Genomic DNA, 144,179 nt, shown 5'->3' on the forward strand with positions numbered 1-144,179 from the left:
GTCATTAAGAGACTAAACAAAGTAAAAGATGCTAACAGATGCAAACGCTCTTTGAAACGTGGAAAAGCACTACATATAAGCCAACATCACTCTTATTCTCAGTCTTATTCCAAAACTTGGATATAATAGATTGCTGAGTGAGCATATCAGGTGGCCAGACTTTGCTCTTCCTAGCAGGTTTTCATAGCCTCTGCTCCAGTACAAAAAAAATTTTCATCACACCCAGCCTTCACTTTCTTACTTAACATCTTTATATGTCGCACTTGCTTTTCTGAGTGTGAGGATATAGGACAGCCTCGCTGAAACAGAACAGAGTATTTTCCTAAGAGACATGCCTTGTAGGTGCAGTTCCATCAACGTTTCTTAAACTCTAGGCTAAACAGAAGCTGGACGTACACAGATGAATAAACAGGGCCTTTGCTTTCAGGAGCTTAAGGGTCCAGCAACCAATAGTGATAACACGGAGTTGCCGCCCACTTGCAGGCTGCAGGAGCTGCAGACCAGCAGGAGGGGGCCGAGGCAGTCCCAGATGGGCTCTGGAGGCCAATGCCAGGTGGAAGTTCCAGGGCCCTTTCAGTGTTTGGAACTTGGAGGGTAGCCCTTCTATCATTCCTCTTGGAGTCCAGAAAAAAGATCCTTTCTATTACTCCAGTAGACATCCCTCAAGTCAAGACTTCGAACTCGCAAAGCTTTAGCAGCTATTCCTCTTAAGGAGCCACTGCGCCCTCCAGTGGACGACCAGCGGCGGAACCCCAAAGGGGCGTTACGAAGTGCCGGACACCTTAAAGTCGTCCTTAAGAAACTCAGTCACTGGCTCCGCCTCCTCACGGAGTCCCGCCCCCAGCGCGACCTCTTTCTGCGGCACCGATTGGTTGGCTCTTGTGCGTGAAGACGTTGCGTCGCGGGGCGGGGCGGAGGAGCGTTGTCTGTAGGTCTTCAGTCGTCTGTCCTCGGCCGCCGCCCCCACTGCTGCGCCGTATCCGCCCCTCTTTTCCCTTTAGAGGGTACAGGCGACAGTCGGGCCCTGGGGTGGCAGCGTAGCCACCGAACGTCTCTGCCGAGCTGCCTTTTCTAGCTGGCGGCTCTTCTCGGCTGGGTCCAGGTCGGGGGGAAAATGGCGCCGGCGCCCCAGGGCGTCCGGGAGGAGCCGCCGCTGGATTGTCGGTCCGGACCTCATTCCCGGCTCGTCTTCCTCGCCCTGGCTGTCTTCTTGCTGCCGGCTGCTCGGGCAGGTCTCTGCCCCGCACCCTGCTCCTGCCGCATCCCTCTGCTGGACTGCAGTCGCAGAAAGCTACCAGCGCCGAGCTGGAGGGCGCTGTCGAGCCCGCTGCCCCCCGACGCTGCCGGCCTGTGAGTAGAGTTGCCCGGCGGGGATCCAAAGGAAAGGGAGCTCCGTCTCCAGGGGGACCGGAGGGGAACACACTTGGACGGAGGTTGAGGTCGGGAGCTTCAGTTCTGAAGAGAAATGCCATTACAGTGTCGTGAACTTTTGTTGAGGTGGAATGGGAGCCTAAAAAACCTGGAGTTAAGGTTCTGGCAATCAGTATGAATACCAGGGCTCAGATTCTTGGGGTCAGGGAGGTTGTGATTCCTGGACTGGGGAGGGTTGGGAACGGGGTGTTGTTAAGGGCTCACTGGACCTGTGCCTTGATTCTGGGTTGTTGGGGATCCTCGCCCACTTTGGAGTGCATCATCCAGTGTGTAACTCACCTCGAATGCTCCGCAGGTGCGGGGTTTGATTAACTACGATCGCCAAGGACATAAGAACGGTCCTTTTGTCTCTAGTTCACGTTTGGCACATTTGGTGCCGTGGTTTTGATACTTAACAGGATTAAAACGTCATGGGTTAGGAGATCCGATACTTGGAGCAAATGCCTTTATAAGCAGCATTATTTAAATCAAATTCAGGACTCACTGTAAAGAAGGGAAGGAGTATTCTTTCCCAAATCATGTGTTGTTGCTTTAATCGTTTTCAGTGCATTTCTTTGTGGCAAAGAACCTAAAAATCAGTTCTCTGTGTTTATGTGTGCGAAGCAAGTACAGTGATTGGACGAATTCTTCTGGAGGCTCCCGGCTGAGGGCTCATCTTGACAGGCCTGTGTTAGACAGTGGGCACCTGGAGAGCCCGTTAGTCTGAGTCAGCCTGGTGGCATTAGGAGCAACAGTAGGTCTTAAACGCTGCAATTATGGGGTTTCTTAACCACTAACATACAGTTATTTCTCTGCTGCTAACTGAGCACCGACTGTATTAATTGATAGACTTCTAATAGAGTCTTCTCTAAAAAGAGGGTCACCAAAAGGATAGTTTGAAGTGCAGTTAAACTGCGAGGGGCTGTTTGGATATTCGTTGGGAGTAGAATACAAATAGAAGATCCCTCTGCTGCAGTTTAACGTAATTAGACATTTACAGATAGGTTAGGATAGATGGGAAGGAAAGCCACTTCAAGAATCCTTTGAGAAAACTAAGGTAACTTAAATAACCAAAGGTCGCAGCAGCATAGATCTGCCACAAAGTAAGATGTTTCCTGTTCTTATGATAGTGGCATCTGTAGCTAATTCTGGTTCTGTTGACCCAGATTAAGTTTAAAAATCGATATCAGTGAGCAGCATAGTCTGAATTGAACCTAGCACTGTGTCTTTGTAATGCAAGTGCCTCTTTCTAAGAAATTCTTCGAACAGCTACCTGATTAGGATGGGATCAGTCTGGTGCAGGTTTAAAATCAACACATTATTTCGCTGTAATTGAAAAAAATGCGGCTCACTCCTAAGATCCTCCATTGGTAGGTAGACAGTGATTAGGAATAGTTTTATGTAAGATACAATTATTTTGTGTCTGGGTTTGATTTCGGTGTAATCTAGACAAATTTCCTAAAGCCAAATGACATCCCCAAATTCTAAATGTCCTATAATGAAATTGACATTTTCAGTTGAAGTAAAATGCCTTGGAGAGCAGTTCTGTTGGAGAAGTGTAATTGGATGGAAGTCTTACATTAGCAGAAGAACTCTTCAGAATATTAAAAGATGGCATTGTGCTGTTGTAAACTGAGAAATGTAGCATTGTTCAGTAATTGCTTTCAGCAGGAAAACCACCAGGTACACATGGGTTTTTTTTTTTTAATGCACTTTTCAATATTTAAAGTAGACATAATGCTGTAAATATATAAGTGATTTGGACATAAATGCTGAAACCTGTGTCCATCATCAGAAAGATTATATAGATGAAATCCATTCTTGGTTTTTGAAATATACATGTATCTGTCCTTGGTTTCGAGGACAGAGCTTCTGAAATAATTTCCTAAATGACAAGAGCTCTAGAGCATCTTCTGTTCTAACACTTAGGTCTTTGACTAATTTCTGACACAGAGCTCCTAAATCCCTTGGTATTTCCTGGGTATTAGGAGTGTCTTTTGACCAAGTGAGGTGCCTCTTGGTGGGTTCCTGGGTAGATGGGTCCAAACACCAGAAAGACCAAGCCATGATTAGACGCTTGGAACTTTCAGCACTATCCCTTTTCTCCTGGAAGGGGAGACGGGCTAGAGAGTGAGTTAATAAATGATCGTGCCTTAAAATCCCGAAAGTGTGGACTTTGAAGAGCTCTAGGATGGTGAACACATCTACATGCTGAGAGAGTGGCACACCCCAACTTTACAGGGACAGAAGCTCCTGCTCCAGGCCCTTCCACATCTCACCTTATGTATCTCCTCGTCTGGCTGTTCATCTGTGTTCTTTACCATATCCTTTATTACGTACTAGACCAGTAAACGTAAGTAAGTGATTCCCTGAGTTCTGTGAGCTGTTCTAGCAAGTGATTGCATCCAGTGAGGGGGTCTTGGGAACCTCCAATTTGTAACCATGGAGTTGTAGGTAACATGGAGACCCACTTTTTGTGATGGGTGTCTGAAGTGGGGGGCAGTCTTAGGAGACGGAGTTCTTAGGTCATGAGGTCTGCTGTAACTCCAGTTAGTGTCAGAATTGAATTGAATGGCAGCTGGTGTCGCAAATTGGTTGATGTGGGAGATAAAACCTCACATGTCCAGTGTCAGAAGTATTCTGTGTGGAGTAAAAGAAACAGGTGACAAAACTCTTTGCTTGAGTAGGCTCTAGTCAGGCTTCTGAACCTTCCTAGGCCATATGTAGATGTCCTGGTAAAATGCAGTTTTAACAAGAACCTTGCTAAGTCAGTTTAGCAAGATGCACTACCCTCAGTGTCTGATTGGGTTCCTCCTTCTCCACCATTGGAAAGGTGATGTTTGATCGCCCTGGCCTGTCTTCAGCAAGAATGCTGTCGGAGCCCCCCCCCCGCCATGCTTCCTCTTAATTTTCCATTAATTGACTCCACCCTTCTCTTTAGCTATAAAATCTCTCTTGCCCATGTGGTATTCAGGGTTGAGCCCAATCTTCTTCCCCTACTACAAAATTTCATAGCCTCACCATCCCCCAAAGTCTTCCTTACCATGCTTCAACAAGTATCATTGAATACTTTTTTCCTTTTAACAGTTATGGTGCCACAACTTGGATAGGATCAGATTCATCATTGGACCCCCGGAGCTCTCACCCAGGACCCTAAGTGTGTACCTTTGAAGGCTTTATCTTCACTCCTGACTGATTGATCGGGGATCCATTGGTGAGTCCGACTCCTGAATCATTGCTCCGGACAAATGTCCGTGGAAGCTGGTAAGGAGAGATTTTGATTCTTAACAGTCAGAGTATCCCCTAGAAAATGGGATAGAGTCCCAGATAAACACAGGCTGGAGGCTGGGTTAGAGTCCCATGTTTGTCTGTAAGAGGCTCAGTTAGAGTGCCAGGCAAGCAGCTGTGTGGAAGCAGCTGGGTCAGGGTCTTAGGCTTCTTTGTTTGAAAGCTACCTATCAGTCTGTAAATCTCTTCTTCCTGGCTCTTTTTTCCCTGAATGAAGATTATTTTCTGACTCTCTGGACTGGAAATCTCTTCGTCTTCGTCTTTGTCGTCGTCGTCGTCGTCTTCTTCCCTCCCCCTCCTCTCCCCCGCTCCCCTCGCTGCTGCTGCTGCCCCTTTTCTTTAACTCCTTGCACTGGAAGTCTGTCTTCCTGGCTCTCTCTAACACCTCTTAGTTTTCTGTGTTGGATCCTGCTTTTCCTGTGGGAACTTCTCAGTTGACTCAAATACTCTTCTTGAACCTGTGCTGTTTTCTGCCAACTCTGTCTACTTCCATTCCTGTTGGCATACTTTTGCCGACAATGATACAGAACTTTGTTGGTCTCCTTGGGAAAATTGAGATCTCCTCAGACTAGCTTTTTGAAGAGCTCTCCCTTCCCATTGCTGCTCTTCTTCCTTTTACCACCTTGAGTCTTCCCTCCAGTTTCTTTCTTTTTTATTTTTTTAAAATTTTTTAATGTTTTATTTATTTCTGAGAGAGAGACAGCATGAGCAGGGGAGGGTCATAGAGAGAGGGAGACACAGGGTATGAAACAGGCTCCAGGCTCTGAGCTAGCTGTCAGCACAGAGCCCGACGCGGGGCTCGAACCCACGAACCGTGAGATCATGACCTGAGCTGAAGTCGGACGCTTAACCGACTGAGCCACCCAGGCGCCCCAAATGTTTACTTATTTTTGAGAGAGTATGTACATGTATGTACATGTATAGGGGTGGGGCAGAGAGAGAGACAGAAAATCCAAAGCAGGCTCGGAGCTGTCTGTTCAGAGCCTGATGTGCGGGGCTTAAACTCACAGATGTGAGGTCATGACCTGGACTTAACCCACTGAGCCACCCAGGTGCCCCCAAGGGAAGGTATTAAAGGTGGTCTTTACATAACAGTTGGTAAACAAGTAACATTTATTTATTTGTGTAAGAACAGAAAGTGGTGGTCACCTGGGTGGCTCAGTTGGTTGAGCATCTGACTTTGGCTCAGGTCATGATCTCACGGTTTGTGGGTTCGAGCCCTGTGTCAGGCTCTGTGCTGACAGCTCAGAGCATGGGCCTGCTTGGGATTCTGTGTCTTCCTCTCTCTTTCTTTCCCTCTCTCTCTGTCTTACTCTCTCTCTCTCAAAAGTAAGTAAACATTAGAAAAAAAAATTTTTTTAAAGTAGTGGAGAAAAGGCAAGAACTAATTATTTTATATAAACCAATGAATTTATATTACTATTTTTACTAACTCATGGCTAAAATTTTAGATTGAAAACAGCAGCTCTTTATTTGTGTCTGTATGTGTGTGAACATGTATGTATGTATGCTGTAGACGTGTTAAATTTTTTACACTTCTGGATGGTATTACAAAATTACTTTATAAAATCCTGTAAAGGAGCTCTATTCAAGCTGCCTTAGAAATAAATGAGCACTTACATGATTTAAGTATTCTTGAAACTTTCAGAAATAGAGAACTAGCCTGGTGTTCATGTGATTTGGGATAATTTTTTTGTAAATAAAGCTGTTTTGAAAATTGTTGCTAAAAGAAAAACAGGTATGTTTTCAGAGTTGTCAGCATTAAGTATAATACAGACAAATAAATTTCCTTCTACCTGAGCTAACTAGTCACGCTTAATGTAATCTCTACTGGGTATTTAAGATTATAAAATTATAAATCCAAACTAAGAATAAAACATACAATAAAAATGAATTGCTTGATGTATGTTAAGCACTGCAGTAAAAAAAAAAAGTGGGGGGACAGCATGTATTTAATCTTCCTTAGTTTTTTATTTTTGTGATACTTGCATAGCATGTATGTTATAAAATAGTTAATAGGGAAATAGCTTGAGATGATGCTTGTTTAGTTTGGTGTTAATATCTGCCTAAAATAAGTGTTGGTCATTTCTTTTTATTTTTTTTTAAATATTTATTTCTAAGAGAGAGAGAGACAGACAGACAGAGCATGAGCAGGGGTAGGGGTAGGGCAGAGAAAAAGGGAGACTCAGAATCCAAAGCAGGCTCCAGGCTCTGAGCTGTCAGCACAGAGCCCAACGTGGGGCCCGAACCCACAAACTGCATGATCATGACCTGAGCTGAAGTTGGGCGCTTAACTGACTGAGCCACCCAGGCGGTCCTGTAGGTCATTTCTAAGTAAGATTAACAGGCAAGAATGCTCTGTAATGGTATCGGTTGAATAATTTTAAGACCGTGCATTGGACTCAGAGTTTCCAGAACTAGTGAAGAAGCTAACAGATTCGTACAACTGCTAACTCAAGATCAAGCAGAATAAGAGTTTATGTGGGACTGAATGAACTGATGAAGATGGCTATTTTAACTCTTTGTTTGAAACAATACTAGTTCTTCGATGTTTTTCAGATTTCAAGAACCCTTTTGTTCCTCTTAACCTGTCTACAGCTTAGGACAATCTGATTATACCTTTGTGAACAAAGATGGAACAATTACTTTTTTTCCTGATTACTCTAGAATTTGGAAACTCTTAGTGAATATTCTTGCTTTCACAATACTGTAGTTATTTGTGTAATAAGTTGAATAAGAATCTGTTCTTGTAACAGGATATAATGGGAAACATTGGTTTTATTACCAAGGCTTTGACTGGAATATTATATTTGAGAGTCACATGGATAGAATCTGGTTTAAGGGACTAAGGTTGTCTTCATGGAGCCAGTGCTCTTGGGAAGACTGGCCTGGTACCTGGTTTACAGGGTGCCCAGCCTTACAGGTGAGTAAGAACGGTCACTTCTGGTAGCCCCAGGAATGTCGGGATATCTTGGGGGCCTCAAGGAAAGAGGAATTTACTCAAATCTATAGGTATGGGAAGATAAAGACTGGTGGCTACTTCCTGCTTTGGCTTCCTATCCTTGAGAGGCTTTTAAACATTTAATCTGAGATTTCCTTATGAAAAGTTCCAGCAAAGCAAACTCAAAAAGAGACTGTGTGGTCAGTCACTATTCTTGGTGCACCTATGTAAATAATCAGGACAATCTAATGAGATCGGAATTCTTATGTAAGAAAGAAGTAAAAGGTTGACTGTAGAAATTTTATTTTTGGTTCAGTGCAAAACCCCTTGTGTCTTGCACATTTTGAAAGTCCTTACCAAGTACTCAACTCTGGTTTCCTCCAGTATCTGGCTATAATTTTCCAAACTCATGTTTCCAGTTTTTATCCCACCCTCCTGACTTGGCATCACTGAGAACTAAAACTGCCCATTTCCTGAAATCCTGTAAGCTGAAGCTGGGTCCTTGAAATAAACTTTAAACAAAAAACTACCACCGTGTATCATACATGGGCAACCCCTGTGCCTCCTGCCGTGTGGACCATTCAGAGGTTCACCCAAACACCAAGTCCCTCACCAGAGACCTGCAGAATGCAAACTAGGAAAATTGCCACCCTCACTGCCCCATTTAAAGTTCCTTTAAGCTCAGGTCTGAAAATCTCAACTGGCTAACTTCTGACTCAGAAGCTAGGTCTCTAATCTGACTATTTGTTTTTGTTGTTTCCCTTGTGTTTTCACCGAAAACTCCCCTCGTTAAATGCCTGACTACTAGCATCATCAAGCAGATAACGTTCTAATACTAGGTCCCAAAGGAAGCTTCACCTGTTCCTTAATGAACAAAAGGCTACTGAACAAACAAAAAATAGACTTCTTGTTCAGAGGAAGGAAAGAATGCTTCTTTCCTTGAATAAGAGAAGGTATAAAGATTCTTTGCTTGGCTGAATTTTAGACTCCTGAACCACCTTCTAGGCTCATTTGTTCTGTCCTTGTTAAATGCAGTTTTAGCAAGAACTCTGTTAAATCATTTGAGCAAGAAGCCCTCACCCTCAATATCTGATTACCCTTGATACCTGATTGGGTTCCTTACCTTCCGACATCCTCCAGGTGATGTCTGATCACCCTGGCATGTCTTTAGCAAGAACCAGTTAGGTCTTTTTAGCCAGAACCCACCTCATCCCTGTTTTTTCCTCTTACTGATTTTCCATCCACTGATTTTGGCTGACTACCCTGCTCCTTGGCTATAAGTTCCCACTTGCCCATTCAGTATTTGGAGTTGAGTCCAGTCTCCTGTCCCTGTAAAATGTCATTGCAGTGGTCCCTGTACCTGAAGAGATAGCCTGCACCACCTTGAATAAAGTCTTCCTCACAAGTTTTAACAAGTGTCATTGAATATTTTTGCCTTTTAACACAGGGAGTTCTTCTTAGACATTTGGTGTCACAGAGGTGAGATTTACTAGAAGGCCTTGGCTTACGGAAATGTGGTTTGGGAAGAGAAAGGGCACAAGGATGGGGAATGTGGAACCGTTGAATCCCAGGTAGCTATGTGTCCACCTGTATGGAACAGAGCCTGTGCGTTCTCAATTACTCAAAGTAAAAGTTACAGATGGAATTTAGAGATGGATCCATTTCCCAGCTCTTTGGTTCACTGGATGTGTAAGGAAATGGAAGCTAATAAGGAAAAGGTGAAACATTTAGTCCTTTGGTTATTGTTATTTGTAATGGCTAAAATGAAGTGAGCATTCTGGGTGAGACCTCCATGCTAAACTGAGGTCAGATTTCAGTGAGTCTGAGTTTTGGTTACTAGCCTCAAAACTGTCCCCCCAGGGGAAGAATTATGCAAAGACAACAGAAAGTACCCCCAAGAAGACTGTTGGTGTAGGGGGAGAGCAAAACCAGGAAATCATTGAAACCAGGGAATATTGCGTGAAGGAGTTGTTTTCATTTTGTGGATCAGTAACAGCTTCCTGAAGAACCTTTATTAAAATGGACTGTGAAAGTAATGAACTTAGGAGTAGTTTCTGGATGACAACTACTACTACTATTACTACTAGAACTGTAGTTGCTGCAGTGTGGAAGCCAGTGTCTGGGTTGGTACGGGGCCCACAACTCACTATGGAACACTTACAGATAGCTATTTGTGATTGAGACACCAAGAGGTTATTCCCGAGGGAACAGCCAGCTTGGTGGACTGGATAAAAGCCACTCTGATGTCTTGTTTATTCTGAGAATGGGGACTGCCTACCTTGCCTTATAAATGCCAAGTGGAACATTGCCTATGAAGCAGATGGTGTGTTTCATATATGAGCTATGGGGGATTATCTTTATGGTAATTGGGATAATTCACCTGCTGAATATGCCTGTCACTCAGTTGATAGTGAATGTTGTGAATAAGGGGAACTCTCTTTTTTTTTTTTTTTTTTTTGAGGGAGAGCAAGAGCATGAGTGGATGATAGAGGCAGAGGGAGAGAGAGAATCTTAAGCAGGCTTCATGCTCATTGTGGAGCCCAGTGTGGGGCTCTATCCCACAACCCTGGCATCATGACCTGAGCTGAAGTCAAGAGTCAGAAGCTCAACTGATAGCCACCCAGGCGCCCTGGGGAGCTCTTTTACATGAACACCCCATATCACCTTAATTGTTGCAAAACCTAGGGACACTTGAGGAAGTCTTGTATTTTGCTGTTTCAGCTTCCTTTCCCAGGTTTTATAGATGTTAATTAAAGCATTAGGTTAATTAACAAAAGAAAAAGGAAAGGCAAAGGAGAGAGTCAAGGGACTGTTCTTAGTAAGGTGAAAAATTTTATTTTTAAGTAGACCCCATGGTCTGCATGGAGCTCAGCACAGGGCTTAAGCTCATGACCCTGAGGTCAAAACCTGAGCTGAGATCAAGAGTTGGATGCTTAACTGGCTGAGCTACCCAGGCGCCCCAAGGTGGAAATTTTAAAATAGTTTTTAAGAAAAGTGAATAAAGAAAATATCATTTGGAGCAAAACAAAGGAAAAAGAAAGGGAAAAATCATGGGATTCAATCCAGCAGATTGGAAAAAGCAGATTGGTTATTAAGAAATGGGGTGCCTTCCCTCCTACACTGTTGGTGGGAATGTAAACTGGTACAGCCCCTCTGGAAAACAGTGTGGAGGTTCCTCAGGAAACTAACAATAGAACTCCCCTATGACCCAGCAATAGCATTGCTAGGAATTTACCCAAGAGATACAGAAATGCTGAGGCATAGGAGCACATGTACCCCAATGTTCATAGCAGCACTCTCCACAATAGCTAAAACATGGAAAGAGCCTAAGTGTCCATCAACAGATGAATGGATCAAGAAGATGTGGTTTATCTATACCATGGAATACTACATGGCAATGAGAAACAATGAAATCTGGCCATGTGTAGCAACATGGATGGACCTTGAGGGTGTTATGCTGAGCGAAATAAGTCAGGCAGAGAAGGACAAATATCATATGTTTGCACGTATAGGAGGATTAGGAGGAACTTGACGGAGGAACAAGGGGGAGAAGAAGGGCGGAAATGGTGGGGGAAAGGGAGAGAGGCAAACCATGAGAGACTCTTGAATGCTGACAAAAACTGAGGACTGATGGATGTGGGGGGGAGGGAGGGTTGGGCATGGAGGAGGACACTTGTGGGGATGAGTACTGAGTGTTATGTGGAAACTAATTTGACAATAAACTATTTGTAAAAAAAAAAGAAAGAAAGAAATGGGGTGCCTTGCTGGCTCAGTAGAAAGTGTGCAATTTTTTTTTTTTTTAGAACATGTTATTTATTTTTGAGAGACAGTGCATGAACAGGGGAGGGGCAGAGAGAGGGAGACACAGAATCTGAAGCAGGCTCCAGGCTCTGAGTTGTCAGCACAGAACCAGATGCGGGACTTGAACTCATGACCTGGGAAATCATGACCTGAGCCGAAGTTGGACACTTAACTGACTGAGCCACCCAGACGCCCCAAGAGTGTGCAATTCTTGATCTTGGGGTTGTGAGTTCAAGCCCCATGTTGTGTGTAGAGATTAAAGAAATAAAACTTTAAAAAAGTGGGATTAATAGAACAAACAATTGATAGAGTTAAAACAAAGATTTTAGTACAACACTACCTTAAGTCCTAAAGGGACATCTGTCTGCTCTCTGCAACATTAAAGGGCCCCAGACAACTCTGTTCTGTTTTCCTCAGTTTGGAGAAATTTAAAAATCTAGATGCAGAGATTATAGTGAGTAATGTGACCAGCAATTGCTTGGGAGCATTGGTTAGGTAGATTAAATGAGATAAAAATCTGTAGGGGTGAGGGTCCCTTGACTTAACCCCTGGGTAAGACCCAAAGCCTTTTGCACAAGAGTGGGTAAAATGGTCAGGAAGTGGAGAAGAAAAGTACCCAGGATTCCTTGATATGGGAGCCTCTTGCACTGTGGTACCAAATACCAAAACCCATTGATAAAAAACCCTGATGCTGGTGAGAGAACAAAAACATACAAGGCTGGATAGGAATATGGAAGTTGGGAAGTTTAAACAAGGCTTTTATGTAAAGAAGTTTTATCTCTTTACCTGAACATTTTAGGGGAATGAGTTCTGTCTCGCTTGGGGAACACTTTTTCCTAGTATTTTAAAACCAAACCCGTTGATAAGGTCCTAACAGAGACTACAGTTAGGAGTGTTAGGTAAAAGTTTGGAGAGTTTGGTGTGTTTGAACAGGCTTTTTACCTGATTGTATTAGGGAGATGGGCATTGTATATATCTGGGAGATGTTTCTTCTACCTATTACTGTAAACATAAGTCATATAAATCTACCCTTCAGTATTAATTTGGATACGCTAAATGGGGACCAGTAAGATTGCCCAAGCCCACACAGTGTAGAACAGAAGTTGAAGTGGTGTGGGCAGATTCTCTGTGTGATAGTGTATTGTAGTGTACCTTAGACTGGGGCTTACAGCAAAAGCCTGTGAGTGCCTCCCAGCAGTGACTTCCTGGACTTTGGACTAGAGAATTCCCACTTTAAGGGCAATTATTGGCTTACTGTTGGACAGTGATTAAAACAGTCACTGTGACGAAGTCATAAAAATAATCTTGAAAGCTGAAATACTCATGATGTCTTGCATAATGTCGGATAAACACTTCAGTAGGTAGGACAGTGTCCAGAAGAGTTCTATAATAAAATGGAAATGTGGGGCTCCTGAGTGGCTCAGTTGGTTAAGCATCCAACCTTGGCTCAGGTTATGATCTCACAGTTCTTGGGTTCGAGCCCTGCATTGGGCTCTGTGCTGACAGCTCAGAGCCTGGAGTCTGTTTCAGATTCTGTATCTGCCTCTCTCTCTGACCCTCCCCTGTTCATTCTGTCTCTCTCTCTCTCAGAAATAAATAAACATTTTTAAAAATTTTGAAAAAATGGAAATGCAAGGAGGAGATACTCAAGAGCAGGGAGCCTCTTTCCCCCAGGACCGATTCTGGAACTGTGAGGAGCTGCTGGATTCTGTTGTCACTTGGGCAAGTGCCTGTAAGCTTGTCACTGACCACCAGGCTTGTGGGTGGCATTTCCAAGGTGAGCAGACACCATCCGGTTTGGAAGGTCCCCACTCTGATTGGAAAAGATAAAGACAAATTAGCTTGGTGGGCTGAACTGCATGCTGTTTTCTTAGCAGTAATGGAAAAATTGAACGTGGCAAAAGCCCTTATGTTTGGGTTTTTACCAACAGGCAGTGGCCAAAGGCTTGGCCATATGGCTAGGCAGAAGAACAATAGAAACCTGGCCTCTTAAGGGACTGCACATATGGGGCACAACCTTCTGGAAATTGCTCTTGGAATTTGAAATGTGCATTAAACTAGGACATGTCGATGCTCATCAGAAGATCCCTTTTTCAGGTTTGTAAGGCGACTGGAATCCACAAGCAAATACACCTGTGTGCTAGCTTGAGGTGACTGCCTGGGCCTGTGACATACGTGGGTATGGGAGCATGCAGGAACGCAAAGATGAGTGAATCTAGACCTAATCCCCTTGTACCTTCTGAGGTACAAAATGCTGGTCAGAACTTTATATCTGCAAGTACACGGTAGAGACTGTAGATGGCCAGGTGGCAGATTCCCTGTGGGTAGGCCATGAATATAGCTGGCAAATGAGACTGATGCTGTGACCCTGACAGGTTACACATGGGTCCCGACAGGAGTAGACCCAGACTCTGGACCTGGTTTGGCTTCTCTGACAGTAGATGCAAATGCTCCGAGTACTATGAAAGAACGGGAACAGAAGATAATTGTAACAACTTGGATGGCTAACCATGATTTCTTCATACTGAGGAATATACAGCCCATAATGTCCAATAAATGGGCAGAGAGAGATCCTTTTCAGGGTACTACTTTAATAGAGAATTGAACGCCCAACTAAAACATTGGTTGTCTAAAATGAGAGCTAAAGATCTGAAGGTATGGCTTACGTATGTTCATGGGAGTGTGCTTTCACTCAACATGAGGTCGGGCTGAAGGAGTGGCACCCCTGGATTGAGCCTCTTTTTCTGGTAGATCTGGGGGCGAGAGGGTGGTGAAGGATGCTGGGATGACTATGCAGTTCTTACTGAGGGAGGAGTGTCCTTCTGTAATGACTGTACTTTATCTTTCTTCCTCACATCACTCACCTTTTTTCTTTTGCACATGGTACACTAGTCATAGGACCAGGGCTGCAAATACAAAGTTCTGAAAACAGGGCTGATTCCTAAGCAAGGCACTGTATTTTTAAACTTGGGTTAGATTTCCTACGGGCCTGATAGGGTAGGTTGTGCCTTCGCCTCATCTGCCAGAATTGAGGTTAACAGTGAATGCCACTGTATTGCTTGGTGGTAAAAATAGCCCACTGGTTCTACATCTGTGTAACCTTTCCATAACTGAATGGGTGGACTGAGGGGGAGGTACCTGCTAGAATATTATTGCCCTTTGCAATTTAGATCAGCACAGTAACCGAACCTGATGTCCCTTCCAACGGTGGGAGAGTTTGAGTATAAATGGAGAGAAGGGGAAGTAGTATCTGAGGGTAAAGGAATGATTCAGTGGATTGTATAATGAGGGAAATTCGATGTTAACACTTCAGAAGGGGCTCAGAGTAAGAGGTGATACCCTCTCTTAGCTCCGTTCTACCAGATGCCTGAAAGGGCGAAACTATTTGCCTGCACCACTGCTGCTTTTGTTACCTGACAATATTGGAAGCTTGCAAACCAGGGTGGCCTTGTCTGGAAAGCATTTTCGTATGGTAAGATGTTGGAATAGTGCAATTGTTAATGACTAAGTGGGATTCTAATGTGTCAGTATCTTTTGAGTTGTGTATCTTTTTGCTGTAAGGTGGTCTATGGCCAGAGACCAAGGTGGGCTGTGAAATAATAGAAAAAATATATATTGGTCTCTGACTCTGGTTGGTAGCACAGAGTTCCTGAAAACCTTTCCTAAGTGATGAGAGCACTGGCAGCATCTTGTGTTCTAATACTTGGTTTTTGACCCTGATTCCTGACACAGAGCTCCTTAATCCCTTGGAATTTCCTGGGTGATATGAGTATCTTTTGATCAAGAGGCAACTCTCGGTGGGCTCTCGGATAACTTCAGTATGCGGACCAGTCATCAGAAAGACCGAGCCGTGGGGCACCTGGGTGGCTCAGTCGGTTAAGCATCCGACTTCAGCTCAGGTCATGATCTCACGGTTCATGGGTTCAAGCCCCGCATCGGGCTCTGTGCTGAGGAATAGCTCAGAGCCTGGAGCCTGTTTCAGATTCCGTGTCTCCCTCTCTTTCTGACCCTCCCCTGCTCACGCTGTCTCTATCTCAAAAACAAAACATTTAAAAAAAAAAAAAAAAGAAAAAGAAAGACCGAGCCGTGATTAGAAGCTTTCAGCCCCACTCCCATTCTCCTAGAAGGGAAGAGGGGCTAGAGATTGAGTTAATAATTGATGATCCCTATGTCATTAATTCTCCATAAAAATTCTAAAAATATGGCCTTTGGATAGCTTCTAGGGTGGTGAACACATATATCTGTGTGTCCGGAGGGTGCCAGACCTCAGCTCCCCAGGGACAGAAACTCCTGCTCCAGACCCTTCCAGATCTCACCCTGTGGGTCTCTTTATCTGGCTGTTCATCTGTGTTCTTTACTACATCCTTTATTGTATAATAAATCAGTAAATCTGCTTCCTTGAGTTCTGTAAGCTGTTCTAGCAGATGGTTGAATCCAAAGAGGGGATCATGGGAACCTCGGATTTGTAGTCAACCTGGACAGAGTTGTGGGGATCTACTACTTGTACTTACATTTTGTGTCGTGATATTTTCACACTTCTTACAGAGAAGTAAGATTGGCTGTGGGGCTGAAGTGGGGGGGCAATCTTGTAGGACCGAACTTTTGTAGGGTCTTCTCTAACTCCCATTAATGTCAGAACTAAATGTTGGGACATTCAGTTGGTATTAGAGAGTGGTTGGTGTGGGGAAAAGAAAATCAGACACCTGATGTCAGGAGTATTGTCTGTGACAAAGATAGACAGGAACAGAGTTTTTATGAGACAGAAACATACTGTCTTTATGCTTCTCTATCTCAGAAACTAAAAAAAAAAAAACCTTTTCAAATTTTATGTGGTTAGTATAAAATTTGACTGGACTGTCCATGGGTGCTCAGCTCTATCATACTGTTCTGATTTTACACACACACACACACACACACACACACACACACACACATGAATTGGAGGACCAGATGTATTAGTCAATTTCTTGTTTTGCCAAGTGACACCATTAGAACCCCTCTCCTGAGGGCGCCTGGGTGGCTCATTCAGCTGAGCATCTGACTCTTGATTTTGACTCAGGTCATAGTCTTACAGTCGTGAGATCAAGCTCTGCATTGGGCTCTGTACTAGGCATGAAACCTGCTTAAAATTCTTCCTCCCTCTCCCTCTCTTGCGCTTCCCCTGCTCCTGAGTGCACTGTCTCAAAAAACAATAAAACAAAACAAAACCTCTTCTCCAATTATTTATTGTCATGGTCATTTCATGACAGCACCAAAAAAATAGGAAGTACATAATTTTAGAATAAGGACAATTCCGTACATTAAATAAATATATTTAGCTTTATGTAAAACTTGTAACCTTGTCCTTACAATTTCCATTTCACTGTGGATTGGAAGAAACTTTTATCATGTATTAGGGAATCATTGCCGTATTAGATTAATGAGCTTTCATATGTATTTAGTTAATTCTAGTTTCTTTCTTTTCTCTTCTCATTATAGCAACTGTAAGATTTTTGTGCAGGGCACCTGGGTGGCTCAGTCAGTTGAGCATCCAACTTGGGCTCAGGTCATGATCTCATGGTTCATGAGTCAAGCCCTTCATCGGGCTCACTGTTGTCAGTGCAGAGCCAGCTCCAAATCATCTCTCCTCTCTCTCTTTCTGTCCCCTGCTTGGACTCATGCTCTCGCTCTCTCAAAAATAAACATTAAAAAAATTTGTTTGCATTTGTTCTTTGAGAATAGTTATGAACTGATGAGTTCTTTAGCATACAAAGAGGACATTAACTTATGTGGAATAACTCTAGGAAGTCCAAATTTACATGAGCTTTACCGTCTTTTGCTGTTGCTAAGTGACAGTGGCAAAATGTTTTCAGTTAGCTAACAGGTGGAGCCATCCTTTATCCCTTCACAGGTCCTGAGCTTACTATCAGTAACTGTGTGATGTCAAGGAAAACCTGCATAGCTTTGTCTGTACTTCATACTTCCTTTCTAAAAGGCCAGGTAATCTGTAATGTTCTTCCTTTCTGCACTTATAGTGACACTGGTAAGGATTAAGATACTCTTTGGAAAACATTCTTAGGTTTTAGAAAGTGATATGTCAGGGAATTTGATTTGAGGGCCTCCTAAGCTCATTTCAGTTGTATGCGTGTTTTCTGAAAATGAACTCTCAGCCTTCCATTGTATGTTGTGAAGAAAGCTTTGAGAGGCTGAAAAATTGCTTTGACATAACTTGATGCTCTTTAGTTGTATAATCTAGCTGGAATGTGAAAAGAACTTTACTTACTTTAAACCACAAGGTGGTAAACTGATAATGAGTTCTTTTGAAAACAGTACAGGGGGCGCCTGGGTGGCTCAGTCAGTTAAGTGTCCGACCTTGGCTCAGGTCATGATCTCGCGGTTAGTGGGTTCGACCCCCACGTCGGGGTCTGTGCTGACGGCTAGCTCAGAGCCTGGAGCCTGTTTCAGATTCTATGTCTTCCTCTTTCTCTGACCCTCCCCCGCTCATGCTGTTTCTCTCTCTCTCTCTCAGAAATAAATAAAACATTAAAAAAAAAAGTACAGATGTGATTTCCTTTCACCTAAGGTCCCTCATTTACCTCATTTATTACAGTCAACTGTTATTTTCCACTTCCTCCATCCATTTTGTTGTGTCCGTGATACTTGTACTATACTTCTTACATAGAAGTGCGATTGCCTGTGGAACTGAGCCTGTCGTGGTTTAATTTTTACTTTTTAATGTTTATTTGTTTTTGAGAGAGAGAGAGAGAGTGTGAATGGAGGAGGGGCAGCGAGGGAGAGACAGAATCCAAAGCAGGCTCTAAGCTCTGAGCCCTCAGCACAGAGCCCGACCCGGGACTCGAACTCATGAACGGTGAGATCATGACCTGAGCCGAAGTCGGACTCCTGACTGACTGAGGCACCCAGGCACCTCGCCTGCAGTGGTTTAAGAAGCCTGGTTTACTCTGATCAAACCCAGATAGGACTTTCTTCTCTTGGCCTCTAGACTTCCATAGGGCAGAGATCAGAGGAAACTCTTCTTGCTGTGGGTAATATCATCCTGTTCCAAGTCAACACTTTGGAGTAAAGAAGAACTGGAAAGATTCCCTACCCCATCATTCCCTTTACCTGTCACATTCTCACTGTCAACCAGTGTCTCCCAGGAGACCATCACCACCAGTTTCGTTATGCCATTGATTCTTGTTTACACCAGTCTCCACAAGAATCTCCGGACCTTCAGGTTATCTCTCCTTTCCCACAGACAGCCCTGACTCCCTTGGCTGTCTTTTTGTCTTTAGCAGGCATCATCTTCTGACGTGTTACATACTTTACTTTGTCTTTTTTTCAGTAGATTGTAAATATCATGAGGGTGTGGAATTTTGTTCATTGCTGTAGACAATGATCAGCTGTAGTAGGTACTCAAAAATATTCGTTGAATGTAGTAAGTGATTGAATTAAAGTGTGTAGTTGTGCCTTCTGAGGAGGGAGATCAGGACCAATTCCAAGCAATCTTTACTCATTTGCTTAGCTAGTCTTTCATATATCTTATTAGATGATTTCTTTTCAAGACACCTCATTTTTTATACTAAACATTGTGAATGAATCAGGGTATTAGCTAATTAATTTGTATTTTTTTAACCAAAAAAGAGAAAAATTCTAAATATAGGTACATTAAGTTACTACTAACTCTAACTCCCATCCTATCCTGGGGTGTTTTGTTTTAGTGTAGTAAAATTCAGAAAAACTTTTCCATGCAGAAGTAATTTTTGTCTTTATAGGACTTTGCGGCATCTGTTAGATATTTACTAAAGATTAATGAATAGTCAGTAGCACACAGAGTGTCATGGTTTACAGCTGTGGTTTGAGGACTTTTTAGCAGCCTGCACAACCTTGTTCCAAGCCGTACAGCAGCCACCTGTCTTCTAGAGTTGGGATATTTCAAAAGGCATTTTGTCTTTCACATGCTCTATCTTTCTAGGCGCTAGGAGAAACACCAGTTTTGTTCTTCAAAAGAAACAGACCTGCTGGTAAATTCCTAAAGTACATTTGGGGGGATGGGAATACACTATTGTAGTGTTTCCATAATCCAATATATATTGTCCTTGGCTTGCATACTACTGTTATAGTGAACTGTTTCACTTTCAGAAGTCATTTCAAAGCACATACAATATGCCTTCATTGCACTAAAGATTGAACATATTTCATCGTTACCCTGGTCTGTCTGGGAAAGTGGTAAACAGAAGATGTGATCCCATGAAATTTTTTGTAATCTTCAAGGCATTTTTATTAGTTCAGAAGATACCTGAGTAAGAAAGCCTGCAATGAGAGAACCTTAAGAAATCTGAACTAAGATATATCTGATACAGATCATTTAGGGCTGGTTGTTTACATAGGTTAACAATTACCTTGATATTTTGCATTGAGCCCAGCATAACTTAACAATTTAGACTTGTTTTGGCACGATGAAAGTGCCTGTTTTATCACACTTTACCTAGCATTGATTATTATTAAAAATTTTGTTTTTGATAACTTGGTAGGAGGAAGGTGGTATTGCTTTAATTGCTTTTCTTTGTGCAGTGTGTTTGTTTCTCTTAGTTAACTTTGCCTCCAGTGCTTGCCTTGCCCTGAGTGGCACTTAATTTTAGATGTCAGAACCACTTGGAAAGAAAAGTGATAGTGTGCTTAGTAAATCCCTAAGGATTTTTACCTTCAATCTTTGCCCTTTCAGATAAGATCTTGCTGAGTATGGAAACAATAGTTGGGGATTTACTTCTTTACTGCAAAGAGGTAAAGAAACCTAGGGTCATTAGCTTTGCTATGGGCTCTCATACCCAAACCCAAATCCCAGTCCTCCCCAGTGAGATGATGTGGCCAGGGATTATCCAAGAATCCACTAATATGTCTTGCTGCATTTCACTACAAAATGGTTTTGAAAATCCTGTTTTTGGTGGGGGTGGGGTACCTGGATGGCTTACTCAGTTGAACATCTGGCTCTTGGTTTTGGCTCAGGTCATGATCTCACGATTCATGAGTTTGAGCCCAACTTTGAGCTCTGCGCTGATGGTGCAGAGCCTGCTTGGGATGCTCTCTCTTTCTCCTCTCTGCCCCTCCCCTGCTTGCACTTGTACATGCACTCTCTCTCAAAATAAGTGAATAAATTAAAAATCTAATTTTGGGATACCTGGCTGACTCAGTTGGTGGAGCTTATGACTCTTGATCTTAGGGTTGTAAGTTTGAGCCCCATGTTGAGTGTAGAGATTACCTAAAAATAAAATCTTGAAAAAAAATCTTACTTTAAATATACATGGGGCACCTGGGTCGCTCATTCACTTGAGTGTCTGACTCTTGATTTTGGCTCAGGTCATGATCTCAGGGTCATGGGATTGAGCCCCGCCTGAGGCTCAGTGCTGAGCCTGGAGCCTGCTTAAGATTCTCTCTCCCTCTGCCCCATCCCCTGGCCCTTCTCCCCTGCTCACGCATGCTCTCTCTTACTCTCTCAAAATAAAAAAATTTTTAAAAGCATACGTAAATTATAAAAGGGCATATGTGTTCATTTTTTAAAAAGCAAAACAAATGTACAATCCCTGTCAAAATAACACCAGCATTCTTCATGGAGCTAGAACAAACAATTCTAAAATTTGTATGGAACCAGAAAAGACCCTGAATAGCCAAAGCAATCCTGAAAAAGAAAACCAAACCTGGAGGCATCACAATCCTGCACTTCAAGCTGTATTACAAAGCTGTACTCATCAAGACAGTATGGTACTGGCACAAACACAGACACATAGACCAATGGAACAGAATAGAGAACCCAGAAATGTACCCACAAATGTGTATGGCCAACTAATCTTTGATACAGCAGGAAAGAATATCCAGTGGAAAAAAACCCTTCAGCAAATTGTGTTGGGAAAACTGGATAGTGACACACAGAAGAATGAACCTGGATCACTTTGTTACACCATACACAAAAAGTAAACTCAAAATCGATGAAAGACCTAAATGTAAGACAGGGAGCCATCAAAATCCTAGAGGAGAAAGCAGGCAACAACCTCTTTGACCTTGGCTGCAGCAATTTCTTATTTGACATGCCTCTGGAGCCAACAGAAACAAAAGCAAAAATGAGCTATTGGGACTTCGTCTAGATAAAATCTTCTGCACTACAAAGGAAACAGTCAGCTAATAGGTAACCAATGGAATGGGAGAAGATATTTGCAAATGACGTATTAGATAAAGGGTTAGTATCCAAAATCTATAAAGAACTTATGAAACTAAACACTCGAAAAACAATCCAGTGAGGAAATGGGCAAGACATGAATAGACACTTCTCCAAAAAAGACCTCCAGATGGTCAACAGAAACATGCACACACTCATTATCAGGGAAATTCAAATCGAAACCACAATGAGACGCCACCTCACACCTGTCAGAATCGCTAACATGAACAACTCAGGCAACAACAGATGTGGGTGAGGATGCGGAGAAAGAGGACCTCTTGCATTCCTGGTGGGAATGCACACTGGTGCAGCCACTCTGGAAAACAGTTGGAGGTTCCTCAAAATATTAAAAATAGAACTACCCTACGACCCAGCAATTGCATTACTAGGTATTTATCCAGAGGATACAAGTGTGCTGTTTCGAAGGGGCACATGCACCCCGGTGTTTATAAGCAGCGCTATTAACAAGAGCCAAAGTATGGAAAGAGTCCAAATGTCCATTGACAGATGACTGGATAAAGAAGATGTGATACACACACACACACACAAGAATATTACTTGGCAATCAAAAAAGAATGAAATCTTGCCATTTGCAAGAACATGGATGGAACTAGATGGTATTAGCTAAGCAAAGTAAGTCAGAGAAAGATATCATATGACTTCACTCATGTGGAATTTAAGCAGCAAAATAGATGAACATAGGGGAAAGGAAGGAAAAATAAGATAAAAACAGAGAAGGAGACAAACCATAAGAGACTCTTAAATACAGAGAAGAAACAGGGTTGCTGGCAGAGTGTTGGGCAGGTGGACGGGCTAGATGGGCAGTGGGTATTAAGGAAGACATGAGCACTGGGTATTATATGTAAGTGATGAATCACTAAATCCTATTCCTGAAATTGTTATTACACTATATGTTAACTAACTTGGATTTAAAGAAAAAGCAAAAGTGTTAAATAGAAATAAAAGCATCCATCCTTTCCTTTACCCCTTTTATCCTACCCTTCTATGTTACAAATAGGAATTTATTTTATAGGAATTTCATCTTGATAGTAAATGTAATTTAGTGGCACCTGGATGTCAGTGAGACCATAAACTCCAAGAGGGATCATATAAACTCCAAAAATGTCTCTTTCGTTCATGTTTGCTTAGTGTGTTGCCTGGCAAATGGCAGGTGTCAAATCTTTGTTGACAGTTTTAGTAGAGGGCAAGAAAAGGAAAAGAATGGAAAGAATCTCAGAGCATCCTCTGGCCACAGACTCTGGGGTATTAGATTTCTGGACGAGCGCAGTGGTTCTCAGGGCTGGCTGCACTTTAAGCCGTCACATGGAGAGCTTTTACAAAATGCCGATGCTTGAGCCCCACACCCCAGCGGTTCTGATTTGATTGGCCTGGGGTGACACTCCAACCTCAGCAGTTAGAGTCTTCTCTGATGATGCGGCAGCAGTGGTGGAGAAATACTGAACCACAGACAGTGTTGCTTATTGAGTGTTAATTGAGGAGATCTTTGCTTAATTCTTTAAAAGTCCTTTGTGCTTTGGAGGACACTTATATTTTTATAGGGAATGTTGTCCCACTTACGTTTTAATATATTAAAAATATTTTGTATTTCTTAATATGCAACATATATAGTCTGCACACGGATATTCTAAGAATCCTGATGCCAGAAAATACATTTTCCTCATCTTTGGTCCATGACATTTTGTATGGTATATTTTATGTTTTAAAAGGTCCTTAAATTCTAATGGAAAACTGGCATTTAGCAGAGAAAACATCCTATTAAGAGTGTAACAAAAATATATATAAAAAAAAAACACCTGAATTCTTAACGTAGTATTCTTATGCAGTATTTTCTTTTCCATGCCAGAGTAAGTGACTCAACTGGTTTATTCTGTAATATTCCAGTCATCAAAAATGTTAATATGTTCAGCTCATGCAAATAAAAAAATCAGTTTAAGTAACTACATCCCATCTAAATTATTGATTTCACGTTTAGGACAAAAACCAGAGGAACAGAATAGTTAATACAAGCTTTACTTTGCTATAAGCCTTTTTTTTTTTTTAAAGTGCGTGTGTTTTTTACCTTTCTCCTTTCCTTGTCCTTCCCTAGTTTTTCCCCAAAAAGAACTTATGTCATTTGTAACAAACTTAACTGCAAGAATAACTAGCAGAATAACTGATGGTGATTAGCAGTTTTGTTTATAAAAAAATTTTTTTAATGTTTTATTTATTTCTGAGAGAGAGAGACACAGCATGAACAGGGGAGGGTCAGAGAGGGAGGGAGATATGGAATCTGAAACAGGCTCCGCTCAGAGCTAGCTATCAGCACAGAGCCCGACGTGGGGCTCAAACCCACAAACTGTGAGATCATGACCTGAGCCGAAGTTGGACACAACCGACTGAGCCACCCAGGCACCCTGATGATTAGCAGTTTTGAAGTTAAATCATAAATAGTGCAACATTAGTGAAGTATGGCGTAAGTAAATTTATAATAATACTTCTTTGGGTTTCTCTTACACATTTTTATTTTTTACATATCTGTTTTCAAAATCACTATTATGTCTTGCTTTTATAATCGAAATCTTGGCAGGTTGCTGCAGGAAAAGTATAACCAACTCTGAGCATGAATATGCTTATTTGAGGAGATGTTAGACTTTGTGCCAGGTTAAACTACATGGATATTAAGGAATGATGGATTACATCAATAATGAAAACCCCAGCCAATGCTTGCCTTTGGTTAGGCCTTCCTTTTCTATCAGTGATGTAGGTGATAAGATGACTTGTTTTAATATCCATTCACTCCTAAATATCTTTGTAACGCCAATAAAATATAAATAATCTGATACAAGATGTGAACCCAGTTGATGCCCAGAAAATGCTTACCAATGGTAATGGAAAATGCATGACTTCCTGTATATTTTCATGTCTGAGAACAGCATTTGTTCCGCAGTTGCTGAATTTTTACTTAATTAGTGTGCCATGGTTTTGTGCTGCTTGCTTACACTTTACCTGTTCACTGGGTTCTACAGTACTGTTTCATAAACCAGTCCAAAATCTGAGTCTAGTATGTTTGCGTTTTCTACTCTCTTTCTGAGGTATATGACTGATTAGGAATACAAAAGAGTATCTAGTTGTTTTTTTTCCTCCTTTTGTCCAGTTTATAATTAGCCTAATTTGGCCAACTTATTCTGAAAATATTCTGTAGGAAGAATTCTAATTTCTTAGAAGAGTAACAGAATTAAAATCTTCCCTAGTCACATTCTTGGTTGAAGATAGATTTAAAAAAATTATTTTATTTTTTAAATTTGGTCTTTAAAAAGTTTTTTTTTAAACGTTTTATTTATTTTTGAGAGAGAGAGAGAGAAAGAGAGAGAGGTAGTTCAGGGGAGGGGCGGAGAGAGAGGGAGATACAGAATCCAAAGGCAGGCTCCAGGCTCTGAGCTGTCAGCACAGAGCCCCATGTGGGGCTTGAACCCACGAACCATGTGATCATGATCTGAGCCAAAGTCGGATGCTTAACTGACTGAGCCACCCAGGCGCCCCTATTTTATTTTATTTTTGAGAGAGAGACCAAGTGTGAGTGGGGGAGGGGCAAAGAGAAAGGGAGATACAGAATCCAAAGCAGGCTCCAGGCTCCCAGCTGTCGGCACAGAGCCCGTCGCGGGGCTTGAACTCCCAGAACTGTGAGATCATGACTTGAGCCAAAGTCAGGTGCTTAACCAACTGAGCCACCCAGGTGCCCTGGTTGAAGATAGATTTTATATGTGAGTTTATTTTTAGACAATATTTTCCCATGGTAAACTATTAAAGCATATAAAGTGAAAAAATAATAGTTCTGGGGCGCCTGGGTGGCTTAGTCGGTTAAGCGTCCGACTTTCGCTTAGGTCATGATCTCGCGGTTCGTGGGTTCGGGCCCCGCGTCGGGCTCTGTGCTGACTGCCAGCTCAGAGCCTGGAGCCTGTTTCAGTCTGTGACTCCCTCTCTCTCTGACCCTCCCCTGCTCATGCTGTCTCTCTCTCTCCTAGAAATAAATAAAAACATTAAAAAAAAAAAAGAAAAAAAAAAGAAAAAATAATAGTTCCTTTGTCTCACCTAAAGAAAACTCACTGATAACTGTTTCTTGGGTATACTTCTCAAAGTTTTACACACATATATCTTTTTATTTTAAACGTGTGCACATGTACACACACACACGAAGGAATCCATACAGTGTACCATGCATAAATAAATGTCTTACTGCTGCAGAGATATCTATTGTATGGAACTTTCATAAGTTATTTAAGAGATCCCACTTTGATGAATTCCAGTAAATTCCTGGTATATATCTCTTCATAATTATGTGACTATATATAGAATAGATCCAAAGATCACTGGGTTATTCTAAAACATCAACTCTTGTGATATAGGTATGTACTTCACTAACTTGACCAAACTTTTGGTGGACTGCCTTGTTGTTGGAATCTTTCTCATAAAATTGGGGTTCAGGGCCTCCTGAGTGGCTCAGTCGGATAAGTGTCCGACTTTGACTCAGGTCATGATATCATGGTTCCTTAGTTTGAGCCTCTCATCAGGCTCTGTGCTGACAGCTCAGAGCCTGGAGCCTGTTTTGGAATCTGTGTCTCCCTCTCTCTCTCTCTCTGCCCCTCCCCAGCTCGTGCTCTGTTTCTCTCTCAAAAATAAACATTAAAAAAAGTTTAAAATTGGAGTTTATAAACAATGTTTAGTTTACTGCTTTTAAGTTAAGATAGGGGATTAATTAATGGCTTGGGAAGTGGATTATATCTGCATATAAAATAGATAAATACTCAGAAAAAGTGATTATGCTGGACCATCTAGTAGTAGCTTACTATATATATACTCATTTGTATTCTAAGCATTAGATAGTATGTATTTTTAATCTTCTGAGCAGTCGGGTAAGTTCGATACAGTTAAATGTAGAAGAGACTGAAGATAGGTTCAGTGCCTCATCTAGGGCCCCAGAACTGGGTACATGAAAATTCTATTCTTAAATGTAACTGTAGAATTCATATTTCCTGCTTTTTTGTTGTATTCCTTCCAATAAGTGACATTTTCAGTCATTAGGAACCTAGCAAAAGATAGTGAAGGAAACAAAACATGCCTCTGATTCTTGAAGCGAATGCTGCCATCTTCTTACCACCTCCAATTTTTTGGATTCATATAAATTGTATTACAAATAAGTATATTACAAGTAAGTGGTGTCAACGAAGGATAGAATATTTAATTTCGAATTGCAGTGTGCTTCATGCTATAATAAAATCTCATTTATCCTAAAGATCATTTACCCACCATCTCTAGCCATCTCTGGTTCAACTAAAAAACATAATGCTTCCAGGAAGCATTTCTTCATAAAGGAAGCTGCTCAAACTCTTACTCAGATCTCATTTACTCCCATTTCAGATCGTCCTTACAAGCACTGGGTTCCTACCTATGACCATTGATTAGAAGCAATGAATTCAAAACATCGCAGGTAGCGCTGTTACAGACAGGAAAGCTGACAGGTCCAAGAAGGAATAGCTTCTGGTGATGCTGGTAGTGGGAGAAGAAAATCAGACGTAAAGCAAACAATTTTAAGTGGTGTTTCAGAGTCATTGCCTTTAGTATACTTCTTGTTTAAATCACAGTATGATAATCCATTGTAATGTTAATCCTGAGTAGTTTTTTAAAAACTAAATTATGCTACATATACTTTAAGTAACAAGACAGTGATTTCATTCACAAAAGGGCAAATTTTGCTGGATAAATCCGTGCAGCATTGTCATCCCCAAACTATTGGATATGATCTATTCTTTTAACTTTGGCGAGGTGCCCTTTTCTCTAAAGCACTGTTGTTGAAGTTCACAGCGTAGCCTGTTAGTGCTGCAGATTCTCAAAAACGAAAACAAGCTGGGTAAGTAATCAGAGTGTCCGTATGTGACCGGGGAGAAGAGAGCCTGTGCGTCTCTGTTGCTGCAGGACTTTTTTTTGCAGTTAGCTGGCAGACTGTGATTTCCTCCTCAGAGTGTTGCGATTGCTCTGTACATTCTATAGATTATTTACACCCTGATGCTACTAAACAACTACAGTAATGGCACCTCTGGCTCTCCATGATATCGAGAACTTTAATAATTCATCACTTATTACAGCTGCATCCCTGTAAAATAGTGTGAGTGGGAACTGAGCTTACAACATTGAGAAAAGGCCTTCTGTGACTTTTACTTTCCAAACACCATATCCATAAATATTCAGGTATTAGTGGTGGTTAAAAATAAAGAAAGAGAATTGGCTGTTACATAGCTAGACTCTTTAGGTTATGTTTATCAAGCATTAGATTGCTTCAGGTTTTTAAATACATTTTAGGAATATTCAAGGTGAAAATTTTTGAAAGGTAGTTCTTCATTTCAGGACTATCACTTAAGAAAAAAAAGCCCGCACTAGCATTAGCTTATGCAAACTAAATGGAATTAATGATTTGCCGCTGGCAATGATGGTGAGAGACTTTAAAATATTATTCAAATTCTTAATCTAGGAGTTTTATATCTGACAAAGTCTTCCAATTTTAGTCATCTTCAGCCCTTTTGGAGTACTTTATTAATTTTTTAATTTTTAAAAAATATTTATTTTTGAAACAGAGGGAGACAGAGCGTGAGTGGGGGAGGGGCGGAGAGAGAGGGAGACAGAATCCAAAGCAGGCTCCAGGCTCTGAGCTGTTAGCACAGAGCCTGACACGGGGCTCGAACCCACGAACTGTGAGATCATGACCTGAGCTGAAGTCGGCCACTTAACCTACTGAGCCATCCAGGCACCCCTGAAGTACTTTAAGAAAAGAAATAGGAAAGGCATGGTTATAGAAAGCAAGGGCAGGTCTATGCACTCCCATATGCACATGTCATGATTAAATACTGGAGGGAAATTTAGGTATAAAAGAATTTACCCATTTCCAGGGAAGAGGAGGAATGCTTGAGTTGATGTTGAATCTGTCTTTAGTTTTCAGTGACTCCACCTGAGTACTATAAATATTGCTTTCAAAAAAAGACAAAAAAAGTTACCAAAGTTGACAGTTTGTAACCCTAGCTATTAGCACAGTGCCTGGCACACGGTACCTGATGATCAGATCCGTCCATATAATTCTAGTCAGACAGCTGGTGTTTTGGTAACTTCATACTGTAGTAGTCCCCCTCCCCCTTCTTCACAGGAGATACCTTCCAAGACCCCTGGTGGATGCCTGAAACCTTGGGTAGCACTGAACCATATATATTACTATGTTTCTTCTTATCAACACACCTGTGATAAAATTTAATTTATAAATTAGGCACAGTATAGCATTAACAGCAATAATAACAAAACAATTATAACAGTACACTGTGACAAAAGTTATATGAATGTGGTCTCTCTCTCAAACCACTGTGCTGTACTCACCCTGCTTGTGGTGATGTGAGATGATAAAATGCCTACATGATGAAATGAAGTGAGGTGAACGATGTAGGCATTTGCGACAGTGTTAGGATCGTCTGCTTCCAGATCCTGTCGACTGTGAGCGCCTGAAATCACCACCCCATGGGTAAGAGGGCTGGGGCACTCCTGTAGTTTTCAGTGTTAGCACGACTTCGGGGGAGTATTTTAGTTCACTGTTTGTGTTTTTAAACTTCCACCCAATGTGGATTTGTCTCGGAAGGGGTCCAGAGAGCCTCATTATGGGTTCTGACCTCTGAGGCATATATTCTATTTATTTTTTTGTCCATAATCGAAACTGTATTGAAAAACTGACACCAAAATAGGATGTCACTAGTGTATATCTCACATAACTAAGCATAATTACATTATTTTGGTAGATTAACTGGAATTACTGAACTGATTAGGCTTTTGGCGATATAACACACATTCAGGACGTTTTGTGGATCATTAGTGTTGCTTTCTTCTAAATGAACACTCTATGTGAGTCTGGCCTTTCCTCCTCTTGGCTGGCACAACACGGTTGAACAGGCTACACAGAGAACCACCGTCTGAGTGTGGGTCAGACATCCATAAAATAGGAATTTGGGCTTTGAACCAGCTGTTTCTTCCTTCTTTTTCTTTTCCTCCTTTGAGGGCCCATATTGTAAATCTCTAGCCAAAGAAGGGCATGTTGACCCTTTCACGGGCCCAATCTGTAAGGCGACCCCCCAGTGAACACCCCGCAATTGCACATGCGGCGTCTGAGATGTATTTTCTTAAGACAGCATTATCCTCTAGGGAGGCTCCAGAATATTTCAGGTATCTTTTGGAGTCCATCGAAATGCCATTAGAAGTTGGTGCGCCTGGGTGGTTCAGTCGGTTGAGTGATCGACTTCGTCTCAGGTCATGATCTCATGGTTTGTAGGTTGGAGCCCCACATCAGGCTCTGTGCTGACATCTCAGAGCCTGGAGTCTGCTTCGGATTCTGTGTCTTCCTCTCTCTCTGTCCCTCCCCCACTCGTGTACTCTCTCTCTCTCTCTCAAAAATGTTAAAAAAATTTTAAAAAGCCTTTAGAGGTTCTTCAAAGAGATAGAGAAAGTTAATCTTTTCCCCATTAGAGACACTGGACAGTTTTCACTGATAGAAAGTAGTTTATACCATGTGTAAGTAGGGCTAACTTGGTTGCTTTAAATTTTTTAAATAATGGTTTCCTTTAAAAGTGCTTATCTGGTGGTCATTGACATCCATGAGCCAGCTGCAGGGATGAGCACAGTCAAGAGTTACATTGCCAGGGAGATTAGGGGTTGGGAAGGCATTGGAAGCACTGGTATGATTAAAACGAAAGCTCTTACTCTCTGAAAGGGAAGAAATTCAATTTCAGCCAGCATGAGATCTGGAACTAAATTGTACTGTGCCTGCCTGCTACCCAGAAGATACTGGCTCTCTACTTGCCAGACCAACCATGTTGGGGCAGAGAGTGGACTAGCTTAAATTAGAAGAGCTGAATTTCTTCTTTAGTTGAAATGCCACAGTAGATATCTTTTGTATAAAACTCAGTGTTTGTTGTTCAGTAGCAAGTGTGAATTGGATGAAAGTGTCTGAATATAAGATTTTTATGTGGAGCGAATTCCCATTTTTATCTCACGTTTCCCAGCACACACCTCTCCTCATGAGTAACCTTGAACTGATATCTGGTGCCAGATACCTTGGAATAAAGGGTTTAGAACTGTTGTGGCAAAGTGATGGTTTCTTCTAGGCTTAGTTACGTTACCTGTAAATCAGGCTCCTGAATGACAGTGGCTAAATTTTACAGATGGACAGACGCGGATCTGGCCGCAAACAAATTGTTCTGTTGTGATAGAGACATCGTGCAAACCTGCGTGCAGCTGTGAGATAAAGTGAGACAAAGTGATCTGTAATGTTTCTCTAGTGTGTCCCCATCGCTAGCCATATTGAAATGTATAATACATCTCTTGGGCAGACAGCTTGAGTGGGCTGGATTCCACTTCAGCCCTGTCAAGATGCCAGGAAGCCTCAAGGTGAATTTTTAAAGCCTATTTAAATATTTGGACTCCTGACTAATTTCAGTGAAATCTCTGCTATATCTAACAAACCACGTGCTAGAAGTGAGATGGAATTTCAAGTTTATGGTTTCCTCACTGATGAGTTGTATGACCTTGGATTGACAAATTATTTATCTGCCTGTTTCTGTCTAAGGCAAATGAAGACTGTAAAAGCATTTGCCTCATAAGGTGGTTGTGTGGAGTTTTAGGCAGTTCATATGTATAAAACATAAGAAAGTGCCACCACTTAATAAATGTTTGCCACCACCACCACTAAACAATCATCATCATCAACATAATTTAGAGATGAATTTTTCTTCCTGAAGCTAGATTGCTTTTTTTTTTTAAAAGGAAGACTGTATCTCTATCAAGGATATGACCAACTTCACGTCTCATATAGAAGCTCACTATCTTGACTTGTAAAATCGATCTTCTTTTATCTACACCTATAGTATAATGTAGTATGTTATAGTTACATATTCATATTATGTTACTTTAAGAAAGTCTATTTTTTCTCTCAAAAATATATTTAGTCCATTATAATAAAGTAGAAGATAATCACTAAAAGGGATGAAGAGACCCTATAATACTGCTGTGGAATGATCTCTAAGCTACATTGTTAAGTGAAAAAAGTAAGGGCAAACTAGTGTGTAAATTATTCCACCAGTTTTGTAAAAATTTGCTACATGCATAGCTTATCTGACGGGCTGCACAAGAAATGGCATATTTTCATTTGTTGCTGTTGGGGAGGAAAATTGTATGGGTGGTGACAGGGTGGGAGACTTATTGTATTTCCTTTTATACTTTTTAATTATTGAACCATGGTGAATGTACTTCCTAGTTAGTTATTAAAAAAACTTATAAAAATGACAGTTGGGCATCCGACGTTGGCTCAGGTCATGATCTCATGATTTGTGTGTTCAAGCCCCACGTCAGGCTCTGTGCTGACAGCTCAGAACCTGGAGCCTGCTATAAAATTTTAAAAAACCTCATAAAAGTGAAGAAAAAGTAAAATAACTATTTTGAAATCTAGATATTTACGTATCCCTTAGAAACATTTTTTCTTTTTTGTGTACTACCCAAATTCACATTTAATAGGGCTTTTAGATATTTTTTTTTTCTTGAAGTCTGTTTTCCGACACTGAACTAAGAATGATCTTTTGTCCTCCATTAGGGATTTGAGTCATAATCGGTTGTCCAACTGGAGTATCAGCTTGGAGTCTCAGACATTACAGGAAGTGTAAGTTATTTTCACTTGTTAAACTTTATATTGAACTGTTAGATTTGATGGTGAATTATGTGTTTGAGGGTGTCCAATCCAGAAATGCTGTCAAAAAATTGAGGGAAAAAATTTAAGTTAAAAGACATTGTTTAAAAACTGAAACTATGGTCTTTGGCTTTGCCACTATTCCAGACTCTGGGCATTTTGCTGGAGGTTTGGTGATTGATAGCAAACTGTGTAGAAATATTATTCTATCTACTTTCTTGGGACCAAAAGTAAGATTTTTGTTCCTCTTCAAAGTAAATATGTTTTGCTTGTTTTTTGCCAATTTGAGCCAGTGAAACTCTATTGTGTAAACTTTTTTATGTCTTGACTTGTCTAAGATGGAGACCTATCTAAAGTAGAGTTATGTGAAATACAGTATTTGTTGTGTTGTCTGTAATATGGTTAACATAGTTTAATTTTCCACTTCACTGAATTTTTCCCTTAATACTGAGATGTATCATTATGTATTTTTTTGGAGGGAATTTTCTAAAATGATATTAATATCAGTTTTTGCGTTGTGATGTTTCCAGAGGCACAGCTGTCGAGGCCTGTTTGCCTCTACACTAAGACATGAGAACCTTAAGATTTATTTTCCATTTGAATTTCTTTCGGACACAGATAACTTGTTCATGTTCTCATTGTTCTTGCATTCTCTCCTTCCCCCCACCACACGTTGACTGGTTCTGATCGGCTGTGCCCTGAATACACAACTGACAAGCTTATGAGCTGAAAGAGTAGGCCCTGAAGAAAGTCCTGGGGCACCTGGGTGGCTCAGTCGGTTAAGCGTCTGACTTTGGCTCAGGTCATGATCTCACCGCTGGTGGGTTCGAGCCANTCAGTGCAAAATGCATGGGCTTTATTTCAGCTTGTTTGTTGGAGGCCTTTTATTTCTGGTTTCTTTTCTGTATTCTACATTATTGAGGTTTCAGTGACTGAAAAACCAAGTTGATGTAACACAACTATATTAGATTTGCACTAAAACATTGGAGACCATATGTTTAAAGAGCTCCTTGGATCAGATTGTGCCATGTCATGTCGTGTGTAGAATTCATCATAGGCTCCATCTCTCAGTGGGCAGATTCATCTATGGTCCCAAGCAACCCTCTCTAATTTTGAGTAATTTAAACGTGTGTGTATTTTAAAAATTTACTTAATTGTAGTTTTTTATTTTATAAGTAGGTGTATAAAGAGATATGGATGGGTTAATGATTTCTTCTTTAAGAAGGACTGAAATTAGCTGTCAGAAATGTAATTATTCAAGAACGTTGTTGGGATTAAAAATACTTCATGTACAAAATATTGATATCAATCATCGATCTACACCATGAAAAAGCATTTCTTGTTAAAATCTTTAATTTTGCAGCATAATGTATTTAGTCTATCTCATTCTGAGTCATAGGCCTTTTTAAATTTGGCACCTATCCTAAAGAATAATTTTTAGCCAGAAACCAGAGCTCAAGAGTCAACATTTTTAATGTTAACTCTGTTCTTCCCCCTTGCCTAGGAAAATGAATTATAATGAGCTGACAGAAATCCCGTATTTTGGAGAACCAACCTCTAATATTACTCAACTCTCATTGTAAGTAAATACGATTTCAGATATTTTAAATTATGAATAATACAGTTTTAAAATGTTTGTTTCAGGTACACTTTTTGTCAATCCTGATTATTTAACATCCTGTGGTCTTGGCTGGGTCTCTGGTAGTTGCTTCATTATAGCCTTTTTTTTTTTTAAATAGAGTCCATAATGTAATCTCAGAAATAAATGCAGAGGCGTTTCAGTTTTACCCTGCTCTCGAGAATTTAGATCTCAGTTCAAATATAATATCAGAAATCAAGACGTCTTCATTTCCTCGAATGCAACTTAAATATCTGTAAGTAGATTTATTTTCAAATGCATGTTTATGTAGTGATACTTAACCTTTGTATTTATTGCGATTTTGATATTCTTATGTGAAACAAACCTAGGGTCAGTTTTGGGGGCTGTTATTTCTCTCCTCTTATCAGAAAATATTAAGTATGCAGGTTAATTTTTGAGATTTAATTCTGGATTGTGTTTTACTAACAGTTTTATGAAAGGTAAATAGGAGTGGTTTGTTAAACAGTGGCTTATCCTATACAGTGATAATTAAGATGTGTGATAGTCTTTCACACTTTACAAAGTATATTCATACATACTGTTTGAACCTAAATGAAGTTGATATTCTCCTTATCTTGTACTTGCAGAAACAAAGCAGTTAAATCATCTGTAAAGTTGTGTCTTGTTGCTAAGTGGTAGGGCTGGGGCTCAGTCATAGACTATGGGTAGCTGTTGGGTGGTAGAATGTTCTGTTGCACTCAATTTTTTTGTTCTCTTGTTTATTTTAGGAATTTGAGTAATAATAGGATAACTGTCTTGGAGGCTGGTTGCTTCGATAATTTATCTAGTTCTTTACTAGTGGTAAAGTTAAACAGGAACAGAATCAGCATGATTCCACCCAAGATCTTCAAGCTACCTCACCTCCAGCTCTTGTGAGTCACTAAGTGGCTGGGTTTTAAGAACGTTGTCCTTTCATTTAAATTATTTTAATTATTATTAGAGCAAATCAGCAGACCAAAGTTCTAACTGTAAAACTATTTTTATTAAAGGGAACTTAAAAGAAACAGGATTAAAGTGATAGAAGGTCTGACATTCCAAGGGCTTGACTCCTTAAGGTCTTTGAAGATGCAGCGAAACGGTATTAGCAAACTTAAGGATGGAGCTTTTTTTGGCTTGGAGAACATGGAGGAATTGTAAGTACTATGAACTGGAATAGGATCTCATTAAGAAAGGGGTCTGATTGGGACTTTTCAGTGCCAAAGGTCTAAGATCTTTGCTTTAGTTACACCCCAGTACATTAGTTCTTTCTCCCTTCTCTGATGTGAATAAGTATACACAAATCTCTTTAAGCTTTTGGTCATTCTTATAAACATTTTGTCTAAGAAGTTTTTATTTTCTTAATGTTTGGGCCGATGAAAATTACCAGAATTTACCTCGAACAGGTATATCAAACCCCCTAGTGTGTTAATTTTATAGATCTGATATTTTAGACAGTCTTACTATGTTCTAGCAATAAACCTTAAGCAAAATATAAATATTTATTGAATAGAATTTGTTGGCTCACTTGGCTTTAGCAAAGTTAGAGGCCTCACTGAGCAAGACTTAATGAAGAGTTCTGGAATTTTCTCATTGCAGTGCCTTGTTCTGAAACATATTTTCTCCTTCTTTAATTTTGCAGAGAACTGGAGCATAATAACCTCACAGAAGTGAACAAGGGGTGGTTGTACGGCCTGCGAATGTTACAGCAGCTCTACGTGAGCCAGAATGCTGTTGAAAGAATCAGTCCGGATGCGTGGGAGTTCTGCCAAAGACTGTCGGAACTGTGAGTGTCAGAGGGCCTCTTGTGGGAGGCTGTGGGGCTAGAGTAGGTTGGAATAAGTCAGTCCCATGGCCAACAATGAGATGAAGCAATCTGCTCTATTAGAAGTTTGTTGAAAGCTCTAAATTTATCATGTAAGTAGAATGAGAAGAGGAACATTGAATTAAAATACAATGAATTCCTTCCCCTCCACATTTCCTATTTTTAGTGATTTGTCCTACAACCAGTTGACCCGCCTGGATGAATCTGCCTTTGTGGGTCTGAGCTTACTGGAGAGACTGAATTTAGCGGACAACAGAGTCACTCACATTGCTGATGGTGTATTTAGGTTTCTTTCCAATCTTCAGACGCTGTAAGTAAAACAGTAAAGCAGATTAAAACAACTAATCATAAGCGGCACATTTATGTTAATGTTAATATTTTGCAGTTCTTCTGTCTTAGACTTAGGGGGAGGCAGTCTTACTTGTCTCTGTCCTCACACATAAATCTTATTTATATCTGGTCAGTTCAGTTTGTACTTTAATTTCGAATTTAACCAACTGAACAACAGAGCATCTCTTACTGTGCCAGTTACTATGGAATAAAATGCAGTTGTTGGTCAAAAATGCACATTTTCTTGCTCCTCTGATCTTGAACTACCTTCAGAACTGCTACTCATTCAGAAGGATGCAGGCTGTGTAGTGGGAGTAGCTATGGAAGGAGCCCTGTTCATTGTTGCTAATTTGCTGCGTGCCTTTGGACAAAAATATATCAGTGATCTGATGCGTGCTAGGTGCTTTCAGAATAATAGGATATTAATTGCTCTTTTCCCTGTTCGGAGGCTGAGGTTCAGAGAGGTTAAAATGATTTGCTTAAAGTTACACAACTTGTATTCCCAGGTGGTCTTTCATCCAAGTACTAACCAGGCCTGGCCCTGCTTAGTTTCAGAAAGCAGACAGAATCGGGTGCATTCAGGGTGAAGTCACACAGCTTGTAGGTGAGCCAGGTCTGCTTGACACTGGCTTTTTACCATACTGCCTGATGCACAAAATCACTTAACCTTCCCTGGGTGTCATTTTCTTTTTGTCTTCATCCAGTGGAGGATGGGCATAGGAGTAAATGATTGCTATAGGCAATTTCAGCGCTGAAATCCTGGGTTTCTGTAAGTTGGATGTTTTACCGTGTCGTGAACTATAATTGAACAAAGAAGTATTTTAACAAAATATAGTGATTTCAAACATAGAGCAGAATAAGAGGAAAAAGGCTAATTACAGTAGAATTTGTAGATTCTCAAGTTCCTGAATAGGGAACCTTTTGGTTATCAGATTCAGGGTTGATAAATGATCTTAGAAAAGAGGCAAGCTCCCAACTTTGGGACCTAGCCATCAGTGAGAAAGCAAGCATGATACTTTTACACAAGCAAGTGTGTATACCTGCACGAGTTTGATTTTTTTCTTTTTAATTAATGAGGTCATTTTCCTTCAGATTTGGCCCTGGAAAGTTAAAGTGATTTTTTTTTTCTTTTTTCCACATTATTAGAGGTGAACCTAGAGCAGCTTAAACCCAGGAATTTAGATGCAGCTGCAGCCTTTTTGCATTGCAAAGAATGGCACTCAGGTTCTTTCCGTACCTCAGATTATTACTTTTAATATTAAAATTTAGGAGAGTAATTGCAGAAGTAAATTATGTCTAATGCCACAGAGACAGTTAAGACAGAATTAGAATAAGATCTGAGGAGTTTTGATTTTGAATCAATACTCCTGCCAGAGTTCTTCCTCACTTGGCCAGTGAGTTCTGTTTATGCCGTGCTCTGGAGGAAAGTCTTGGAGAGTTGAGCTATTGGTTGTTTCAGTGTTTATTGCTTAGTAAAATAAAATAAACCTGTTAGCTTTCACTTCCAAGTAAAGATACAGCTAAATAGGAAGCGTGATCTATCTCCTGTTACTGGCACAACTTTAAATGTCTTACAGAGGAAAGAGCTTTGTGTTTTATTATGAGATGACTTTAAGAAGCAACAGTGATTAAATATCTACAACTAGTACTTCTTCCAGCTGGGCACTGTGTAGTACAAGTGCATTTCCTCTGAGAACACAGTAGTGGATTTTAAAAGATCCATACTTTTCCTTTTAAAAATAACAGAGTGATCACTCCAGCACACGGGTGTATCAGTGTTGCTTCCCAAGGGCCGTGTTTAATTGCTGTTGAGCTGTGAAGCTCTGTACTGACATAATTCTTTGTTAGCCATTTTAGTCTTAAGAGCCCACGGGAAGGCTTGGGTCACCCAGAAATCCCATTAGTCTAAAATCACATTTGTAAGCCATATCCCCTGCAGCTTGACATCCTCCTGCTTTTTTGCAGGACACTGACTATAATTTTTAATATACTAACACAATTAGGTGCTATTAGTGAGGAAGATTAATACTCTTAACAGGTTGCTTAATTTATTTATCAAGGCCAGCTTAATTCTTTGCTTACGAGAATCAGTTCTTGCTTGCTTATTGCAGATATTCTTTAAAAACCAGAGTCGAGTCTTCGTCAAAAATAACTGTTAAAATAAGGAAGAAAATCAGCATCGGCACGCCGGGATGATGCCTGTGCTATAATGGTCATGTTAACGAACATAACCTGTCTTCCCTAACATTTTTGTAGAAACTTAAGAAACAATGAAATTTCATGGGCCATCGAAGATGCCAGTGAAGCCTTTGCTGGACTCACAAGTCTCACTAAATTGTATGTATTTATAATATTTATGTATGTCTACAAAGGTGTTTTTTTAAGAACCAGTTGTATATGTAATTGGATTATGTCTTTTTGCTATGGCTAGAAAGTCAGCCTTTTGATTTATCCACTAAAGGAGGAAGGTTTGTTGTTTATGAAGTTTTCTGTTTATCGGTGGTTTTAGATTTTATTTATTTAGTGGTGGGACACTTTTTTTTTTAAGTTTATTTAGAGAGAGCGTGCACATGCACGTGTGAGCTGGGAAAGGGCACAGAGAGCAGGAGAGAAAGGATCCCAGGCAGTCTCCCACACTATCAGCACAGAGCCCAGTGCAGGGCTTAAACCTACGAACTGTGAGATCATGACCTGAGTCAGAATCAAGAGTTGGACACTCAACTGACTGAGCCACCCAGGCGTCGCTTGGTGGGACATTTTCTACTGAAAGAGCTTTCTTCTGGGCGTTCAAAGAGAAGTTATTCGTGGAACTAGAATTGCTGTTCCAGAGTTGAACCAGTATTATTCTTTTGTTTTTTTTAAATATTTATTTATTTTTGAAAGAGAGAGAGAGGGAGGGAGGGAGGAGCACAGAGAGGGGGAGACAGAGGATCTGAAGCAGGCTCTGTGCTGACAGCAGTGAGCCTGATGCAGGGCTTAAACTCATGAACCATGAGGTCATGACCTGAGCAGAAGTTGGATGCTTAACCAACTGAGCCACCCAGGCTGCTCCCGTATTCTTAATCGCAAGAGATTTATGGGTAATTTATCTAGCAAGAAAGGCATTCTCTCAAGTAAAATTTTAGATCTTCTCCTGAGAATTTCTCTGAGGCCTTACACTTTTCTTAATTTCTTTGACCTAATCTTTTGCTAAGAAGGGAGAAACTGGGACTATAGTCCAATTTCTCATATGAAAACTAGCCGTCCATCAGTGGTCCCAGATGGCTGTTTACAGGCACCTCGTTGAACTCCAACCTATTAATAGAAGCCTTCATTCTCTGTTTTGCATTGCTTGGTAATAAAGATTCACAACTTTCTTAAAAATGTATGTTGAATTTATTTTCACTTTTTATAGGTAAATGTATGCATTAATGAATTAAATTTTGCTTAGTGGAGGCTTTATTAGATGGTTCTGTTTGTATTTCAGAATCTTACAAGGAAATCAAATTAAGTCAATTACAAAGAAAGCATTCATTGGTCTTGAATCCCTCGAGCATCTGTAAGTATTTTGCATCCATTTTGCTCAGTATATAAATAATCTTTGCTATTAGCAGAGGTTCTCATGACCATCTAAAGTGTTTTTATAACTTAATTATAGAAATGATGACCGGTAATGTTTCATTTCTCTTCATTTCAGAGATTTGAACAACAATGCTATAATGTCTATCCAAGAAGATGCTTTTTCTCAGACTCGCTTGAAAGAACTGTACGTAACTTCAGTCTTTCTGTCACCAATCATTATATTGTTACCCATGCTTGTTCCTAAAGGTGGTGAATATGACCCATGTGTTTCCAAAAGCACATGACTCACGTGGGGAAAAAAAGAGAAAGTGTCAATATTCAGTTACTGTAGTGGCTGGATATAATTTTTAAATAACCTAAGATTGAAAAGCCCAAAGTTGTGGCACCAAGGCCTTCTGTGTTACCTGTGCTGCTAATGCTCACAGCTACAGAGGCCTGAGCTCTGCTTTGTGCTTGATGTAGATCTTCCTGTTCCTTATACTCTTCCCCTTCCCCGACCCCTCGTTTATTTTTGGATTATTGGAAAAATGTGTTCCCAGTGCCCTTAGGGTGGATCACAGTTCAGATACTAGGTAATTTGTGGCATATAATCTAGCACTTTCAGTATAATGGTCAGAGGGGTATCTCTGATACGGTTGTTCAAGCTACTAAAATGGTCAAGCACTGTTAAATAGTTGTAGTGGAAAAACACGTATTATTTTATACCCTTTTTCATTCATGGTTTTTTAAAAAATGATGGTTTAGAGATTTCCAGGGGGAGGGGCGGTTAGTTGGGCATTGGTATTCATTTTAGCCTTGGATGATTTGAATATCCAGCCAGCATTAAGAATCAGTAGACTAAAGCTATGTATCTGGCCTTGCTTGAGAGCTACTTGGAAGAAGGACTGTGGTCCCAAACTGATACATGATGAAATAAGGATAGAAGTTCATAAAAATTTAGAAACTTTAAGACCAAATTGACGTTACTCTGATACTTTTGTTGAATTTTATGGAAGTATAAATCTACAAGGGGTTGGAAATTTTAAAAACTGGTTCTTCATCACAGATAGTTTGAGATGCACTGGAAGTGTGTGAGTTTAAACTACCTAGACTTTCAGATTTCTGCCCCATTCTTTACAGCTATGTGACATTGGGAAAGTTTAGCCTAAAACTCCATTTCCCTTTTGAGAATGGGCATTGTACCTCCCTTAGAGTTATGTGAGAATAAAATGAGATAATTTGTTCGTTCAAGAAATATTTATTGTCATCTGCTATGTAAGGTACTGTTCTAGATGGTAAAAACACAGTAGTGAACAAGACAAAGTCTCTGAATAAGTCAGTAGATACAGAATACCTCTCACCAAGTAATAAGAGTTCTGAAGGGAAATAAAGGCGGGTCAAAGGTATGGAGAGTGACAGGGATTGCTGATNAATAGGCTCCAGGCTCTGAGCTGGAAGTCAGCACAGAGCCCGACGCGGGGCTCGAACCCACGAACCGCGAGATCATGACCTAAGCGAAAGTGAGACGCTTAACCAACTAAGCCACCCAGGCGCCCCTTAAAATGTTTATTTTTGAGAGAGTGCAAGCAGGGGACAGAATCCAAAGTGGTCTCTGTGCTGACCGTGGCAAGCCCGATGTGGGGCTCAAACTCCTGAACCACGAAATCATGACCTGAGCTGAGGTCAAACGTTCAGCCGAGTGAGGTACCCAGGTATCCCTGGGATTTTTATTTAGATAAAGTAGTAATGGAAGGCTTTTTTGAAGATACAGAATTTGAGTTAGTGAGTGGCATAGCATTGAATACTGGTTGAACAGCATTTTGCATAGAGAACAGCAAGTGAAAAAGTCCTGTGGTAGGAACTTGTTTCTTATGCCTGAAGAACAGCAAAGACACCAGTGTGGCTGGAAGAGAGCAAGAGGAAGAGTGCTTAGGAGATGAGGTCAGAGAGTTAAGCAGGAAACAGATCAATTAGGAGGGTCAATGAGTCATGAGGAGTTTGGATTTTTTTTCCCTCTAAATATATTAGGAAACTTTGGAGGGTTTTGAGATGATGTTCAGTACAGAGCCTGACACACAGTAAAAGTTGAATAATAATAATGAAAATAAAAATGTTATGGAAATCATCATTAGTTATTTTCTGTGAGACTTTCAAGTGGCTTTTTTTTGAGGGGGCAGTGTCTGTTGAGATATTTTGAGATATTTCTCCTAGGCTTCATTTTTAAGGGTACAACATAGTACATATATTAGTGTTACCAACTTTTTGTCCTTGAGAATCTGAGGGCCACCAATGAAGTTTTAACTCTTGTCATGAGAACTCAGTGTAAAATGTAATTTAGAGAGTAGGTGAGAGCAAATAGTGTAGTTTTTACTCTTCAGTCATTTGGTAATTTGAGAATTGGTCTGAACAAACTGCGAGTGGAGGAGACTAGCTTTGGTTGCTTTCTGTTGATTTAAATCTAAGTCATATTTATAATACTGTTACACCAACATTTATTAAAATACTATCTTTATGCTTTCTGGTATCCTTCACAGTGCTTTGCATAAATATTAGGTGGAAATGGGAGAGTTGTGTGTAAATTAAAAATATTTTGCATTAAACTTTTAAAATCGTGGTAGAAACATTAGAAAGAAGGAGAGCCAAGTCCCCAGATAGACGCCCACTACTTAGACACAACCACTGTTAATATTTCGGTGTGTATCTGTTGACAGCACTTTCTGAGAGAAAGCAGGGTACTCCATTAGGTACTTGGGGGCAGGTTGGTTAGTGTGTGAGGGTGGAAAGATGCAAAAGAAACAGAAGTAAAGGGAAGGAATGTGAATTCAGTGGTATCTGTGTCCAAGCGCTCTGCTAAATGCTGTATTTAAATTTTTTTTTGAGGTAGGCATTCTCAAACCCATTTTCCAGAAATAGAAACTGAGATTTTGGAGACATTAAGTATTTTGCCTAAGGTAAGTAGCAGAATTAGGATTGAGTCCAGGTCACACGGGTCCAGCTTATACCTAAGAAAGCATAAATCAGACCATCTGACTTCTCTATTCTTAACCTTCCATTGGCTTCCCATCACATACAGGGAGTAAACACCTGAGGTTCTTTTCTTAGTTGGTAAAGCACCTGCATGGCCTGGTCCCCCCTGCCCAGCTCTCTGACTGTGTTCCTGTGACTGTCCCCTCCCTCACTGTGCTCTACACACTAGGCATGCTGCCCCAAAGCCCCTTTGCACACCGCTTCCTGTATCTGTGACACTCTTAATCTTAGGTCTTCGTGTGATTTGCTCTCTTGTTCCTTTCCAGTCTTTGGTCAAATGCCCTCTCATCAAAGAATCTTTCCCTGATGACTTTATCTAAACTGGTAGCTGGCGTCTCTGTATCTTTGCCTTACTTTGTTTCTGTTGCTAGCACTTACTTTCTGACATTGTACTTTGCCTTAATTTGTTTATTGCTTGGCACTAATAAATAACACAAGTTCCGTGGGGCCTGTATCCCCATAGCCCAGAGCAGTACCTCACGTGCAGTAGACTCAAGTATTTCTGTCAGTGCATGAATGTAACCTAAGAATCCTATTGCATGTGAAAGGTAACATTTGGCCTGATTAAGTAAAATTATCCTTAGTCAAATAAGGCTTTTGAGATACCATTGAAGACTGTTTGAAACTTCTTTGGAATCAAATCTTAGATACTTTAAACTAGATGAGGACCTTGGTGATGCACATAAAGCAAGTTAGAGTGTCCTCAGAATCATTTGCTCTCACTGCTTCCAAGTGATGGACATTCATGGGTCTTTAAGAGAAAAGCTATCTGGCTTTTCATATGTGTTTTATAGGCCTAATATAGACAGCAGATAAAATTTCACTGCCTCTTTCTTAGTTTGAGTTGCAGTACACATTGTCACAGGGTGAAGTGTTTTCAGTCTTGATGAAATAATTTGAAAAGAATTCTGTCCTCTCTACTACAGACACACTCTGTGCTCCAATACATACAGTAAACTTTTCTGGGAAAAAGTTTAAACTTCAAAAATTGAAAGGAAGATACATTTGACAGCCATGTACCCTTTTTACCACCTGTTAACTTTTTGTGATCTATTTCTCTCCCTACCGCCTCCCTTCTCTCTCTCCCTCCCCGTCTCTTTCTAACCTTCTCTCTTCTCTTTACATACACTATTATTTTGCTTAGCCATTTGGTAGTAAGTTGCAGATATTATAATTTACCCCTAAATATCTCAGCATGTATTTCCCAAGAACAAGGGTGCCACAGCACAGTCCATACTCCGATTTCCCCAGTGTCAAGAAGTGTTCTTGCAGAGATTTTTTTCCAGTCAAGAATCATGTATCATATTTGGTTGTAATGACTTTTAGACTCCTTTCATCTAACATAGCCCCTTTTCCCCTGTTTTGCCCTTTTTCTTAATGTCTTTCATGACACCCACATATTTGAGGCATTGAGGCTGACGGTCTGAATTTTTCTTGTGGTTCAATTCAGGTTAAATGTTTCGTGGCGAGGAAAATGCACAGGTATGCAGTAAGCTCTAAGTGGTCAAGAAACTGAGAATGAAAAGTAATGGGTACTTTTTCCCTCTTTGTTTCTGTAGGATTCTGAACACGAGCAGCCTACTCTGTGACTGCCATTTGAAGTGGTTGCTTCAGTGGCTGGTTGACAATAACTTGCAGCATTCTGTGAACGTAAGCTGTGCACACCCTGAGTGGCTAGCAGGGCAGAGCATCCTGCATGTGGATCTGAAAGATTTTGTCTGTGGTTTGTATTTGGTTTTAAAATTTTGTATACTACACACTCACTGTCTTTTATTTATTTATTTTTTACCATTTTATTTTATTGTTATATTTTCATCATGATAAGTGTGTTCTTTAATCCCCATTTCCCAGTTCCCCTATCCCCCCAACTCCCTTCCCCTCTGGTAGCCATCAGTTTGTTCTCTGTAGCTGAGTCTCTTTCTTGGTTTCTCTCTCTCTCTCTTTTTTTTTTTTTTTAATTTTCCTCACTTGTGTTTCTTAAATTCCACATATGAGTAAATCATATGGTAATAGTCTTTCTCTGACTTACTTCACTTAGCATTATACTCTCTAGCTCCATCCATGTCATTACAGATGGCAAGATTTCATTTTCATGGTTGAATAATATTCCATTGTATATATATATCACATCTTTTTTATTCTTTCATCTATAAATGGACACTTGTGCTACTTTCCTAATTTGGCTATTGTAAATAATGCTGCAGTAAACATAGGGGTGCATGTATCCCTTTCATTAGTGTTTTCTTATACTTTGGGTAGATACCTAGTAGTGTGGTTCCTGGGTCGGAGGGCAGTTCTGTTTTTAATATTTTGAGGAGTCTCCACACTGTCTTCCATAGTGGCTGCACCAGTTTGCACTCCCACCAGCAGTGCCACAGTGTAATTCCCACACCCTCGCCAATATTTGTTGTTTCTTGTGTTTTTTATTTTAGCCGTTCTGACATGTGTAGGGGTGATATCTCATTATGGTTTTGGTTTGCATTTACCTGATGATGAGTGCTGTTTCATGTGTGTGTTGGCCATCTGTGTGTCTTCTTTGGAGAAATGTCTGTTGATGTCTTCTGCCCATTTTTTAATTGGATTATTTGTTTTGGGAGTATTCCCTTATATCAGTTATTTATTGATTTTGGATATTAACCCTTTGTCAGCTATCTCATTTGTAAATATCTTCTCCCATTCAGTAGGTGGCCTTTTAGTTTTGTCGATTGTTTCCTTTGCTCTGCAAAGATTTTTTATTTTGATGTAGTCCCAGTAGTTTATTTTTGCTTTTGTTTCCCTTGCCTCAGGAGACATATCTAGAAAAATGCTGCTGTGGCCAGTGTCAAAGAGGTTACTGCCTGTGCTCTCTACAAGGGTTTTTATAGTTTCAGGTCTCACATTTTAGCTCTTTAATCCATTTTGAGTTTTGTTTGTATATGGTGTAAGAAAGTGTTCACTTTTATTCTTTTGTATGTAACTGTCTAGTTTTTCCAACACCATTGGTTGAAGAGACTGTCTTTTTCCCATTGTATTTTCACTTCTCCTTTGTCAAAGATTAATTGACCATATAGTTGTGGGTTTATTTCAAGGTTTTCTGTTCTATTCCATTGATCTGTATGTCTGTTCTTATGTACCGTGTTGTTACTACCACTTTGTAATGTATCTTGAAATCTGAAGTTGTGATACCTCCAGTTTTATTTCTCTTTGTTAAAATTGCTTTGGCTACTTGAGGTCTTTTGCAGCCCCAAATTTCAAGATTGTTTGTTCTATTTCTGTGAAAAATACTGTTGATATTTTGGTTGCATTAAGTGTGGAGATTGCTTTGGGTAGTATAGACATTTTATTTTATTTATTATTTTCTAAAAATTTTTAAAAATATTTTATTTATTCCTGAGAAAGAGAGACAGTGTAAGCAGAGGAGTGTCAGAGAGAAAGGGAGACACAGAATCTGAAACAGGCTCCAGGCTCTGAGCTAGCTGTCAGCACAGAGCCTGACGCGGGGCTCGAACCCACGAACTGTGAGATCATGACCTGAGCTGAAGTTGGACGCTTAACCAACTGAGCCACCCCGGCGCCCCTGGGTAGTATAGACATTTTAACAATATTTTTTTTTTTTCCAACCCATAAGCATGGAATATCTTTCCATTTCTTTGAATTTCTTTCACCAGTGTTTTACACTTTTGAAAGTATGGGTCTTTCACCTATTTGGTTAAGTTTATTCCTAGATGTTTTATTATTTTTGGTATAATTATAAATGAGTTTTTAAAAAAAAATTTTTTTTAATGTTTTATTTCTGAGAGAGAGGGAGAGAGAGACAGCTTGAGCAGGGGAGGGTCAGAGAGAGCGGGAGATACAGAATCTGAAGCAGGCTCCAGGCTCTGAGCTGTCAGAGCTCAGCACAGGGCGTCAGCACAGGGTCCGACACAGGGCTCAAACCCACCGAACCGTGAGGTCATGACCTGAGCCAAAGTTGGACGCTTAACCGACTGAGCCACCCAGGTGCCCCTGAGCTTGTTTTCTTAATTTCACTTTCTGCTGCTTCATTATTAGTGTATAGGAATGGAACAGATACATTGATTTTGTATCCTGCAATCTTACTGAATTCATTTATCAGTTCTAGTAGTTTTTGGTCAAGTCTTTAGGGTTTTCTATGTGTAATATCACGTCATCTGCAAATAGTGAAACTTTTACTTCTTCCTTACCAATTTGGATGCCTTTTCTTTCTCTATGTTGTCTGATTACTGTGGCTAGGACTTCCAGTAGTATGTTGAATAAAAGTGGTGAGAATTGACGTCCATGTCTTGTTTCTGACCTTAGGGGAAAAGCTCTCAGTTTTTCACCATTGAGTATGATGCCGAGTGGGAGTTTTTCATAGTAGGCCTTTATGATGTTGAGATATATTCCCTCTAAACCTGCTTTACAGAGGGTTTTTATCATGAATAGATGTTGTGCTTTGTCAAATGGTTTTTCTGCACCTATTGAAATGATCATATGATTGCTTTCCTTTCTCTTATTGATGTGATGCATCACATTGATTGTTTTGTGAATATTAAATCAGGCTTGCATCCCAGGAATAAATCCCTTTTGATTGTGGTGTATGATTTTTTAAAATATATTCTTGGATTTGGTTTGCTAATATTTTGTTGAGGATTTTTACATCTGTATTCATGAGAGATAGTAGTTCTCTTTTTTTATGGTTTCTTTACTTGGTATCAGGGTGATACAGGCCTCGTAGAATGAATTTGGAAGTTTTCCTTCCTCTTGTGTTTTTTGGGATAGTTTGAGAAGAATATGTATTAATTCCCTCTTTAAATGTTCGGTAGAATTCATCTGTGAGGCCATCTGGTCCTGTAGTTTTGTTTTTGGGGAGTTTTTTGATTATTGATTCAGTTTCATTGCTAGTAATTAGTCTGTCCAAATTTTGTATTTCTTCCTGCTTTAGTTTTGATAGATTATGTTTCTAGAAATTTATCTGTTTCTTCTCAGTTGTCCAGTTTGTTGGCATACAGGTTTTCATAATATTCTTTTACAATTATTTGTAATTTCCTTGGTGTTGGTTGTTATTTCTTCTGTTTCATTACTAATTTTATTTGGGTTCTCTTTTTCTTACTGAGTCTTGCCTAGGGGTTTATCAATTTTATTGATCTTTTCAAAGAACCAGCTCCTGGTTTCATTGATCTGTTCTACTGTTTTTTTGTTTCTTTTTTTTTTTTAATGTTTTTTATTTTTTTCTGAGAGAGAGCGAGCGAGCGAGCGCGCAGGGGAGGGTCAGAGAGGGAGACACAGAATCTGAAACAGGCTCCAGGCTCTGAGCTAGCTGTCAGCACAGAGCCTGACGCAGGGCTCAGACCCACGAACTGTGAGATCATGACCTGAGCTGAAGTCGGACGCTTAACTGACTGAGCCACCCAGGCGCCCCTGTTATTTTATTTCCTATGTCATTTATTTCTGCTCTAATCTGCATTATTTCCTTCTTTTTGCTACATTTTGGTTTTCTTCTTTTCCTAGCTCATTTAGATGTAAGGTTAGGTTGTTTATTTGAGATTTTTCTTGCTTCTTGAGGTAGGCTTGTATTGCTCTAAACTTCCCTCTTAGAACCACTTGTGCTACATCCCAAAGATTTTGGACTCTTGTTTTCATTTTCATTTGTTTTCATGTAATTTTTGATTTCTTCATTCATTCATTCGTTCATTTGTTCATTCATTCATTCATTCATTCGTCTATCTCTATAAAGACTTTATTTTTAAGTAATCTCTATACCCAAGGTGGGGCTAGAACTTAACGACCCTGAAACCAAGAGTTGCATGCTCTGTGGCTGAGCTAGCCACGTGGCCTGACACATTCATTATTTTTGTTTTGTTTGTCTTTGTTCTGACTTTAGAGAGAGAAAGCACAAGTGGGGAGAGGGGGGAGAGGGAAAAGGAGAGAGAGAGAAAGTTTCCTTAGCAGGCTCCATGCCCAGTGCAGAGCCTGACACGGGGCTCAATCCCATGACCCTGGGATCATGACCTGGGCTGAAATCTAGAGTTGGATGCTCAACCAACTGAGCCACCCAAGTGCCCCCCATTCCTTGTTTTAATGGTATGTTACTTAACCCTCATGTATTGTACTCTTTGTAGATTTTTTCTTGTGGTTGATTTCTAGTTTCATAGCGTGGTCAGAAAAGATGCATGGTACACACTATTTAACAACAGAAGTAAAAAAAAAAAACAAAAAAACCTTAAACCAGAATGCTTTTTCAGTAGCATATCTATTTCCATTCCTCTGTGTTCTCTAAAATTTTTATATTGTTGCTAATCATAGGTTAAGTTTTGTGTTCTTTGACTTAATATATCCTAAGTAGTTTTTTTCCTCTGTTCTTCAGCGATCAGTTTTAATGTCAATATAATAGCATCTTTATGAATGTAGACCTTTCACTTTTAGGGGGTTGTTAACCTTGAAATAAATATCCAGTAGTAAGATTCCTGAATCAAAAAGTATGTAGATTTTTAAAGGTGCTACCAGGTATTTTACAGAAAGATCGCATTTGTTAATGTTGTCACTAACAATGTATGAATATATCAGGTTTGTGTTTCTATTTTTGATGCAGTTTAAGACTAAAGTGTTGGGGGAAAAAAAAGACTAAAGTGTTGGAATTTTGTGGAGGGGAAAGGTGGACAGTCATGAAAAATTTGTCGTAATTCTAACACTCGTAATTTCCAGTATGTATCTCTATTATTCTTTTCTCAAGCTTGGACATTTTTCCTTTACATTTAGATTTCCTTTAAAGTGGAATAACTGATTCTTAGCCTTGGCAGCAGAACTTTTAGATCAATGTATTTGTCTTGCATGTCATTAGTATCTGATCGTTTAGATACCCACGTATTGCCAGATCTGTGTTTACAATCTACTTAAAGAGACTAGGGACACTTGGAAGTTCAGGCCCACAAAATGCTCTTTTTTTTTTTTTTTCATATTAATAACATACTGTTATTTATGAATCTGTAGTATATTAGCCAGTCCTAAGCCAGTCTTCAGTTGGACATTTAACGTTTGATATTTCTCACTATTTTAGGTGAGAGTTACGCACATACAAAGTACATTCAAATAATATGTTAGTCCCCATAAAATATAATAAATTCATAATCCCTGTGTTCTGTATTGGCACAGAAAAGAATGAATATTGTTATATACATATTTTTATATGTAACCTCTGTTTATACACAAGAGCTAATAGGATTAGAACTTGTCTTGAAATTTGAATATGGGTTTTTCCTTTTCCCGGGAACTGGTAATACTTAGGAAGGACGTTGTAAGCATACGTGACTGTAGGGTAGTAGAAAGTGGCGCTAAACCCTCAAGTCTGAAAACCTGGTTTCTGTTTCAGGACATGTCTCTGAACAGTCGTTTGGCCTTTCTGGGCCATGTTTCCTTGTCCTTAAACTAAAGAATTGGATGCCAGCTCTGGAGTCTCTGTCTTAATCTGCCATTCTGTAAACAGAACACACAATTGTACATTATTTGTTTCAAAATCCATGGAAGCAAAAATAAATGACCCCTGCCCCCTTTTTTTCTCTTAGATGATTTTCTCAAGCCACAGATAAAAATGCATCCTGAGATGACAGTTGCTCTCAGAGGCACGAATGTGACTCTGAAGTGCACCGCAGTGAGCAGCAGCGATTCGCCCATGTCCACTGTGTGGCGCAAAGACAATGAGATCCTGTATGACATCGACATTGAGAATTTTGTGCGTTATCGGCAGCAAGCCGGAGAAGCTCTGGAACATACGAGTGTCTTACATCTTTTCAATGTGAATTTCACAGATGAGGGAAGATACCAGTGCATTGTTACTAATCACTTTGGTTCCAATTACTCTCTGAAAGCCAGACTGACTGTGAATGGTAAGGAATTTTGCTTCCTGATCATTTTATAGTTAGATGGATTTCTGATGTTCAGTTTTTGGACCACTTAGCCAAGAAAATGAGGCTAAACCTCACACTTAAGGGGACATTTTACTGTTTCCTCTTTAGGGTTGTGGTAATATATAGACCAGATTACCATTTTGCTTGCTTGCTGTCCCTAATTGCTCTTTGGTTGAGGATAAGAGGGGAATACCATGGCCCCTGGGAATAGGCTACATTTATTGTTATTAACACTTTTGAAAAAATTCTTTTGAAATTTTGTGTTCTTTCTAGAACCATAATTTGGTTCTTAAAACTATGAAATTTATTCCTGACACTGTTCACATGGCTTTCTAATAATTGGGAGCATTTAGGGCATTTCTAGGTACAGTATCATTGTCTAAATGTAGTCACACAGAATCCTTTTTTAAATTAATGCACTTTTTCACTTTGTTGTCAAAAAAAAAAAAAAAAGACAGTTTACTCTGTCACCAGATTGAATAACTAAAACATTTTGGGTTTTATGCAACCAAAAGATGTATTTGTGTCTTTTTTTTCTAAAGATTTTTAAAAAAATTTTAAATGTTTATTTTTGAAAGAGAGAGACAGAGAAAGAGAGAGAGAGAGAGACCAAATGCAGGCAGGAGAGGGGCAGAGAGATTGAGAGGAGACACAGAATCCGAAGCAGGCTCCAGGCTCTGAGCTGTCAGCACAGAACCTGACACAGCGCTCAAACTCACAAACCATGAGATCATGACCTGAGCCAAAGTCGGATTAAACGACTTAACCACCCAGGTTAAGTGACTGAGCCACCCAGGCGCCTCAGAATGTATTTGTGTCTTCTGTGTTGTTTTGTGAGATTTTTTAAAGCATAAACTTTATCATGAATTTGCCATGACTGCTTTGTAGGTGTTAGTTTGGAAAGTGCCATTTAGTATCTTAAGTAAGTATAGCAAGTAGTGAGTTCTAAAATACAGAGTTCAGAAAGGTTAATGGCCTTCTGCCTGCCTTGTCCCCATCAGAGAGATTAGGTGGATGTGTCAAGCTCTCTGGAAGAATTTAGTCATCACTGTGCTCCAGGTGTTCTAAGGTTTTGGGAGAAGAGGTGGCCTCTGAACTGGTATTTACTGTCACTCCAGAGAGCATGTCTTCTCAGAGAAATAGAGTATTCACAACAGTTGGTATTTTGCCTAACAGATTCTCGCATGTATGTATGCATGTAAGTGTGTGTGTGTGTTTCCCCACCCACACACCTGCTTTGTTTTGGTAATCTTTCTGAGAACAGAGATGCCATCTTTCCTGAAGACACCGATGGATCTAACCATTCGCACTGGTGCCATGGCCAGATTGGAGTGTGCTGCGGAGGGCCACCCTGCACCCCAGATTTCCTGGCAGAAAGATGGCGGCACTGACTTTCCCGCGGCTCGAGAAAGACGCATGCACGTCATGCCTGAGGATGATGTCTTCTTCATTGCCAACGTGAAGATAGAAGACATGGGGATCTATAGCTGCATGGCTCAGAACAGGGCCGGAGGCCTCTCGGCAAATGCCTCACTCACAGTGTTGGGTATGTGTGCCGCCCTTGGGGCCCCTGCTCACCTGGAGCCTTTTTTACAGGGGTTCTGGTCTTCATGAAAAAAAAAGTCAAAAGTTTGAGATTTTAATTGTGATCCTTATGTCTCTGTCACTGTGTTTTGCCAATACATACAGGGTCGTGTCAGCCTAGGATACCAAAGGATCAGATAACTGAAATCTGTGAAAGTAGTGAGGGCAGAATTAAAGACCTTTATCATATGAATTGAAAATTCACATCCCTTTCTCCTGTCCCTCTGGAAGGTTTCTACTTCATATATATATTTTTTCTCCTGTTCAGCAGTGAGTTGGCAGTTTTATACTGCTTCACAGCGAACTCAGGGCAATGTAATTGTTTTTCCATGATTTCATTATTTTTTAATATAATGTATTGTCAAGTTAGCTAACATACAGTGTATCCCTTATTAGTTCATTTTTTAAAAAAATTTAATGCGCCAAAAATGACCCATAGATGTCCTGTTTTGCTTCCATTGTGTTCCTCTTCTTCCTATGTTCTGGTAAAATGTCTTTTCCCTAAGAGTTCTGTTGACAAGCCTGGTTTTTTCCTTTTTTTTTTTCCCCCCCTTAGGTGAATACTTTTCTTCATGGGACTCAAATCAAAGGCATAGTCTGCTTTCTAGTTCTCTATTCCCCTAGATGTTAGATTTTTAAAGTTTGTTTACTTATATAATCAGAAAAATAAGTCTGTTGGTTTTAAAAATTTAGAATATACTGAAGATTAGAGAAAGTCACCAAAACACTGTTAAAGATTTTGGCATATTCTGAACTTTTTTTTAAAGCGCATTTTCACATAGTTATGTATGCCTACTTCTTTCCTCTTAAATATTGTGTCACAAGAATTACTCTGTCATTAAGTCTTGAAAAAATACCATGTGGCTGTACTATACTCACTCATTTTCCTGTTAGATTTAAAGATCTTTTTCCTTTATTTTTAAAAATTACAACCAATTTTATAATAAGCATCTTTGTGTACAAGTCTTTGGCTTCCTTGCTCAGGATAGCTTGCCTAAGGTAGAATTAGGGAGATAAGATTTTTGAGGCTTTTGCTTTTCTGGAACCCTAACTTCCAGTCCTTCTACGAGCATATGAAAGTGCTTACTTATTTTATTAACATCTCATTTGTCTAATTCAATAAAAGAATCAGTAAATAAAATTGTTTAACACAACGCTTTTGTACATCTTTCTGTTAGAGACACCCTCATTTATCAGACCGCTGGAGGACAAGACAGTAACCCGAGGTGAAACTGCGGTACTACAGTGCATAGCGGGAGGAAGTCCTGCCCCTCGCCTCAACTGGACCAAAGATGATGGGCCGCTGCTGGTGACAGAACGGCACTTCTTTGCTGCTGCCAACCAGCTTCTTATTATTGTAGATGCTGGTCTGGAAGATGCTGGAAAGTATACTTGCATTATGTCTAACACTCTTGGGACAGAACGTGGTCACATTTACCTCAATGTCATTTCATCCCCCAATTGTGACTCTGCCCAGAGTAGCATTGGGCATGAAGATGATGGCTGGACCACAATCGGCATTGTCATCATTGTTGTGGTCTGCTGTGTTGTGGGCACCTCTTTGATCTGGGTCATTGTTATTTACCACATGAGAAGGAAGAACGAAGACTATAGTATCACAAACACAGGTGAGTGGTGCCAGTTAACACCAATGACTTGGACTTGAGTCAGGAACATCATAGAGGATTTATCATAAAATATAGAAAGCTATGGAGCTTTGATACTTTACGTGTGGTAGAAGGAAGAGTTTTTTTTCTTAAAATGTCCTACTTCCTCCATATGATAGAACCTCTCTGACTAATAATTTTAAGAATTTGTAGACACTCCCCCAAAACTTTGCTCTCATAAACAGATTACAGTCTCATTCCCACCATAGCTTCTTTCTTTGGGGAAAGAGTGGAGCTCTTAGAACTGGGATCAGCCTTTCATATGCCTCCCCTGAAATCTCGAGAGAGAAGATGCTCAGTCAGATAGATGATGAGAGTTTGCCTGTGGATAAGATTTCAGACTTCAAGTTCTGCTTCTTGTAGTAATACTTACTTTTTTAATGTTGAGAGAAAGAGTGAACATGAGTGGGGGAGGGGCAGAGAGAGAAGGAGAGAGAGAATCCCAAGCAGGCTCTGCACTGTCAGCGCAGAGCTTAACAACGGGCTCGATCCCACGAACTATGAGATCATGACCTGCGCCGAAATCAAGAGTAGGACACTTAACTGACTGAGCCACTGAGGCATCCCTTAAAACGAAGCTCTGAAAAGAATTTTAGTGAGACATAGTTTGGGGGGAAATTCTAAGACCTGTCGGGTTCCTAGGTACATAGTATTTTCCTGGCCAGGAGTATCAGAGTGGAACACATTTGCACAATAGGCTTCTGAGTGTTGGCCTCAGTCACCTAACTTTATTTGAGAGTTATAGATGTCTGTTTTACAGAGGAGCTTAATCTGCCTGCAGACATTCCCAGCTACTTGTCTTCCCAAGGAACGCTGTCGGAGCCCCAGGAAGGCTACAGTAACTCCGAGGCAGGCAGTCATCAGCAGCTTATGCCTCCCACCAATGGATATTTACACAAAGGCGCTGATGGTAATGACCCTTTGTTGTATATGCCTCCAATTTCAGCTTACATTGTTGAGTTTAATTTTCAGTGTACCGTTTTCCCCATTAACCTGAGGCAACATTTTAAACGTAAGATACTGACTGAAAACATTTGGCTGCATGCAAAATAGGGTGGAAATTGACTGAAGTCTTAACAGAGAAGAAAACCAGCTGGCCGAAAGGAGAGACGCATCCCCAGTCAAGGGATTGGCGTACACAGCAAAGGCGCCCAAACCAAAGTATTATTATGAGAAGGAGATGCTCTAGAAACTTTTTTTCAGGTGTCTGAGCCTTTTAAGGTGCGAGCACTCTTCAGATCATAGCCAGGGAGGTTTGGGTCTCCTGCTGGCAGGTTGGTACTAAGATTAGAAGGGCAGGGATGATTCTCAGCATATGTTGGAGGACAGCAGAGAGACACATGTTCCCTGATTAAATGAACTGACTTCTCGATACTACTACTCTCCCTCCCTCCACCCTTCCTACAGGGAGCGACAGAGCTCAGGGAGGTAAATGTAGGGATGGAAGAATTGGGTTTGATTCCTAGTTCCTCTTTCCAGCTCTGGGACCACAAACAAGTTACTTAAATCTGAGCTTTTTAACTTCCTCATTTTTAAAATAAATAAGCAATATCTTAGTACCTCTCTCAAGATTTTCAGATCCCTTCAACAAATCTGTGTAGTTCTTCAAGTATTTCCAAATGAAAGGCCTATTCTGTTTGTACAGAGATTGTTTGGGCTGAATGTTAGCAGAATTTCTCTGTTTAATCAATAAATTGGATTTTATTTTGACTTTCCATGGAAAGGGGGCTACTGCTACCATTTAAAGGTCTTTAAACACCTCTAATCTTTGAAATTGGTAGTCAGTAATACTGCTTTCTGGGCTAGACTAAATTACTTCTAGGTCTCTTTCAGTTCTAACACTGTTGCTTGGTCAAGAACAGTTAGTTGCTGTTTATTTCTCACTCTCTTTCCTGTCTTTTATCAGTTTTCAAAACACATAACAGACCAGGGAGCTCATTATTAAACTTCAGTTCTGTCAAACACGTGAGTGTCAGGCAGGACTATTGACCATCAGAGGCCTTCTCGAGGGGTACTTGTGGCAATGAGTGTTCCTTAACTCCCTGATTCACGAAAGGGAGGCAGGCTTTTGTGATGTCATCCTAACTCCTTGTTCTCTGCTTTAGTTTGCTTAAGCCAAACATATGACTTCTAGCACAGTGCAGCCTTATCTTGGCCCTTGACTTGGGCCTGGCCTTATCCAGGTGGGACAGAGGTGGTTTAACTAGTATTCAAGAGCACAGGCTCTGGAGCCACAGTGCCTGAGTTCAGATTTCACCTCCTCCCCACAGCAAGGTGGAGGCATCTGTGAGCAAGTTAACTTCATTTCTCTTTGTTACAGTTGCCCCATCTAATAAATGAGGATAACCATAGTGCCGACCTCATAGGGAGATTGTGAGGATTAAGTTAGTTAATTCACAGAAAGACCGTGAAACTTTACCTGGTCTATCGAGTACGTGCTGAATCAGGACCAGCTACGGTGATGATGATGGCAGCTGGTGAAGAAAGCCAGTGGTTGGCAAAGCTGCTTCCTTAACTGAAGGATTCTTTCCTTTGTTGTCATCAGGTGGCACTGGTACCCGGGTTATTTGCTCCGATTGTTACGACAATGCCAACATCTACTCCAGGACCCGAGAATACTGTCCGTACACCTATATTGCCGAGGAGGATGTTCTGGATCACGCGCTGTCCAGCCTCATGGTCCAGATGCCCAAAGAAACATATTTGGCACATGCTTCCCCAGATGCCCCTGTCTTGGAGGGCCTGGTGTCATCAGCAGACAGAGAGTTGGCTGCCTTTCCCACCAACCATGAGAGGATAAATGAGAAGAAACTTCCCTTCACACAGATGAACAGTGGTAAAGGGCACAGCGTTTTTTGTTTGTTTTGCTTAGTTTTTACCTCTCCTTCCCCACTTGATTTTTCCTTCTGATTTGACAGGAAGCAAACATATTGGTGTAATGTAGTAATTAGCTACTGTTAGCTGGTAGAAACTAGAGCCAGAGATTTTTAGAGATTAGGGTCACAGAGAAGTCTGCATCTGTAGGATGGAAACAGCTTTTGTGGGAGGATCAAGATCACACTTCTAAAGCTCAGAAGCCGTATAGACAAGCTTCTAAAAGGTTTCATATAGGTGTCAATTTTTTCTTCCATCATTATTTACATAATGCAGATTAGAAGTGCTAAGGATATAATTTGGGCATAATTTGGTGGAGGTTTTTACAGAGAAGATTTAAAAATGATTTAAATCACTGTTCTCGCAGGTAAATACTGAATGTCGGTATCACTTAGCTGGTGTTTGCTTTCGGCTGGGAGGTATTAGGATCCAGGGCCGTAAGTGAGGAAGCAGTTTTGGGACCGTGTCTGCTGGCCCATGTGGCCCGGGAAAAGAAATACATGTTATACTGTGCAGATGAAGCGTTTGCTGACAACTTGGTCAGTAAAACAGAACCCCTTCTGGACCATGAAGGGTACTCCTGAACATGTCTCCTGTCCATCCAGGCTTCTCATCAGCTGTCACCCTCCTCTCAACCTGAAATGGAAGAGCTCAGGAAACTGGGGGCGAGAGGCAGGGCGGGGGTGGGGGGGAAGTATAGGTGCATCCAGGGGTGGCTCTGGTGGGAGTAAATGATCTGACCTGGGACTTTTAAGATATGCGCTCTGGTTTTTTTTTGTTTTTTTTTTTGTTTTTTTTTTTCTTATTTTTAGCAGTATATTTTTTTAAGTGTATTTATTTATTTTGAGAGAGGAAGGAGGGGCGGAGAGAGGGACAGAAAGAGTCTCAAGCAGGCTCTGCGTTGTCAGCACAGAGCCTGAGGCAGGGCTTGATCTGACAAACCGGGAGATCACGACCTGAGCCGAAGTCAAGAGTAGGATGCTTAACTGACTGAGCCATCCAGGCGCCCCTAAATTTTGAATACCTATGCAACAGTTTATTAAGAAACCATCTCCAAAGACTGCTAAAGAGGATGCAAGTCAGAGAACAGTGTATTGTCACTGAAGTTCAGTGCCCGTGGAAGAGGTGTACTGAGTCTGTGTTCCTGTGTCTTGAAAGAGTTACACACATAGAAAAAACTTGAGTAAAAGCAAAAATGCAGTGCATCATTTTCTTAACTTTGGGAACATCTTAATTGTTAAGCCAGTCTGTAAGTGAAGAGGTGTGCAAACGAATGCGTGGGTGCCTTGCTCATTCCTTAACCGACTGAGCCACCCAGATGCCCCATGCCCTGCTCATTCCTAAGTGGGGTGTGTAGCTCCTTTCTACGCAACGTGTGGTGTCAGCTTCAACATCACCTAGGAGCTTGTTAGAAATGCAGACCGAGCTCCCCCCAGACCCAGTGAGCCGGAGTCTGTAACAAGATCCCCAGGGTATTTGTATGCACGTTAAAGCTCTTTAAGAAGCACTGTGCCAGCTCTGTTTTCACTTGGGTTTTGTTTTTATTTCTGAGTGTTTGTTTCCAGAATGTTTGGCTAACTTTTTCCAAAATGCATTCCCCTGAAGTTAATACAACTTCCAGCAACTGATATTTGGGGAAAGAGCTTACCACCGCAGTAGGTGAACGAGAAATGCATATTTTTGAAATCACGAAGTACAGATAATCTGGTTTAAAATTGCTGCTTTGGGTGATTATTTTGTTAGATTTATTGGCATGCTAGAAGCTGGAGGGAAATGAGTGTTTATTTTTAAAACATTTTTTTTTAACACAGGCATTTGTTGTTTAAAGACGTAATGGCTGCATTGAATGAGCAATTTCTGTCTGTGTGTCAAGCAACTTTCACGACAGTATGGATGCTATTTTAGTCTGTTTCCATGTGTCTAAAGAATTTTATTTTTAAGTTTTTAAAGCGCAGAACCACTAATAATAGATGAAAGGAGAAGACATGTCTCCTGGTAAATAATTGGTTAGGTGTGTGGGGTGGAAGGGCTTGGGAGAGCATGGTCCCCGTTTCTATTTTGTTTTCTTTTGTTAATTGTTGCTGAGAAGAGGGCAAGTCTGCATTTGCTCTCAGTGTCCTTATTCAGGAATATTGAGAGTCTCGTTTTTGGAGGATTTGGGTAGAAGAAAATTAAGTTTTAGACCATTCATTTTGAACTTCCGTTTGCCACTGATTATTGTCTTTCATTGTCAGAAACATCGCAACGGCTTCTGTGGAGTGCAGGCAAAGAACGAGGCCCACCCCAGCCTCCCCTCCCCCAGCAGCTGGTGATGGAATCACCGCAGCTCCATCGAAGTGAGGGGCTGGCAGAGAGCGGTCCAGACTGTTCCATGTCCCCCGGGCCCTGTCACAGGCTGCACGACCACACTTTTGACTTTAGTAGGACTTGGAACGTTCAAGACAGTTGTGAGGGCACATGAATCCCACTCCAGGAGGAAATCTGGGCAAAGACTCAAGGTAATTAATTTTGTATTTACTACCTCAGAGTTCAGAAGAAACCCCGAAGTCAGCATTTGCTTTACCCTGTCTGCAGTTCCATCTGACCACACCAAGGTGGGCTGGGCGTTTGTTTGGGCTTATACCTGATGAAGAAGGGGCCGTGGTGGACAGAAATGGGTAATTTCCATGTGCAGAGGGAAATACAGAACGAACGTGCCTCCTGATGGTTCCACGCGGATGTGCCCGGCTGTGCATTGCCTGTTAGGAAGAGTCTCATTGCTGCTTAACGTGCCGGATTGTCTCAACCTGTGGAATGATTCTGATAAAACACCACTGTTCTGTTTTGTCTTCCAAGGGATACAGATAACTTTGGAGCCTTCTGGGAAGCATGTCTGGGATTCTTCAGTGGTTTTAAGCATATAGTAGAGACTGGGCTTTGATATTCAAAGTCTTTGATAAGAATCCCAGGCTTGACCATTAACCATATCAGTGGGTGTTGTATTCTTGTGAATCTTTTTTTTTCTTTCTTTTTTTGGTCCCTATCGCCCAGGGATCTTATTGTAAATACATGTGCATTTATAAATAATTTTTGTATTCATTGACCGTATGTGTTGGCTGCATTGTAAATATTTTTGATATGCCAAAATTATATATAATATCCAATTATAATATTGACAGCAGCTTCTCAGACCACAGACAGATTTTGTATAACTTGGTTTAGTGAACCTAAAGACTTTGCTAGTTTAAAGATGTATTTGTTAAGAAGTATATGTAGAGGAGGGTACCTAGTAATTACATACACACAAACACAGTCTTGGTGTGATTAACCACTTTCTTCATACCTAAAGGTTCATACATCTAGTCATTTGTTGTCTGTTGGCAGGTGCCAGGTCCTACTACCTTTCTAGCATAAAAAGACTCAAAAGACTAGCTAGCATTCTTGTTATAGCCATGTGCACACAGACAAAGGAAATTTTCTTTTGGGAATATCTTCTTTCAGCAAAGTACTTTGTTGATGAGGAAACCAAAGATTGCTTCTTTTCTATTTTTTAAAAATATAGTATCTCTTCTGCCAATGCACAGTATATCTTAAGGGAAGAGTGCTTTTGGGAGTCGTTGAATGTGCATAAATTCTTATACTGTAAAGCTTTAGAGTGGTCCTGGTTTTGTACAAGTGATTATCTAAGCCAAAAAGCTCTCTTGAATTTCTGTGATAGCAAAAAGCTTTCTGTGAACAAAGGTCTTCACACTCTAATGGAATGTAATGGTCCAAAGTTCTTTTTTTCTTTATGCTTTCAGATTTCCTTGTCTAGGCTGTCAGATTCTGCCCTCTAAACCTAGTGAATGCTAGTTACGTCCTGGATAACATCCATCCCTGAAATCTGTTTTTAAGTTACTACACATTTCAAGGGTTCTAAACTCACATAATATCTTTGCTTTTTGCTGAAAGTTGAATTCCCACTGATACTCAATCCTCATTTTTTTTCTCCCACAGACAGCAGCACCTCTTTAGCTGTTTCTCCTGCCAAGCCTTCCTGTCTTTCCTTTTTAAACTGTCAACTTCTGTGCATTTTTACATTGAGCTGCTTCAGTACCACCAGTTTTCTGCCCTCCCAGTTGGTGGCTCTTCTTCCTACCAGGTTTTACTGTAATCTGTATGGGACTGACTGAGAATGGGAGGTGGGATTTCATTCCCAGCTCTGCACCTTACTGGCTGTGCAGCTGGGGCGAGTCTCTTCACTTCTCAGCCCGATGTTCTCATTTCTTTTTTTTTTTCCCCTTGAATAGTTTATTGTCAAGTTGGTTTACATAACACCCAGTGCTCATCCCCACAAGTGCCCTCCTCCATGCCCATCCCCCCCCCTTCCCCCCCCCACCCACTGATGTTCTCATTTCTGAAATGAGGGCGTTCTGCTAGCTAGCCCAAAGCCCTTTCCAGCTGTAATGTCCTGTGAATCTGTGATCCCTCCAGGAGCCAAGGAGGATTAGGCTACTCTAATAAAAAGCTGCTTTCATGGGTTGTTTGTTAGAGTAACGGGGTGGTGCTGCTTCCCCTGGCTTGAGCCAGACTCCCTTCCTCCGTAGCAGGGCTGACAGCGTGAGAAATGCTCACAACTAGAAGAAACACTCTGCTTTCAACCAGTCTCAGCAAACAAAGAATCTTGACTCGAAGCCACCAGCCGCCCTCTCTGAAGCAGCCCTGGAGGCCAGTGCCACAGCTGATTTGTGGCTGGTTTGTGACCTCCTCACCTTTCCAGTATATTCAGGGTTACCCTGTAACTACCCTGTACTCCCCCTCAGTTTCTGGCAGACTTTCGTGAGTGAAAAGGTATAGTTAGAGCAAGGCTCTTACAGGGGACAGGGCCAACAAGCAGGCTGCAAACCAGCATCCCAGAAAACTTCGAGGACGCGCACTGGCTCCGCTCTGGCAGTGGCCCTGCTACTCCTAGGACTGGTCTGGTCTCCTGAACAGCCGGGTTCTCCCTTACCTCACTTCAGACGGCTGAGATGCCCTCCTAGATGGTTGCCTAAATAACCACAAAAACAAGTCAAGGTTTTATTTAAATTTGAAGAGCCTTACCTCTGATCTTAAAAAAAATAATTTAATAAATTATTAAATAATTAAATAATTAAATAAATTCTAATCTTAGGAAAAGAAATTCCTGAAGTTTTTCATTATTTTGCATATACTTTTGACCAAGAAGTGATCTAGCCCTCTCTAGTAGTAGACAGAGTTAGTGGCTCATCGGGGTTTCTTCCCAGTATGCAGTGTCTGCCTCATGCCTCTTTAATCGGTGATGTGGCAGAAGCCAGGTGAATCAAAACGCCAAGGGAAATACCCTCTGCCCCTCACCCCATTGTTAGCCTTTATCAGTAGCGATACATAAATCCTCTTAATTTGTGCCCCTCTGAGACTGACTCATCAAATCTATCTGAAGAAATACCGTCTTAAACTCCGTGCTTTCCCTGCACATGGTCTACACCTAAGCCTTTGGCTTTCTGTCATTCAGCAGCTGCTAAAGTGCTTTCCCTAGTGTGCAAGTTACTCTGTGGGATGCACAGTGTCAGAAACCCTCTAATGTGCCATCTCAGAGTGTTTTATGTGTATTTTTCTGAAAGGTAACCTTAATATTTAAAGAGTTGCCTTCACACCGTCCATTGATGGGTTATAAAAGGAACAGTAAGATGTCAAGCAGCTTAGACTCTGTTCTCCATTTTCCTAAGGGATGGGAGATATGATCTAAGTCTTTAATTACTTAAAATGTTACCGTGAAATGGGATGAAATTCACTCTTTTTATTCCTGAGGACAGGGGTTGTACCTGCCCCCATTCTGTGGGACACAAGTTACAGGGACGTGCAGTATACATTTGCCAGTAATTTTGTATGAACTAATTCTCTAACAAATTTATCCAATAACTGGAGTAATCAGCATTTTGTGCGGAAAGTATGCTCAGAAGCCAAATAATCATTGGCTCATAGCATTGAAGAAATTTCTATGTTGAGAATGGAATATGGGTGAGACGACTTTTAGGACTCTCTCAATTTTATTGTTGGAAATTTCCAGAAGCAATCTGACAGTCTGAAAACTTTTTCCTTCAAAATCCTTCAAATACAGTAAGTATAGAGCACTAAAGGAATTTTTTTCAACTAAAGAGTTTTGGTCTTGGGTTGACAGAAGGAGCCTGTTCTGTGTTAATGGCTAAAACTGTGAAACTCTGGGCTCATTCTTCTGCAGAAATCTATAGAACTAGTTACTAACACAAATGGCATTACCATAATAAAAACTTTAAAAGCCTTTATAATGTATATAACCGTCCTTTTTACTCTTTAATTTTTATTCCTGTTTCTTCTTATCAGCAGGACTCCAGTTGAAATGGGGTTGGAATTGTGGCGTTCACACCCAGTATTTTACCCAAGTGTGTTACGGCCTTTCCCAAAATAATTATAATAGCCACAGAATTGCCAGAAGGTAATGGAGCCACAGAGGTAAATTTACTGCCGTTTTTATGCTACATGCTCCATTTCTGAGTTTGCCTCTCAGTGCTGATTGCAGCACTGGTAATTGTGAAGCAGCTGGGCCTTACGAGGTTGCGCTGAGAATTTTGGCAGCCCGCAAGGAATGGCTCGTTCTTCTGTGACGTGGCCTCTTTCCCAGTTCAGTCTGGCACACGTTTTCCCCCTCCTGCTTCTAACTTAGAACTTTTTTGTTTAGAGTGCAGTCTTAATTTTTTTTCTTTTTTGGACAACTGCTTGGTTTGTTGACAAAAATAACAAGTTCTGAATTAAGAGATGTATGTTACAAGCTGTTCTTTACAAAACGACACCTGCAAGCCCATAAATCATCTGAAGATTCTGTGGGTGATAAGAGGTAGGGCCGTGTGTGTGTGTGTGTGTGTGTGTGTGTGTGTGTCTATGTGTCTATGTCTGTGTAATCTTTGGACCTGCTCCCTCAAGGTTGTGTGTTGAGTGTGTCTTAGCACTCCTGATAATCTCCACCAATGAGTGGGGTGAAGCTGAAAAGTCAGCTTGATTTGAGCCTGTTTTTAGATATAAAGAGTAAAGTGATCTTTTATCAACTGTAACTGTCTTGAAAGAGAAATTGATCGTTGGGTAGTCAAGTGCTCTTGGAATATCTCTTGGCTACTTAAAGTGGCTCTTGATCCACAGAGAGACTGTTTCTACCCTCTCCTTTCCCCTGCTTTATCCCATCAGAGGACATCGGTCTGAGTAGCCCTGGTACTAGATGTACCTAAAGAGAGTTAAAAGCCAAGTTGTTGTTCAGTGTGGTCCTTTCCTAGTATCTGTTTATATTTTCTCACACACGAGAATGTATATTTTATAAAGCATGTGTTTGTTCGTCTACCTGTTTGTCTACTGTAATATGTCTTCAATAAAGCTAAAGTAAATTATGATTTCCTGTCTTCTTTTGCCTGAAGTATAGGAGGGAACTGGCGCATTTTTAAGTTTGTGGTCCTTTGAGAGGGTCTCCATACAGTTGTACAAGTTCTCGCCCCTCTCTGATTTCGGCCATGTCTGAGGCACATACTGTCTTGAGCCCGCGTCTGGAACCCCGCAGCCACGACCTGCCCACAGGCCGGCACTCTCTTCCTCCCTCGCGGTGTCGGCCGTGGCGCTGCATGCCTGGCAGGATGGAAACACACACGTCATAGTTCATTAAGAAGTAAGAATGCTTCCCCAATGTTCATAGCAGCATTCTCAACAATAGCCAAAACATGGAAAGAACCTAAGTGTCCATCAATGGACGAAATGGATCAAGAAGATGTTGTTTATTCATACAATGGAATACTACATGGCAATGAGAAAGAATGAAATCTGGCCATGTGTAGCAACATGGATGGAACTAGAGGGTGTTATGCTGAGCGAAATAAGTCAGGCAGAGAAGGACAAATACCATATGTTTGCATGTATAGGAGGATTAGGAGGAACTTAACGGAGGACCATGGGGAAGAAGAAGGGGGTAAATAGTGGGAGAGAGGGAGGGAGGCAAACCATGAGAGACTCTTGAATGTTGAGAACAAACTGAGGACTTATGGGTATGGGGGGGAGAGGGAGGGGGGAGATGGGCATGGAGGAGGGCACTTGTGGGGATGAGCACTGGGTGTTATATGGAAACCAGCTTGACAATATTTTAAAAAAAAGTAAGAATGCTTCCTACACAGGGAAGAATTTGAAGGCAGCATTTTCTAGTTCAAAATTAACAAAATGTTTGAAGAAGGGCTGTTTTCCACTCAGCTTTCTCACTGTACTGTGTTAGGGGCTTTTTCTTTTGAGACTGTTGGAGGCCCCTCTCGTATTCTTTGAAGGCCGTACCCATCATGCACATCTGCATTTTATGGGGCACCCTCCGCAGACGTCATCTCTTCGGACCTCGCAAAGCTCCTCTAGGATGCAGATCGGGTAATTTTAATCTCCATTTTTTGTGGTTAAGGAAATTGGCTTGAGATGATCACTTACACAACGTCAAAAAGTTTTTAGGCAGTAAAGCCAGGGCTTGCTTCCAGATTTTGTGACGCCCGGTCAGCATTTGTCCCACTGATACCTTCCAGCTCAGAACAGTATTGTGTCTATAGTCTTCAGAGATATTTGAATCAAAAGCCCTCTGGACATTGATAACTTCCAATATGGTGAAGCTGGGAGTGAGATGTATACTGGAAGCTGATTTTTAGAATATTCCTGATAAGAAAACACTCCATCTCTGACTAGGTGGAATAAAGGAAAATGCTATTGTTTCTTTCATATTGTTTGTTTTAGAGAGGGATGTGCAGGAGCCCAGGTAGCACATCCTGCTGAGCCATGAGAGAGACTTGCTGTTTAGACACTAGTGCCTAAGGTGCCTTGGCTGCTGGTGTAGTGGGCATGGACCAATACTTTTGTAAAGTACAGTAAGAATGAATTTCTAGAAAAATGAAATAAAAAGACAAAATACAACCATAAAATTTTTATTACAGATTGAACAGATATAAAATTACTCTGTCAGATTGCTGTTAAGGATTCTAAATGTTACTCTTGATTTCTGTGCTTTGTCATGGACCAGTAGCAGCTAGTTTATGGAGAGGCACGGTCTGCAGACCCTGTTTATGGAACAGTGCTGTTACCACATAATGACGTGATTATGAGTCATGTTGGGGATTGGTCTCCCTCATTTCTGGAGTCCTTTTATACTTGCTAGTTTGGAAGATTTGAAACTGAGGACTAGGCTTCTATCCCTTGAGGCCTTCCTGGCTGGAAACAGCAATTTAAAACCCCTTTTCAGCTCAGCCTCCAACCCCTGCCCTAAAGCTGCTTGCTTGCATGGTGGGGTTTTGCTTTCTTTTTTAAATTTCTTTTAATGTTTATTATTATTATTATTTTTTTTTTTTAAGGTTTTTATTTATTTCTAGGAGAGAGAGAGAGAGACAGCGTGAGCAGGGGAGGGTCAGAGAGAGAGGGAGTCACAGACCGAAACAGGCTCCAGGCTCTGAGCTGGCAGTCAGCACAGAGCCTGACGCGGGGCTCGAACCCACGAACCGCGAGATCATGACCTAAGCGAAAGTCGGACGCTTAACCGACTAAGCCACCCAGGCGCCCCTTTTAATGTTTATTTTTGAGAGACAGAGACAGAGCCGCAAGCTGTGGAGGGGCAGAGAGAGGGAGACACGGAATCTGAAGCAGGCTGCAGGCTCCAAGCTATCATCAGAGTCCGACGTGGGGCTTGAACTCATGAACGGTGAGATCACGACCTGAACCAAAGTCAGACGCTTAACTGACTGAGCCCCCCAGGTGCCCCACCTGTGGAGTTTTTTGTAGCATCCTGTTTGTTTTCCAGTCCTGCTGTCTTTCCCGCCAGGGCGCTCTGGGTGGGCTGCTTGTGACTTTTGTTATCAGAGAAACTGTCACAAGATAGAAGGAAGTGCATGGGTCATCATATGGCTGAGGGAAGAGGAAGTGCATCGTGATGGGAGGGACAGGGTCCCTCATGGGTGATCTGATCTGGACTTGGTTAATCACTATAGTAAGGCTCCATTGGGGAAGTTTCAGCTATTGCCTCTGCTGCTGTGTTCAGCCAACCAAGAAATAGTTCTTGAAATCCCTAGGACAGAAGGGTCTCCCTTTATTTAGTTCACTGACCATCACCAAGACTAGTTTTTCACTTTGACAAAAAGAGGCAAATCGGAAGCATTGATCACAATTATTGCCAGGAGGAGATAATGCAATAATAGCAAATACATTCTGCCTGCTACCCCTTCCAGACACTGTAAACTGCTTCAGCAGTTGATCTTCACAACTGTCCCTTTGAGGGAGATATTCTTATTCCCATTTTACAGAAGAAACAAGCAACTTGCCCCAATTTATCTAATTACCAAGCAACAGAACAGGAGCTGAAGTTAACACTGCATGATTCTGAAGCACACATTCTTTCCTTATGCCAAAGACAAAGAAAAGGTGAGCTTTTACCACCTTTGTCATTTAGTCTTCGCTAGAGGCTGAAGTGTGTGTCCCCCAAATTCATATGTTGCAGCCCTCATCTCTGGTATCTCAGAATGAGTGGACAACCTCTTAAGGAGGTGATGAGGTTTGAAGAGCCTAAATAATGACATTTTAAAATTAAGACCCCCCCCATTAAAAGCAACCTCGGGCTGCACATAGCAGCAGTCTTAGGAAAAACCGCAGATTGTTCAAGGCCAAAACCACTCTCCAATTAGCCAATCAGAGGAGGTTAAAAACATTCCTGTGGCCTGAGACAAGCGCTACTCCCCCGTGCCTAACTCACCTCATAATTGGTCATTTTCAAAGGAGTCTCAAAAGGCCATAATTGGGCTCCGCCAAAAGTAACGGACACCTCACAGGTACTGAATGGTCAAAGCTGTTGCCAGGGGTGCTATACAAATATGACTGGTGCACAACATGTGTACTGTAACACCCCTGTCCCTTACCCCTTAAAAACCCTGCTCACTATTGTTCGGAGCTTCCCCCTGCTGCTGCTGCTGTGTCGGTAGGCGGGTGAGCCCCTGCTCAAGCTTGTAATAAAGACCCTTTTGTTCTTGCATCGGTTTTGGCTTCTTGGAGGTCTCTGGGGACTTGTGATTCGGGCACAACAGGTTGAGACCTTTGGGGTGGGCCCTGATCCAGTACGACTAGTGTCCTAAGAAGAAATGTAGGGGCGCCCGGGTGGTGGAGCTGGTTAAGCGTCTGGCTGTTGATTTTTGGCTCAGATCATGATCTCACAGTTGGTGCTGACAGTGTGGAGCCTGCTTGGGATTCTCTCTCCCTCTCTCTCTGCCCCTCCCCCCATCAAAAATAAACATTAAAAAAAAGAAAAAAGAAATTAATTTCCAGACACACATGTTCACTGAGGAAAGACCATGTGAGGACATAGCAAGAAGGCAGCCGTCTGCAGGCCAGCAAGAGGGGCGCCAAAGAAATCAAACCTACTGACATCCTGATCTTGAACTTCTAGCCCCGAGAACTGTGAAAAAAAAAATCATCTGTTGTTTCAGCCACCCAGTCTGGGGTATCTTGGTTTGACAGCCTGAGCAAACTAATAGTCCTCACTAACCCAACCAGTTCAGCAGAATTTTGTGGAAACTCAGGCTGTGTGACTTGCCTGGGGTCACATACTCCAGAGCCCATGCTCTGAGTGGGGGAGGGCTAGAGAGAGAGAGGGAGACCCAGAATCCGAAGCAGCTCCAGGCTCCGAGCTGTCAGCGCAGAGCCCGACGCGGGACTCAAACCCATGAACTGGGACCTAACCAACCGATTGAGCCAGCCAGGCGCCCCAAGAGCCCATGTTCTTTATACCGAGCCATGTGTCCTCTGACCCCAGTTAGCACTTTATATATTGAAAAGCCCTGTAGAGAAACTGAAGATGAAACCGAGGAGCGCTGGTTGGCATGATTGCAGTTCTGACGCAATGCGCACATCACTAGCCTCCCTGAAACTCAAACAAAAGGCGACTGCAGCTCGGGGCAGCGCTTGTCAGAATGGAGGCAACAGCAGCCGTGTGTTTACAGCGCAAGTGCAGGTGGACTGCATCTGGGGACAAAGAGGTAGGGTATTTGAAGCTTTCGAGAGTAAAAGGCCTTTAAGCTACTACTATTTTATTCTTGTCTTCCAAGAAGAAACCAGCTTTTTAAATCAGTAAGTAGAATCCTGTGTGTGGGATGACCGGCGGCTCCCGAGTTCTATGCCAGCTCAAATAGTTTAATTCCACGTCCCTTTTAAATGCTCCATCAAAGCCTATGCGAATTCCTCTGGCTCAGAAACAATAGGCTTGTGGTTAAGGTCGGCAGTGATTGAGCCTAGTGTGAATTACTTATTCTTCTGGACAAGCTCCAGAGACAAGTGCATGAACATATGTTTGAGAAGCAGTACAATTGTTGACAAACAGTGAATTACTGCTGCATCTGGGGCCGTGTTCCTTATACACAGACTCTGGGGGTGGCTCAGGGACCACATACCTATGCTTTCACTGAAAAGGAGCTTCAAGGTTAAGATTCAAGTGTACATTGCTGAGAATTGGGGGGAAGCACAAAATCACGCTGAAGAGCAGATCCGGAGAAAAGGCAGTGCATTGCATCGTGTTGGCAGGAGGCTTGCCCCCTGGGCCCCACTCCTAAGCACCAGCATTTTCTCACACCTTGTCTAGACCTTAGTTAACTGTCTCACCTGCCAAATGTGGGCTGTTTCCTAAAGGTCCCTTGAGCTTGAAAGACTAATATCTGGCGAGGTAAGAAATTTGAAAAGCACCTCCTGATCTTCCCCTGCAGAAAGTCTCAGCATTTCCTTCCTTTGGGCAGCCTTAATTTAGGAGGCCCTGGAAGCTGGCTGGGCACATTAGGTTCTTCAGTCCGGGGAAGGGATTTTTATAAAGAGGAATTCCAATTGAAAGAGGACTGATTCATTTGCCCTGAAGTCCTTTCTTGTGTCCTTAGTGGATGTAGGGCCTGTTGAACTGGTTCCTGAGGGTGGTGGAAGAATTTAAGAAGGGCACAGAATTTCTTCTGTAGTCCTTGAAGGCAGGGTGTGGCTTTTAGGATGCCTTTACTTTAGAAAACAAACCTATCTGTTTTCTTTTTGTCTTTTACTAAAACCTCCAGTCCTGAATGCTGCCTCCCTTATTCTTCCTCTTACTCTTCCCCCACCTCCCAGTGAGAGAGTCTGGGCAGAAGCAGCTAGAAACTGAAGTCTGGAATCTGCCACCACGGTGGAAATCCCCTCTTTCAGCTAGGCAAGAGGCTGCCGTGTTCTGCAGGGACAGCTGGTCAGGGCCTAAGGATTCCCTAGGGCCGGCCAAAATTTACTCTGAGTTTCCCTGGGCCCTGCATTTACTGTATGAAGTCAGTGGCTCTGGAGCACTGGCTTTGACGTAGAACAGAGCTGGGCTACAATCCTCCCATCCCTACTACTATGGACCACTCGTGGGAGCTCAAGCCAGTTGCTTAGGTCCTTTGTGCCTCATTCTCCTTATCTGCAAAGTGGAAATAATCACGCCTACGGTTGTTGAGAGGATTAGACGAGCTAATACATACTAAGTACTAAGCACAGTGCCCGGCACTGCACTCAGTACACGTTGGCGGCTGTTGACTATTGTTATGGGGACCCGGGATGGAGACCTCCATCTTCCCTGCCCTCCCTTGCCCTCTCCCACCCTCCCCTCCCCTTCCCTTCCCTATCCAGAACGGCACAAAATGGGGAATACCAACAGTTTCCCCAGAGAGTCCTGTCAGGGGTAGCCCTGCAGATGTGGATTGCTAGCTGGATTTTATTTAGAAACCAGGCACACTCTCCTCAAACAATGATCACGTGAAAAGCACCTTCAGCTAGGAGTCCATTGGATTGGGATTCTGACCAGCTGTGCCACTCGCTGACCGCATGATCCTGGGAAGTCACTTGACTGCTGGGTCTTAATGTCATCCGCCAAAACAGAATTTGGACTCTTATCAGGTGCTCTCAAGAGGCCCCTACCAGCTCTGAAAGTTTAATGTAGTTTTTCCAGATGCATAGACCCACCCTCACCACTGTTCCCGTTGTGTCTTTATTTCTTCCAGTTGTTTAGTGGTTCTTCTTAACTCTCCCAAGAGGGAACTTACTTTATCCGAAGAATAATAATCACAAACACTTATATGGGACTTTATAGGGGACAAAACACCCGTGTGGTTTAAATGAAAGGAAGGAAGTGGGAAACAAAGGAGAAATCTTTTTGTTTAATTCAGAAGTTTTGAGCCTCCCAGGAAGTATATTGTGTGACTGACCTCCAGCGAGCACTATTCCTCCATCAGGGTCTTCCTTGGGCCACAGATTCCACCCTGTAACGTGGCTCTAATGATTACATAAGAATTCTTGCAACAATTGGTGGCAAACTGAATTGCTTTTCAGAATATTCTCTTCAGTCCTTAATATGTTGGCTTCATGCCAAGGTAGATGATGCCATTGGGAAAACTGGATGCAGAACCCTTAGTTCAAATCTCGGCTACTTTGCTCACAGGAAAATTACTCAATTTCTTTAGGCCTCCACTTCCTTCTCTGCAAGGCAGCAATGATAATACTCACCTCAAGACCTCACATCAGGACTGCCGTGAGCACCCGGTGGGATTGTTTCTACTGTGGAGAAGCAAACACTTCGGTTTCAGTCTGACTTATTCAGGAGTATGACTTCTTCCGAGCCCTTTGGTCAGTCAGTGGACTGCCCTTTTTCCATGAGGGACAGATGTAGCTTGTTTTAATAGATTCAAACACCATTCTAGTTTTCCCAAGGCTCTTTGGGGTCAGCTCCAAAGGGTGCCCCTTGCTTGAATTGTCATTGGCCTGAAGAGGGCCCAGCAGCAGCTTGCAGGCAAAGTCGGGCTGTCCTCTGAGGGCCTCCCTGGACCCCGCATGCGGCTGCCACCCCTACAGCATGAACCGGATGCTTGGTTGACAGAGTGTGAAAACTTTGTTTCTCATTTTCCAGTGGTACTCCAGAATTCAACAAACCCAGTTGGTAGGAAGCTAAATTCCTGGTCTGGCAAAGGATTGAGCAGAAAAACCGAAAGTAAGAGGATTAAAAAAAAAAAAAAACCTCCTTGCTCAGTTTGGGAGCTAGGCTTATGTTTCCTGATACTCTTACCATCTGGCTTGGCTTTTTCTTCTGGCAAAAATTCTCCACACTGATTTTGAACTATTGGCTTGTTGTTGATGTCTTTATAGATTCATCCAGCTACTACTGAATAAGTATTTTTTAAATGTTTGCTTATTTTTGAGAGAGAGAGAGCATGAGCTGAGGGGGGATGGGGCAGAGAGAGAGGAGGACAGAAGATCTGAAGTAGGCTCTGTGCTAACAGCAGAATTCCTGTCATAGGGCTCGAACCCACGAACCGGGAGATCATGACCTGAGCCGAAGTTGGACGCTTAACTGACTGAGGCACCCAGGCGCCCCCAGCTACTACTGAATAAATGGCTTATAATAAAATGTGTGTTCATGCTTGAGGTAGGGTGGCTGATTTCAGAAATGTAAGGAGACTCAGCAAACTCTCCAGAAGGAGGCCTTATCCACTGAAAATCCCTTTTCCCAAGCTAGCCAGAGAATCTGGGGTTTGGAGAAGAGGATGAGATGGTTGGGGTCTGGGCTGCAGGGCAAACTGACGTGTTTTCTTGTGAGTTTGCTCTTAAGATCCAGATTTTAAACTGTCAGGAACAGTGGTCTCACACGGGTCCCTGGCCACTGGGGAAATGCTGTCCCAGTGACTAGCCAAGGCATGTCAGCCCTTGACTATCTGTCTCATCAGTCCGCTGGCTGCCGTTTCTTGCCTTTTGATTCTTTGAGCATCTCTTTCCCTTTCTCCTGCTGAGGCAGATTAGATTGTACGACTACACACGCGTTTGAACCAGAACTGGCCTCCAGGTGGCGCTTCAGTACAGCGAACGGCAGCGGCAGGCAGCACCTCCGGCTGTTTCGGTGGCGGGGAGCCGGGTGGGGTGGGTATCCTTATATAAGGGGATTCACGGAAATCAGCCTTTTCCAGCTGCACAATACAGATTAGATCTGGCCTTTGTGAGTGTTCAGGCTAGGACCCTGAAGGGCGCAGGGGGCTACAAGAGCTCCTAGCCCGAAGCAAAGGAACATACATAGGTTCAGGCTCCGACGGGGACAGAGCTCAGAACAGCTTGGCCAGGGCAGCGAGGTTTGGGCTCTGTCTGCTGGGATAATGAACCCAGAGCTTCAGGCTGTGTCTCCTTACATCCAGGAGGCCTTGCCCAGGCTCACAGCCCCAGACCAAGCACTTAGCCTGGCCAGCAGCCTGCAGACATGGCAGACAACACCTGGGTTTAAATCCTCTCCCTCGGCCTCCCCACACACCTCATTCTCGCCCTCTCTATTTACAAAACACTTTGCCCTGTGTGATCTCCTTTGCTGCTCACAAATCCCCCAGGAGGAGGGCCAGGGTGGGGCCTTCCCTGCTCTCAGGAACCCTTGGAGGACTTGCATGGTGAAGATCCCCTTCCTGGTCTGTCTCTCCTAGCAAAACTCCAGTTTCTTGGGGGCAACTACTGAATTCAATGTAGTGGTCTCAGGTCTTAGCGCAAGGTGCCTGGCACACTGGAGGGGCTCAAAATTGTTTACTGAATGAATATTTATGGGTGAAAAAACCTAATCAAGGGACAGTAGGTGGTAGAGTCCAGTCTAGAAGTCAGAGCTTCAGGCTTCTGGGGTCAGAGACACCGCTGCACTAGGTACTAATGACATCATGTGGTTTTCCAGTCAGACATACATAGAGTTTGCTGGTGCATCAAGGGACCTGTGCCAATGTGTCTCCATGTCCCGCACTCATGAACGTGGAAGCTCTACTCTGGGTCAGGTGCTGGGGCCCCAGTCTGCTGTCTGTCAGATGGACCTGAGATGTCAGTGGGTCTGGGGGCATGGCCAGCCTTTAAGGAGGCTTCCTTAAAAGTATACGGGAGGGATGATAGGCACCCCATGCTCTCAGCTATCAAAACCTTTCTGTCTTTAACTGCTAGACAGTCTGGGGGGTAAAAAGCTCATCCAGATGTCCACCCTACCCGACTCCAACCTATGAATTAGCACTCTGTTGTTTATTTAAATGTACATATTTCAGGTAGCTTAGGACCCTGCAAGGAGACAACATAGATTTAAATCCCAGCTCCCCCACTTCTTAGCTGCTGGCCTTGGGCAAGACATTTAACCTCTCTCTCTGTGCCTCAGTTTCTCATCTTTTAAGTGATGATAGTAAGAATATTTTTTAAACTTTTAAAAAAAATGTTTATTTTTGAGAGAGAGACAGACAGACAGACAAAGCATGAGCAGGTGAAGGGCAGAGAGAGAAGGAGACACAGAATCAGAAGGAGGCTCCAGGCTCTGAGCTGTCTGCACAGATCCTGATGTGGCGCTTGAACCCATGACCTGCGAGATTATGACCTGAGCTGAAGTCAGACGTTTAACTGACTGAACCACCCAGGCACCCCTAAGAGTATTTAATTCACAGAGCTACTTTAGGGACTTAGGGAGTTAATATATAGTATCACAATTAAAACAGTCCCTGGCAATAAATAAAGGCTAGGAAGTGGTCCGCTGATCTCTCTATAGTATCCTGGATTTGAGAACTGGCTTGTGGTCACCCCATGGGAACTCTTCACGATTTTGTAGAATTCTTTAGAATTCCTGCATTTTAGCTTCCAGGCTCTCAATTTTCTCCCACACAGTTACAGCTCTTTGGAGGTCTAAGGAAGGGAGGACACAACTTGAAATGCATTTTTCTGCTGATCAGAGCAGTGGCATTACCTCTGTTTATTGTACAGCCTCTCCTGGTAGCTCCAGTTAGAGTTCAACTGCTTTCTTTTCTACAATGGTGCTCACCACACAGCACATAATAAGTGTTTCATAAATGCTTATGGCAGGAAGGGAAGAAGGAAGATACAGAGGCTAACATGAGTACAGAGTACATTATACAGACAAGGTCCCTATGGAATTCACACTTGTCCCCCTAAGACCTACTGACTAAGCATGAAAATCACCAAGGAAATGTGATCAGCTTGGAGGAGAAGGAGGGCAGGGGAGGAGGGAGGAGAAGCTGGAGCAGCCTGTTATCTGACCAAAGATATCAGTCTTTCCACTGTACCCGGTTCTATTGCTGATGGCTGCATCAGCTCAGGCCAAGATTAAAACCTTGCTGCTGCTCTGGGACATCAAAGGCATCTCCAATTGCTGTCTGCCCCGGAGAGTTGTTTTTCTAGGGGTAGTTTGTCATTTGCTTTGTAGCCCAGCCCCTCTGGTGCTCTTCTTTCTGTGTAGAGACCAGCCAGTTCCCCAGACACCTCTGTGGGGTTTGGCAAGAGAAAGAGAATGGAGGTAGACCAGGGTTCAGGACAATTCGTTAGTGGAAGCCTCTCTGACCTTGGCAGTCTTATTCCAATTCTTATGCCAAATTAGACTTCTAATAGATCCTCACCCACAACCCAGATCCTCTAGCCTGAAAGGCTTAGGGTAGATGGAGTGTAACTGGAGTCTACTCTAGTTTGAAGTTCCATAAGGGACTTGAAATTAAAACCCAACAGATCTTTCCTAGTAAACACACTCGCTATTTAATCAACTAGGTCATTGATGGTAAGTAGGACTGTCTCACCTGGCATGCCAACTCTGATTGATGGATAATACCTGCCTGGGGAATTGCCTTGGAGAGGGATTCTGAATCTATACCATCACATCTAGGGCTTAGAAGCAAGGGCTGTGATCAGTCAACAATGTCTGTCAGAGATACAGGAAAGGGAGTGGCCTCAGGAGAGGTAGATATTCACCTGCTTGGGTTGCTAATGAGAAGCAGAGGCTGTTTATATGGAAGTTGGGAAAACGAAGATGGTTGAATGGTCAACTATGCTCATTTAAGTAACTCAAGACAGACCTTGAGCAATTTAACTTGGTGAAAATGTGGTACCAGCTCAGGAAGGAAGGCAAAGAAGGACTAAGGTGGGGACAGTAGTGTTCTCGGTTCCATGCCTCTGTAGAACCTTGACAATATTCAGAGACGGTCAGGTGGAGAGATGGCTGCCATGACAACATTAGATGGCTGTTCTGAACTGGAGTTCAAGACCTGAGCAGATTCTAGAATAGAGAGTCAAGTCATGGACAAGCAGATGGAAAATCATGGAGAGTGTTTCTCAAACGGAGGACCATGAATCACTTACTGTCCATGAGCTATTATGGGTATTTTGCCCTGAAAAATAGGCAGGGGTACAGAGAGAGAGTTCCATAGTATACAAGTTTGGGAAACCCCCTATCAAGAAAATTTAAAGGAGTTAACTGTAACCCAAGGTGGTTCTTGGCCAGAGGAGGTTATAGACAAGAAATGTAACAAGCTATGAAAGCAAAAATGTTGGTTGGATTAGGCTCCGAAAGGCCTTGAGTGACAGTCTGAGGAGTTAGTTAGGTTTTGGTTAGAGATGTGGATGTTTGTGTGCTAGAGACATAACGCAGTCAGAGGTGGGGTTAGGGGAATAACTGCTGATACCGTGAAGAGAAGAGAGCTAAGAAGCTGTTACATGGTCCAAACAAGAGGTGTTCAACAGCCTGACCTAGGCCAGTAGCAATGGGAGTGGAAGGGAGCCTCACCAGTGGCATTGGCAGGACCAGGCTGACTTCAAGCAGCCCCTGAGTTCATGAGGGCTTGTGCTCAAGGGCACTGGCCAGCTCTTTTCTACAATCCTGAGGGTGAAACCCACAGAGTGGGGGAGGTAGAATGCTGAGATGGAGTGTTTGATTAGACAGAAGTAAAGCTTGCTGCTGGGGCTGAGTAAACCCTGGAAGAGCACCAAGGGCACGAGTGTGACTCTCACGGGCCCATCCTGCTCCGGGAGAGTATGTAACTCCTATTAGCACGTGAAAGTCAGAGGTGCTTCGCGCTCAGCTAGTCAGAGGCTTTCAAACCTGACCGAACCTCAAGACCCTCCAGAGAGGGACGCCTGGGGAGCCCAGTGAGTTGAGCGTTTGACTCTTGGTTTCAGCCCAGGTCATGATCTCACGGTTCATGGGTCTGAGACCATATGGGGCTCTGAGCTGACGGTGCGGAGCCTGCTTGCGATTCTCTCTCTCTCAGAATAAATAAATAAACTTGAAAAGGAAATGGGGGAAAAAAAAGAATCCCCTAAAGAACTCACTGAAATTCAGATTCTCATTCTCCATTCCTAGAGACTTGGATTCAATTGGTAGAGCCTGGGAATCTGCATTTGACAATGTCCTGAAGTGGTTCTGATGCCAAATTTAGGAACTATTTAGTCCCATCAGTACAGTTTACAGGTGAGTGAACTGAGGCCCCCACTGGAGCCAGGGGTTGCCCAAGGCCCTTGCGCACGGACACCAGTTAGTGGCAGGGCTGGGACGAGCACCCCAGGCATAGGCCTCCTCTAAAACATCAGGGACCCGTACCTGGTCCCACTGCTTGGCTCTAGGCTGAGGGTTACGCAGCAATTAAACAGTTCAGACAGGCCTCCAATTGTCCCCCTGCACTGTGAACTCCTCCAGGAGACATGTTGCTTAATTAAGTCTAGGACATACACAGAAGCATGTTGAGGGTAATAATAATAATAATAGCAGCTAATGTTTATTGTGTTTACATTTTACGTGTAGAAGTCTTCTAATCCTCACATTAACCCATGAGGTGAATATTTCCCCCATTTTACAGAAGAGGAAACTGAGGCACAGGGAAGCTAAGAGGACAAGGAGCTCCTTTGACCATATCACGTTCAGGTGATTGTTTTCCTTTCTTGGAGCACTCTGAGCCCCTACTTCCTTTATTCCACACACTCAGAGCTGGTTCCTTCCCCTCCACACTGCCCTCATCTTCAGCCCAGGGAGCACTCAGAACGGAGCCAGGATGGGGGGTGGTTTGACCAGTGTCTCCCCTGGTGCCAAGCTCCACTATAGACCTCCCTTTACTGAGGAGCCACAGCAGCTCTGCTAGTGAGCCCCACTTGCTGCCAGAGGGGCAGACATTGTCAGGGAATCCATTCTTTGGTGGCAGGGTGGGGGCACATTCTGGGCAAGAGCCGAGGTGAGTTGTGTGTGGTGCTTTAAATAAGCTTTGTTACATCACTGTTGAAACCTTGTCTAGTTCTGTGAGTCAAGACCCTGTGTTAGAGCTCATACATTTCCTTTTGGAGCTAGTGAACACATTTCTCTCCCCTGGACGTCCTGGTGGCGAGTTCTCTTAGTTGTGTTTTTATTTTTGCAGTGGCTGCTAGGGAGCTCAGAATTCTCTTTGTTGCTTAAGTGAACACTCCATCTGATTTTGTGTTTGTGACAAAATTAACTTCCTCCCTCCAGTTTTTCCTCCAGTTTTAATGGTTATTAACCTATGAATTAATTTTAATTTGCCATGTTTCTTTTTCTTTTAAGTTGATTTATTTTGACAGAGAGAAAGTATGCACATGCACATGCACATGCAAGCAGGCTAAGGGCAGAAGGAGAGGGAGAGAGAGACAGAGAGAGAGAGGATCTCAAGCAGACTCCGTGATCAGCATGGAGCCTGACACGGGCCCAGTCCCACGGCTGTGAGATCATGAGCTGAGCCGATATCAAGAGTCAGTCACTCAACCGAGTGAGTCACGCAGGTGCCCCTAATTTGCCATGTTTCTAACTATAACATATGAGAGTGTCCATTTCATTGCCCTCTTATCTGCTAATCTGACATAATTTTAATAGGTTATTTTTGGTGGCTATTTATGCTTTTGTGTGTTTGTTGGGCATTTTTCCATGTTAAGCTATTTTCTCCCACAAACTTTTGCGTTTATCTCCTGTCTTTTTAATCTAGGTAATATTAGTGGTTCACTTATTGATCTATATGAATTCTTCAAGTGTTAAAATTATTTACTCTTGTGTTGTAAAATTTTTAAAAATTTCCCATTAGTGTATATGCATTTATTTTAAGCTGCTTCAAATAGTTTACCAGGAATAAGCAGGGCAGAAAACAACACAACAATCTTATTATTATCACCCCCATTTTACAGATAAGAAAACTGAGGCAACAGATTAGTTAAATAACTTGCTGTGCTCACAAAGCTAACACACAGAAGAGTCAGGATGCAAACTCAGAACCAATGGTTCTTTTTTTTTTTAAGTTTATTTATTTATTTTGAGAGAGAGAGTGAGAGTGGGAGGGACAGAGAGAGAGGGAGAGAGAACCCCGAGTAGGATCCACAGTGCCAGCAAAGAGCCTGATGTGGGACTCAAACTCACAACTGCGAGATCATGACCTGAACCGAAATCAAGAGTTGGATGTTTAACTGACTGAGCCACCCAGGCACCCCAGTATACGGTGGGATGACTGTATTCTTAACAAGGTATGACTTTTACCCCCAGGGAACATAAGAAATGTCTGGAGACATTAAAACAATTTTTTTAATGTTTATTTATTTTTGAGAGACAGAGGCAGAGCATGAGAAAAGGAGGGTCAGAGAGAGAGGGAGACACAGAATCTGAAGCTGGCTCCAGGCTCTGCGCTGTCAGCACAGAGCCCCACGAGGGGCTTGAACTCACTGACAGCTCGTGACTTGTGCCAAAGTTGGGCGCTTAACTGACTGAGCCACCCAGGTTAAATGGAGACATTTTTGATTGTCACAGCTGGGGAGTTGCTTCTATTATGTAGTAAGCGGAGCCCAGGGGCCCTGCTAACCATCTTCCAGTGCCCAGGCCAGCCCCTCTCCCCCACCCCCCAACAGAGAATGATCTGGCCCAAACGTTAATAGTGCTGAGGCTGAGAAAGCCAGTATAAGGCAGCCTTTACCAGGCAGCTGGCATATCATCTCCTTGGGCTTCCCTGAAGCTCTTTAGCCTGGTTCTCAGTCCTTGATCTGACTGTTTAACTGAAAATGCCTCAAGATAAGGTGGGCCATTGTAGCCAGAGCTACGCAGGCCACTGTAAGGGAGTGCAGGCATTGTAGGGGATGCACAGAGTAGCCCACGGAGCGCAGACCTCATGGGGAAAGGTTTCTGGAGTCAGGAAGCAACACCCAGAAAGTCTTCATGTCCATTGTTATTACAGGTCCAGAGAGGGGCAGGGGCTCCTGAAGGCGTTGCTGGGCTTGTCACACTGGGGAGCAGTGCCCCACCCCGTGACAAGGACCGGCCGGAGAGCCCCAGGTTGCTGAAGCCCCACACAGAGTGCTTCCTGTGACCTTGCTCCTCCCCTCTCCCTCCTGCCTGTGGCTTCCTTTCTCCCAGCGTCCCTGCACTGAACCCCACGCCTGCCACGTATGAAGATCAGGGAGTAGACCCCTCTTACCCCCACATCTCATCTGGATGCTGAAGCTCCCTGGGGCACGACGAGTCCTGCTTCCATGGTCTGCACACAGAAATCTCCCTCACAGCCTCCTGGAGCACGCTGCCAGGAGAAAGCTCCTAATTCTGGCAGCCGGGGCATCTCTTGTGGAAGGAACGCTGCACAAGGAATTGGCAGGCCCAGGCTGCTGGCTTGTGTGCTCAGAAGCCCTGCATGGGGCCCACTGCTGGCCTGAGTTACATTTGTCTCCTCCATAGTGCCTGGCACAGGGCTTTGCACGGGGCTGGTTGTCACTAGTTACTTGTTGGATGGAATAAATGTGTCACTGCTTGGCTCTGCCCCCCTATCTGGACAGATCGAAGCCATCTCCATGGATGGACTCAGGTGGCGGCGGCAGCCTGCTCCAGGCCAGAGGATGCGGGAGACATGTCGACTGGGTGGGGTTCATGGCTGACGGCTTACGGGTATCTTCCCGCCTGCTTTGGAGGCACCTGGCCACAGTGCTGAATCCTGCACCTTGTCTGCCAGCTTGAGTCTGCCTACCCCATTCCACCTCCCTGGGCTACAGGATCTTGGAGGCCAGGGGCTATTAGTGAGTTACACTCAGAGTTACCAGGGACCTGCTCTGTGCCAAATACTGGGCCGAGTGTTGAGACAGCAATTAATGAGAAAGACATGATCCCTGCCTAGCGGGAGTGGAGATTTTACGTGAGCAACTGCAACAGGGATGCATGTAATGAAAGATGTACAGGGGAGAATGTTACTGTTTGCTACTGCTATACAGAAATACTAGAAATTCAATGGATACAATTTTTTTTAATGCTTATTTATTTTATTTTTGAGAGAGACAGAGAAAGCACGAGCAGGGAAGTGGCAGAGAGGAAAAGAGAGAGGGAATCCCAAGCAACCTCCACCCACCAGCACAGAGCCTGATGCAGGGCTTGAACTCACACACTGTGAGACCATGACCTGAGCTGAAATCAGGAGTCAGACGCTTAAACTACACGCATTCGCCCCCAATGGATACAACCTTTATCTTAGAATCCACACTTGTGTCTCATTCCTCAATGCTGATGTCCCCCATAGGCAAAGGCAGCAGTTATGTGCATGGCCTGATTTCATGGGGATGGCAAGTACACCCACCCCAAAATGTCCAGGTCCAGGGCGTATTACAATGCAGTTACAAAAGTATAGGGATTGAGAAACGACCGATCTGGTTTTGGATCCTGCCTCTTCCTCTTCCTCTTCTGGTATGTTAATGTTTCTGAGATAAACTTTGGGTAGGGTCTGTAAAATTTGGATAACAATTTCCATCCCCAGCAAGGCTGACTCTGTTTAGTGACTCAGCGGGCACCTCTTGGGACTCACAGTTGTCTTGCTAAACCGTCTGCCTTGGGACAGCTGCCCTCTTCCAGGAGACCAGAAATCTACACAGCGAGGGCAAGGTCAGGCCACAGACAAGGCTGGGTCCTAAGAAGCAGTGATTACGTGTCCACGTTGTTGAGGGACAAGCAAAAGCAGAAGCTGGTCCTCTCCCTGGTGGGCCAGTTGGTAGACAAGCCTTGGAGACCCTAGGTCAGGGTTCCCAAGTGGTAGGAATAACATTGGTGACATGGGAGTGGATGAACGTTTCTGATTTTGCTGTTTATCTGTGATTTTAATGTTTTGGGAAAAGACAAGCAACACTGGTAAACTCAAGACTGTACGAACATTTTTGTTTAGAATGATGTTAGGTTTTTAAAAAGAATTTATTTTATTATTTTATTTTTATTTAAAAAATTGTGTTAGTGTTTATTTTTGAGAGAGACAGAGACAGAGCACGAGCTGGGGAGGGGCAGAGAGAGAGGGAGACACGGAATCTGAAGCAGGCTCCAGGCTCTGAGCTGTCGGCACAGAGCCCAACGTGGGGCTGGAGCCCACAAACCGTGAGATGATGACCTGAGCTGAAATTGGATGCTCAACCGACTGAGCCACCCAGGCGCCCCAGAAGGTGAATTAATTTTAAAAAATAGGTAAAGGCTTGTTCATCTGGCACAGTGATAAAACAAAAATCATAAAGGGGCTCACAAATGACTAAAATTTGGGAAACATTGATTTAATAAGCCTCTTTATATTAGTAATGAAGAAACTGAGATCAAGAAACAGACCCGGGACTTGAACCAAATCCTCTCAGCAGCCCTGGCTGTCTCCCTTCATCGTGCAATCAACCCTAGAAAGCAAAGGTACTTTGCTTAGGGTTCTTTTTTCTTTTCTTTAAATAAAAGTTTTATCGAGATGTAGCTCACGTACCATAAAATGCAACCTTTTAAAAGTGTCTAATTTAGTGGGTTTTAGCAAATTCACCAAGTTGTGCAAACAACAGCACGATCCAATTTTAGAACATTCCGTGGTCACCTTGAGAATCTGGGTGGCCGCTGAGTCGCCACCAGTCCAAGACAAATGAGGAGGTGCATGGAGCCAACCTGAACCCAACTTGTGCCTGGACCAACCCGAAAGGGCCACAGATGATCCACAGAAGTGTGAGGGAGAAAAATCAGTGCACAGACGTGTAAGTGACTTTGGAGTCAAACAGGCCTAGTTTGAATTACAGCTTCTTAATTCTATCATCTTGTTATTTAATGTCTCCATGTCTGTTTCCACGTCTTTAAGGTGGGGTGACACCTACCTTAGAGAGTTGCCTGAGGGCGGGCGTGGTGAGCCGAGGAGCCTTCCACACAGCAGGGTTCAGTAACGTCACCTGCCCACGTAGCATCTATTCCCCCTTTCTTGCACCAGTTTCTATTTAGGTTTCTCATATGTCTCCCTGTGCTTCCTGGGAAGCTGACCGCACCCTGAACTTCAGAGCTGGTCTTGACTGGTATAAGGGAAATCCCAACTCTTGCCATCCATTGGCTCAGGAACTCAGGTGTAAGCGGGTCAGCAGAGGCCTCAGGGCCAGCCCCAGCCATGTGCTAGGAATGGGTGTGTGTGTCCATCAGGTTCTTAGTTGCAGTAACAGAAGCCGATCTGGAAGGTTCAGCACTTGGAGAGTTTATAGAAAGGACAATGAATGGCTCACAAAATCATAGGGAGAGCTGGAAAGCTAGGCTCCAGGGCAAGCGGGCCCAAACCATTCGCAGGTCAGTGCTGACGAGAAAACGCCATCGACACCGAGCTCTGGATGCAGGTGCTATAGACTCTTCTAGATGCTTCCGTGCCAGGAGCTTGACTTTACTCTGCAGCCATGAATGCCTCTGCTCTGTGTGTGTGTGTGTGTGTGTGTGTGTGTGTGTGTGTGTGTGGTGGGCTGTGTCAGGCCTTGTCAGAAGAGCAGAATCATCTAGCTTCTACTTTGGGGGAGGTGGGACTTATCGTTTCAAACTTGTCCTAACAAAGGAGAGAAAAATCTGGCTTCTACCTTGGAGAGGTGGAACTTATAATTTTGAACTTGTCGTAACAAAGGATGAGTGTTCAAAAGAGCCAGACTGACCGCAAGCATGACAGATGTCTACCACAAGATTTGTTCCAGGTTGAGAGAATGAGGCACAAGTGGGTTGTTTGTTGAGACTTCTTATAAAGAACCTTCCTTATTCACAAAAGGGACACACGGGGAGACGGTCTTTTCTCTGGACATTGTGATGTGTTGATGTGGAATCTGGAGAGCAATAAATCATTCTGGCATGAGGGAAGCCAGCCTGAAAATGAAGCCAATACAGNCCCAGCCACTGTCCTAAGCTGATTCTGAAGCCATCCGTGTACCGGATTTCCAGGCACAGGAGCAAAGAATGACTTGGATGTCCGTTGCTGGCAGCCAAAGGCACCCTAGCTGATGCAGAAACAATTACACATAAAACATTACTGAGACAGTGAAAGGTGAGGAAATCAGTGGGAAGGCTTGGGTTCTAGCCCCGTTTTTGCCTTGTGCCTCCTACCAAAGCATTAACCTCCGAACCACAGTCTGGCTTTTCCCCCCCAGAACTATTGGGGAGTGAAATGAAGGGTGTAGGAGAACCGCATAGATGATAGCACAAAGGATTCTTCTTCCCCATGGGCTCTTGTAATTGAACAAGACAGGGGCAAAAACAGGGTAATACATGAACAAACAAACAGCTGTTTTCTCATAGGCTTTAACATTCCAGGTTCCCATTTGGCCTAAGTTCTCATGTGTTCTCTATACTTGGCAGCTGGTTGGGAGGCAGTGGGAGGTAGGAAGGAGACGGAAACGCTTTGAAGTAGAATTAGGTCAGAGATGATCATTAAACATTGTGTAGATTTGGGGAGTTTGCTTTTGCTCTTCTCTGTTCTTAAAGAAGCCCAGAGAAACTGTAGGCTCTCCTTCAGGAGGAGAAGGAAAGAAGGTTCCAGATGCACCAGGTGTTTTACCTTTCTTCTCTGAGATTGTCCTCACAGCAGGGAGGGAGGGAGGTTTGCCTCCATTTTTCAGATGTGGAAATGGTTTCGGGAGGTGAAGTCACCTGCCTGGGTATGAATTTGAACTTAATGCCATGAGATTCCAGACCCCGCTCTCTTTTCAGCACACCGCCCCCTCCCCCTTTAGCTCCAAGGAAAACATAAAAAAATATTCCATTCTGTATTTCAGCTCTAAAGGTTTAAAAAGAAGCTTACCAGGGAGGCTGAGAAAGCTCTGTCTTCTCAGGTTGACTTCAGATGTTCTTTTTCCCTGAGGGAAGCAACTGTGGTATCAGAAGAACATGGTCATGTTTATAAATACCAAGTTTATCTTTGAAGGACACCAGTCGCAGAGGGTGATCTGAGGGTTCCAGGGAAGGGCGGCTGGCCACTGAGGGGGAGGAAGAAACAGGCACCTCTCACTGCTGGCCTTGCCCTTACTGGACATCGTAGTATGTGTGTGTATTACTTATTCAGAGAGTAAATAAACTAAATGATTGTTGGCATTGAGGTCTTGGGTCTGCTGCTTCACAATAGTGACCTGGGCTAGCTGCTCTTTAATGTTTCCTCATTTGTAACATGAGGATAAAACTGTCTGCCTCTCAGGCCCACTCAGAAGATTAGATTACATCGTGCACATGAAAAGAGCTTGGCATTTATTAAATGTTCAATAAACAGTAGGCCGTTCTCCAGACTGGAAAACTCTCACCATATGAAAGCCCCAATCAGTAAGTTATTATTGCTTTTTGGCCACAGCATTTATAGAGATAAGTGTGGAATATTTTTCTTTTCAATCTGGACTACCTCCTGGGCCTGAAATAGTTTGCTAAGTCCACCATGAGAATAATTCGTATGTTAGAGGGAAGAACATAGGTGTGAAGTCAGACAGATCTGACTTCAGAACCTAAGGCCATGTGACCCTGAGCAAGCACTCGATGTCTCTGAGTTTTGGCTCCTAATCAGCCCTGGGGTGATTGGATCCTTGTGGGGGGGTCTTCGTTCCTTATCTGATGCCTACCTCCCAAACCAGATCCAATTCCATAATGTATTAACCAGAAACCTTTTTGGGGGACATGGGGGAAAAGGTACAGATCACACACCATGCAATAAAAATTAAATCAAATTCTCCATCAGATCTCCCAAGTTCCTCTTCCCTACCAGTGGTTTTCTCTTTCCTTCCCTTCACCTTGGTGACTTCTTTAAACTCCTCCTGTCATCCAGAGCAGTTCATCTCTACCCTCAGCTGGTGTGCCCCATTCAGCAAAACAAAGACCAAGCAGAAGTCCCTCTCCTTGACTGTGCCTCTCCACAGGTGGGATGGGGTGGCCTCTCCATCCTGCCACACGTAAATAGGGAATGCTAATACCTTCTGTGCAAGTGCATTGTGAGTGTGGGCAGAGCTGGAATTCAAGTCCAAGCGTCCCAATCTCAAGTGCAGCATCCCTGCCCACAGACAGACAGACAAGACAACAGAATATTATAAGAATCTTGATTCCTAGTTCTGTTGTTGTTGTTATATTCAATTTGCAGAAGCGACAAAGAGATTCCATCTCCAGATGATATGCTGGGGGTGGTACAAATTCATGCCAAAGCCTTGCTGTCTATGTATCTGTGATGCCAGCCAGGCAGGTTTGAATTCAGAGTGATGACCCCTGAGGCAGAGTGACATCCTCTGTCATCAAAGAGCCATCTTATGTACGCTGACTTCCGCTTAGGCAAGAACACAGACTGAGATATTTCAAAAATCATCTGTAAGATGTGGTGAGGTTTTCTTCTTAGCCTGATGTCCTACTGCCTAAGCCTTCCAGTAAGTTGACTTAATTGTAGATAAAGGGAAGGGGAGGGGAGGGGAAGGAATCAGGATGAGCAAACCTATCCATGGGGTTGGCAGAGAGGCAAGCCAGCGAAGGCAGTCAGCAGTAGGACCCGGAGGAGACTATGCATTAGTGTCCTAGATCTGCTGTAGCAAAGTACCACATACGTGGTCTCTTAAAGCAACACACTTCCTCTTCTCAGCTGTAGAGGCTGGAAGTAAAGAAACCGAGGCACTGACAGGGCCATGCTCTCTCTGTAGGCACTGGGGGAGGATCCTTCCCTGCCTCTTCCTTGTTTCTGGTGTTGCCAGGAATCCTTGGTGTCCCTTGGCTGGTAGACACATGGCTTCAACCTCTGCCTCTGATGTTACATGGTGGTCTCCCTGTGTGTCTCTGTACCCCCGTTATCTCTTCTTATGAGGACACCACTCATTGGATCAGGCCCACCCAATCCAGGATAACCTCATCTTAAGTAATCACACCTGCAAAGATGATATTTTCTTTCTTTTTCTTTTTTTTTAATGTTTATTTTTGAGAGAGAGAGAGAGAGAGAAAGTGTGTGTGCACACGGCATGTGAGTAGGAGAGGAGCAGAGAGAGAGGGAGGCAGAGGATCTGAAGCAGTCTCTATGCTGTCAGCTCAGAGCCTGATGCTTGACTTGAATTCATGAAACTTGAGATCGTGACCTGAGCCGAAGTCAGACGCTTAACCGACTGAGCCACCCAGGCGCCCTGACAGAGTGTTCCTCTTACCTTCTGAGTTTCCAGGCAAAGGTGTTTGCTGAAATGATCCAACAGGAAGTACCCAGCTAACAGTGATTGAAGGAAGGAGTGGGGGTGGGAAGGTGACCTTGAGGGGAGCACCTTCTGCATTTTCAAAAATGGGGCGACAGAGGGCTGAGTGCCAGCTCAGTCCTTTGTATTCTCCCCTCCCGGCAAAGGCAGATTTTCAAAACTAACATCTGATGTGCTAATCTTACCCTGACCCATAACTTCAAAACTCACGCCGGCAAATTGGCTCGTTCATCATTAATAAGGCACTGCTTCACAAGATGGTTAACATCCCCTTCAAAGGTGGATGTGTGTGTAATTCATTCTGGTTTTAAAGAGAGATCTCCCAGAATTCTGCTCAGATTTATTGTCAAATAACAGTTCTGAAAAATTGCATCTGATGCTGACTCAGGCCTGGCAGGGTAAGTTGTCACAGGCGCTGAGTTTTGGCATCGATCTGTGCCTTCCCGGTGAGAGAACCTCATGGGTGGAAGCCCACAGGCTTGCTTGCCCTTTCAGATTAATATTTAATAGGATGACCGTCCCCTCCCAGCCCGCCAGCCCGGGTCAGTGCCACAAGCCAGGTTCAGCCTTGCTGTGCACCCAGGCTGCGAGGAAGGCTTGGCAAAATTTTAATTAACTGAAGATAAACACACGGAGGGAGCGTGAGTCCATTAGCCGGCACCACCACCCAGAGAGAAAAGGCCTCGCTAATCACACGCCACAGCAGGTGAAATGACCTGCAGACTGGCAGTGTCCATTTGCTTTCGAATTAAAAACCATATTTTCAAAATAAACACGTGTGGGGTCTCCATTTGTCATGTTGTTTCTCCTGAAAAGCAGGAAAGCTGGGATGTTAACGAGCAACTGTTTTCAATATTTCTCACGCCCAGGAAAGCTGAACACTCAAGTGCAAGGGCAGCAAAACGAGGCTGGAGTTGCCCTTTCCCCAGAGGAGAGGGAAGCTTCTGGGAAGCCCAGCAAAGGCAGTAGGAGATTGAGGACCATCCTAGAGAAGCACAAATAACGCGGTCAGCGTGTGCCAGATCCGCTGAAACCAGAAGTGGGTGAAAAAGCAGGTGTGGCGGGCATATGCTGTTTGCTCAGCGCCGGGGAGTCAGCAATTTGCCGACCTTGGTTTGGAACACGGCCCAAAAGGGGGTACGTCATTCACTCACGGTACTATATATTCATCACTTATTATGGGACCAGTGTCGTCCAGGTGCGCCTGGAGACCCAGCGGTGAGGGAGATTGCAGTCTCTGTTCTTGTGCATGCTATCAGGGAGGTGGACGACAAGATCAGGGGCGACTAAGCACAGAGACCTGGGTGGCAAGAAAGAGCTGGTTGTGAGAACAGCAAGTCCGAAGTCCTGAGGGAGGGAGAAAAGGTGAGTGGTGGAAGCTCCGTGAGAAAGGAGGTGAGTAGTAGAAGAAAAGAATTGAGAGAGGTAAGGTTAAGGAGATAGGGTTTTATTCCAAGCGCAATTCTTTTTTTAAAAAAATTTAAATTTAACCTATTTCTTTAATTCACATCCAAGTTAGTTAGCATATGGTGCAGCAATGATTTCAGGAGTGGATTCCTTAATGCCCCTCACCCATGTAGCCCATCCCCCTCCCAGAACCCCTGCAGTCACCCTCTGTTTGTTCTCCATATTTAAGAGTCTCTTATGTTTTTGTCCCCCTTCCCTGTTTTTATATTATTTTTGCTTCCCTTCTCTTATGTTCATCTGTTTTGTATCTTAAAGTCCTCATATGAGTGAAGTCTTATGATATTTGTCTTTCTCTACTAATTTCGCTTAGCTTAATACCTTCTAGTTCAATTCACATAGTTGCAAATGGCAAGATTTCATTCTTTCTGATTGCTGAGTAATACCCCAGTGTGTGTGTGTGTGTGTGTGTGTGTGTGTACATCTTCTTTATCCATTCATCCATCAATGGACATTTGGGCTCTTTCCTTACTTTGGCTCCTGTCGATAGTGCTGCTATAAACCCAAGTGCAATTCCTTATGTGTAAGCTGTCATTCCCACTAGATCACAAGCTTCTAGAGGGCAGAGTCTATATTAATCTTGCTCACTCAATACCTAGGTTGCATTTCAGGATGTGTGCTGTCTGCCTTTTCATTATTACTATTATTATTTTTAAAATCCCTTTAGTATTCTAGGTACAAGTACGGAAGTTTTCTCCCCTCAAATAAGTTGCAAACTACGTAATGGCTCAAGCAGGGATTCTCTTCTTCTGACCCAGCCTCCAGTGACCTGGCCTTCTTGTGTGGTCTTTTCACACTGAGTCAGGGCTTGCCCTGTGCGACCAGTAAAATAAGGTAGAAGGTGTTGTGTATGAGACCCAAGATGGGCCCTTAAGTCATCGCAGCCCCTGGCTTGGTCTCTCTCGGCTTCCTTCCTCTGGGGGGAAGTCAGCTGTCTTGCCATGCAGACCCTCAGGCTGCAATATGGAGAGGCCCACGTGGAGAGAATCTGCATCCCCCAACAAGGGCCAGCCACCATTTTCCAGTCCTGTGAGTGAGCCACCTAGGAAGTAGATCCTCCCGTCCCTATTGCCACATAACTGCAAAGTGACCTTGGGCCGGAATTACCCAGCTGAGTCCTTCCCAGATTCCTAACCAACAGGAACTGTGAGAGATAATAATAAAGGCGTGTTTTTTTTTTGTTTTTTGTTTTTTGTTTTTTAGCCATTGAGTGTTGGGTGATCTGTTAGGTGGTAACAGATAACCAGAACACCGAGCACAAGGTCATGCTCTCCATAGTGGGTGGAAACACAGCCATGAGGAAGTGCTCAACGGTGGCCCTGTCATGTGGGACTGAGGGTGAGAGACACCTGGGGTAAGGGGAAGGCAAATGCTGTGCCCTGAGGGCATCTAAGAGCAGGTCGGTAAGAAGAGACTGTTAATGAGATTATTGCAGAATATTTGTGGAGGGCAGAATTGATTGGTTATTGTCTCCTGTGAAGGGGCCAGGAGCCAGGGGATTCAACCAAAATACATCTGTAAGAATCTAGAACCTGTGTAACTTCCCCAAGTTGGTGGCTTTTGTTTTTAATTTTTTTTTGTTTATTCATTTTTGAGAGAGAGAGACAGAGCGTGAATGGGGGAGGGGCAGAGAGAGGGGGAGACACAGAATCTGAAGCAGGTTCCAGGCTCTGAGCTGTGAGCACAGAGCCTGACACAGGGCTCCAACCCACAGACTGCGAGATCATGACCTGAGCCAAAGTCAGATGCTTGACTGACTGAGCCACCCAGGCACGCCCCCCCTTTTTAAATTGTTTTAATGTTTATTCATTTTTGAGAGAAAGAGAGCACTTTTGTTTTCTCCTGGTTCAGTTTTACGGAGTGAGATGCTGTTGAATATTTGTTTAGGATGACAAATGGCAAAGATTCAGGGGGAGATGGTGCCCCACCCGACGCTGCTTTGGTAGGGCCCACCAGGAGGGGAAGTGAGCGAGCAGCAGGGTGGAGGGGTGGGGAGGGCGGCCCTGCTGGGGGAATCAAGTCAGGGCCACCCAGGGGCAGGCCTGCGGGGCCGAGGGGCTGAAAGCCCATTGCATTTGGGCGATGCCCAGAGTGAGACCATTTGGGTGACTTCCTGGGGCCTAGGCACAGCCTGTCCTCCGATCCTGCCCTCTTCCTGAGACTCCCCGCCTCTGTCAGAGCTGGCATCTCCCTGGAGAAAATGTGCAATCATCTCAGTGAGCGGTGGAGGCGCACGCCCAGCACATTCTCCTGATACAGCCCCTCCTGACACATTTGTTTGGCGACTTATTTCTGTAATGAATGGATACGGTTCAGCTGAGGTCTGTTGAATTCTTCTTTCAAAATAAATTTGAGCTGGGGCTCCCAGGCATCAATCCAATCCAAGTTGTGCTGGTGCAGTGAAGGCCAGGGTGAGAGGGGGTGCCTTCCTCCGCTGCCCTCACCCTCACCCCGTCACTGTCCCTGAGGCCCTTCCCAGGAACCCTAACGTTCTGAAGAGCACAGCTGGAGAACCACAGACGGAGCAAGTTTCAGAGCCTGCCACACTGTTTCAATAATCTGTCATTTGTGAACGTTTGCACTGCTGTTCTCCACGACCGCAAATAACTAGATGTATCTTCCTCAGATACCATCCCATCTACAGTTCCCGTGCTTAACGTTCCCTTGTTCCTTGTAGGAGGCTGCCTCCTGGAAGCGAAAGTCAAAGTGTCTTTCTCAGTGTCATCCCCGCTGCCTGAACACGGAGCCGCCTCTCCAGTCACTTTCTCCTTAGTGTCCCCATGTGTCCCCCTGCCTCCAGGCCCTGCATTGGCATTTCTTTGATCTCGAACACCATCTCCAGCTTACATCCACCAGGCACACTTAGACGCCACTTCCTATGAGGCATCCAAGGGGACTTCTCCTCATCAGTGTTCCTTTAGCACACACTCCCTGACCAGCCATTGACCCTAAACGTTCCGATGGATCAAAAGCCACAGAAACATGAGGGGTGCCAGGGGCCTGAGAGATGGTCTAGTTTCAGACCCTTATTTCATAGATGAGGAGATGGAAGTTTAAGGGTTGACATAACTTGCTCATGGTCACACAGATAATTAATACCAAAGTCACACCTAGAGGTCAGATCTCCAGACTGGGTTTAATACTCCGGTTGCTTCTTGAAGGCAGAGATTGTTTTACAGCTCTCAGAATCCCCTCCACATAATAGGTGTTCAATTAATGTTTGTGGAGTCACTGCTTAGCTGGTGGCTAACTTCACTTTTTTTTAATTTAAAAAACATTTTTTAATGTTTTATTTATTTCTGAGAGAGAGAGAGAGAGCATGAGCAGGGGGGAGTCAGAGACAGAGAGGGAGACACAGAATCCGAAACAGGCTCCAGGCTCTGAGCTGTCAGCACAGAGCCTGACACGGGGATCAAACCCACGAACTGTGAGATCATGACCTGAGTGTAAGTCAGACGCTTAATGGACTGAGCCCCCCAGGCGCCTGTAACTTCACTTTTGAAGTCAATTGGAAGCCAGCACTGAGAGGGAGGCTGAGAGAGAGCAGCTGTGGAAGAGTGTCTGCTCCCCAAAGCACAAGTGCCAGATTCTACCTCTGGAGGCCCTTGTGCAAGAAGAGTCCAGAAACATCCCTCCATCCTGAAGCTGTTTCTCTGAATGTTAACCTTCTGGTCTGCAAAATCAATCCCGTGTGAGGCCTGGGGATGCACTTGGTATACCTAGGTACTCAATAGATGTTTTTTTCTTTTCTTTTATTGTGACATTCTTATTTCTTCCATTTTATTGTGAAAATTTTCAAACGCACAACAAAGCAGAAAGAATTGTATAGTGAACAGCTGTTTACTAACCACCTAGATCCCATTAACATCTAAAACTGCTTCCTCACATATAAATCCATCTCTCTCTCCCTCTATCCAGCCATGAATCTATTTCAGTGATGCATTTCAAAGGAAATTACAGATATCAGGACACTTTCCTCCTAAATACTTCAGCATGCATATCATTAACTAGGGTTCAATATTTATTTCCTTGTTCATTGGATATAAAATTTAGTTGTAATGAAATGCATGAATCTTAATTGGACATTTACTGAGTTTTTACAAATGCAAACACCTGTATCATACAACACCCCAACAATATATACAGAACTTTCCTGTCACTACGCAAAGTTCCCTTAAACCCTTTCCCAGTTCATCCCCCACCTGCTCATGGAGGTGACAATTGTTTGTATTTTTTCCCCCAGCCCAGATCGCCCATTACAGAAAGTCACATACATGCAATCACATAGTCTGTACTCTGTGTGAGGCTTCTCTCCCTCAGCAGGGGGTTTTCGAAGCTTGTCCATGCTGTCGTGTGATTCGTGATTTTTTATTGCTGGATAGGATTCCATTGGATGACTACACCCCCGTTTGTGTATCCATTATCCTCCTAATAATTTTTAATAAATGCTAGTTATCTCCCTTCTTTCCTCACGGTAGCTCGTCACCAGCAATAGTTACCACCACGACACTCGACCCGAAGGGATCTGGCTCCTCTGAGACAGGAAGGCCCTGGGCCGGGGGGAGAAGGCACTCCTCACAACAGCTGGCTCTTTCCTGGCTGAAGTCAGTGCACAGATAGAGCATCCTGTTGATGGAAGAATCGATTTTAGTTTCCTCCCGGGAGATCTCTCACCCTGTCTTATTCTTATTCAGTGCATTCTTCCTAGCTTCCTCCACCATGAAATGAGTTGAAGCCAATTAAGAGCCTTCTGCTTCCTCATCAGCGATATTTATGACTATGGAAATATTTATGATGCATGGAGAGGGCCTGGGTCAGAGAGGAGACTGGGCTTTTGCTGTCCTTGTAAATGGGATTTCTCTCCTGCTTGTTCTTGCCAGGGTTGTAAAAAGGAAGAGTACATGTCATATAGTTTAGGGTTGCTTCCCCCCGCCCCCCTTGAGTCCCCTCCTCCAAACCTTTGCATTCAGGCTGCAGATTAATCTGTGATAAATCCTTTTTTATTACTGACCTCCGTGCTTGGAATGAAGGAGGAATTTGGGTTTTCTGGACACTTTGGTAACATTAACTCCTTTTTCTGAGCCTGCTCTCCCATGACCTATCCAAGCTAGAGCTTATAGTATTTTAAACCCAATGACAGAAGTTCTGCATTCTGTAAGGCTTAGGGGGCTGCTGCGATCCACCAAAATGTCTCTGCATAAATAAGAAAGGGTCAGTTACTTCATGTTCTTGGTAAAATTACCAGGAAAGCAATCTATTCACTTCAAAATACCCATTTTTAAAAAAATATTTATTTTTGGAAGAGAGAGAGAGAGCGTGCGCATGATCAGGGGAGGAGCAGAGACAGAGGTGGACAGCAGATCCAAAGCAGGTTCCAGGCTCCATGCTGACAGCGCAGAGCCCAAGACAGGGCTTGAACTCACAAACTGTGAGACCATGACCTGAGCTGATGTTGGAAGCTCAACCAACTGAGCCACTCAGGCACCCCTAAAATACCCATTTTAATAACCCTCCCTGCATGTCGTCATCCCTGTTTCCCAGGAATGTCCTTTTCCTTCCCAAGGCTGAGGCCCCATGCTGTCTGGACCCCATGCTCTCCACCCCCCACCCTGAACTGGCTCCACTGTAAATGGTTCTTCCACCTCTACTCACAAACACTATTTCTATCTTTCCTATAATATTCAGACATAGTTATGAAAATAAATACACATCTCAGTTACACACTTATGTAAATGGACATGTTTATACAATGCCCCCATGTGCCAAGTTGTCCTTTCATGTGGCTGTCTCCCTTCCCTTCCAGAAGACTGCCCTCTCTGCCTTAGTCTCCTCACTTGCTGGGCCCTTACAGCGTGGGCTCCCCTCCCCTCCGCACTGTAAGGGGCCAGAGGCCACCATCAACTTCTTAGCTTTCCTCTTGCCTGATGTCCAGTCCCCTCTCTGGTGACTTTTGTGACCCCACAACATTCCCGTCACCTCCCACAACCCTTGTCCTTTGCTGGGCTTCAATTTTCCTCCCACAGGGTGGTCATCCCTCCAAGCAGTGTCTTTGGCTCAATGACATGCCTTCTCCCACACTGTCAGCTGTCCCTGGGGGCAGCTCTGAGCTCCCTGTGGTCCTCAGCCTGCAGTCCAAGCAGCTTGCCAGATGCTTCCGCCCGGGTCACCTTCCACCTAAATCATCCTCCTGCAAGGAAAGAGGCATGAAACATGGGCTCTGCCCTCTGGGAGGTTATAATTTGGTCGGAGAGATACATGTGCCAATCCTGAAATGTTCTGTAACAAATCCCGAGACTTAATTAAAATTAAGGGTGCTGATATAACAAGAGTCATACCACACACAAAATGTTAAATGAGTGGTATTACCAATACCTTTGCTAATGGCGGGGGGGGGTGGGGGAGAAATGGGGGGGAGGCTGGGCACATTCTTGCCCAGGTAAGGTCCTGCAGAACGTGGGTCCACAGGAAGGGGCAGAAAGGGGTGTTCATTTCAGACAAGAACAGGGGGAAGACAGGACCATTCAAAGAACATTCTTGCTACCTGTATTCAATCACATAGGTCATAGCACTTCTTCACTTTTTTTTTTAACCTTGCTCCCCAGGGAGATTTTGGAGGGCTTTTTTGGTTCGTTGTCACAATGACTGAGGAGTGCTATTAGCATTTAGTGCCTGGAAATCAGAAATGATAAATATCTTGCAGTGACGAGGTTAGTCTCGTGCAAAGAACCGTCCTGAAAGTAGTGCCAAGGTTGAAAAACACACATGATAATTGACTCCTTCTGGCCACCTCCGTCCTCCCAAGAAATTGAACAGAGACATCATCCTCCCCCAACCCCACCTTGGCTTGACTTTGCCAAGTCAAACTTATAAGGGTTCCTGCACAAAGGGAATGGAATTACCCTTGTGTCATGGCAGCTAGTGCCCAGCGGACAGGCTCAAATGCATGCGTGGGGCACCAGCCAGAAAGAAGGGTCAGCTCAGCTGCCTTGAGCTTACTCACAATTTTGCAGACACGATTTTGCAAATTCTAGAAAGTTGTTTTTTTAATTTTAGCATAAATTAATGTTTATTGTTAGATCAAACTAAAATTTTATCTTGAATTTCATGTGATGGGGGTCCCTGTAAACGTGTTGGGGGTCAGGGCTGTAAAGCCATGAACTGCGCCCTGGGAGTGTCCCAGAGGGACACTGTGCGTGTCCCAGAGGGACTGAGCAGCTGCTGGCAGCAGGCAAGGTGTGGGAGAGGCTGGTCTTAGGGAGACAAGACTGGAAAGCACTGCAATTAGGAAACCTAAAGCCTAATTAATGGTGCTTTCCCTCGTCCGGTCGAAGCCTGTAACAGATGATGGGAAGCCAGATGGTCAGCCTGTTGGTCCACACACAGTTAATTACTGTGTTCCAGGCACTGGGCTGGGCGCTGGGCTACATCATGAATAAGGCAATGCCCCTGCCCTTGGGGTGGGGGAGGAGGAAACAGGAAAAAATGCTACAGCCATAGGCCACACACATGTGTATGCAGACAGGCATCAAGAAGATGGTTCCAGGTCAGTGAGGGAGCCCGGAGAGAGGGGGAGGCTGAGAACAAGTCTGCAGGTTTATCCAGCCCTCTGAGGAGGGGCGGGCGGGGATCTTGGTCACTGGTCACTTGATGACTGGCTTCCCAGGTCTCACCCAGGGCTGGAGGAAAGCCCTGAGGGGCTGACCAAGGGGGAGGCCAAGCACTAGGGAACACTCAAGGGTCAGAGCCAGGGAATTGGAGCTGAACCCCAGTGTAGGGGTGGAGTGGGGCGGGACCCGAGGGGAGGGGCGCAGGAAAGTCCTGGTTGCTACTAGGAGAGGGCTGACAGGCATGGTGTTGCCTCACTGGCTGTTGGGAGTGCGGGCTGTGGCCTGATCTCAAAGAACAAGGCGGTGTTGCAGGGCAGGGGACACCGTGACATATGACACCTTCATTGGGATAACTGAAGAACAGGAATTGGCACTGGTGTGGGTGAGGCATGGGGGAACCACAGGGATGTTGGGATGATCCCACTCCCAGTTGGCCCAGAGTGAAGGGCGGGGAAGTGGATACGAGACCAGGAAGAGAATTGCATAGAGAAAGGCAGAGGCGAGGAGGTCATCGTGAGAAGTACATCCTTGCAGGGAGGCAATGGAGAATACCGAGACCTTACTGCCTTGCCCTCCAGTCTTCTGTCCGCTCCCCCTTAGTCAAACCCAGTGAGAAGGGAGAGGACAGAGCGGGGTTGAGGAGTGAACAGAAGGTAAGTAGCACACAGTGACCCCTGGCCAAAGACGCAAAGCAGTCTTGCTCCCGGAAAGAAACCGTCCGTTGTAACCAAGAACCCTGTCTCCCATGAAAGCGCTGGCTGCATGAGGGAACAGGAACTACAAACCAGCCTGGTACCAGCCCCTGATGCGATTCCTTTATCTTGCCTGGCTAATGGCACCCCAGTTTTCTTCTCTGGCTTTGCCTGTTTCTTCCCATCCCCACTGCCTCTACCTCTGGCCACCGTCTTCTCATGACTGCATTTCTCTTAACAGCTTCCTGACTGGTCTTCCTGCCCTGACCCCTCGTCCAGTCTGTTCTCTATCCTGCAACCAGATCCTTCCAACATGCTGATCTGAGCATGTCATTTCCTTTCCTAAAACTAGGTCACCATAGCAACCAGCGTGAAGTCCAAACATCTTACTGTGGCTTGTGAGGATTTTCATGGTCTGGCCTCATTTCTGGCCAGTTCTACCCAGTTCTCCTCCCTTTCTACCTTCAACCTCCCCCCAGCCAAACTTTTCTCCCCAAATCCAGTCCACTGTGGTACAGAACAACTCTTTGATCTCTCTCTGACCCCAGGGCCATTGCATATGCTGTTTCTTCTCCTGAAAGTTAGGAAGTCTTTTTCTTATTCCTAACTTTTTCTTATTCCTCATTCCTTCATTCCTGGTTACCCTTGGCAAGGGTCCAGTGCCTCTCCTATATGTTCCTATAACACCCTGGCCCTGCCCAAACCATAATATTTACTTTTAAAATTCAACAGATATTTATTGAATACCTGTAATGCATCAAGCTCTTACCACCTCAGGGCCTTCACTTACGCTGTTCTTTCTGCTTGACATGTTTTTTAATTCTTCCTCTGACTAACTCTTACCCTTTGGGTCTCAGCTGAAATGTTATTTCCTACAAGGAGTTCTCCCCTTATTCTCGCAAACAGCATCTTGTATGATTTGTTCTTTCTGATGTCTGTGTCCCCCTCTCCACGTGGGAAGGTGCCAGATCCACTTCATTCACCTGTGTGTGCCCATCCCTAGCTTACAGCCTGGCATGCAGTGGGCACTGATCACATATGTGGTGAGGGAAGGGGCACAATAGGGTTCTCCTATTAGACCAAGGAATAAGGACTGTAAATTTTACTGTTTAAGTAAAATACAAAATTATGGAAACAAAATTAGGCATGAAAGTCAACCTTTATTGGATTGTGAAAAGAGATGACAACAAATCAGAAGGCATTCAAAGCTGAAAATGCCGAAAATATCACAAAATACAGAAAAATAGTACAATGTTTTTATTTTTCTTATTATTTTTAAAGATTTTATGGTTTTAAGTATTCTCTATACCCAACATGGGGCTTGAACTCACAACCTCCAGCTCGAGTTGCATGTTCCATCAACTGAGCCAGCCAGGCGCCCCAACAATGTTTTTATTAACCAACTGCCTCGCACACTGCTGTAATACTTTCTTCCTTACTGACTACACTTTTATCTGAATTCTCTTCATGTGACAACTGTTTGTAATGGTTTGTACACAGAGCAAGAAAGAGAATGAAGTTTTCCCCTGAAATCGCCAAAAATTGTATTTATTATTTAAAAAAATTTTTTTAATGTTTTATTTATTTCTAGGAGAGNAGCCACCCAGGTGCCCCTGTATTTATTATTAATAGTTGGGATGCATAAAACATGTGACTTCCCAACCAGACATACTTGCTGTTTATAGGATGGCTACCATGTGTACTCTACAAACGATAAATCCTACTTGACATAATTCCCATCAAAAAAGAAAAAAAAGTACAGCATCGAGTTGTATCGCTGCATCACTGAATATTCCTAGCATATATGACTGGGTATCTGTGAGAACCCAATCTTGCACTTAGAGTTTTGCACATCTGATGATTGGATGCAGCTCCCATAGACGAGCATTTGGCGCTATAGGATGCAAATTGTGTTTCTCCTCCATTACCCACGTGCTTCCCAATGCCAGGTTCTGTGGGACACGCTCCAATCTGATATGCTCTTTGGCCCCACTCCTTATGCCACGGCGCCCAGTGAGTCAGCACCGTGAGCAGTAGGAAGATTCCTGAAAGCCATTTCCACACCGAGAGAGCAGAAATGATTACACACAAAAGTGATTGCCAACCACCTAAATACAGCCCACGAAACACAAACCCACTTGCACGCCCGGCTTCACTTCCCCTTTGCCAAATCTCACAAATGCTCCTGGTCACTTCAGTGCCACACTACACGGGGAAACGTGACAGAGGGGAAAGCCGAGTGGGAAGAGACAGCATTCTTAGCCAAGTGTGGCTAACACATCTCTCAGAACTTGTGCCCACGGGGGCCCCTAAAGCCCCAGTGCCTTTGACCTTGGGGTGAATCTGTCTGTATCTTATTCACTGTTACGTGCGCCCCTGGTGGCACCCCTGGCACATAGCAGCTGCTTTACTAAGTACATGCTGAGCGAGGAGACGTCTCTTGGCCTCCTATTCGGGAGATAGTCTTCTCCCCCAGTAGATCTCGTTGCCTTGATTTAAAGCTGGTGCTCACGGACTAGTAGAGGAGAGTTACTGGATGCAGGGGCGGGGAGGCAGCGGAGGGAGAAGAGGGCCGCTCGGTGGGATAAGCTTTCCACCCTCTCGTCGCCGAGCAGGTGAGCCGAGGCCAGCACCCCAGGGCCCTCCTCAGCGGGAGCTGCCCTGACCGCCGTCTCCAGGTAGTTCCGATAGGCTCCCATCAGGGAGAGCCAGGCCGGGCTTATTAGCAGTGACGGCAGCCCCGCCATTAGAACCGCAGGTGGAAAGGTCACGTTGGAAACACTGTTTTCAAGCACCGGGTAATTACAGACAGAACTCATTCTGGCTTTCGCAGCGCCGCCGCCGAAGGAGCCTTATTTTACCACCCCGGCCACCGGGGCCTCCTGGTTTCCCGCTCCAGTTTCCTTAGGCGCTGTGAGGCTGTTGGCCTTAAGGATCCACGTTCCTTTTTCTTCATGACCTTGGGCGCAGCAGGCAGAAGCAGTCTGGAGTCCCAAAGCGCTAGAGGGGTGTTTGCTGCTGGAGGATTCTCTAAAATTCCAGATAAGGAGGATTGGGCCACATTTCTAGACCAGAGGTGGTCATTGCAGGTCCAGGGTTTCACGATACAGGTGTGTGAGAACCCAGGGCACGTCCTACTTTCTTGCAGCCACTTTTCATGCCCAGCACTGCCTCCGCGCTCTGCTGAAGCCTTCCTGACCTCCGGGCAGTGGCTCCACCGCTCTGGGCTCATGTCTATTACAGGACTCATTGTGCTGTGTTTTATTTATTGGCCTAGCCATCTGTCTTCCAAGATGGACTGTCAGCTCCCCGAGGGCACGGACAAATCTCATTCGTATTTATATTCTTGGTTTATTCGCTCACTCACTTATTTGCACTTGGCAAATATCTATTGAGTAACTTTCCAGATGAAGGGGATGGAAGATATTGGAAATGATTAAGATGAACCAATGCGAGCGTAAGGTCTTACAGTAGAAATAGCACACCAAACGGTCAAGTGTGGCTTTTGGAGTCAAACTGGTTTATATTGCAGCCCCACTACTGTGGTAATTAAGATTAGGTTTGGTTGTAAAGGACGGAAAACCCAAAGCAGTGGCGGCTCAAACAAGTTAGGTGTTTTAGGTGTTTGTTTCTCCTATTTCTCTTTTATGTCAGAAGTCCAGAGGTGGTCACCTGGAGATTGCTGAGCAGACTCAGTTCCATGGAGTCTCTGGGGACCCAGGCTCATTCTTCCTTGTGGCTCTGCTGTCCGTACCCTTTGTCATGCTATGGCTCAAGCTGGCACCCCTCCAGCTCTGGCTCTCATAACTACATTCCACCAGCAGGAAGGAGGAAAAGGGAGAAGGCTCATGAGTCCAGGAAGTTGCCTTTGTTTAGATCCTGTTACCTATGAGTTAGTCACCTGGACACGCCTCTCTTCAACAGAGTCTAGAAAATGGTGTTTTATTTCCAGAAGGCCATGTGCTCAGCTAGGAATGGGAATCTACTATTCTGGAAAAAGGAGAAATTAGATTTTAGAGAAAAAGTCTTTGCCATATTCCCTTACTATGTGTCTTCTGGGAAGTAAATTAACCTCTCTGATTCTCAGCTTCCTCCTTCAAGAGTTAAAGGAATGCAAGCAAATACCTTAGCAAAGTGCCGGGCATTTACTAAGTGTTCAGTTATGACTGCTATGACTCGGTGTGGCTATAATGGCTGAAGGAGGTGTCCCCAACGGGGAGCCTGTGCGCTTAAGTCAGCCCACCTGAACCTGAGTTGTAATCTGTACTGCTCGCCGGCTCTGTGACCTGGGGTTTCTTGAGCTTTCTGAGCCTTGGTCTTCTCACTTATTAGACGGGGATAATGATAACTCTTTCTTCATAGGGTCTTTGTGAGGACTGACATTTTATGTAAGGCAGTTAGCATAGCACCGGGCAATAAATATTCTGTCAGTGTTGGGGTGCCTGGGTGGCTCAGACGGTTGAGTGACTTCGGCTCAGGTCATGATCTCATGGTTTGTGAGTTTGAGTCCCGCATTGGGCTCTATGTTGACAGCTTGAAGCCTGGAGCCTGCTTTGAATTCTTTGTCTCCCTCTCTCTCTGTCCCTCCCCTATGCGTGCTCTCTCTCTCTCAGAATAAATAAACATTAAAAAATATTCTGTCAGTGTTGTCTTCTTCTATCATTACTAGTCAAGACAAGCCCTGAGTGACCCTGAGATTGGCCATGAGGAGGATAAGGAAGAAGATTTTTAGGATTCTGCCCAAAATTCAACTCATCCCAAGAGGGCAGGACTAATTTTGTAACCAGGAGGCAATAATTAATTTGGCCTTATAGTGACTGCATTAGAATTTTGCATTTTGAATTGGCTCCAAATGGAGCTGATTTTAAATGCAACGGGAACATTCTCTGCCTTCCTGCTTATTTCCATTTTCCAAAGTGGTCAGCAATTCTCTCCTCTATGGTGTGTGTGTGTGTGTGTGTGTGTGTGTGTGTGTGTGTGTTCCCAAAGGGGTCAGGCAAGAAGCTCCAGGATGAGGAGTCCCGAGAAAACATTTCTGGCCCCAGCAGGACCTTGTGGGGGGAAGGCTGTGCCTGGGCTGCATTTGGGCTGGGACTTCTGTCCCCTCAGGCAGAAGTTGCAGGGAAGCAGAAAGTATGCCAGGATCAGGTCAGACAGACTGCAGCTTGATAAAAATGAGCAAAACACGCTATTTTTCTTCTGCTTGGGCTCCTGGGATTAGTGGTTAGGTCCCTCAAGGATCCTGTGTGTTTATTCTCAGAAGACCCGGTGCTCAGAGGAGGGGGAAGAACTGAAGGCACGGAGCTCCCAGAAAGCTTGTTGATGACTCTGCATCTTGCGAGAGCCGAATTGGGACCCACTGTTACCCTCTGTGTTCACAGGCTGCTTCCTAGCAGGTCCCTGCGAGGCCAGAAAGACTGGGGTTGGGGGTGGGGAAACGGATGATCATGGCTCTGCCCCCTGCCAACTCCCAGGGTGCCCTTCGCACTCAGTCTTCGCTCCAGGATGACCCCTCCATCCGTTACTGTGGCTGCAGGGGCGACTCCTGGGTCCCCACCCGTAAATGAAGCCACTGCTTGATACCAGAAGCACTTCCCAGCTAAGTGAAGATCCGCTGTTTTTCTGCAGTCTATAAGGGAGTATATCACTTGGAGTGAAAAATTGGAAACAACCTAAGTGGCTAAGGGAAGAATGTGCAGATGATGGTCCTGTTCCTTCGAGTGATAACCGGCAACCATTTTTTTTTTTTTGAACAGCGAGCCATTTAACGTAATCATGAAAATTATGTGGTGACTTGGAAAAATCCTTGTACTGTGAAGTTAAATGAAAATATGAATTCTCGTCTTTGCCATGAACATAACGTAAAAATTATGTGCATCTGGGCAAGGGCAGAAAGGGACACCAAAAGAGAAAAAAAAATAGGGTGATAGACTGTGAGTACAATTTTCCCTTTTTAAAATGTATTCTGATAACAATCCCTGCTGTTCATGCACTATTAAATACAAAAATAGTTTTAAGGTCTTGCTTACCGCCCTAATCCTATACTTCCATCCCACCCCCCAAAAAGGAAAAAGAACCTGAACCACTGGAAATTGCAGTCTGGCTCCTTGGCTTATTTTGGTATCAGCTTTTCAATCAATATGCTCAGGAAAAGACATGACTACTTTAGGTTGAAAGCAAACCCCAGATGAGCCGGGTTGCCTCTTCCATTCTCCTCTCAGTAGGAGGTGACCGATGAAAACCGCTCCTCAGGGCCCAAATCAATCCCACCCTTGCAATGCGGCTGGAAACACAGGAACCTTCCCGTACTTGGCGTCTGAATTCCAGGATCACCCACAGCACGTTTATCCGATGCGGGCACAAGAGGGGGGCCCATTACTGTTCTGTGTTGGAACAGAGCTGCCTGCCTCAAAGCTCTGACACTGGGGATTTGATGCGTGAACAGAAGAAATAAGAAATCACCACATAACACTGACCCAGAATATCGGGAGCCACTTTATTACCATCTCTGCCACCATCCCATTGTGTTAAAGCAGCCCCTTGTGTTAAAGCCACTCTTCAGATTCAGGGCACCCGTGGTATCTGGCCTCTAAGTACCGATGGGCACAGAAATGAATGACAACAATGGCACTGAGCGCTTTGCAAATAGGAAGCAAGTCTGTTGGAAAGAACACAGGGTCTGGAGTCAGGAAGTTTGGGTTCAGGCCAAGGCTCTGCCACCCATTAACCCTTCAGGCTAATAGGATTTTTTAGTGTCCTCATCACTAAACTGAGAATACTCTCTACTCAACTGGATTGTTGTGAAAGTTAAGGGAGCTCAAGTATGGAAAACAGCTTTGTAAACTATAAAGCATATGCATTACTTTACTAGAGCTGCTAAAACATGAGACGAGAGATTGGGTGGTTTAAGCAACAGAAATTTATTTTCTCATAATTCTGGCAGCTGGAAATCTGAGTTTAAGGTGTCAGATTAAGCACTGATTTCTTCTGAGGCCTTGGTTTATGGTCGGCCACCTTCTGTGTCTTTGAGTGGTCTTTCCATTGTCTGTATCCTAATCCCTTTTTCTTGTAGGGACAGCAGTCATATTTGGATTAGGGCCCACCTCAATGACCTCATTTTATTTTATTTTTTTAATTTTTAATGTTTTATTTATTTTTGAGAGAGAGAGAGAGAGACAGTGTGAGCAGGGGAGGGTCAGAGAGAGAGGGAGACACAGAATTCGAAACAGGCTCCGGCTCTGTCAGCACAGAGCCTGACACGGGGCTCGAACCCATGAACGGTGAGATCATGACCCAAGCCTAAGTCGGACGCTTAACCGACTGAGCCCCTCAGGCGCCCCTCAATGACCTGATTTTAGACCCTATCTTCAAGTAGTCGTATTCTGAAGTCATGGGTTTAGGACTTCACCATATGAATTTTGGGTACATTCAGCCCATAACCACACATATATTTCTCCAGACTCAGCACTGCCCATGATGGGCATTTAGAACACAGTAAGAAACTGCCTTGCAGACTGTTTTCCATTAGAGCATCAAGAGACAGAGGAGCCTGCCAGAAACTCTGAGCGTATTCCCTGTTGCTGAAGGGCTGGAACCTTCTGAGGCTATTCCGCCTCCAGTCTTGTTCAGCAAATAAATGACCCGGCTTCCTTTCGGTTTTGGAATGCTTGTGTGGAGCAAAGGAATTGTCAATAGTTAATAGCTACTAACTCAGGGGGAAACAGGTGTAGATGTTTGTGTCTGTTTACATGTGTGAGTGTCTTCTGGAACACCCCATCCATATCCTGTAAGAAGCTCTCATTAGCTCAAGGACAAGCTACCAGTTGGGAGACCCGGTCACCTTTCTTCCAGATTCTTCCCAAAGTATTTACTTTAACTGCTCGGAAAGGGCCTCAGCAAACATCTATCAAGGACCCCTTTGGTGCCTGGGGCTGTGCTGGGGAGTGGAATGAGTCCAAGTCCTATGGACACAGACATTGCCTGACCCATGGGGAGGGCACACAGTCTGCAGCATTGGGAGCTGGGAATTCAGGCACTGCAAGAAAAGTGGAGAAGGGCTGTTTTCAGTAAGTCAGGCTGTCTGGGATTGCTGTGTTTCTTGGTTCTTTAGGGATGTGGCTGTCCCCAGGTTACCTGCAAGCCATCTTGTGGGGGAGGGTGTCCAGAAACCCGTTCCAACAATGCAATCACTCTGTGTCCTAGTATTTCCAAGGTGTGGGGTAGGTGGTGTGGGGGGTGGGAACAGGGTTCAGTACTCTTCCTGGAAACCTGGATTCCAATTTAAGGCCAATAGATATGCCCTCTTTCCTAATATCTAGAATTCGTTCTAGCAGAGGATCTAGTTGTATCAATTCCCACTACCCCAGATGGAGCTCTCCTATTGACCTGAAGTGGAGAACTTCTGTCATTTGTGCCTGCCCAGCTTCTCTCTCTTCTCCTGGAAATAAAACCACACTGTCTTTTGAGGAACCTACTCCACATGGTCAGGTGGCACTGACCTCCTCTTCCTGTACCTGCCCTCAGCCTGGCCAATGAGAACAGCCCGCTTGTGTTTGACACGGTGATTGGTACAGAGTTAGGCTCAGGACTCAAGCACAGCCAAGCAGAGCCTGCTTCAGGCATTGATATGGAAGCCAGGGGAGAGCCGCCATGGGAGAGCTGCCATGCCTTCATTTTGGCTCTCGGATGGCATGGATCATTTTGGAGCTGCGTGTATCATCTCCTCGAGGGTACAGAGTCACAGGGGAAGTCTGCTCTCTGGAGTCAATGAAGCCAATGTGCAAGGAGAAACAGAGCTGAGAGATGGAAAGCTAAAGCAGACCTTAAGGACAATGTTTGTAGCCAGTGTTTGTATCTCCTGTACTGCTCACTCTTTAGAGCTGGGTTTCTGTCACTTGCGAAGGGGAGGCTCCTGTCTGGTGGGCAGGGTTTGTACCAAGCCTCCTCAGAGACCTCAGCCTTTCTCACGCTCAGCCTATCATGTTTCCCCTTGGCTGGGGTTCCGATTCTTCTAAAACTAACTGTGGGCTGAGTATGGAGACCAAATTCACTCCAGGATTATCTCCCCGGTGACAATAACAGTTTACATTTGGACTTGGTTTGTGACTGGGGCAGAGAGCCACTGAGGGGAATGGCTTCTCCTCCAATTTTCACTTTCATTTAGGTCTGCAAAATGAGAGCCCATTCTGACTCCAAGGCCTTAATGAAGCTTTTCTAACTCAATTTTCAGAGGTAATAAGCAGACTCACCCTTGAACATTTGATCTGCAGGATCCTCTGTTTCCTTTTGCACAAGGTACTTCAAGTTCAATTCAATGGTTTCTCCTCTGCTATGTAACCCTGACAGCTTGGTTTCCTCTCCCTGGTATGAGATGCATCATGAGGGTTTGGACGAGAGCCTGTTATTCTTCCCTTAATGTTTTTGTTTGTGTTATTGTCAAGCTGCCCTTTCTTAAGGGTTGCTTCTTGTCCTTCCTTTGGAGCAGATAAAAAAAAAAGTGGCTGTGTATCTTTTACCCTATCTGTATACAAAGCCTTTTATTATTGATGAAGGTGTACTATTCCAGGAGACTCACCTGCTTCTGCAGGTCAAGAGCTGGCACCTTTCTCCAGGCTGTGTTCAGCCTTCAGTCCCACAGTGATGTGAATACAAAGGCGCTTTCATTGCAAGCAGTCAGTACACAGGCTTTTACTCACGTGCAGCCTCTGGTATGCAGTAAGAAGAGGCCCACGTTCTGCTTTAGCGTCTGGGATTCGAGCAAGCCCAGAGGAAGAACAACAGTGAAAGGATTTAGACTAGTAACCTCTACCTCCCACCCTTCTGTTTCTCTTAGGTTGTAACTTATTTAGGATCTGTTAATGTGCCAGGTACTTTCAGTGCTTGGGATATGTTAACCCTCGAAAGAATTGTATGGGGTTGGGGAGGATTGTTCTTATTTTATAAATGAACAGACTCAGATGCTGAGGGAATACCTAAAAGAGATAAAAAGGCTCCTGGGAAGGGGCACCTGGGTGGCTCAGTTGGTTAAGCGCCCAACTCTTGGTTTTGGCTCAGGTCATGATCTCACAGTACATGAGTTCCAAGCCCTACGCTGGGCTCTGCGCTGACAATGTGGAGCCTGCTTGGGGTTCTTTCTCTCCCTCTCTCTATGCCCCTCCTGTGTGCTCTCTCTTGCTCTCACTCTCTCTCTCTCAAAATAAATTTAAAGAAGAAAGGGTCTGGTGATGCCAGAGGTGGCCCTGGGCTTTTGAGAGTTGGAAGGTGGCCAGCATGTAGGTGGGTGCTGCTGTGTGGCCTGCAGACCCCCAGAAGCGAGAAGGGAGGGATCCAGGAAGGTGGCCTGTGTGTGAACCTCCGTGACCCCCTGCTGTCCCTGGAGTGGCAGCTTACCCACAAAGCCAGATGCACTCTCCAGTGGGGTGGCTGTTGAGGAGCTATCTCGCCTTCCTGAAACACCTGTTTCGTTTATGTTAGATTCTGTAGTTTTTGTGGACTGCATTTGTTAATGTAATTTTGTGCCCATGTGTCTTATGAAATGTGGGCCTGAGGTAAAAAGCTATCATCTAGTCTGTTGTAATAGTTATTCCCAGGCATTGCATCACACAAAGCAAAATACTTCCTCAGAGACCCTCAGGCCAGTAAACAGAGGTTACCCTCCTTTCCCAGTCCCATCCTATGAGTTAAATTCCTGAATAGCTCTGAGTTATCAGCATAGCAGTAAAATGTTAGGTGGCTGGAGTGGGATACTGTTGCAGTTTTGACTCTTCGATCTTCAAGCAAAAGCCCTTTTTAATTTTTTTATTTTTTACTGTTAAAAAAAATTTTAATGTTTTATTTATTTCTGAGAGAGAGCGTGAGCAGGGGAAGGTCAGAGAGAGAGGGAGACACAGAATCTGAAACAGGCTCCAGGCTCTGAGCTAGCTGTCAGCACAGAGCCCGTCGCGGGGCTTGAACCCATGAACCGTGAGATCATGACCTGAGCTGAAGTCAGATGCTCAACCGAGCTACCCAGGTGCCCCGCAAAAGCCCTTTTTTTTAAAAAAAAGTTATTTATTTTTTAAATTTCCATCCAAGTTAGCATATAGTGCAACAATGATTTCAGGAGAGATTCCTTAATCCCCCTTACCCCTTTTGTCCATCCCCCATCCCACAACCCCTCCAGCAACCCTCTGTTTGTTCTCCATATTTAAGAGTCTCCTATGTTTTGTCACCCTCCCTGTTTTTGTATTATATTTCCTTCCCTTCACTTACGTTCATCTGTTCTGTGTCTTAAAGTCCTTATATGAATGAAGTCATATGGTATTTGTCTATCTCTGACTAATTTCGCTTAGCATAATACCTTCTAGTTCCATCCACGTGGTTGCAAATGGCAAGATTTCATTCTTTTTGATTGCCAAGTAATACTCCATTGTGTATATACACACCACATCTTCTTTATACATTCACCCATCGATGGACATTTGGGCTCTTTCCATACTTTGGCTATTGTTGATGTGCTGCTATAAACACTGGGGTGCATGTGCCCCTTCAAAACAGCAAATCTGTATCCCTTGGATAAATACCTAGTAGTGCAATTGCTGGGTTGTAGGGTACTTCTATTTTTAATTTTCTAAGGAACCTCCATACTGTTTTCCAGAGTGGAAATGCACCAGTTTGCCTTCCCACCAGCAGTGCAAAAGGGTTCCTCTTTCTCTGAATCCTCACCAATATCTGTTTTTGCCTGAGTTGTTACTGTTAGCCATTCTGACAGGTGTGAGGTGCTATCTCAATGTGGTGTTGACTTGTATTTTCCTGATGATGAGTGATGTTGAGCATTTTTGCATGTGTCTGTTGGCCATCTGGATGTCTTCTTTGGAGAAGTGTCTGTTCATGTCTTTTGCCCATTTCTTCACTGGGTTATTTGTTTTTTGAGCATTTTGTTTGATGAGTTCTTTATAGATTTTGGATACTAACCCTTTATCTGATATGTCATTTGCAAGTATCTTCTCCCATTCCATTGGTTGCCTTTTAGTTTTGCTGATTGTTTCCTCCGCTGTGCAGAAGCTTTTTATTTTGATGAGGTCCCAATAGTTCATTTTAAGCAAAAGCTCTTTTTAATTGTTTTGCCAAGTAGAGGGAAGCCAATATGTAGGGCCCAGGCATGGGGGGGCTAGGGAGCACCACTAATTCTATTTTTTCACCTTTGAGAGGCTTGTAGCCTTACAGAATCTATTGCGCATTCTCTCCACCTACAGAATTCCTATCAGAGACAGAAGCAGGACCGGGCAAAGGGAAATATCCAGGATGACCCCATAATCCTGAGCTCACCTGGAGCTGTGCTGAAGGGCATGGCCAGATGCTGGAGGGTGTGGCCAGTGCCCAGGCACAGGCATTTGCCAGTGTAAATATACTCTAGTCAACTTAGCCACGGTAACTTTTCCATGTGGGAGGGGGATGCACTGCCTTTACATCCATAAGGATTTGCTTTACCTGATTTAGACTCTCCAGTTACACTGTGGTGGGAAGAAGGTCAATGGCAGCCAGAGTGCAAAGCAGTGTGCCATGTGTTCTTGAAAATCCTGCTGATCTTTTCCCATAGAGCGACACCGGTAGCCTTTCTTTTTGCTTTAGCCCACGGATGTGTCTTGGGAGTCACTTCTGGCTCCTTTTCCTGCGCGACACACTCGGGCAGGGATTGGGACCCATATCTACCCTGGACGTTTTCTCATCTGGAGAACCTGGCTGCTGTTTGTCCTCAGTCATTTCTCTCTTTCTTCTTTTGTTCTACTTTTCAGTTCCCCACCCCTTGCTTCCCGGGCCCCTGGAAGATGCTGAGCAGGCTAGGAAAAAAGGGCTTCTTTGCTGGTGTAGCCTGTGCTGACTGCATGACTTGGTGAACAGATAAAGCCTGTATTTGGGCCCCCATTTTCCCCCTCAGCGGGTGTACTTGCGCAGTGAACCCCCTGCGCAGCTGAATGTGGTGGTCTGTTAAGGCTTCCTTTCCATTTTCTTCCATCTCCTTAAGCTGCAGAAACCCTCTGCAGAGCAAGGAGAGGTGTGGAATGTGTGCATGCATGCAGATAACATACCTGAGTAGGCAGCTGAATTGAGGGGAGCAGGGAGTCCTGGACTGACAATGTCCTGTACACCGGGTGGGGGTGGGGAGCAGTCATGGAAGAAGCTGCCTGAGAAGTGTCCATGTGCTCAGCAGGGTGGGCTTCTAGAGCAAGGGTGAGCCCAGGCCTTGGCAGGAATTTAGCTTGGATTTTGAGAGGCCTGGGTGTGGTGATTTGGGAATAGGGAGGGTGACGTGATTGGAGGCTACGGATCTGATCATGAGCTGAGCAGAGCCAGCGCCTGAGGAGAGGCCGGAGGGGGAGGACAGGAAGAAGAGGAGGGGAGGGGGAGCATAACCGGGCATGTCCCAAGGTCTGGGGGTGCATTTTGTCTGGTCGACTTGTCTACAACTCCTTCCTTCCTCCATTGTGTACGCCTTTACTGAGCTGCTCTGTGGAACAGGGATGGTGGCAGAAAGCAGACACTTAGGGTCTGTCGGGTAGGTGGTGTCGTGGCCGCTCGGTCGGGCTGGGGCATTCCCAGGAGACGTGAGGGGGGGCTCCAAGTTCGTGTTCTAAGCACCTGCATGTAGAAGAGAGTTCTTTGCTGAAACATGGAACACGGGTGCCCTTCACCGAGATGGAAAATACCAAAGAAGCCAGCCTGGCGGCGGTGTGGGCGGGAGCTGGACACCGGACTCGCTGCATTGGGGTGGAGCACCAGGAGGGCGGCCAGTGCGTGGGGCACCACGAGCAGGTGTGCTTTCCTTCTTCTCAAAGAACTTTCCGCCTACGTTGTCCAGTGCTGCCCCCCCCCCCCCACCCCCGCCCACCTCCCAGGGCGCCNATATATTATTATGCACACTATATACATATATATCACATATATAATATATATTATACACAATATATACATATTATATATCACATATATAATATATAATCAATTCGATATATATCACATATCTATCATATATAATTTATTATATATTAATGATATATATTATATATTAATGATAAGCAGGTAGTAAACGTATTATTACTAACATTAATATATACCAGGTATTATATTTGTAATAAATATCATATATAAATAGATGACATGCCAAAGATTTCCTGGGGAATCAGGGAACAATCATGACATCGCCTACCAGATAGTGGAAACAAATGTCTCCTTAGTCCTGCCTCCTCTTTCCTTTTTCCTGCGAGAACCCTGGCCTCTCCCATGAACTGGGCTTCTCATCATTGGCCCTGAGCCTGGGTGCCCCAGGGAGCAGGACAGAAGCCCAGTGGCGCGCCCAGCAGGTGGTCCTCCAGGTGTTTCTCCGTCAGCTCATCCTAAGGATGGAGGCGCCCTGAAGACCAGGCAGGGTCTGGGCCAGAAATACAGATCTAGGGGGCCCCTGGGTGGCTCAGTCGGTTAAGCGTCCGACTTTGGCTCAGGTCATGATCTCGCGGTTCATGGGTTCGAGCGCCGCATCCGGCTCTGTGCTGACAGCCAGCTCAGAGCCTGGAGCCTGCTTCAGATTCTGTGTCTCCTTCTCTCTCTGACCCTCCCCTACTCATGCTGTCTCTCCCTCTCAGAAATTTAAAAAAAAAAAAAGAAAGAAAGAAAAAGAAAAAAGAAATACAGATCTGGGAGCTGGGGGAGTGGGTGAGGGGCCTAGTGAGAGGAGGGGCTGAGACGCACAGTCCATGGAGGTTGAGGAGAAGGGGAAAGAGGAGGCTCCGGGGATGGGGAGTGTGTGTGGCCAGCCTCCAGGGCCATGTGTGTCTGCTCTTCACCACCAGCTTAGCTGGTGTCATAGTATCGGGAACAAAACAGGCAATAAATAGTTTCTGAATGAAAAAGTTCCTGCAGTCCCCGTCAAAACAGACCCACTGCTCTAGTAAATCCAAAATAATTTCAGTTCCTAGAACACGCCATATTCTTTTTTTTTTTTTTTTTAATCTGTTTTCATCCATCCCTCCACGCATGCATTTATTCCCTCACCAGGCCTGGCTCCAAAGCCACAGTCCCATTTTTGTGAGGGCAGCACACCACTCCCACGTACCCAAGGTATGTGGACATGTTTTCAAGTCCCTGCGTGCCCCAGCCAGGCTGAAAGCTCCTTGAGGTGGGGACTGAGTCTTGGCCTCTGTTTTGCCCTGAAGTTCCCAGCCTGACTCGAAGCTGATCCTGCCAGAGACATAGCAGGTACAGGCCTGCATCAGGCCCTCAGACCTTCCCTCTGTCCTTGGGTCCTGATACATTTGCAGACCACTTATTGGCCAAATAGGCAGCTATGCAAGAGACACCACTGGCCAGAGGCAAAGATCAGGAACAAAGGGCAAAGTAATGCTCCATGCAAACCCTACGGGGGACATAAAAGGATGCAAGAAAAGGCTTCGGGAAGACTGGTCTAATGCCTATGGAACCAAGCCCAGGATTCCCATTTGGACGCTGCCTTTTAAAGGGCTAATTTTACTATTGGCAACTGTCCACCAAATGCAGTTTCAGGGGCTTCCCAGAAAAGAAGTTCCTTCCCTCCCCTATCCCTATCCCTTCTCTCAGATTTTATAACCCATTGCCTCCAAAAGCTTTACAGTTAGAAATTCATTTCTTATACATAAGACATTTTGGCTCCTGGAAAATAGGACTATTTCTGGGAGGGATACATACACTCTAGGCTTTATCTTCTGTTAGCTAGGGCAGCTTTACAAGGAGAAAAGAGGAAGCCACTGGCAGAATGTTTAGAGGAGAGAAGAGAAAAGGTGGGGGCTGGAAGGGACTGCAGGCCCAAGGAGCCAGGACAGCCAGGAATTTGGGCATTTCAGAAGAGCCTGTGTTCTGTCCATGATTCTGAGGGAGGCTGGCTGAGAGCTGCCACCTGCTCTGGGGGCTTTTTGGCATTTACTTGGCCTGTTGGTCAGTTTACCATCCGTAAAGCTGTGGATATTTCACCCAGTCAGCAAGGACTGGGTCAGGCAGCCCCAGGGGCATGGACAATCAGCTGGACCCGGATAAAAGGACCCAACACCTGTCACTCCAGGGATCTAGGTCAAGCTCAAGGCTGCCCTCACCCTAGGCCATCTGGCAGTTGGGAAGTGCATAGGCTTTGGGGTGGGATAAAGTGGAGTCAGTGCTTCTCACTCCTGTGTGGCCTTGGACAAGTTTATTGCCCTCTCTGAACCAAAGCTTCCCCACTTGTAAAGTGAGGATCCTCATACTGAGCCCAGAGGGTGGCTGAGAGAATGTAATCAGACTAATGCAGGCTCTGGGACGCAGTATGTGCTCAAAGACAGCTGTCCCCTTCGCCTTCCCTCTTGGCTCCAACTTCTTGCATTTCATTAGTCAGATTTTCCTAGAACATTTCTGACTCTGAACGATTCAGTACTGAAAATCCTCAAGGAGGGGTAAAATGTGTAATGAGGAATTTCTAGGGACATAAAAGTTATATCGTTTTTGTATGTTCATGTAACTATCAATCAGTTTTAGTGAAAAGCAGGCTTGCATGACCGAGCAGATACCATCAGCTTTTTTCTGCTTCTCCAGATTGAATTTGATTAAGGGCAGAACAATGAGTCTGATTTTCCTCCTTGGATACTAAAGAAGACAAACTAGCCAAAAGGAAATTCTGCTGAAACTGTATTTAGTACTTGAGCTCCTGAGCCCTAAGATGGAGGCTTCTGTGCGACCTTGAGAAGCCATGTCCATGGTCACAGCTGGATCCCAGCCCAATGTGGTCAAAGCTGGGTCAACAGCACGGGGACACCCCAACGGCCAGTCTGGCGCCTGGTCACCAGAGCCACCGAGCAGCATGTGTAAAATCAGACTGACCCTGGACCTTGATACCAGACGCGTGCATGAAGCCTGGGGACTCACTGGCACAACTGTTGTGAGTGCCGTCGCTGACATTGACTCAGTTCAGGTCAGCAAGTAGGCACTGAGAGCTCACTGTGCACTGAGAGCTCACTGCGTGCTGGGCAGTGTTAACATAGAGGGAAAGGCAGGACTACCACACAGTCTCCACCCTCCTGAGTCATTAAACATGATCTAGATCAGGGATTCTGTTTTTTTTAAGTTTATTTATTTTGAGAGAGAGCACGCATGTGCACATGCTCATGCACAAGTGCAGGGGAGGGACAGAGAGAGAGAGAGGGAGGGAGATAGAGAATCCTAAGCAGCCTCCACCCTGTTAGCATGAAGCCCGACAAGGCTTCATCTCACGAAATCCAGAGTTGGAGGCTTAACTGACTGAGCCCCCCAGGCACCCCTCATTCAAGGATTTTTAACCTGTTTGGTGCCTTTGGAAATCACAGAGTGTGAACCTCTTCTCAGAATGATGTTTTCAAATGTATAAAGTGAAATAAGATAACAAAGGGAATCAATTAGAGCAAAGCATATGGGGTCTCCTGAACACACGGAAGAATGTGTTATTGCTAATGTGGGGGGCAAGATCATAATGGTGGTGGGTGTCTGGATACTTCGTGGAGATGTTGAGGACGCTCAAGGACAGGGGTAGGAAGAGAGTACTCCATGCAGAGGGAACAGCCTGAGCAAATACTTGGAAACAAAGGACTGCAGATATGTTTAGGAAACAATCAAGTGAGGCTGGGAAACATTGAGCACTTAGGACTGAGTCCTCTCTCTGTCTCTGAGAGTCCTGGCCAGTAGTGGACCACATTTGCAGTGAATTACCTGTCTTTCTCTCGGTCAGTCCACCGGCAGTGGGAAAGTGAGACTTTAGCATCTGTCACTCATCGGTGATCTGCTGAGGAAGCTCAGAAAAGTGAATGGCGCTAAAGGAGTCAAGAAAGACCGGAGAGGAGGACTTCTAGCAGCAGCTCTGTTTTGCCCCCGAACAGCCATGCTGGCAGCCCTGATGTGCAGATAGGGGCTGCGCACGTAGGCAGCGGACAGCTTCCTCTGTGACACCCATTCACCAGCTAGCCACCGTTACTCTGTTGGAACATGCTTCTGGAAGAAAGCGTCAGAAGGGAACCATCTAATTCATTGTTGGGTCCATGCGTCTATCAGCCCTGTGTTAGTTATCTTACGTTCTAGGGGAGACCAGAGTCTATCCCCAGATTAGGCTTGTGCCTGAATTGGGGCCGTCCCAGAAGACACGTGAGCCCAGAATGCCCACAGCCTGGGTGAGAGGCCCGGGGCCTGCCTGAGGCAAAACATGTCCTAAAGGCAGAAGTCAAGTTTGGCCGAGGCACAATGGCCTGATCAGCAGGAGAGGATGATTTTGAGGTCTGCCAGCAGGCGGGCCTTGGACAGCAGGCTGATGGGATGCAGCAGGTCGTGTTTATGAAGCACCATGATGGCACCAGGCACTGTGTGTGACAGGTACTTTCCTTGCATTCTGTCATTAAGGCCACGACAGCATCCAGCATGTACAGGTGATACCTCCCTTTTCCAGGTAAGGAAACAGGCTTAGCGAGCTTGTGTCAGTGCTCAGGGGCACACCGCTAGGAACTAGTCGAGCCGGCCCGGTGACTGGGCCTCTCTGCCAGTCTTCCTGTGGACATTAGACATCAGTGCTGACAAGTCCAGCAGAAGGAACCAAAACACGACATCTGAGCATCATGGAAGCCAGCAGCTGCTGGTAGTCAGATTCTGTGGTGAGGGAAGCCAGGACTCCAGCGGCCTTGGCTGAGACAATAGACGCCCCCTGCCCCGCACTCCCATCCCCGCCACCTCCAAGCCTGGACGCGCCCCATGGTGAGCCAAGCATAGGAAGCAGATGTGGATCCTCAGAGCAGCCGGAAGAAAGCATATTCGACACCCCACCAAGGATTTCCAGGACCACATAGGGAACTTAGGTAGTATAAATTCTCTAGGTAACAGAAGTCGTATATGTTGGAGAAAGTTCATGGTCATAGGGAAAAGGTCACGGATGGGTGCCTGAGTCACATGGATGTGATTTCCTGAAAATTATTTAATTTCTCAGAGCCTGTTGTCTGACCTATAAAATGAAGATGATAATGCTGACTTCACCTCTTGGCTCTAAGGATTAAATGCAATGACATGAATAAAGCAGTCCAACAGAGGGCTTGACAAACTGTAGGTGCTCAATAAATACACATTTTTCTCCCTTTTCTCCTTCAGAAGAATATCTAGAGGCGGTGTAGATTTTTGCAGCTTTATGTAAATTTATGTGAAGTGACATTCAATGAAATCGCTCATCTGTATGATCGCTTTAATGCTACCTGCGGCTTCAGTAAAATTGAAATTTAAATCATACATTTTATTTAATGGTACAACTTAGATGGTTGGAAGGAAAAAAAGAAAAAAAATACTCTCCATTAAGAAGAAAAGACCTTAGCACTAAAAATAACTATCTGAGGGGTAAAAGAGCTTTTGTTCAATGGATTCTTATCCTTACAAAAAGAAAGGCCAAATTTTAATCCGAAGATTTAGTTTCAAATCAGGTTTTGAAAGAACACCTAACTTCATTGTGGGGTCTGCCCTTTCATTTTAAAATTCTTTTGTCTTATGAGTTTTTCTTACTATTTCTCATATGTCTTACTTTTTTTAGTTGGTCTTATTACATGAGAATATTGAAGGTTAAGTGTATGAATAATATTATAAAGCAGAATCATTGGATAATTCTGGAAAAGTTATTTTGGGCTTTAGATATAAGTATTTTTTATAAAGATGCCCATACACATGTTTTTAAGTACTTTTTTTTCAAACTGATAATGAATTTGATGTATTAAAAATACTCACTGTAAAAAAATAAAAAATATAGAGAACTATAATGAAGAAAGTAAAAATTGTCCCAAGTCCTACTGTGATGAAAGGGTAGATGACTAAATTTTATTGATTTATAAAAGCATTTTGTATATTGAGGATATTAACCTTATGCAGATTTAATTTTTATATTGCAAAATCTACCAGTACTTTCTAATCTGAATTTTTTAATGTCCTAAAGTTCTTTCCACCCCCAAATTTAAAAGTGCTCACTTATTTTGTACTATTTTTATGGTTTCAGTGTTTACGTGAACTTCTAAAATGATATTTCTAGATTTTATCTTGATATAAAAAGTGAGGTTTGAAATTGGCCTTGCTTTTTCCAAATGCTAGCCAGTGTTCTTCGTCACCAATTATTGAATAATCCATCTTTTCTCTATTGATTTGAAAAAAATGTTAATATTAGAATGTGCTTTATTTCCATATGTACTTGCAATTATCTATGAGTTTTATGCTCTTGATCTGTCCATGATCAGCCCCATCTAATCTCATTGCTTTAATGACTGAGACCTTTTAAATATCCGGTTAAGTCAGTTTTGTGTACTATTGTTGAAAAATATACATAAAACCAGTGCCTTCTATGAACAAAGCACTTTACAAAACAATATCTTTTAAAATGTTACATATACAGAAAGGAAGAGCATGAAGGAAGGGACGGGGAAAGGAGGGTGGAAAGGGAGAGAAGAAAAAGGGAGGAAGAAGAGAGAAGAAAGAGCACGGGGGGGGGGGGGATTTGTTTTTCTGTGATTAAAGCCATGAGTGTTGAAAGGGCTGTCTTTATCGATTCTGTACCAGAATTACCAACTGAAACTGGCTTAATGTAAAATCAAAACAAGGGAAGAAAGACAAATGTCCTGTGAGTTGCAACATTATTGTGGAAAAATTGGCAGTTTCTCCCTGAAGAAAATTGTCCCCTCTGAAAATAAAGGAGGTAAGTTCTATGCAAGAGAGGCATATATACCACAAAAGAGAGTCATCTGGGAGGTCAGTCTCTTCCCAGAAGCCGCATGCCTGAGAATTTCTGGGACCAATCCCAGCCTTGAGGCTGTGGACAGAAAAGTCATTCTGCCGTCGGCTGGCAGAAGAGCCTCACTGCACCGCAGGCACTATGGAGACCCTCACCCTCAGCGGACACCGTGGAGACCCACGCTTGCCTGGAGTCCTGGAGCTAACTGTGTGTAGCCAGGAGCCCAGGGGTGCAGAACATGAGTTAAGAGATGCCCATAGTTCTGTCAGCAGGGCCAAATGGAACTGAACCCCGTGTCTGAATAACTTACTGAGCAAGCAACCTCCCAGGTCGCTCCCTGAATGCTGGTTTATCTCTGAAGTAATGAAGGGGATCCTTCCTTCCTTTCTAACTTATTTCCTTCAAACTAAAAAATGCCAAAACTGGATGCATTTCCCCTTCTCAGTGAAACAGAGACTTTCTGGGGTAGGTTGGACACGGTGGAGACTCTGGTTGGGGACCTGGTCCCTATTTTCTGGCAGTGATTAAGGGGAAGCTGTGCTTTGAGGGGAGCTCTTTGGTTTGGAATCAGAAGACCAGGGTTTGAGACTCAGCTTCACCACGGAGTAGCTGTGACAGTGGACAAGTCATGAGTCATTTCTGTTTCTTTACCAGAGAAGAGGCATTGTAGAACCTGTCCTGGGGCACCTGGGTGGCTCAGTTGGTTAAGCACCTGACTCTTGATTTGGGCTCAGGTCCTGGTCTCACGGTTGTGAGATGGAGCCTCGCATCAGGCTCCATGCTGAGTGTGGAGCCTTCTTGGGATTCTCTCTCTCTCTCTTTCTCTCTCTCTCTCTGTCTCTCTCTCTGTCTCCCCCCCACACCTGCCCTTCCACCACTCACACAAACATGTGCACATGCCCTCTCTTTCTTCCCCCCAAAAAAATTTTTTTAGAGAACCATTCCTTCTGCTTCATATGTCAGAGAGAGAACCATTCAATCAGCTAGTTTACACTGAATGCCAGTTGTGTGCCCAGCACAGTGGTAGACATGGGTGGGGGGGTGCAACCACTAAATGAGATATGCAGGGTCTCCTTCCTGATGGAGATGATATGAAACAGGGAAGACATGTTAAATGAGTGAGCAGAGGTGAATGCGGCAGTAATGACTATGGAAAGTACATTCCACAATGTATTAAGAAAGTGCTAGAAACTATAGAGCTTTACATAAACAAAAAGTGTGCTGGTGGTAAAAAAACAAAAGTCTGGAAGAATATACAGCAGACTCTTAATTAACAAGGATCTATGAGGTGGGATAACAAAGGTCTCTCACTTTCTACGTTACACATTTACATATTGTTTAATGGTTTTACAACCAGCCTATATTTGCGCTTATAAGAAATAGAGGCATTAAAAGTTAAATTAAAAGTTACACACACTCACTACCAAAATTCACACGGGAAGAAATAGAAAACCTGAACAGACCCATAACGAGTGAAGAAATCGAATCAGTAATCAAAAATCNGCTCAAGAATATGGAAATATTGATGTTGAACTTGAGCTTTCATGCTGCAATTTATTTCTTGTTGTGGTGAGTCCAGGAAGGAGAGAAGGAAGTATGTTTGCAGCCACCAGGAGTGGTAACTCCGTAGTTTCAGACCTGCTGCTCTGAAGCAGCACAAGAGCGTTCCCTTGGGCAGCAAGTGGGGTCCCATGGATTCAACGAAGTGCCCTCTGAAGATGCAGAGCAGCTTCCTGTGGTGTTCTGAACCAAGACTGGCCAAGGTGTAACACCACAGCAATAACAATTCATTGTAACCAGTAGTGGGGAGGGAAAGGATTGTACAGGCAACAACATGAATCCAAAGACATTTTCCATGAAGAAGTGACATGAACTCAGAAGGCTGGACATGGAGCCTTCTTCCTATTCATTAAGCATCTTTTCTTCATGGATAGCAAAGTTCCACAAGGTCACCGGGAACAATGCGGCACTCCTCACACCCTGTGCTCCCAGTCAGTGCATACTGTCCCGTGGTCAGCCTTTGTCAAAGGCATGGAGTTTATGAGCCACAGCTCTTTGTTTTAAAACGAGTGAGCCTGGGCTTACCCCTCCTTCATTTTCTTTTTTCTGGCTCTGAATAGGTCTGTGCGTACATAGCAGATGGCTTTCTGACGAGGCTCAAATTCATCCCGTCTTTGGGGAAAAAACTACGGCAAGAAGGACTGTTATTCCAATCTGATAAGGTTTTCTATTTTCAGCTAGAAAAAAAATGAGTGTCTGTAAGTAGAAAAGGAAAAAAAATAATAGGAAAGTGTAAGGAACAAAAGCAGTCAATACTTTACTTGAAAGATGGATTTGGGGAGTTTTCAATTATGTAAATCCTTTGTCTCTATTCCCTGTTTTCCTCATGGCTCAGAAGCCACTGGGAAGGCAGTTCCAAACAGTCAGATATACACCTAAAACATACAACTTCAGGACAGTGTTTAAAGGAAGGCTGGAGGGGGTTAGAACTGGGAAAGCTTCAACAGTTTCTATCACTTTTCTCATTTAAAAAATTATTTTTCTTTAAAAAATAAATGTGCATATGGGGGCACCTGGGTGGCTCAGTGGGGTTGAATGTTGGACTTCAGCTCAGGTCAGATCTCGGTTGGTGAGTTGGAGCCCTACATCGGGTTGGCTGCTGTCAGCTCAGAGCCGGCTTTGGATCCTCTGTCCTCTTCTTTCTCTGCCCCTCCCCCGCTCCCTTGAGCATGCGAACGTGCACTCTCTCCTTTTCTAAAATAATAAACATTTAAAATAAATAAATAAATGTGGATAGTCAGTACCCACTGAGCAATGTTAAGGACTATGGAACCAGGGGCGCCTGGGTGGCTCAGTAGGTTAAACAACTGACTTTGGGTCAGGTCATGATCTCACCATTTCCTAGTTTGAGCCCGGCATCGGGCTCTGTGCTGACAGCTCAGAGCCTGGAGCCTGCTTCAGATTCTGTGTCTCCCTCTCTCTGTCCCTCCCCAGCTCATGCTCTGTCTCTCTCTCTCAAAAATAAATAAACATTAAAAAAAATTAAGGGGCACCTTGGTGGCTTAGTCAGTTAAGCATCCAACTTCAGCTCAGGTCATGATCTTGTGGTCCAGGGGTTCCAGCCCTGCATTGGGCTCTGTGCTGACAGCTCAGAGCTCAGAACCTGCCTCTGATTCTGTGTCTCCCTCTCTTTTTGCCCCTCCTACACTCATGCTTGGTTTCTCAAAAATGAATAAATGTTAAAAAAAGTAAACAAAATTAAAAAAAAAATTTAAAAAAAAGGGGGGGGGGACTATGGAAGCAGTCTGCTGGGGTTAGGATACCAGCTTTTTCCCCTTACAAGTTAGGTAACCTTAGCAAGTTACTTAACTGCTCTGTGCCTCGGTTTTCCCATCTTCAAAATGGAAGTAATAGTAGAAGATATCTTATGAGGTGGTAGTGAAGATTAAATGAGTTCGTTCATTCATTCATTCCTTCAACAAGTGTTTATTAAGACCCTACCATGTGCCAGGTACTGCTCTAGGTGCTGGGGTGTCTAGCAACGATCAAAGCACCTGAAAACCTTTGTCCTCAGGGAGCGTATATCCCAGAGATGGAGAACAGAGATGGGGACATTGAGTGAGGCTCCAAGTTGACGATTACTGTCAAGTCTCAGAAGAACGCCTGGCACTTGATCAATGTTGGCTGTTATTTTTATTATCTGTATTTGAAATATATCTCACTTGTAATGTTAATAATAAAACTTTCTAAATCACCAAGAGGAAGGATAAATGGACATATAAAAATGACTGGAATACGTGCCAGAACCTTCACAGCATTTTGGAAATGCTTTGTCATATTAAGAAACCTTGCTATCAGGTGATACAGACCCACAGAGGGAAAAAAAGTCAGCCCCAAACCAAATGACTCAAAGGTAATTTCTATTTTAAAGAGAAAGACATAAAAAGAATTCAGTCATCTTCCTTCAAAATTTGGAACAGAAAACTATTGAATATTGAGGACTAGAAATGGACCGCCATTTAATATACAGAACAAAATTGTAATGGGAGAAGAATTCCATATTATAACCTGCTAGTGAAGAGGGAGAGAAGGGTAGAAAAGATAAAGAGNNNNGGGGGGGGGGTGGGGAATGAAAAGGACAAGGGAATAGGTATAGAGAATGAGCAGCAGAAATGGACAGGCTGACACATGTCCAAAAATAGGCAGAGAAAGAAGATACACAATGACAGAAAGACTCACACAAAGAGCAAGAAAAAGGCAGGGAGCGAGTTTCGTGGAGTCTAATCTCCATCTTTCTGTTTCTTGTGATGTTATCATTAAAAATTAATGCTAGTGCTGTGTTTCTGTGACTTCACATGTTAATGCAATATTGGTGGTATCTTCTTAAGGGAGGGATGCATGGAATTAGGGCACAGGAGTTCCTGTCCCCGAGGAAGACTCTCAGGCTTGTTTACTGTTGGGCTTTAAATATGCTAAAATGTCCTTGGAGATTCCACGTGTGTCTGAAATTAGGAGACGGTGAGCCCAACAGGGATTGTGCTCTACCCATAGACCTCCTCCCTTGACTCCAAAATATGCTCAGGTCAATAGACAATAAAACTGGAGAGGCTCAAGCAGATTACCCTGCAAAGATTTGGCAAGAGAGGTGTTATCTATACATAGCACTTGCCTTGTTTTGAAGCAAGGTCTCTTTTTTCACTGAGAGGGGTCCAACAAAATCATAGAAAGATTAGGTCATACGATTGTCCGAGGGATTCTAAAATACAGACTATTAAGACTAAGGCCCAGTTGTCCATCCCACCAACAAGGAGAAGAGCAGAGAGAATGTCACAACAGAAGCTGAAAAGCAAGGGACCAGCATTCTGATGAAGTGTCCTATACAGAAGAGCCAAAATGGAAATTCAGGCTACATGAAAAATGCAAAGCATTATTGGAAGAGAGCACTGCCGAGTGTTTCAGGAGGACATTCTGATCCTGGGTAGGTGAGCTCAGAGCAAGAAGCCAGTCCCCTGAGGACCAGAGGGGCAGAGTGTAGGGATTAATGGCCCAACAGAGGTAAGTCAGAATTGAGGACCCTTCTTCAAGGAGAGACAATGCAGGAGTTGGCGGAGCACTGAGAGAAGTGGCAGGCTCTTGGGGGCAGAGAAGGGAGCAGCTCCAGAAAGTTCTAGTGGAATAGAAAAAGGATGACCTTCTGGGGCATGCAGGTGACTCAGTCAGTTGAGCATCTGACTTCGGCTCAGGTCATGATCTTGCAGTTCGTGAGTTCGGGCCCCACAGAGGGCTCGCTGCTATTAGTCTGTCAGCACAGAGCCCATTTAAGATCCTCTGTCTGCCCCTCCCCAACTTGCACTCTCTCAAAAATAAATAAATATTTAAAAAAAAATGGATGATCTTCCAATGTGAGGNTAGGTGACTCAGTCAGTTGAGCATCTGACTTCGGCACAGGTCATGATCTTGCAGTTCGTGAGTTCGGGCCCCACAGAGGGCTCGCTGCTATTAGTCTGTCAGCACAGAGCCCATTTAAGATCCTCTGTCTGCCCCTCCCCAACTTGCACTCTCTCAAAAATAAATAAATATTTAAAAAAAAATGGATGATCTTCCAATGTGAGGAATTCTTATGGCCAACAGATCCACGTTTTGCATTTTATCTTAAGGGAATAATTAATAGAGGCAAAAAGATTCCTGTAAGATAAAGTTAAACAAATTATAGCACATCTATATGCAAGAGTATTATGTGGTCATTAAAAAAATAAAATATTTCAAGTAGTATATGGGCACCCTAGGTAAACATACAAGGCGAACGTGTGTATTAACGTCTACTTCCTTGGGAAACCCTACAACATTTAATGATCAAAAAGGCAAAAGCCCCTAAAGGAGAGGAGACCACAGCACATAAGAGGTGTAATACAATTTTAGAAGCTTGAAGGCGAACAGATGAGCATTCCTGACCGGATATACCAAAAACTAAGGGCCTGTGGGCAGGGGCCGCAGGGGAGCTAGAAGCCTGCCATTCCAGTCCTCAGAGCCCCAGAAAGTCTCAGGAAGGTGGAGCTGCGTATGGGTGATGCTGAAAAAAGTAGAGTGGTTGAGAGATTATAAAAATTATCTCATGGCGCCTGGGTGTCTCAGTCGGTTGAGTGTCTAACTCTTGACTTCAGCTCAGGTCATGATCCCAGGGTCATGGGTTCGAGCTCTGATTCAGACTCTATTGAGTGTGGAGCTTGCTTAAGATTCTCCCTCTCGGGGCACCTCGATGGTGGACAAGGCTCACCAGGCATGGCCAAGGGCAGGAATGGTTTTTGAGTTTTCCCTTTTTCACTATTTTACAAATTATCTATAATGAGCTACTTGTAATCACTGCACTACTTGTAATCAGGGAAAAAATATTTTTAAATGGTAGAAGCGGCGTAGCTTACAGTGAAACAAAATTTTAACAGCGCTGAAGGGACCAAAAGTTAAAAGTCCCCTCTTGGCCACCCTACTTCCACAGAGACAACCCCTGATTTATAGTTGTTTTGTACATCCTTACAGGAAAAAAAAAAGTAAAAAAAAAAAAAACTAAAATGAAAGCGAAACAGAAAAAAACAAGGTGGGGTGAAGGTCAGGAGATTTCAGTTTTGTTAAAATTCAGGGAAAGGAGCAGAGATGAACCCTTCCCTAGAGATTCCAAGAGGTTCTAGAGCATGAAGGAAAGGAGGTGGTGGGAGAAGAGAGAGGAAATGAACCTGTCTTGTCTTCAAAGATGTCGGCCAAGGCAAGGGTGAGTAAAGTCTCTTAATTTAGCAGCATTGTTCCATCATAAAAAAATGTTTTTAAACATTGATTCATTTTTGAGAGACAGAGAGAGACAGAGCATGAGTAGGGGAGAGGCAGAGAGAGGGAGACACAGAATCTGAAGCAGGCTCCAGGCTCTGAGCTGTCAGCACAGTGCCGGATGCAGGGCTCAGACTCACTGATCGTGAGATCATGACCCGAGCCGAAGTCAGACACTTAACCGACTGAGCCACCTAGGCCCCTCAGCTTTGTTGCATCATTAAAGAAATGACCTCTTGGGGTGCCTGGGTGGCTCAGTCGGTTAAGTGTCTGACTTTGGCTCGGGTCATGATCTCACAGTTCGTGGGTTCAAACCCTGCGTCGGGCTCTGTGCTGATGGCTAGCTCAGAGCCTGGAGCCTGTTTCAGATTCTGTGTCTCCCTCTCTCTCTGACCCTCCCCTGTTTTCATGCTCGCTCGCTCTCTTTCTCTCTCTCTCTCTCTCTCTCTCTCAGAAATAAATTTTTAAAAAAATTAAAAAAAAAAAAAAAGAAATGACCTTTGACACAAAAATTAATAAGGAAGAGCTCAACTTTTCCCTGTGATTCCTACATTTGCGCATAAGGCTCTGACTTCCTAGCATTTTTAGTAAAAACTCTGAATGTTTCAGCAGAACCATTTTTTGTTGTTAACAAAATGTCTACACAAGTGGTGAAATAGCATAGCGGAGAGACAGAGAAGATCCTAATGCAGGGGCGCCTGGGTGGCTCAGTCGGTTAAGCATCCGACTTCAGGTCAGGTCATGATCTCACAGTTTGGGGGTTTGAGCCCCACATCAGGCTCTGTGCTGATGGCTCAGCCTGTTTCAGATTCTGTGTCTCCCTCTCTCTCTCTCTGCCCCTTCCCCACTCATTCTCTGTCTCTCAAAACTGAATAAATGCTAAAAAAAAAAAAAGATCCTAATGCAGAGATGTTTTGCAAATTTCAAATGTATGATGGAAAGAATTGCTCTGTGTCTCTCCTTCTAATTACTAGATTTCCGGGGCGCCTGGGTGGCTTAGTCGGTTAAGCGTCCGACTTTCGCTTAGGTCATGATCTCGCGGTTCGTGTGTTCGAGCCCCGCGTCGGGCTCTGTGCTGACTGCCAGCTCAGAGCCTGGAGCCTGTTTCAGTCTGTGACTCCCTCTCTCTCTGACCCTCCCCTGCTCACGCTGTCTCTCTCTCTCTCTCTCTCTCTCCTAGAAATAAATAAAAAACATTAAAAAAAATTTTTTTTCTTATTACTAGATTTCCAGATTATCCCCAGCCCGTATTCTGCCTCCACACTAAAATCTCAGATCTTTTTGGGGGCACCTTGGGTGGCTCAGTCGGTTAAATGTCTGACTCAAATCAAGATCTCAGGATTGTGAGTTCAAACCCGGTGTTGGGCTCCACACAAAAAAAATCATGGCTCTTTTTGCCTTATGCAAACACACAGATTTGCTTTCCTATGCCCCTGCTGGCTGCCTGCACAGGGGTATCTTGCCAAGGTGAAGAGTCTTGATTAAATTAAGAATTTCCAAGGTCTTTTATGCACTTAAGGAAATATACAACATATGAAGTGAAGGTTTGATAGGTCTTCTAAGTAGGTTAGCCAGGCTCTTTCTTAAATCAAATTAGCAAATTCAAAATGCTTTAATGTGCCAAGGGATTCCCTGGGCCTTCTGTACTTGAATCATGACATTTGTTAAAAGGAATTATGGAATGGACATAGAAAAAAAAAATCCTATTATATGGTGAGCTGCACTTTAGAAGATCGTTTTTCTTATATTATTCCTGGGAAGCGTTTTTAATATACTCAAGAACCTTGAGAGATTATAGAAGATAGAGAATTTGAGACTCACCCGAAATATCATTAATGACTTTGCTCTTGAAAGTAAAACAAATGCAGCCAGGACTTGGAGGCCTGTTAAAGATGTTTTTGTCTTACCAGAAGCCAACAGATCCCCTCACGGAAAATCTGCAGCAGATGATCACTGAGGTTGCTCTTGGCTTGTTTGGTGGATTTTGCCTCAGAATTTCTAAGTCGATAAGGCTTATATCTACCTGACACGCTGTATTTAAAGCTCTTCTCTTTAGAATATGTTGCACTTACACATGTTTCTGCGGTTCCACATGCCCCCATGTGAGCTTGTCAAGGAGTGAGTGAGAATCTTCCATGTGGTGGCAGTGAGCACAGCACATCCCCGGCCCCTCTGGGCCCCAGAAGGGCACCTGCAGAGCTGCACTGCATTCTGGGAGAACAAGTGCACTGCACGGCTTGCCCCTTCCACGTACACGAGAGGCCTCCTTCCTTCCACCCCAAACGTTTCTGTTTTTACTTCCTTTTACCCCAGTTTAATGGAATGCCCACTCCACCTCTTTTTGTGGTCCTTAAGAGAAGGTCACTTTTTGTGAAATAATCCAAGCATAAAAAAGAGAGAAGAAACTCTTTGGTCTAATAAAGTGTGAGAGAATCAGAATGAGGTTAAATTTAGCAGGAGAAAAGTCTGCTAGTCTCTTCAGTACTCCATTCTGAGGCCAAACCTCTGCACGGACCTCTACCCCACCCGCCTCCAGCTTCAGGATCTGAAGCCCCTTTTCATGTCTCCTCCCTATCCAGTGGTAGAAGTAAGATTTGCTGCAGTGACTAATAACTGGGGCCGGAGCCTCGGTTGGGGTAGGAGACAAAGAGACTAACTAGGTCTAAGGGATTCGGTGGAGAGTGGGTAGGAATGAGGGGTATTGGCAGGGGGATCACTATGAGTGAGGGATGACCAGTCGTACCTGCCAAGCATCTAGCACCTGATTAAATACCCCCTAGGATTCTCTGCCTATGCTCATGTGGCTAAAAGTTAGACCTTTTACTACTTTTTTCTGGACTATATGCCCTCCTCCCTCTTTTCATGATAAGGGGTATAATGATGGTATAACATAAGTCATACATTTATAGCAAAATCAGAAAATGTAAGTGAGCAAATAATAATTACATATTTTGAAATCCCAGCATCCTGTAAAATCCAGAATTTAAAACTTTGGTGTGCAGACTATCAGGTATGTTCTTAAGCAAATGGGTATAGAATCAGCCTAGAGCCCAACAAATCCATACGGGAGTCAGGTGGGAGCTGGCAGAGAGTTCCAGGGAGGAGCTCACCAAGAAAAAACTGGAACTAATGGGGTCCTGATATATGTGAGCACTTCACAGCCCTGACAGGGGGATTTCACAGCCCTGACAGAGTTTGGGAAACACTGGTACCAAGTAAATAGCAAATCCAAGCAAATGACATATGAGGTGATCTTTAAATCCAGAGGAGAAAAATGTCACACAAGAAAAGAAATGTAAATGGAAAAGGAAAGGACGTGTACATTATATGTCTCAGCTATGAACTGTATTTAGATTTGATAATGTAAACACTACATACTGTTTTCAAAAAATGCTTCTTTTAGAATAATTATAGATGCACAAGAAGACACAAAGATCATGCAGAGAGGTCCCACCAGTGCCCTTCACCCAGTTTTCTGCAGTGGTTACATTTCTACCACTATGCTACAGAATCAGTCAGGAAATTGACATTGATATAATGAGTGTGTATTTCTTTGCCATTTCTTCATGTGCAGATTCATGTGACCACACTGCTGCCAAGGTACAGAAAACCATCACCCCACAGAGCTAGAACAAACAATCCTAAAATTTTGATGGAGTCACAAAAGACCCCAAATATCCAAAGCAATCCTGAAAAAGAAAAACAAAACTGGAGGCATTCTGAGTCTGGATTTCAAGCTATATTACAAAGCTGTCGTCATCAAGACAGTATGGTACTGGCACAAAAACAGACACATAGTTCAGTGGAATAGAATAGAAAACCCAGAAATGGACCCACAATTATATGATTGATGAATCTTCAACAAAGCAGGAAAGAATATCCATGGAAAAAAGACACTCCCTTCAACAAATGTTGTTGGAAAATCTGGACAGCGAAACACAAAAGAATGAAACTGGACTACTTTCTTACACCATACACAAAAATAAATTCAAAATGGGTGAGAGACCTAAATGTGAGACAAGAAATCAACAAAATCCTAAAGCAGAACACAGGCTGCAACCTCTTTGACATCAGCCAGAGCAATTTCTTACTAGACTCTTCAGAAAGGCAAGGGAGCCAAAAGCAAACATGAACTGTTGAGACTTTATCAAGTGAAAAAGCTTCTACACAGTGAAGGAAACAATCAACAAAACTAAAGGCAGCCTTTGGAATCAGAGAAGATACCTGATAAAAGGTTAGGATCCAAAATATGTAAAGACCTTATAAAACTCAATACCCAAAAAACAACCTCATTAAGAAATGGGCAAAAGACATGAATAGACACTTTTCCAAAGAAGACATTGAGATGGCCAATAGACACATGAAAAGATACTCAACATCACTCAGCATCAGGGAAATACAAATCAAAACTACATTGAGATACCACCTCACACCTGTCAGAATGACTAAAATTAACAACACAAGAAACAAAGGGTGTTGGTGAGGATGTAGAGAAATGGGAACCCTCTTACACTCTTGGTGGGAATGCAAACTGGTGCAGCTGCTCTGGAGAAGAGTATGGAGGTTCTTCAAGAAACTAAAAATAGAACTACCTACCATCCAGCAATTGCACTATTAGGTATTTACCCAAAGAATACAAAAATACAGATCTGAAGGGGTTTATGCAACTCAAAGTTTATAGCAGCATTATCAACAATAACACAACTATGGAGGGTGCCCAAATGCCCACCGACTGATGAATGGATAAAGAAGACATGTATATACATATACACAATGGAATATTACTCAACCATCAAAAAGAATGGAATTTTGCCATTTGCAATGATGTGGATGGAGCTAGAATGTATTATACTAAGCAGAATTGGTCAACCAGAGAAAGACAAATACCATATGATTTCACTCATATGTGGAATTTCACTCAGATGAACATATGAGAAAGTGGGGGAGAGAAAAGAGGGAAACAGGCCACAAGAGACTCTTAATGATAGAGAACAAACTGAGGGTTGATGGAGGGAGGTGGGTGGGAGATGCGCTAGATGGGTAATGGGTATTAGAAGGCACTTGCGATGAGCACTGGGTATTGTATGTAAGTGATGAATCACTGAATTCTGCTCCTGAAACCAATGTTGCATTATGTTAACCAACTAAAATTTAAAAATTTTTAAATGTTTTTATTTATTTTTGAAAGAGAGACAGAGAGAGAGAGACAGAGAGACAGAGTGCAAACTGGGGAAGGGCAGAGAGAGAGAGGGAGACACAGAATCCGAAGCAGGCTCCAGGCTCTGAGCTGTTAGCACAGCCTGACACGGGGCTCGAACTCATGAACTGTGAAATCATGACCTGAGCCAAAGTTGGCCACTTAACTGACGGAGCCATCCAGGTGCCCCTAACTAAATTTTAAATAAAAAAGAATAGGAAGAAAAGAAAACCACCACCCCAAATTATCTTTCATGTTGCTCTTTTATAGCTATGCACCTGCCTACCGCCACTCTAATGTTTCCCTGGCAATTCTGAATCTGTTCTCTCTGTCTATAATTTTATGTTTTCAAGAATATTACAGAAACAGAATCCCACAGTATGTGGCCCTTCCACATAGGCTTTTTTTTTTTTTCACACTCAGCATAATGCTCCTGACTGAGATCCATTTAAGTTGTGTGTATCATTAGTTTTTTTCCTTTTTATTGTTGACTAATATTTCAACTAACTATTGTTGTAAACAAAAGTTTTGATCTAGTAACTGGCCAGCCAGGACCAGAGTCTGGTAGTAACTATAATAATGATAAATAGCTAAAAATTACTATTTGCCAGCCATATCAGAGAAAGGACTAAAGCATCCAAAATCTATAAAGAACTTACCAAACTCAACACCCAAAAAAACAAATAATCCAGTGAAGAAATGGGAAGAAGACATGAATAGACACTTTTCCAAAGAAGACATCCAGACGGCCAACAGAAACATGAAAAGATTCTTAATGTCACTTGTCATCAGGGAAATACAAATCAAAACCACACTGAGATATCACCTCACACCGATCAGAGTAGCTAAAATTAACAACCCAGGAAACAACAGATGTTGGTGAGGATATAGAGAAATGGGAACCCTCTTGCACTGTTGGTGGGAATGCAAACTGGTGCAGCCGCTCTGGAAAACAGTGTGGAGGTTCCTCAAAAAATTAAAAATAGACCGACCCTACGACCCAACAATAGCACTAGTAGGAATTTATCCAAAGGGTATAGGAGTGCTGATTCATAGGGACACATGTACCCCAATGTTTACAGCAGTGCTTTCAACAATAGCCAAATTATGTAAAGAGTCCATCAACTAATGAATGGATAAAGAAGATGTGGTTTATATATACAATGGAAAACTATTTGGCAATGAGAAAGAATGAAATCCTGCCATTTGCAACAATGTGGATGGAACTGAAGGTTATTATGCTGAGTGTAATAAGTCAGGCAGAGAAAGACAGATATCCTATGTTTTCATTCATATGTGGATCTTGAGAAACTTAACAGAAGTCCATGTGGGAAGGGAAGGGGAAAAAACAGTTTCAAACAGAGAGGGAGGCGAGCCATAAGAGACTTTTAAATACAGAGAACAAACTGAGGATGGATAGGGAGGATGGGGGAGAAGGGGAAATGGGTGATGGGCCTTCCTTGAGGAAGGCACTTGTTGGGATAAGCACTAGGTGTTGTATGGAAGTGATGAATCATGCGAATCTACCTCCAAAACCAAGAGCACACTGAACACACTGTATGTTAGCCAACTTGACAATAAATTATATTTAAAAAAATTATCTGTCAGACACCATGCTCAGTGCTTCCCCTGCTTAGCTCATGTAACCTGTCATAACGACACTACTTTGATTCTCCCATTTTACAGACAAGGAAACGGAGGCTCAGAGAGGCTAAGTAGCTTTCTCAGGACTAAGCAGCTAATAACTTTAGTCTTAGACCCTGAATGTAACCTCTTGACACAAAGAAACAGTATATTATTGCTAGGCCTCAAAATGAGACTAGCCAGGGGCTGGGCCTCCGACAAACGTGATCACCCTACAGGCCCCAGAAGCTACCCCAGCTCTCTCCTGAATAAAGGCTGGAGAGCATAGACACTTTCTAAAAATCCCATAAATTCAACTTCTGGTATTCAGGAGAGAGCTGGGGCACAGACACTTTTTAAAAATCCCATAAATTCAACTTCTGGTTTAAGTCCCTAAAACTTGATTTACCTTTACAACAGAAGTAGATTGACTTACAAAGGGCTTCTTTGTTTTATAACTTCAGCCAAAGACTCCAGGATCCTCCAGTAAGTGGAGACCCTTCAGAGGGTGTAAGTGGCAGCATGAAGATTTAATATGCACAGAAATACAGAAGTCAAACCCAGAGCCAGTTTTGAGACGAATGCCTTTAGGTCCTAAATGTGCCCGAGTGGTTTTTACAAAGCCTATAAAATTCTTCTTGTTATAAATGAGCAACCAAGTGTTCTGACAATGGGGCGAAATTAATTCACTGACTTGTCAAAACGAGAGAGGAAGAGTAAGCATGTTGCTAATAGGAGTTTCGGAAGAAAGGGCATCTAAGCTTGGAGATCTTGCTGGAAGGGTACCATTTAATCCTTTCTGCCTTCTAGGGCTTTTCCTTGGGAAAGGCAGGGCTGCTCAGGACAGAGAATGACCCTGGCGCTTGCCTTGCTCTGATTCCGCCACTGACACTTGGGGTCTCCGGTCAGCCCTGACTACAGACCAGGTCACTGGTGACTGTCATAAGCCTCAGGAAGACGTGCCAGGCAAAGGGACGGTTGTCTGTCTTGTGAAGAGCTAACTCTGTTAGTGGGTGCAATAAGCCTATGTATGGCAAGGTCCTGGGATAAAAGGCAAACCTTGCTCATCATCCTTGTGCTGTGTTCTCTGGGTGCTGGTTAGGAAACCTGCATCCTAACAATGAAAATAAGGACAGCAGATCACAGCCATGGAACGCTTGCAAGTCAGGGACTTTATGTGTATTACTCCTCTCACCTTTACGACAGTTAATTCCATGAGTTGGTCAAGATGATCATTCTCATTTTGTGAGTGGGAAAACCAATTCTGAGAAATGAGATGGCCCATGGTCACTCAGCTAGCTGCCATGGTGCTGGGTGAGCCAGGTGAGCTGAAATTCTTGTGTGAGCTGTGCCTCAGAGTCCCCTCATAGCTGATGCAGGAAGCTGCCTTTACAGAGTGTTACAGCTAGTAAGGAAAGGAAGAATGAGAGAGAAATGGTACCACCACTGTGAAGCTCCTCACTGAATTACTAGAACCAACATTAGGCGATGAAAATCAGTGGTTTCTGACATCAGAAAAAGACTGAGGGGTACCTGGGTGGCTCAGGTGGTTAAGCATCTGATCCTTGATTTTGGTTCAGGTCATGGTCTCATGGTTTGTGGGTTTGAACCCCACAATGGGCTCTGCACTGACAGTGTGGAGCCTGCTTGAGATTCTTGCTCTCTCCCTCTCTTTGCCCCTCCCCTGCTTATTGATATGTACACTCATTCTCTCTCAAAATAAATAAACTTTAAATAAAAATTAAAAGAAATAAAAACTCTGCCATATACTATGTACTTCTAATATCACCTATGAAATGTTGCCAAAATGTAGAACTTGAAACTGATTAAACCTCTAAATCTAATTGCCCATTTATAGGAAATACAAGGGACAGCAATATGTTGAAGAATCTATGGGATGTAATCAGCCAAATCCAGACTGTGGGAAATTCTATTGGGTAAACTAACTACTTTAACAGAACATTTGTAAGAAAAGAAGGAAAAGACTCAGAGGGAGACTGTAAATTAAAAGACACTTAAGACACAAACACTAGCAATGCTTGAACCTCATTGGATGTCCATTGTTCGTCCAAACAAACAGTAGGGGGGGGAAACGACTAATGGACAATTGAGGGAATGTGAACACTGAGTAGGTATTTGATGCTACTAAGGAGTGATTGTTGATTTGGGGAGAATGTGACTGATAGAATTGGGGTCATGATTTTCAAAAGATGTGCAAGAAACACTGGATGTGATGACTTGGAGTTACTTCAAAATCTGCAGAACAGGAAAGTGGGTGGGGTCTAGGAAGAATGGGATAGATCACGAGCTGATCACTGTTGAAACATGATCATGAACGTGTGGGGCTTCTTTTCTCTACTTTTATACATGTTTAAAGTTTTCTATAATAAAAGTAAAAAATAATAGGTGAAGGGAATGATGAGGTATAAACTGCTAGGTAAAAACATAAATAAGTGGAGCTCCTGGGTGGGTCAGCTGGTTGAGCGTTGGACTTTGGCTCAGGTGATGATCTCCTGGTTCATGAGTTTGAGCCCTGCGTGGGGCTCTGGGCTGACAGCTCAGAGCCTGGAGCCTGCTCCTGTGTGTGTGTGTGTGTGTGTGTGTGTGTGTGTCTCTCAAAAATAAATAAAACATTAAAAAATAAGTTATGGAGACGAATAGCACAGCAGAGCGAATATAGCCGATAATATTGCAATAGCATTGTACAGTGACAGATGCTGACTACGCATATCATTAGAAGTACTGGGAAAGATACAGAATTGTCAAATCACTATGTTGGGCACCTGAAACTAATATAACAGTGTCTATTAATAAATGCAATAAAATAAATATTTATGATAACAACCATAGTCAATCATAGTATCAACAATAAATAATATTAATAAAATAATAAAAGAATACATTTTTTAAAAATTAAAAAAATGTTGCCCCAAAGCGGTAGCCATGAATGAAAGAAGATGAGAAAGCATGGGGGAAGTGTAACGTCTATTGACAGAGGGCCCAAGGGGAAATTAGTGAAGCCACCATGAGCAATGGGAATTTAGTTTCCAGAATCTAGACCAAAGGTTATAGACTTGTTCATTATGACTTTGTGAAACCCTCTTCTCTGTTTCAGGAGGACTACCTCAATCATTTCTTAGATTTTGGTCATGATTTTGTTTTCTTATCTGAAGGAAGGAACATTTTCTGGAGAAAGTGTTAACTGCTTGGGCTACATTTTGCCAACTCAAGTTGTATTTTCTTATATGCTCTCCCACTGCTCCCATTTTCTGCCCCTCTCTGCAACATCTTTGTGTCCCCCACTCTGCACCCCCTTCTATTTCTCCTTCCCCTCTTACCCTCTTCCTTAATTTCCTACTGTAGGCAGAGAATATGGTATCTGGAAATTCCTGGTTTTCAGATATAAACCTGAGTGACTGGGCCCTGGATACCCAGCACTTTGGTGTATTGTTCTCACCTTTCCTAGCTGTCTGTTTTTGCTTATCATCTTGTCCAGCCCTTCTGATTTGATTCATTCTCTTGCATTCCCAGGGACAACCCTGGCTTCCTGGCCTCTGTCTCTCTGTTCCAGCAAGACATCCTTGAAACACTGGCCATCGTACGGGTGGACAGCAGCCCCACCTGCCTCTCTCCTCAATGTGGTGCGTGAAGCCAGGACAACTGCAGAGAAATCCCTGGAGGTCTGTGGTTTTCAGCAATGTGTGATGTACAGGGAAGATGTGTGTCTGCTATTTCCTGACCTTAGGTCAGCTGCCTTATGGTGTAAGAGCAGAGTTCAGAGGACCTCCAGTGGGCGTCGCTAACCTCTGTGGAGGTAACAAGGCATCAGTTGAGCCACTTGCTCCAGAGTCACTAAGAAAGGATGAGAGAATGAATGAGGGCCTCTGGTTTGGCTATATCTGTAACTGCCTGTGTCTGGTCTGCTTTTCTTCCCCCTGGGGCTCTCATGGGAGCACCATCTGGCTGTGCCTCCTCACACAGGTTGTTGTAGGGCCTCACGGGGATGCTCACCTCCCTCCCCAGCCCCTGTATAGTCCTCCCCTTACACACACTCACCCATATTCACGTGCCACACACATGTAACCAGAGTTGTATGCAGGTTATAATCACTTAATTAAAAAAGAACTGTAGTAGGACTCAAGGGTCTTGTGATTGTTTTACATTACATCTTTGCTTCTGTGTTGATGGGCTGACTATTCAAGCTCCAGTAGGGTGCTGATCTCGTATTTTAGCATAATTATTCGCTTTATCAGTTATTATCTTTTTCTTCATACATATTTGTCTTTTGTGTTAATTCTGACCTTAAGTGTCTCCATTTCGAATTCTGTTATTTTTCCTCTATAGTTATGTTGTTGGTGGTTTTCTGCTAGCACAGAGTCCGGAAAATATGGTAAGGTACACTAACAGCTCTGCTCTCAGAAATGGATCTTTTTGAATATTTATTTATTTTTGAGAGAGTGAGAATCCCAAGCAGGCTCCATGCTGTCAGCACAGAGCTGGATGTGGGGCTCGAACTCATGAGCCGCAAGATCATGACCTGAGCCAGAATCAAGAGTCAGGACACTTAACCAACTGAGCCACCCAGGTGCTTTAGAAAGCGAGTTTTATGCTTAGCTTCTTTGGGTGGGAGACACAGAAGCTCACTCAAGTTGCCTCAAGAAAACTTGTGTTTGGAGCAAAGGTACACATGGAGCAAATCTTACCATTCTCTCTCTCTCTCTGCCTGCAGTATACCTCTGTCTCTCCTCTTCCATTTACTTCCTTCTCTTTCTCCTAACCAGCTTTCTTAGAGCTCTGCGTGTCATCACTTCAGATGATATGATACTGTGTGGCCTCAGGGGCCACAACTCTACTTCATGAACTTTCTTGTTCAAATACCACTCCTAACCAATTTGCCTTAATGTGTTTCCCAATTCAAACACCCCACAGTTGGGATGGGCTAAGTGCAGCTTATCTTTTTCTCATGGTCATTGGCCAGTCCGTGGTCTCGTTGTCCTTGGGTCAGGCACTCCACTCATCCAATGCACACAGTGTGTATAATGGGGGTGGGGAAGTCATGATTAGAAAGGACAAAGTATGGTCACCTAAGAAGCTGGGACTCTGGGAAATAGACAGATTCCCTTAGAGGGGGGCTGTGGACAAGTAGGCACCAGTGAATATTTCTAGTATTTGGTTAACAGACAATCTCATCAATTATTGACCCAGAGAACCAGGAAGTTAAAATAGATGGTATAAATTCCACTCACTAAAATTCACGTTCCCTACTCACAGGAAATCCCCTCAGCCATTTGATAAGTATTTACTTTTTTTTTAAGACAAAATATGCCCAATGTCTTGTTTCACATCCACCATAGATTGCAAGTAGCAAATCTAAGAGGGCAAAGAAGGACTAATATAGGCAGATACTAATAGCATCGAGAGTCAATACCCAAGAGGCTGACAGCATGACAGAAAATCTATGAAAAGCAGACACAAGAACTCACATAGCACAGTAGTCTGGGACCACTTAAAATGTAGGTTAAAAACAGCCCTATGTACCTCAATGGTCCCGAGGGCATTGCTGTCTTAGAGCCTCATTAACTGCAGCTAATGTTCACATTGCTGAACCGTGAGTATATAAGGAAAGGCTAAGGGCTAAATTATGTTTAGAATATCCATCTTAAGAAGACAAGAGATTACATAATATACGTAAGAAAAATTTCCATGCACATTTAAAATTGGTGTTTAAATTTGTAAGCTCTTGGCTCTCCAAAGCAAGTCATGTGCTAAATGTTACAGCATTTAGCTGCAGCCATACACGTGTGCTGTTTTTAACGTTGGCTGTGAGGAGCCAGGAGGGTAAAATGCCCTTGCTCCTTCAAGCTGCCCGGAAAAGATTATCCTACTAAATCTCTCAAAGCCAAGATATATAACAAGAGGTAGTGAGGCACAGTCGTTAAGAGCCTGTGCTTCACAGTTCAGTCAATCTGGGTTTTAGAATCCTGGGACCTTGAACAATCTCTTGATATGCCTAAGCCTCCATTTCCAAATCAGAGAAATGGATGTCATAGTGTCTATCTCAAAGAAATGTGAATGTCTAAAGTCCATGGGCATTTTTACCTTGTTTAGAAGTTTAACTTTTTAAAGAAATATATTTATTTTTATTTTTGAGAGAGAAGGAGAGACAGTGTGAGTGGGGGAGGGGCAGAGAGAGAGAGGGAGGCACAGAATCTGAAGCAGGCTCCAGGCCCTGAGCTGTCAGCACAGAGCCTGACTTGAGGCTCGAACTTACGAACTGTGAGATCATGACCTGAGCCAAAGTTGGATGCTCAACTGACTGAGCCACCCAGGCACCCCTAGAATTTTAAGTTTTTATGTAGTCTTCTAAATAAAACAATGAAATTCATTTTTAAAATTTAGATGGTTCTCTATATTTTTCCTATAGGGCAGTGACTGTTAATAGAAAAAAGCCTACGGTAACACCTCAGCTTGACAGTCCATCAGATTAGCCGAGGGGTTATACTGTTTTTTCTAGAAGAGTAGGACGGTACTAGGGAGCCCTCAAGGGGACGGGGGGGGGGAAGGGGGACAAGAGTAACTCCTTGCTGGTGGTTTGAAAAAGGGTCAAGGAAGAGTGGGTGTGTTGGAAAGTGAGAAGGGATCCAGGAAAGCCAACAGAGAGGCCCAGAAGGCAAGGCTTAAATGTTCCTAAGGTTCTTGACTTGGTTAAGTTATGATTTTTAAAACATACTCAAGGGGTCCCTAGGTGGCTTAGTTAGTTAAGTGTCCGACTTTGGCTCAGCCCATGATCCCATGGTTTGTGGGTTCAAGCCCCATGTCGGGCTCTGTGCTGACACCTCGGCTCAGGTCATGATCTCACGGTTCATGAGGTCAAGCCCCACATCGAGCCCTGTGCTGACAGCTCAGAGCCTGGAACCTGCTTCGGATTCTGTGTCTCCCTCTCTCTCTCTGCCCGGACCCTACTTGTGCTCTGTCTCTTTCCTTCTCTCAAAAATAAACAAACATTCAAAAAAGAAATTTAAGATTAAAACATACTCCAAGGGACAGTTAGAGAATTTCAGTCAGTATGACTTTTCCTTCCTGCCCTAATGTCTACCCCATTTTACAAGTGACTTTATTTAAAGTCCAAAAGGCCACCATGCGAGAAGAGGACTGTAATGTCTCTAGAATCCTTGAAATCTTGGATTAAAAAGTCCTTCTGACATGTGGTTTGCCTGCCTGCCCAGGAATTCAATCACCTGAGTCATTTTCTTCAAATAACGATTATTACATTCCTTTTAAAAATAAACAACTTTGGCTTCCCAGAATCCCTGATAGATGAGAGAGAGAAATTTCGTTGTCAGTCATAAGGTGAAGACATCAAATTCAAAAATAGAAAATTGAAAAAGAGAGGGCATAGTCACTTCATGCTCTCCCCTGGGCCTGGTATAATAAGGTGCAGTGAACAAAGCTCAAAATAATATAGGTACTAATGCTCCCTTTCACCGTGTGCTTGGCTCTTCAAGCTGAAATTAAAGGTTCTACATCTGAACTATTGCATAAAGTTGACAACCTTCATTCACAGACTAGACATATGGGTCCATCTCGTTACATTAGTTTTTTTTTTTCTTTTTTTAGGGGATTCTGCCACTTTTATAAAAGTGGTTTAAACATTTTTCTGGCGTACTCGGGATTTGAGTTTGTTTGGTTTCAATAAAAGCGATTCTTTGCATCAATAGGTTGCTATTGTTGTTGGATAGTCAAATTCTCAGAAATTATGATAAAAAGACTCCCCTCATATTCATCTACCAGGCTAATATAACAGTGTTTTTGCAAACAGGTGCTGCGAAGCCACATATCCTTTTCTGTGTACCTGATTAAACAACAGATAAATCCTTCTGTCTGGGAGGAAGCCAGTGGAAACTATTACAAAAAACATCAGGGAGAGCATAGCAAAGAGGCTTCAAATCGTACTTCAGTTCCAATAACCTGGTTGCTGTTGTATTTTACTGAGAGGGTTTTAAGACTGGATCACTGCTCATCAAGAAAGAGTTCTGCAATCAATTAGTGATGTCTGTTTTAGGTGCAGGAAAGGACAGCGATAGTATGTTTGCCACCCATTTACCATTTTGGCCAAAGATCAATGTATAGCAATTTGGCAGTTTTATTGCAGGAAATATTTTATATATCTTTAGGAGAGAATTACTGTTCCATTTATATCTTACTCCGTAACAATGACTCCAAAACTCTGCGGCTTCAATCAATGCTTTTATCGTACTTATGGATTCTGTGGTTCAGAAACTTGGAAAGGACACCATGGGGATGACTTGTTTCTGTCCAAAAAGTCTGAGGCCTTACTTGGGGACACTCAGAAGCTGAGGGCGGTTCAGTGGCCGAGGGAAGAAACTGTCCAAAGGCTTGCTCATTCTCCTGTTGGTGATTAATGCTGGCTGTCAGCTAGGACCTCCACTCCTTGCCTGGGGCTGGTGGCCAGAACTTACATATGTGGCCACTTGGGTTTCCTTATAGCATGGTGGCTGGGTTCCAAGAGGATTAAGAGGAAGCTGTGTACCTTTTATGATCTGGCCTCAGAACACATCTTGAAACTCATACCTTCATCATAAACCCTCCCAGATCCAGCTGGAGGGAACATAGGCCCTACCGCGCCATGGGATGAATGCCAGATCACATACTAAGAAGAGCGTGTAGGATGCGAGCTACTGATGCGGCCATTTTCAGACAATGCAATCTGCCACAATCACTTAGTTGGTGGATGTGCTAGCTACTGGGTCTCAATACATCTTGTAGTTTTTGTTTTTCTGTTCTCTTGATAATTACTTGCTTTGAGTTGATCATTCAAGTTGATTGATTTGTGAAAAATGGTTGATGGGGAGAGATGAAACATGAGGGAAACTTAAAAATTCTTAAATCATGGTTTAAAACCTGCCTGGTAAACCAATGATAAGGAAATGATAAGAATTCAGAAGAATGTAGTTTGCCTTTATATACATTTTAGTCTTTGCAAAGACGGAGTTTGCTAATGGTCCCAGGATGTTTCCCTAGGTAATATCATAATGTTGACAGACCACACATACCTGCCTGACTTAGGGTTTCTTAATCCCGACACCATTGACATTTTGGGCCAGGTAATTCTTTGTTGGTGGGTGGGGGGAGGGCTGTCCTGTGCATTGTAAAATTGATTTAGCAGCATCTCTGGCCTTCACCTCTCCCACCAATCATGAAAACCAAAAATGTCTTGAACATCGCCACAGGTCTCCCGGGGAGCAAAACTGTCCCCAGCTGAGAACCCCTGGTCGTACTCAGATATATGGTGCCACAAAAATGTTCTCCAGAACCCATTTCCCAGGCTACTCTAAAAAGTATTCATAGGTTTATGGCAGAGGAACTGCTACAGTTCATTCAGTATGTTCCATTCATTCAAGAGGTTAAGTCTCTCATACACCGAGTCTTTTCCCTGTAAAGAACATTCGTCCTGCAGAGCAGAACCCCTCCCCCTCTACTGCTAACACTGGAGGATTAAGTTAGGCAGAATAATTTCAATGAAAGGAAACAAGAAGGTATTAATGCACTCGCTCACCCTACTTGGGAGTGAGTGGGTGCGCATGGGAGGTGCTGTGAGTGCCGCTGTGCAAACTCTTCCTCATCACTCACCCTTCACAACCTACCCCTCCTGCTTTCCAGGGAGAAGGTGTGAATGGAAAATGAGTCTCTCCTAAGAAGCGGCATGGTGATTCCTCTATTTTTTGCATTCACAATTTGCTGGGTGGCAGCTGAGAGTGTACGGTGAGAAGGAGCTGAGAAGGAGCGAAAGCAAGGAGCAGTGTCTGCCCCTGGGTGTTATGGCGTCGAAGCCACAAGGTGCAGGATGGAATGTAGAATCACTGTGTGCACCCTGAGTGCAGGAAGCCAGTGGAATAGGTGAAGCTGAAAGCTTTCCCAGATACTCACCAGTATATAGACACATTTGAATTTAGGGATTGGCTGGCATCGGGGGGCAGGGGGATATGGATGGGCAGCTCTCAACTTAAAGGTAAGTGGATTCTGAAAGTACATTTGTTTGAATTTGTAACTGATATCCCATAGAACAGAGTTATATATGCTAGTTACATCCCCAGATCGGTTACTAAAAGCCTACAGTGTTGTGCCATGGTACTAATGTATGTCATCACTGCTTCTAGGGAAAGCTGCATTTAGATATCCAACATGGGATGTCAGCAACACATTTCTGGGTGCAGTGGTCTGCAGCCCCTCCCTCCAGCTCCGCCTCCATTCAGCAAATGTACCCTGAACACCTGTAATGATCCAGGCAGGATGTAGGTGCTGGGGTTCAAAGAAAAGTGAGTCCCTGCTTATAAGGTGCTTAACTGCCAACGTGGGCCACTCCTGGCTCCTGCACACACCCGTACCTATCAGGAGAGCAGAGTCTCCCTTTCCAAGCTGCAGGTGGTGACCTCTATTATGGCAGAGACTGGGCTCCTGGAGGAGGAGGAAGGGAGGGGGTGGAGCTGGGGACCTCTGCTTGTGTTTTTCATTTTTCATCAGAGCCTCTGACTTGTGTTCCCTTCCTTCCTAATAACCAATTACTGCACAGAGAAGGCAATCTTAGTTTCTCCCCAGCCCTACAGTCCCTGAAAAACACAGTCAAATAGTAATGGAAGGTTTATAAGTAGAAGAATGGAACCCATTAGGGGCACCTGGGTGGCTCAGTAAGTTAAGTGTCCAACTTCGGCTCAGGTCATGAACTCGCGGTTCGTGAGTTTGAGCCCCACATTGGGCTCTGTGCTGATGGCTCAGAGCCCAGAGCCTGCTTTGAATTCTGTGTCTCGCTCTGTCTCTGCCCTTCCCCTGCTTATGCTCTTTCTCTTCCTCTCTCTCAGAAAAAAATAAACAGTAAAAAAGATTAAGAATGGAACTCATTAAGCCAGTGATGGGGTGGAGATTTCTGATCCTTATCATCCCCATTCCCATCTCTACTACTCACAGAAAATGAGAATAGAAGCCTAAGGTGCAGAAAAGTGTCATTGCAAAGCTGATGTCAGGTGAAAGAAATTACGTTATGCAACAGTACCCTCCAAGTGTACCACCAGTAAGCTATTCCAGAGGTCATGCAGCAGAAAAAGATCAAATTAAGATGCCCTAACAACATGGTTTATTAAATCCATTTAAAACATAAGACAAAAAGCAAAGGGAAAGAAACAAGGCAGGGTAATACACTTAAGGTAGTGTACAAGTTGGGTGGAAGGACTTCACTATCCGACTCGAGGGTTGTGCAAGCTCATACTTCTTTTCTCTTTCTGAGTGACCTCAGCTTTGCCCAATGATGGGGAAGTTGTGAGAACCAGAGCTGAGATCTGTGATACTTAATTGTATATGTCAATTTGGTCAAACACTGTTGTAGATATTTCTGTGAGGTATATTTTGGATGGGGCTAACATCTAAATCAATAGAGTAAGTAAAGCAGATTGAACTCCATATTGTGGGTGGTCCTCATCCAATCAGTTGAAGGGTTTAAGAAAAAGACTGACTTGGGGTGCCTGGGTGGCTTAGTCGGTTAAGCATCCGACTTTTGCTTAGGTCATGATCTTGCGGTTCGTGGGTTCGAGCCCCGCGTCGGGCTCTGTGGTGACTGCCAGCTCAGAGCCTGGAGCCTGTTTCAGTCTGTGACTCCCTCTCTCTCTGACCCTCCCCTGCTCACGCTGTCTCTCTCTCTCTCCTAGAAATAAATAAAACATTAAAAAAGAAAGAAAGAAAGAAAGAAAAAGACTGACTTCCCCAGAGACAAGAGAGGGAATTCTGCCTTTGGGCTCAAACTGCAATATTTTTCCTGGGTTTCCAGCCTGCTGGCCTACTCTGCAGATATTGGACTTGGCAGCCACCATAATCACATGCATCAATTCTCTATTCTATATACACACATACACATTATTGGTTCTGTTTCTCTGGAGAACACTGCCTAGTACAAGGTTGAACATGGGGCCTCAGCCCAAAGCCAACACACACATGCCCTATCAGACATAGTAGCAAGGACATTAGATGCAGCTTGCTGATCAGTGAGCTCCATGGCCATGGGCTTGATCTTCATTTCTAGGGCAGAGCACATATAAGGCTGAAGGGGCACCAATATGGGGTTTGGGGGGCTTCAAATTGGCCAATGTAGGGATAACTTAGCTATCAGCCTGACATGCTTTGTACCTTATGACTTGGTCTCTCCTTCCTTTTTATCTACAGGGAACACTATTCTTCATTCCATGTTTATAGGTTACTTATTATCTACTTTAACCCATGAGTTTTGCTCAGAGTTCACAAGCTATTTGATTTCTATCTCTCCTTAAGACTTATTCTTTTTAAAAGATTTTATTTAAGAGTTTTTTAAAGTAATCTCTACGCCCAATGTGGGGCTCAGACTTACAACCTGGGACCAAGAGTCGTGCACTCTATCGACTGGAGCCAGCCAGGTGCCCCTCTACTTAAGGCTTCTTATGAGTGGCATCCATCCCATTTGTTTCTCCTATCTTCTATATAGCAGAACCGAGTATTACTGCATAATGTGGCAAAGTGTGTTTTGATTTCTGGAGGCTCAGAGGCCCTGCCTAGAAGCCAGGGTGCGGGCGGGGGGCAGCACAAGGAATGAACACGGCTCTGCACAGTAACTGCCATATCCATTGAGCAGGCACCTGTGCAGACGATGTTGTACTGACATCAACGATTGCCTCCCTTCATGTGATCTAGATTCTGTCATTTCTGAGAATTAAAGTTTGTCTTCAGGAGATGTATTTGTATGTGAATGATGGTTACCCAACAGTGAATAGGAAGAATCCTCCTTCTATAATGGCCATTAGACAGGAATCTTCAGACCCAACAGAAGAGTGAGATCCACCCCGTGTCTCCCGGAGCTCCCCCTTCCCGGTTCTGGTATTAGTAGTGGAGGGCTAAGTACATCAGACTTTGGGGAAAGTGTCACCAGGAATTACCATGTCCATGTAGGGAGAGGAGGATGTTGTGTTCTAAGGTGAAGGCAGCCCTGTGGATAGGGAAGGAGGCTCCCTAAAGGGAAGGTGGATATT

At 43.5% G+C, this 144,179-nt stretch overlaps 1 protein-coding gene across 5 annotated transcripts; it reads left to right on the forward strand.

Annotated features, from left to right (window-relative positions):
- Nucleotides 1-917: 917 nt before the first annotated feature.
- On the forward strand, nt 918-64,124 carry LRIG2 (leucine rich repeats and immunoglobulin like domains 2). 5 transcript variants are annotated; one of them, XM_077766785.1, is made up of 19 exons: nt 1,281-1,350; nt 4,498-4,624; nt 32,296-32,361; nt 33,893-33,967; nt 34,128-34,262; nt 34,756-34,899; nt 35,017-35,160; nt 35,646-35,789; nt 35,995-36,138; nt 38,415-38,495; nt 39,625-39,696; nt 39,835-39,903; nt 44,285-44,448; nt 50,264-50,584; nt 51,870-52,151; nt 53,368-53,817; nt 54,617-54,766; nt 56,402-56,692; nt 58,965-64,124. In XM_077766785.1, exons 4-19 carry the CDS (start codon nt 33,897-33,899, stop codon nt 59,189-59,191), a joined length of 2,889 nt encoding a protein of 962 aa, XP_077622911.1. In that variant the 5' UTR covers nt 1,281-1,350; nt 4,498-4,624; nt 32,296-32,361; nt 33,893-33,896; the 3' UTR covers nt 59,192-64,124. The 5 variants fall into 5 exon arrangements, with proteins under 5 accessions (XP_077622883.1, XP_077622892.1, XP_077622903.1 ...); XM_077766757.1 differs by lacking the exon at nt 4,498-4,624 and having other exon boundaries at nt 918-1,350; XM_077766766.1 differs by lacking the exon at nt 4,498-4,624 and having other exon boundaries at nt 918-1,350; nt 54,638-54,766.
- Nucleotides 64,125-144,179: the final 80,055 nt, after the last annotated feature.

The sequence above is a fragment of the Crocuta crocuta genome, unplaced genomic scaffold (assembly GCF_008692635.1).
Source record: "Crocuta crocuta isolate KB4526 unplaced genomic scaffold, BGI_CrCroc_1.0 scaffold180, whole genome shotgun sequence".
In the NCBI taxonomy this organism is placed as follows: domain Eukaryota; kingdom Metazoa; phylum Chordata; class Mammalia; order Carnivora; family Hyaenidae; genus Crocuta; species Crocuta crocuta.

Excerpts from the sequence above, each read along its gene's own strand:
- LRIG2 (XM_077766757.1), top strand. The coding sequence starts at position 1,115 with ATGGCGCCGGCGCCCCAGGGCGTCCGGGAGGAGCCGCCGCTGGATTGT. Across the intron at positions 53,818-54,616 it reads CTATAGTATCACAAACACAG|AGGAGCTTAATCTGCCTGCA; the intron begins GTGAGTGGTGCC and ends TCTGTTTTACAG. Across the intron at positions 54,767-56,401 it reads TTTACACAAAGGCGCTGATG|GTGGCACTGGTACCCGGGTT; the intron begins GTAATGACCCTT and ends TGTTGTCATCAG.